At 43.9% G+C, this 144,179-nt stretch overlaps 1 protein-coding gene and 1 long non-coding RNA gene across 2 annotated transcripts; both read left to right on the top strand.

Annotated features, from left to right (window-relative positions):
* Positions 1–87,523: 87,523 nt before the first annotated feature.
* SPRED2 (sprouty related EVH1 domain containing 2) lies at positions 87,524–138,441 on the top strand. Its single transcript, XM_048935870.1, has 6 exons — positions 87,524–87,669; positions 115,316–115,493; positions 116,721–116,889; positions 119,154–119,218; positions 134,228–134,377; positions 134,962–138,441. The coding sequence occupies exons 1-6, from the start codon at positions 87,623–87,625 to the stop codon at positions 135,610–135,612; spliced, it is 1,260 nt and encodes a 419-aa protein (XP_048791827.1). The 5' UTR covers positions 87,524–87,622; the 3' UTR covers positions 135,613–138,441.
* A 1,133-nt stretch (positions 138,442–139,574) lies between these two features.
* On the top strand, positions 139,575–141,413 carry LOC125689073 (uncharacterized). Its single transcript, XR_007375012.1, has 2 exons — positions 139,575–139,659; positions 140,768–141,413. It is a non-coding gene; the product is annotated as an uncharacterized LOC125689073 (long non-coding RNA).
* Positions 141,414–144,179: the final 2,766 nt, after the last annotated feature.

The raw sequence follows: 144,179 nt of genomic DNA, 5'->3' as shown, positions 1-144,179 counted from the left end.
GAGTGCAAATAAGAAAGGGAAGAGAAAGCATTGAGCAGAAAGTAGCTAGTCTCCAGAGCTTCTGTGTTTAAACATGCTATATGTCCATAGAACAGATACAAAACAGGCCACAGAGCCTTGCAGACATAAAGCATATTTGTCCAAAACTTCGCACCCTAACAAAATATTTCTGAGCACTAGAGCACATTGACTCATTAGTAGAAAAAGCCTACACTGTACAAGGAGCTGCAGGTAAGAACGCAGGAAAGATCAAGAGTGGACCATCTCCTCACATGACAGCAATAGTGTGGATTTTGCTGCCCAAAAACATAACATATAAATACAGGAAGTTGAAGATAGCACCACATTGAGTAGAAAACAAGCATAAGTTTATTTATGTATGTAAATAAAATGTACCCATGAATGCAGAAAAATCCCAGTAAAATTGAACAGATGGAAAAACCTTTTCTTCATCCCAAACCCGCTGCATGGTACAGTCCTGAGTGCTGAGCTAGACATAGCACTCCACAAGGTGAGGATCCAAAGGCCAATCACACTACAAAAACCCTCTAATGATGCAAATGGGACAACAGGCTGGAGAAAGATACAGAAGAAAGGAACTGGCATAGCCTGATATGGGCCATCCTGGAATGGATTCATAAGACAAACGTATGAAAAACAGAAGTCCTCAGATGAGGCAGAGAAGGAAAAAAATCACCCAATGAAGGACATTAGTGGAGATCTACCTGATTATATCTATTTTGCATCTCTGGCTTTGGTTGGCATATAATCCAGCTCCAGTTGCCTTTCTTTACCTGGGAAGCTCCACATCTTGCACAACCTGAATTTCATAATCTCTCATGTGACATTGATGGCATAAGCAACAGAGCCGGGTGGTACCAACATTAAGTTATTTGTATTAATTTTTGTAGACAGAATCACAGAATCGCAAGGCTGGAAATGACCTGCAAGATCATCCAGTCCAACCACCCTCCCATTCCTATCAGTACCACAAGCTACTAAACCATATCTCGCAGCTCCTCATCCAGGCGCCTCTTGAACACCACCAGGGACGGCGACTCCACCACCTCCCTGGGCAGCCATTCCAGTGCCTGACCACCCTTTGAGAGAAAAAGTTTCTCCTAATATCCAACCTAAACCTCCTCTGGTATAACTTCTGGCCATTTCCTCGGGTCCTACTATTTGCCTGGGAGAAGAGGCCAGACCCTTTTGCACCACAACCTCCCTTCAGGAAGTTGTACAGTGCAATGAGGTCTCCCCTGAGCCTCCTCAAAGACAAATTCTTTCATTTAAAAAATCATACTTGTCTTGGAGTACCTTCATTCTAATAGTTGGTTGCGTTAAGTTTCCCTCAGAAAAACTTCTCCAGAAATTCAGATTCACACTCCTCCTGGAAGACTCAATGTGCAGCTGCTGAGCCACAGTATATAGAGCAAACACCAACAGACAAGGGCACTTCAGATTCAAAGGCCATTGATACAAGTAAAGAACTCTAGATTCTTGTCATAAAGTGTTTTTGTATCCAAATTTTATATCCTGGATTCAAGAGGCAAAGTGGAAGCTTTCAGCAAAGGAGCATGGCGTTTGGCAATACTTCTTTGAGATCTCCTTCAAACTCTCTTCTGTGGGAACATCAGCTTTGTTCCCCTCTAGCATCTGATACTCAGATGCTAATGAACTTTGTGCACTGAATTCAAGGCCTATATTTTTAGTAGTGAAAGATCCTTTAATCCATCTCACTATTGCCTCAGAGAAAGCTGGATCTTGCATGCGTTCAAACCATTGTAGATTTCCAGTCTGTCTACTAGAGACAATTCTGCAAAATGGGTACAATTTTAGAAAGAAAAAAGAATTTGCTTAGGTTATGAGTCTTCTTAATGTAACCTGTGATATATGTGCTGTGCAACCCATAAACATAACTAGAATGAAGCAAATTTTGAATTTCAACGCACAAGAAAAACACAGGAAAAATTTAGGCCTAGGCAGTCTGTAAAGACTACATTTTGGGACAACACCAGGACAATAAAAATATTCTAACAAAGACATACAAACAGCTACATATTAATTCTTACTTCCTTATGAATTAACTTGCCTTTTCCACTACGAAGAATAATGAAATGTTATCTAAAAGCATCATAGAATAGTGAAAGTGGAAAGATCCATCCTGACCTCTGTACAGTGCTCACATGAGAACAGAGAGTGCTTCAGTTTTGTAAAAGTTGAAAAGCACTACGTCCAACAGAGTAACTCCTGGCAGAACTCAGAAATACCTACCGATACAACTGGAGCCACTAGAAAGAACAGAAGTGGAGTATCCTCTGCCACAGCTTTTATATCTTCCAGTGGTGCCTGCCCTACATTTGGAAAAACTGCCAGAAGTCAATCATGATAGACATATGTATGTCATCAGAGATCATGTGTCTGCATATATTTAGTAAACACCGTTATTCAGGACCCAAGTGTGCTCTTTTGGTTTATTCCCATTCTCTGCTTATGAAAATAGCAAGATACAACGGTAGCCCCATTAGGTTTTGGCTAGCATTAGAGAAGTTGTCCTGGCCAACAAGAAGGAGAACGTATTTAATTCTCCCAAACATATGGCAGCTATCAAATGGAGCACACAATTAAAGTTGTTCAGTACTCTTCAAATCTAATCTTTTTTCAATGAACAATCTTTTGTTTTCTTAAAGAAATATCTATCCATGAAAAACACATGTTAGATAGAGATTTGGGACAGCATTTTCTTTATTAAAAAAGAAAAAAAAGCTATTATTTTCATTTTCTAGCCTGGACTCCTCTATTTTATTTTTCATCTCCCTCCATTTATTCTGCCTCCAACAACTAATATGGGAAATAAGGGAATCCAATCCTCCCTAATTTTTAGAAACTGAAAAGCTTTGGATGACTTTCATTAAATAAAAGAGAGAGAGAAAGAAAGGAGAAAGAAAGAGATATTTAAAATAAAAATAACTTGCAGAACAGATCCAATCTTTTCCCCAACTTTCCAAGCTAGCATTGCCAGAGAAAATAATATTTCCAAGATCAAATGAAACAGCATTGCCAATGGTAACCTCCTCTTGTAACAGTCTACTCACCAGCTTGCAACTGGAGCAGCATCAGGCATCCTGACAGCACTACCAAGAGATATCATAACCTGAAAGCCCACACAGCTTCAGCTTTTCTTTAGCAATTATCACTCCTCATAGGAGTAGCAACTTAGAGGAGGGATACAAGTGCTGCTCCCTTTGCTTTGGCTATTCTTTGAGTAAACCGTGCTCTCAAGCACAACATTTCATTTTCATATAGATCAATAATTTTAGTGGTTGGGGGTAATGATAAACTATGAGAAAGACCTCATCCATTTTCATTAAACTCATTCTTGTCTTCTCAATTTCTCTTCACACAGAAGGCAGGACAATAAATACGGAGGGAGGAAAGGAAGACAAAATGGGAAAGCAACAACCAAACTTCTTGTGCCAACCTCCTACCCCAGCATGCGCATCTTACAGAGGCAGCTTTCCTACCAGCACTGGCACAAAACTTTAATTCATTACAGGGCAATCTCATTAAATTGACATACTCTGAATGGACACCAGAACTTGAAATTACTCACGAACTCAGGTTTACAGAGCTCAGCACCAGATTCAGCTGGGCTGATTAAATGAAAGTATAATTCAAATATACCTCTCAGCTGCTCCTCATTCAGGAGATGTTATTATTTCAAGTCCTAACAAACCTGTCTCCCACAAGAATTTAGTACCTTCCCACTTTTACTGAGAAAAAGATTTACTTCTGAAATAAAGAATTGCAAAAAAAGACATTATAGGAAGAATTATTTCCAGTACAGAAACACGCCCTGGTGCATTCAGAATCTATTGGAAAAGCAAATGTTTATTTTGTGCCTTTCTCACTGTGGATCCTTGTCAGAGAAATAGTTACCCCTTGACAAGTTAAGGCGTAAGACTTCGGAGGGAACATAATCTAAAAATGACCTGCACTTTGGAGAGAAGAAGCCCAAGAACATACTAGTACTGAGACCACCAATGGAGGAAAAGTAGTAGATAGCACAGACTTTGAAAGGCAATATTATTGTGTGCACATCAGCCAAGCCAATATTTTGCAGCAGTCAATATCCCAGCAGAGAGAACAAAGCTGATAATCTTCTAACTACATAGCTCACATCCAGAATCATCGCACTGATGCTATGAGGAAAGATATTAATTAAAAGGAGGAACAGAGAAGTGGCCAAGGAACTAAGGAGGCTGTCTTGAAGAATGATGGAAAACACATTTGTTCAGCTTGGATAGGCAACAACTGAGAAATTCTCAACAGCCCACTTATCCATGAAGGCAAAAATCCCAGAACTCGTTACTGTTACTGAACAAGAGGAGGTATGATCTGCTAGGAGGAACAGTTAACAAGCATCAAGCGGACTGGGCTTTCCGCTGCTCTCCTCTGAGGTTCTCTCATATTGCTGTCAGTGTGCCTGCTCCCATCCAATGAAGGTTATCACCAGTGAGAAGTAAAACACTGACAGCCACCTCCTCCCTAACTGTGAACACATATTTCAACAACAAGCCACATTTTTAAGATAACTGAAATGATGAACTCCTCTTCAAGCTCAAAATGCAAAATGGAAATTTGTGAGTCTTTGTTTGTGTGTTTTTGTTTTGTTTCTTTTTTTTCTATTGGGCACTTTTAATATACGTCAAGTAAAGGAAGACTTGTGACCCACTCTTGATCATCTCAAAGATGAGATAACTCAATGTTCAAATCACTTCATATAAAGTGATTTAAAGTACTACCTCCCACCTCCCAAAATAAAGCCTTTAGTTTGAGTCTCATGGCGTGCCTCCACATTCCCTGTTAACTATGTTCCATTTTGCAGGCCCTGCTTTAATACTCAAAGATCCCAGAAGATTTGCCTTGAACACCACTATTCATAGAAGACTTCTGAAAGGCTGGATGCCTGGGTTCAGCTCTTGTTTTCCCTCAGAGTGGACTTTTCAATGAAAGAATTCCAACTCCTTGACACTATGGCCCAAGCTCGCATTGGATTTTACTTGAAAAATATGGGTAAGAAAATCTATGTTTTTCAGCAGTCTATGTGAGCTTAATGCAGGCAAGACAGTTCCCTGAAATCCATCTTGCCCAGACTCTTCTTGGACTGGTACCCACACCATCTTTAACCTTTCTTTGTTTATAATATTGTAATCCCCTTTTCAAACACTCAGATCAAAACACTGCCAGGCATGAGATTAGTCAGCAGCAGAGCTCCCCCTCACAGTGCACAGCAGCAGTGCCACTGCTTGGAGCTTCTACAAAGTCTGCACAAGGCACTGTAGGGACAAAGCTTGCCTCTAGGAAAGATGAAGATGTTGAACATCTTTCAGATGCACTGCTGAAAATGGTTGCTGTGAGACATTAACAGTCCTTAATTTCAAGAACGGATTTTATGTGGATCTTTTGGATTCCTCAACTGTGGATCTACTCTCCAAATTATCTGTTGACTACACTAGGACAAGAACTATTATTTCTTCTTTATCACTTCCCATACACACACAGCATTAACAAAAATGGCACATTTCAGCCCTTTTATTAATGTTCAGATTTTAACCAAAGCCAAAAGGCCTAGTTTTCCTCCAGAGCATTGAAGTATAATAAATAAATTAATAAATTAAAATGGTGGCCACACCAAAGCTGATGGAATTACACACATATAAAACTGGTTAATGTAAACTGAGCCCTGAATCAAATTTTCAGGCTTAGATGGGCTAGCAGAAGGCCTGTGTGAATGATACTGCATGAAATGTATGCAATAGCTGCTTCCTCAAACCAGGACACTATGTAGAGATAACATGATACTACAACCGTGCGCTCGGATACAACAATATAGGCAGCACTGTAATTACAATAATGACCTCCCAGAGCTATTGTGTCTTTAATTAAGTCTTTAACACTAGGCATTTGCCACTTAATCCTAACTCGCTGTAACTACTGCAGCGTATCATCTACATTTTCACAAAGAATTACTGTGTCATATTTCTGTCAGGAAGATGAAAGGGAATATTTTAGTTCAAGTGGCATTTATAGGATGAAACCGTATGAAGTAAGAGGCCCATAGATGTCCTTTTAACAGCACTTCATACCAAGTAAATGCTTCTGTTCCCTTTCTTTCTCTTACCACTCTGCTTCCTCCCAGCATAAACCAGGAGAAAGCAGGCAGGAGGGGCTACACAGAGCCAATATCACACCTGATTACACGGATGATAAAGCTGTGACAACAGATTTTATCCAGAATACGTTGCACAGCAGCAGTGCCACAAACCAACAGCTTTCGGGTTTCACTTAACTCTTTACCAGTCATCACAAACCAACCTGCAAGCGGCCCTTGTTCTTGCCCTCAGGCCCTCACCACACTTCTGTTCTTGCATAGGAGAGCTTTCCTGAGATCCCCCGTCCTTCTAAAGTGTTCTGAGCTGAATCAGTGTTCAGTGCAAATGGGTATGGTCATGTTATTTTCAATATCAATAGCAAACAGTTATCTCACAGCATTTTTCTAATAGAGGTCCTGCAAACACGTGTAATTCTTTCTAAAAATGTGCATGTATGTAAAGGAACTTCTGTCTGTTGTGTGAATGGCACCACTGTTAACTCAAACACAGGGACTCTGAGTAGCTCTGTCAGTTCTACTTTACTTTAACAGACTCCCAGGCACCGGAGACGAGAACAATTTTCTGCTTGTTTATTTGAGGAATTCTTATTCTAACTATGGAAATCTGTCTCAGACCAATTTCCACATCTTTTCAGCATCTTCTTTGATATGAACATTTTCACTCTGTTTTACTACTCCCTTCCATCAACCCAAATACCACATCCAAACAGTCTGATGAATGAGAAGAAACACAACAAAACTGAAAATCATCCAGTTAGAGTGGGAATTCAAGAACTATCATTCTCCTCTGTATTCTTTACCATCATAAAAAGCTTTCAACATAATGTCTTGCTACTTCATACCAGGGAAGAAAGAAATAGGACATGATTTTTACTTTTGCGTGGAAGACTAAAAAGTTCCTGGAAGGGGACTTCTCTTCTCATTGGAACACTAACATATTTTCCACAATGTCCTATTTTTCTTTCTAGCCTTTCTGACCTTTATCACACCTATTTTTACATTTTGCAACATTTTTCACGAGCCTGGAAAACACAAACCATTCACATCGCAAGGTAGATGTCAACAGTTGCCTGAAGCTTCTTCCTCTCCCCTTTCCCTTTCCTTCCTACCATTTGTTATACTGCTAAGCATTACCTTTCCACCCTGCTTTCAGTGGTAACTTCCAGCTTCTAAAGCATGAGAGAAATGGTTGCTCAGGTTTCTTTTATGCCACTTCAGGTGAAAGCAGTGTTACAGTCAGGTACACAGATGCCACCCATGAGCAAATTCTAACCTTCTGATCACCAACTGCAAACCAGGTGAGGTAATCAAGGCTGACTGGGAAATAAATTGACAAAAAATAGTTTGTACTGCAATATTCGTACTGCAAACTGAATTGAGCAGATACAAGTAGAAAGATTTATCATTGAATACCTCTTACAGCAAGGACAAATGATCTATAGGAAATAGTTAAACAAAGGTCCTTAAAGTGTCTGAGGAGATGTGCTCTTTGATGGATCTTAAATAAGATCTTTTCACTTTTACCTGAATTGAAGGTGGGGAGAAAAATGACAATATTATGTTTTAATGCTTTGGTTATTGGCTAACCAGAAGAAAGCAAATATCAAAATTCAGCTCTCATTATTTCTGCTTGGTACAAGACTTAATGGTCCACCAAAACTGTTCTTTTTTTTTAATTAACCTCTTCTGATGGGCAACTAATTATGAAAACAAAACACTTCTGTAGAAGATTCAAAAGCACAAAAGAAAAACAGAACTATTCCTAATTTAAATGTATCATTTCAACATTTCAGAATGTTCTGAATGTTTTTCTCATGTTTCCATTTGTAAGGAATAATCCATCGTTCCTGTGAGGACTCAGCAAAGTGATAGACACATCTTAAATTACTTCCCTAAGGTGAGAGAAAGAAGCACAGCTTTAATGAAGCAGCCCTCTTGCCAACCCTTTTGCATACCACCCTTAGCCAGACCTTTCTCTACTGGCTTGATGTGAAAAGGTCGCTGGCCTTTTATCTGAAGAAGATAGCCCCTGCAAACCAGCCATCCTTGCATTTCATTTGACACCACGACAGCCTCTGCTCCACTGTTAGAAGCCAGGCATCTCTGTACGCCTGATCACATATCTGTCTACCACTGCTTGACAGGGAGCAGCGTGAAAGACGTGTTTGAGTTCATTCCATTTGGAAAAGAACATCTTTAACTGCTGAAATCATATATATCTCTCTAGAAGATGTGCTAAGTAATTGCAAGTTCTTGACAATTAGAATTGCATCCCAAGACTTGCCATTGATTTCAGTGAGCTTCAAATCAAGCACACGATTTCCAAAAGAGACTGTTTGGGTCTGATTTCTTGGAGGAACTTAGGTTGAGTCTGTAAATGTTACAATAGTCTCAGGTAGCAGTACAATTTGACACACAGGCTCACATTTTCACACCATGAGAATGGATTTCCCCATGGATGTAATTGCCCCCTTTTTAAAACTTGATTACATCACACACAAATACTTTCTGAATACTTTGTGAATAAAACTCTTACATCTACACAAGAGATATGTATTTTTTTCCTTTAATTCCACTGGGTTGAATCATTCTCTGAGATATTACTGGCCAAGCTCTGAAGCAGCTTATTTTCAAGTTGTCCCAGGAGTGCAAAACAGGCATCTTAAAGGAGATTTCCAAAGTTCTACTCTCTGACAGTGTATGTATGCCAACAAATAACGTTATACTCTTTAGGAACAAAAAGTGTCAATGAACTCAATGAAACACTTTTTTTAAAGGTCTTTTTCTTCTATTCTGTGCAGAAATCCCTTCCACTCATTGGAAACTCAGCCTTAGGCACTGAGTTATCACATGCAAGATGTCAAGAGGGATACAATAGCTCAAGTCTTTCTAACTTCATCAGATTCCCCTTCTTACAAACAAAATTAAAAGCAAAGTAAAAAGCTAAAATTAAGTATACGACTAATAACAAGAAATGAACAGATACACACAGGTTCGGGCTCAGAGTCTGCAGAAAGGAAGCCACAGGAAAATGCAGAAAGAAGCATGGACTGAACATGTAGGTATAGTAGTCCACCGATGGCTATGGGAAGGGAAACATTTGCCATCTCACCTGTGGCAAATGGGGCAAGAAAATTTAAGGGAAGACAGTAAAGGATAGAGAGTCTGAAGCCTTCTAATGATTGTGAAGCTTGGGAACAGGCTGCTCTGGCTCCATCAGCAGTGGTATTCAAGGCACTGCTTTCTCCAGAGCAGCACCACAGGGCAGGTCCTGTCTGGGGACCAGTGTAGATTCTTCCCAACCACTTCAGGCAGCAGCAGGATCCTGCTTGACCCACGCACTGAGATTTTTGCTATTGCTTTTACGTGCATGAGGATTTCTTTCTAGTTTTAATCTTTCTGTGAATGAGCAAATATGGCCTAAGCAGTTGCACTTCTCTTGAAGAGAATACAAATCCTGTGTTTACAATGCTTTGGGAAAGTTATGCAGCTCAGCAGTGACAGAAAAAATGAGGAATCGTTCCCCACCCCAAGCACTGGCTGTTGTACACCGTTATATACAGAATGGCTCTTGTTGAGTTTGAAGTGAGCCATCTGGAAAGCAGACAGAAACAGGTATTGATATTACACCAGAACACATTGTCACTGCAAACGCCAACTTACCATCTCCGAAGCTGCCAATTATTCCCAAGTCACTGATATATTATACATTTTAATCCCAGAGAATCATCCTCTGCTGGAGGCTTTTTCACACCCATGACTCTGAAGTATCCCTGGTGGCACGTTGGCTAATTAAGAGCAAAATCCATGTCTTGATGAAATAACACTGCCACCAAAAAGGATTTCTACAGCTAGAAAAAATGCCTAATCAGGCTAGGAGGAGCAGCATCCCAACACTTGCACTGCTTACAGGAAAGAGGTCTACAGCTAGCAATTAACAAGGATGAAAAGGACGGTGATCTAAAGCATATTGCCATGACATTATTATCAAATGAAATGAGTTTGCTAGGCCCAGCAGCTGCATATGCTTATTGTCATTTAATGTTTGGATGGCAACACATCAGGCATTGAGTATCGGGAGGTGCCGAAATTAATAAGTCATTTTGACACTGGTGTGAAACGAGCAAATCAGCATTCTGAGGAATGTGTTCACACTCTGAGCAGACAGGCAGACATCCTAAGCATGTGAGGTGACACCAATCAACAAAAAAAGGGGAGACAGGAAAGAGAAGGAGAGAGAGATGAAAGCCAGGAGGAGAAACAGGCAGCCGATGAAAAACTAGTTCTGTCCTGTCTCTTGGATTGGCTGCTTGGTGTCAACAAGGCAGATTTCTTTTCGCTAAGGCTGAGATACAGTGCATGTCTTTGACAGTGTAAATCTCATGTATTATTTAAGCTCTACATGGATTATCTCAAATGAACTGAAATTAACGTCATGGAAACCTTTCTGGACTTTTTATTGCTTTAGCAGCAATGAAAAATTCCTGCCACGTGCACCGTTAATCAAAACGTGTTTCTTAGCACAACAAGGCTGGCTCTGCACACGTACCTGAGAGCTCCTCAGCTGCATTTCCTCCTGCAGCCCAGAGCAGCGGTGCCTGTATGAGCAAACTCAGGCTCTGGCTTTTCATGACTTTCAAAGAACAGGCAGTAGTTTTGATCCCAGCTCCTCTACCCTCTGCAGATTGGCTGCTTGCCCCGTCCCTCTCCTTCCAATCCTTATTCCAATAAGGATTCCAATATTCTTATTCCCTTTATCACAGGATATGTGTGTAATGCAAAGGGCCCAGCTGTCCAGCTGCCATAGGTGAGGCTGTGCAGGGGGTGCTCAGCACAGACTAGTTTACCTCTGTTGTAGCCTAAATCATTTGAAGCAGTTTAATTACATCTACTGACAGACTCGCGCTCTCCACTCATTCTTACAATCCTGTCCCTATTCTCACCCCTACCAGCTTACCCCTCACCACCTCCGAGGACTGCATATTTCATTGCCATTCTTTTCAGTGGGTTGAACCCCTCATCGATTGAGGTCCCTTTTCCTCCCAGACAAAATTCAATAATCCTTTTGCTTTTTGAAATTTACCTCACATTGTACGTAACTACACGGCTCAGAAGCTCATTTTCTCACAGACCAAGTACCTAAAATGCAAATAGCAAAGTCTTCAGAAGAAAAATGTCTTCTCCTTGTCCTGCAGAGCATCAGGATTATATAGGATATGACAACACAACTGTTATTATGGAGAAAAATGAGGCAATGAAGAACGTAACACGGAGCAGGAGCAGCATCAGGAACAGGTGGTGTACAGGGAGAATGAGAGAGAAGAAAGCATCCTCTTATGTGCTGTAGATAGCTCATTAACATTAGTGAGAATAGATCTACATTCCCCTCATATACTGTTTGGACTTTCTCCATACCCACTTGGGCTTATTCTCCTCTCCACAAAAGATTAAAATTTGTTCATCAGTTAAATACATCAACAGAGCAAATAATTGATACTAGAACCAATCATTCTATCAACATGAATAACCCACATTTCTGGGGCGTACCCACTAAAAAATAAGGAGAGCTTTCACAATTATTGTTTTGCTGCACTGATGAGAGGTCTTGGACAGCATCAGGTTTCTACTATCAGATAAAAACCAGAGGGAAATTATATACTTACTTGCCATGGAATCTCCCCATCCCCAGGCACTGCTGTCCCCTGTCCTGCCATAGATCACATCAAAAGGCTGGTAGCTACCTGTCTGTCCCTTTCAGGCCCTAAGATCTGTGACCAAAACAAACACTGCCTTGAGTGCAGCTTCAGCAATGAAGCAGAACACGAACATTTCAGCTGTGGGCAGATTCAGGAGAAGGTGGCAAAGCACCAGCTTAGAAGTAGTTATCAAAGGAGAAGAGAGGCAAGCCATCACTGCTTTCTTTACCACAGCTCTCATTGGTGAAGGAACTGATCTTAGACTGCCAGCTAAGCTTCCTAGCCTAGCCAACTAACCCCCCAGAAGGGGCTAATTCCTCAGGCTGTACATCAGTCGTCTCTTGCTGTTGCTCATAGGCAAGAACAAGTAAAAGAAAAGAGAGTTCAATGAGCTGGTTGTTCATTCCACACGGACTTCAGCTTACTGAAATCAGGTACATTACCATGCACTGTAAACTCTAGCAAGATTGCAATGGAGAAGTAAAGAAATAGTGCTGAACATAAACAAACTTCAAGGTTTGAAGATCATCAGTCAACTAAAGAGAGCCCTCTGAAATTCATTGTGTTCTCTGTGACCATAGGTTCCAAATACTCTTTCACATTCAAAGACAGGTTGAGGATCTAGAGCAAAATGAAGATAGAGAGAGAAAGAGAGCAAATCTATGACCTTCACATCTTCTATCCTTTATTAACTTGGAAGGGTGGAAAAAAGAGAGTGAGCTGCTTATGGACCCAAACTTTGTTCTTTTATCCTTCATGGAGAAGTACACGGTATATTCAAGAATCACACCAAAACTGCACTTCTGTCTTCAAGCTTCAACAGCTTCCACAGACCAATTTAAAGTGCCTTGCATCTCCTGGAATGTGTAAAAGGTGCAATAAAATTTTTACTAGCTGACATTATAATAGACTTTTCCCTCTTTGGTCTTTGTTCCCACACTCCCTCCAAAGGCCTCACAGCTCAGCATGTGGGCTGCACAGCCTTTTCCCTTCTGTGTTGCAACATTAATACTAGGCAGCAAAGGCACAGCAGCCCAATGAACAGAAGGTTTTTTGAGTCCTTCATCCTTAGTTAACATCTTTTCCTTCCATGTAGTTACGTTGGCCTTAACTCAATGCCCAAGAGGGCAGTGCAGCTCTGACAGTCTGGTGGTGTTAGTGCAGCTTCGTGGTTAGCTGCCAGATTCAGCAAGAGCAGCACTCATAGTCCTCCCATTCCTGAAGAAGAGTAAGAGATTTTCCTCCTTGCTTACTGCTCTGCTGGCATGAGCAATACTGCAGAGCATGGAACCATACAATCATTGAATGGTTTGGGTTGGAAGGGACCTCTAAGACTATTTAGTTCCAACACCCTGCTATAGGCAGGAACACCTCTCTCTAAACCAGGTTTCTAACAGCTCCATCCGACTTGGCCTCGAATGCTTCTAGGGAGAGGGCATCCACAGCCTTGCTGGGCAGTTTGTTCCAACACCTTCTATAAGCTTGCAATGCCAGAGGTTTCAATTAGGTCATGTTACGTATATCTCAAAAGAGACCTAAGACAAATTAAATCATTACCTTCCACTTGGAAAGGAGCAGGCGTGCACAAATACATCCCTCTGCTTCCAGCTTAAAAGTGAAATGGAAATGATAGCAGAAGTACCTTCCGAAAGAACTGCAGAGTCTGTAATGCCTCTACTTCCATGCAAAAACTCAATTTGTGCCTGTTTTCTAAATCACGCCTCTACTTCTACATTACTTGTTGATGTGATGCTATTGTAGCCTGCTTGCACCTGCTAAGGACACACTAAATCAGGGACATCACCCAGAGCGTGAAGTACTATTTAAGGTACATAAGAATATCAGAACCCAAAACTGAAGATTTGTTCTCTGCGTCTTCAAGCCTAAACAGCTCTAAGTTACAATTCATCCTGGGGAGGAGAAACCAGAATAGTCTGCCATCAAGAGATGCACAAGTGAGTCTGATGTTACTGCTTTCTTTTTCTATATTTACCATAAAGATCATTTTGCCTGTGGCTGCAAAAATATCCTGGAACAATCCAAATGTTGAAAGCAGAGCCAGGTGAGCCATATCCTGGCTGTTATTTTAAAGCATGTACCACAGATGGAACAGACAGTCATTTCCACTTTAAATACCAATGGCTCAACATAAGTAACTGTCAGTGACTTACACTGCTCTAATTTATAACCCTCTGTATGCATCAGGTTGAGAGCAAGTAAAAAAAATCTACAGATGGTCAAGTTTATGGCCTCCTTTTCTCTTTCCAGTCAAGTAATAAAGACAGCTTCCTGGTTTCACTCCTAGACTGGATGCTTTTGGAGTGACAAGTTATGGTATGGCCATAGGTGACAGAACAAGTTTTAAAGGTGGGTCAAGCTGGTAAAACTCTCACTATCCCATGCTTCTACTAAAAGTAGCCTGCAGACACTAGTGAAAATTTCCAGAAGGACACTGCAAAGGTGGGAAAGGTCAATTTAGGAGCATCAAAAGGTCATGAGTCTGAAAACAGACCATATCACCTCTTGAGTGCCTCCTGACTCCCCAGCTAAACGTTTCCTGGCTGAGGGGACAGCATTGTTACCAGTTACTATCAAAAAATCTCTGATGGTAATTCCTCTGCTCTGACATTAGCCAGCAGAGTGGTACTAACACTAGGACAGTAGAGACCTCCAAAAAACTGGAAATTGGATGATGGAACTGCTATCATAATGACAGAATTGAAAGAATCAGAAGGAAACAGCCTAAGTCATATTACAACAGCGTTTTGTATTCTCTTCGTCCTGGTATTTACTGACTAACAATATTTTGTTTTCTGGATGACTATGCCAAGGTCATGTGCTAATGTGCATTCCACAGCATCCATTTGAGGTAAGAATACAGCACTGATGTTGCCTATTGAAACAGACTGAACTGTCCTGTATTCTTGATTTCTTTCTGCTGGTTTCACTTTGCTCTTTGTTTTAAAATATCTTCATTTTCCATGGGCATCCAGAATAAACATTTCATCATGGCTAAGGAAGTTGTATGATGGGAAATCACATTTTAATGATAAGCACTCAACACAAAACAAAACAGCAAAAACAACAACAGCAGGAGAAAAAAAAAAACAACATAGGGCAGCGGAAAGGCTGGATTAGCTAGAACTCTAATGGAGAAAACTAATGTCCCACACAGCTGCTTTTCTGGATCCTGAAAAGAGATCCAAGTTCAAGTTGTAAGAAGTACAGCCAAGTGTAGAATGAGGGCCAGTTTTTTATTCTTTTCAATTTGTGAAAAGCCTGCTTTTCAGCCTAGATTAATTTGTCCAGGGGGCCTTAGGGGGCAGGGCTTTAATTTGCATCTGGCTTAACTTTTGGGGTTCCTAGCAGTGGCACTTTCTGAATTCTTATCCATCAAAATAATTAAGCATTCATGCATAACTCAATTGTGCGCTCATGTGTAAATTAATTGGGCGTGCAAGCATGAAAGAATTGGGTTCTCATGCATGAATCAATTGGGCACCCATGCATGAATTAACTGGGCATGCTAGCATGAGCTAATTGGGCACTGAAGCGTGAACTGATGATTGGGCTCTCATGCACGAACTACTTGGGCACTTGTGTATAAATTCACTAAACCCTACAATTCATGCCCAAGATGTTCTACCCTCCACCTCTGTATTTCAACATACATCTCTTATAAAGTCTACTTTCAACATTACCACAAGTTTAACATACAAAAATTGCAAGCTCCACACTGTTACTCCCTCCCCCCAAAAGACCAGGCATTGTATCACACACACTTCGATCAGCGCAGAACCATGAGTTGTTTGTTCCAACCAAATGCCTCCCTTTTTCTCTGAGCACTCATTAACACCTTTTAGCAGGCCCTTACTTTGATGGATACTCTCAGATCAAGCCCCTAGTCCAGCCAAGTGATGCTGGGCTCTCTAGGACCTGCTTGGAGGATAGCACTGACCCCTCTGCCTCCTGCAGTGGCACCACTGCAGCTTCTGGATACCAAACCCTGTCACATGTGCTGGCAGGGCACTTGGGGTATGAATTCATTGCAGGCTCATGCATGTACTAATTGAGCATTCATGCACAAGTAAATTGGGTGCTCATCCAGAACTAATTGGGCTCTCAAGTATGAATTGATTGGGCTCTCAAGCATGAACTAATTGGGCGCTCATGCGTGAACTATTTGAGCAATAAAGCATGAGCTAATTGGGCACCCATGCGTGAAGTAATTGGGTGATCATGCATCGACTAATTGGGGACCCATCCCAAACCAGGACAGGTTAGACACTCAAACATGGCTTAAACCAGCACTCATGCATGAGCTAGATAGGTAACCATGCACAAATGCAAGAAACCTGCCATTTTTGCCCCATACATTCTTCCCTTCTTGTGAAACACTTAAGACCTGTTCAAACACTTTATAAACTCTACTTTAAACATCGTCACAATCTTAACATACAGCAACTATAAACATTATGCTTCTTTCCTGCAGACCAGGGAGTAAGGTCCGAAAATAGTAGCAATGTGTAAATGCACTCTTTAAAAATCTATTCCTCTCCCACAAAACAGATTGTGGGAGTTAACATCACAGTCAGATGATCCCACTCACCACAAACTCCACCCTTTGTCCCTGCAGATCAGTCAATACAGGGGGTTAGTATTGTAACACGCACTCATTCACTTACTAAAATTCTACTCCAGCCCCCTGAGAGCCAGATTACAGGGGTTATCATCATCATCAGAGTCTGAACTAAATACAAGCTCCACCTCCTTCCCATATGATCTATATTATTGGAGTCAACCTTCTCACATTCTGAATATACATAGTCTTCACAAACTTCAATCATCATCTCCATGGATCAGACTGCAGGGGTTAATACCATAATGGCCTGAATGCATATGTATTATTATGCCCCTCAGGGCATAAATTGCAAGGCTTACTGCGTTCACGCATGAGTGCCCAAAAGACTCACAGGAGGATGCCCAACTAGGTCACACTCAAACATCCAGTAAATTCATGCATGAGCACTCAATAAACATGTGCATCAATGCCCAATTAGTTCATGCATGGGCATACAAATAATTCACACCTGAGAGCCCTATCAGTTCATGCACGAGGGTCCGATCAGCTCATCCTGGAGCACCCAGTGAATTCACACATGGGTACACATATAATTCCTATCCAAGTTCCAAATTAATTCATGACAGTCCACTCAAGTAGTTCATGCATGAGTTCCCAGTCTTTTTATGCATGAGTGTCCTGCTAATTTACACTTGATTATCTAATTAATTCCTGCAGTGGTGCACAATTAATTCCTGCTTGAATACCCAGTTAGCTCTCACATGCACAGCCACTCAGTTCAAGATGCCCCATTAACTCATGCACGATTGAACAAATTGGTCACACACGATCACATGATAAATTCATGCGTGAGCACCTATTTCATACATTATCACAGTTGACTCTGGACAAGCACCAAGTTTATTCACACATGAACACTAGTACACGCATGAGCAGCTCATGAGATCACATGAGTGCTGCATGGTGCACACATGGCAAGGTTTGGCACAAGGGGAAGAGACACATAGGGAGATACTGGAGAAAATATATGGAGGGAGAGAGGGCAGAACAGATGTGTGAGTAGAGGTTTGTTCATGGGAGGAGGAAAACCATGCCTGAAAGATGCCCCTGAGGGACTGCAGCATCTAGGTGAGCTACACAAGGGCAGCATCACTCTTGAGGGACTCTGGCCTGCTGGTAACCCACAGCCTGAAAACTCCTTGCAGCTCCTCACAGTTACTAATTACATTTTTTTTATGAGCTGGTGGAAAGCTCAGTGGATCTAGCAGTGGAGTATATGTATCCTTGTGGGAGGAGAGCCTGCTCATCTTCCAAAAAGGAGTGTGAGATCAGCGGTAATTATAATGCTGAGAGCCCAATAGTATGGTCAATCTGGAAAGCATCAAGACAGTCTGAAAACTCTCCATGCTTCCACTCTACATGTTGGGACTGTTTTTGATAAAACAAGGGCAGGATAGGTTGAAGTGGAACAGAAAATCCTTCAGAGGTGAGAGCAGCAAGTTAAAGAATTGCAAACAGTTAAACACGGGGTTCAGTTTATGTTGTTCCAGCACGCAGAGCAAATTCCAGGACAGTTGAGCCATTAGGTGGACCATTTTACTCCATAGGTGGGAAAACACCTATGTTTTATCAAGAGAGAACTACTTAACGCTCACTTTATGTGTAGACAATACTCTACAGCCAGTTTAATTCAAGAAAGGAAGCAGAGGTAGAATAGTAAGTGCATGTATAGATTGCTATATTAACCTGTGTAGTCTATTCTACAGAGAAAAAGGGTGGAATCTGTGATGGGTAAGGTCTTCTGGTTGTAACCTTAGCTCCTGTAATGTGGTTCACAAGGCAGGGAACAGAATTTTAGAGAGTGTAAATACCCACTGCTACTATATGAATCACTATTAAATGTTTTACATAGGCAAAAGAAAGAATGCATTTGACAAATTGCAGGATTTACTGGCTTTGTGCATGGATACTCAAACAATTCTTTCCTGAGTGGGCAGTCATTTACACTTGGGCACCCAATTAATACATAGGCAGGAACCTTGTTACCTCATGCATGATCACCCACTTGTTTCATGCAAACATTCACAACCAATTCACACTTGAGTACCCAATTAGCCTATACATGAGCACTTGATCAATTGATTTTTGAGCACCCAACTCATTTGTGCATGAATGCTCAACTGTACACACAAGTACCCAGTGTGCTCACACGTGGGCAAGTTTTCTTGGCTTCCACTTGTGCATATGGCCAAGACTCCAAGCCACTGGACACATTCTATCTCTCACTTGAGCCCTCATCTTTCAAAAACTCATACAAGTAGCTCTGAAGTCTGTTTCCCATCCTTTTACACATTGTTCATACCTACCCATCCCCACCAAGACTAACAGACAACATTTACACCCCAAATTCCCAATGCCAGAATCAAGGCTCCTTGTCAAGCCTCAGAATCATTCTAAATATTCCAGTCCTGGCCCATGCCCTGCCTGCGCCCTCCACCAACTACTGTTCTGGGCACAATTATTGCTGCTAGCAAGACAGCCCTCAATGGGAGGATATTGCTTTTAATTATCAACAATTAACACAAACTTTTCTAATCACTGCTCTGAATAGTGAGAAAGAAGAAAATAAGCAATCAAACACAAAGTAAGCACCCTTCCCCCCCATTTCTTTTCTGGTTTCAGTTTCTCTTACCCTCGCCACAGGTTATTTTCCTTCTGCCCCTGTGGTGATGCAACAGGCAGTGCAGCAGGTTGGGGAGATGCATGGAACAGATTGCAGTTGTTCTCTGCCTTACACTGAGTTTCTTCCACTGCTTCTGGACTGGGATCATTGGGATGATGAGCAACAAGTGATTCCCATTTGCAAGGCAACTAAGCTCTATTTGGTTGTACTTTTTTTTCAGCCAATGGAACATGTGCTTATATCCATCACTGTCTTCTTGGCAGTTATTCAGAAAGCCTTGCAAATTTTCACAGCATTCAAAGTATGAAATGTTGGTCCATAAGGCCTGAAGAACACGCACTTTGCCAAAAAGTCACATTTCACCACTAAGCAACAGTGTAAAAAATGTTAGTTCAGTGCAACATTCATCACATCACTTGGAAAAGCAGAAAACTTGGGTTTCTCAAGCACATTGCAGTACCTTTTGGTAGTTATATTACTCCAACTAATCAGTGCAATGAATGGAACTGCCTAACCAGAAAAACTCCTTTGCAATAGGCAGTCTAGCCTGCATGTGGAAGCCTAGTCCACCTGCTGCTTGTTTCTGCCAATAGATGCATCTTAACTTTCAGCTGACTTTGAAATGCAAACCACACAGCAACTCATAATGCAATGCTTTCTAATCTTGAGAATCCCACCTTATCTACTACAGGAGGGATGTTTAGGCCTTGAAACACCAAAGGGTTAGCAGAGTTGCATTGACAGATACACCACTTGTTGTGAAAACTATTCAAGCATATTGGTAGCAGATCAGGGCCCGTCAGAGTCTGTCAGCTGAAAGTCACTTCTCTGTTGACTGCTGCACTTGCTGTAATCTCAAGCTATGGAAGCTAGGAGGTAAAAAACTGCAGTTTGATCAGAGTGAAAAATAAACTTCTTTGGCTACTTCTTGTCAGTGCAAAACAGCTGGAATTTGTGGCAATTGTGGTTGTGAAAGTACTGTTTACCTGTAAGCTTAAAACTGTCATCTTTTCAGAGCCAACTCTATCAGGAAGGGGCTGAGTATTTCCCTGCAAACAGGAGGAGAATATCAACCCCCACATAACAGCACCAGCCAAAGGCTGGCCCCAAAGCATATTCTGACTCACAGATGATGATGCTTCACATTGCTGAGATTTAAACCCTGTGGGAGGTGTTTCTTCTCCAAATGTATTCTTATCAGCTTAACATGGCTGTCTACATAAGAAGGCAATCATCTCTGCTGGCATTTCCTTGTTTGAGGGAGACTATAGCAGCCATTTCGGCTGGTGAGCACTTCAAGGCACTCTGTATGAGGGACCCTGTGGAAAAAACTCTCCCTCCATCAGACAGACATCTGGTGGGAGATGTCTGCTCCCACCCTGTCTCCCACAGCTGCCAAACTGCTCCAAACTGCTTGCAGAGGCAACTTCATTCCTAGGCACCAGGTATGCACCCAGCAATGTCATGTAGGACATTCGTCCCCACTCCTACAGCATGACTAAGTATACAGAGGTTTTAAATGGCTGACTGATCCCCCATGTTCTGAACAGCCACACAAAATCCACCTGCTTTGATGCCCACCAGGGCGCCCTGGGCCGTTTAGCTTAGCCACACACGTCTACCTCATTACCCATCCCCAGAATTAGCATGGAAAATAAATGCCACATCACAAGACCACAGCTTTAAATGCACTCTCATTCCTTACCCAAATTCGAATTTCACATTCTGCTACAAGCTGACAAGATAATTGTTAGGTAATTACACTGTCTTCATTTCCAAGTACAGCAAAGATACAGCAGCAAGAGAATGCACAAGTGTGATAAAAATTACACATTGGTCTGCTTTTCAAAAATTATCCAGCTGGCCTATATATTACCAAATAAGCACTTGCATGAAAGGAAGTAATGGCTGGAGAACGTTTCAGAGTTCTGCTCTTGTTGACATCATTAGCATTCACAGCTAGAATAACAGGGTAAAAGAAACAGTAGGTCTTCCACCAGCTCTTCCTTGCATACCAATGTTGGGGCAGCCCAAAGTTGCCACCACTGGCACACGGGAGGTACAATGAGAACAAAAGAGAGGTAGGAGAAGTGAGATTGCCAGATCTCTGTCAGCAGTAAGATATCTTTAGATGTTTTGAGCATCTTTCTACACTATAATTGTGGGAGCGCAGGTAGACCTGCCTGAGTCAAAACTAAAAGCAGCTCAACTCAGGAGTCCACAGGATGCAGCACAGCATCCCTAAAAATAAGAACCTAATTTGCACGCAGGTGGAGTAATTTTCTTTGTCTCATTGATTACCATGGCCCAGGAGCATCTTTGGATATTGGTAACAGATGCAAAATGCTTGCGTCACAGATAAGCCTAGGAAGAAGAAAGATGATCTGAGGTCCAAAGCTGTGGCTCACATGAATCAGCCAGCTTCCTCAGAGTTAATAGGGTTCATCCAGCTAAAGACCTAGCCTTGTTTATATATTGCTTTACTCCTTAGAGGAGTAAGTGAAGTTGCCATCAAAGACATGCTTTTGGGATTATCTTGCTAATGCAACCTCGATGAAACCTCCTATTCATCTCTGCAGCACATTTGAGTACTGCAGCCCCCAGTAAATTAGAATATGCCAGGATGTCTGTAATTCTTAACTGATGCTTTGTAGTTTCCACTCTTCCCCACCACCACCATTAGAAAAAGAAAAAAAAAGCCCAGAGTGGATGCCAATTTCCCTGCTGGTGCAAATGAGTACCTTCCACTGAAACCAAGAAGCTTCGGCCAATTTCAACAAGCTCAAAGCTTGACTCTGGTTGCTGTTTCTGCTCCCGCATACAGCAGTTTTTAGATCCAGCAGAGTTCTTGCAGGATGAGTAACATCCTATCTCTAAAGTGGATTTAATGGAAAGGCTTCCAGTCTTTGACAGCAATTCCAATTACCAACAAGTTTTAGTTCAGGCAAAGGAAGAAATAACTTGGGCAAGCCTTAGCTAAACAGCAGCCAAACAAGGATATGCCCAACCCCTGGAGACCAGGCTTCTGAGTGCCTGTTTCACAATCATGTTTAACCAAATATCTTTTCAGTGAGGGACTTTAACAAGAGGAACCTTTTCATTTTTTTTATTGCTCAAAACCACAGCTACCACATTAAGACACATTTCTGAGCTTTAAAAAAAGGCTGCTTTCAGCATTCCTAATTTTCACTGTTTATAAGCCATGACTTCACTGAACGATTTTTTTTCCTGCATAGCTGAATATGCCCTGTATCTAGAGGGTAATTTTGGCTTTAATCTGCACTAAATGCTAGAATGTCGGACAAGTGAAGCATTTGATGGTGATGATAATGAGTAGCCCATTAAAGGTAATTTTTAAAAAGTTAATGAGCTCTCACTAAGGGACCGACACGTACTGTAATGAAAAATGTTTGCATAAAGAATATAACTTTCTAGCTATTTATTTTACTTTATAGAGAGCCTATAAAACTTTTTAATATGCCTTCAATTAATTCAGCACTTTAAATGGCTCTTGAGTTTTATTTTCATTCTTGTTTTGCCATACTGGGATATAGAAATCTAGTTTTCTAAGGAAAGCAACTGATATCCCAATCAATCACTCTTTTACCACCCTATTCTCCATTGAATGTCCAGGGATTCAATTTCCCTCCCTCCCTTAATTAAGGGAACTCAGCAACAAAGTGATTTAGTGATCATGACTCTTGCCATTTCTTTAGCTGTGTGGTCACTGTTAGCCACTATTTGAATTTACCAGCATAAATAAAGCCCTTCTGTGACTAAACAAAGTCAAAGTAGCAATAAATTAAGCCTGCCATGTACACTTGGTTAAACCTTTAGCCAACATAAATACAAGTGGCCTTTTGCTGTGATTTGCATGGTACAATGACATCATACATTTCCAAATAGAACATCAAGACCACGGCCAAAAAGCTAACACAATTCCCTTACGTGAATCAAATTGCAACAATCTCGAGTTTGTTGCAATGACTGTTCATTTTCTGGCTTCTCCACCCTCTGGTCTCATGTGACCACATTATAAAATATTCTACATGGTGTGCTCAAGTTTGCATTTTCTGCATGATTACATTTTGGCAAGGGGACTCCTCATGTTGACTCTCTCTGCAGGAATGTTTTGAAAGTTACTGAAGTTACTGAAAAGGCAGAATTTGTCAGCTCAGAGTCAAATGCAGTCTTTCCATGCTGAGCCAAATCCTAGGAGGAACAAAGGCTACAAAGCATTGCATCCAGAAAGGGGCAGAAAAGCAAAAACAGACACAAAGACTGCCAAATAGAGGCTGTGGTAACTGGAGCTAAATCTAGCTAGGGTAGATGAAAGGGAGCTATGACCATTTAGGTGACAAAGGTTTTAGACTGTGGGGACGAATAAGGAGCTGTAGGGGGACAAGAGAATGAATGTGTGATCTCAGCTTTTCTCAAGCCAGGCCTGGGCTGTGGTTCTGCTCATCATCTACTCAGTTAGAGGGGTTGGAGTCCGTGATCTCCTGAAGTCCTTTCCAATCCATGTAATTCTGTAATCAGAGTCTCCACCAGGGAACACAACTACACTGCAGGGCAATGCACAGCCCAGAAACACCTGAGGTACTCCAAATCCAAAACCAAAGTGATGCTGAGTCAGAGGCACAGACCTCCACAAGGCATCACCCCGGACTCTGCTTCAAAAGAAGGACTGCTGCTCCTGAAGACTTCTGTCCCTTGCAAAGGCAGCTGGGACTGACCAGGGGCAGCACAAACAGCACTGCACTGGGTTCCCTTCTCCATCCATAGAAGAGCTGCTACCAAGCAGTGCTACTGGTAACTGCTCACAGTAGGGGAAATATTGTTTCCCCTGGTGTTGCTATGAACAGCACTGCTAAAAGCATGCTTGGTAACCCTGTTAGGCTGCAGTACAGCTGATGTTATGCTGCTAGCATTGCTACTTACAAATTTGTTAGAGATGTTGCTGCCTACGTTTCTGAGCTGACAAAACCCATCCACAGGTACCTGTGAGCAAGGAACTGTGAGTATCACAGTGCTGAGGAGTTTGGAGCCCTTGTGAGATACTGGAATGGAGGGACAAATAGCCTGCATTTTCTTCTCTTTTCCACCAACCTGGTTTAATCCAGAACTGAAGAGGCATGCTCTTTTATTTGCTCTCTGGTAAAAATTTCTTCCCTAAGTAAAGCAAAACAAACATTTTAATGCGGAAAGGAATCAAATAGGAAACTGTACCATAGATGTATTATTGATCCAGAGATGGGCAAAGAACAAAAGATGAGCAAGACCTCACTGAGCTCATGCGTGTGACAATTTTAAAAGGAGAAAAAATAATAGTTCATTGGTGAAGCCATAAAAAAGGTCAGAAAGAAGCTTTGGCCTCAACCAGCTTAGGGCCAGGCTGTATAATTTTACGTCACCTTTTATTTACATTTTTATCATGAAAGTTGTGTTGAAAGAAAAGCACTAGAAAAATACTTTAGGCTGGTCTTTATAACAGATGATATTATTACAGTACTGTAAAAACAAAGACAAAGCAAAGTCCTTCACGTATTGACTTATTCTCTACTGTCTCTTTATTCTCTTTAGCTTGTGTTGAGTAATAATTCTTGACTTGCAGATCATGACATATTAAGAATGAAAAAGACTTTACATTCTTTTTTTCTCCTCCCTTTCTTTTTATTATTCCTTTTGAAAGATCCGCAAAGGGCTGAAATATCATCGAGGCTTCTCTGAGGCCAATCAGCACAATGCTTATTAAGCACTGCACAGAAGATGTGATCTATTTTTAATTAAGCCATCTTTGAACAATGCAAGGTAAAGAACCTGGCTTTTGAACTGCAAGGCAATCAGTGAATGGATGGTGAGTGAATTAAAAGTAAACATGAGGAAGAATTCCAAACATGGGGAGGGTTCAGGGGGGATTAAAAAAAAGAAGAAGAAGAAGAAGAAAATTAAGAAAGTGTTCTTAAAGAAAGAAAAAGTGAAGATTTTCTTCTCGTAATTTGGAAGGTGTGTTTCGTTCCCTGTTTTACTCACTTTTTAAAGCCACATCCGGTTGTTTGTAAAAACAATTTGTTAACAAATACATGGTTCTCCTCTGCCCAGAACATTAGAAACTGCAACATATATACAACACTTACTGATGTTTAAGTATCAATCAGATTGTGTATTATTTGAGCAGAGTACACATTCAAGTCCACTTTACACCGTTATGGAACAGACTAAACAAACCTGACCTCAGGGGTGACCCTCATAGGATCCCAAAAGATTGCAAATGTATAGTAGGCAGTCACCACGAGACTTTTACAGCCTGGTAATGGCATGCAAATGACACTCTGTCTCTGTAACGCAGCCAAATTCTGGGGTTGTATATGAGAGTAATTTCCTGAAGAATTTGGGGAAAATGTGATACTTTTCCTTTTATGTATGAAATTCACAACATCTCGTCCTTTTACTGGAGTGCTACAGGGAGAGCGCTGACAAACTTATCGCCGAGCCGTACTGCTCCCTGCAGCAGCCCCTCTCCAAAAGCCTCCCTCTGTAAATGCAGTGAGCATGCTGCCCCAGCATGCAGGGAGAGCCCAGCGTGCCAAAATCATTTTCCATGCCCCAGAACACAGGTCAGCTGTGTTCAGTCAGTGAGATACCCACTCCCTCTTCCCTTCTTAAAAGAACATACACAGTGATAAACATTGCTCATCACAAACGTGAGTCTAGTGCCAGTGCAATGGGCGAAGGTCTAGCTCCATTACTGAGGATTAAGCTAATTTTCACAGTGGCAGCCACACTACACATTACAAATGTAACTTCTTGTCCTTGCCTATCGTATCTTCCTTGGCACTTTCATCCCTGTAGCTGTGTTATTCCAATTTTGCTTCAAGGCTTTCACTGCAGCTGTGTATACATTAGCCATAAATCAGCTTATCTGTTCCTACTGGATCTCTTAGCAGAGGAAATGAGACAAGGAGGGAGAGGTAAATGCATCTTCCACAAGTCTTTGTTTCTCTATGTACACTGTCTAGCAAAGGGCCAGGATCATGCTGGTATAACACAGAGGAACCCAGTCGTGGTTCCACCCTGAGCTTTGAGAAACAGGCCCCTCCATTCATGATGAGCAGAATGTCCCCCAAGACCTTGTTTGGGTTTTTTGAGAGCTCACAGATGGACGTCTGCTTTGAGACATTCCTACGGTCACAAGGACTCAAGAAGGCTCTTTTTCTCATAGCCTGGTCTTAAGATTTCTGCAGTCCTTTGGGAATCTCCCACGCCATTATCAGATCACTACATACTGCTGCAGTGCAGTCCACACATAGACACATCATGATCACCAGGACCAAAACCCAAGGGAGAATAAAGCAGCTCCATTGCTTTGCACCATTTTCTTGCCGAGTGCATCTGGCACTCATTTCACTCTTTTTTTTCACCTGACTCCTCTGCCGTGAGTCACCAGCTACTTACCTGAAGAAAGAACTGCCAGAAGGGTTTATGCCAGACAATGATTTAGCTCAGTAAGTTGAGATTCTTCTTTTTGTAGTGACAATGTTAAAGTGGAATGCTGGGAAACATTAACAAAAGTGATAAAACTGTTCATTAACCCATCTGCTACGTGGGGGACCTAGAGAGATACAGAGCTTTGTTTGGGAAGTGCATCTACCTTCCTGAAGATACTTGTTCTTCAGGTAAACCACAGTTTGACACAGGAACTATGGGGAGAAAAAGTGTTGGGCTCTTCTGCTTTCTAAGATAATGAAAGTGCCAAAATCTCACAGGATATCAAGACATAGCCCAGCAGTTTCTTCTTTTTCCTGCTGCCCCACCACCTTCCCCTACCAAACCATACCCTTAGCAAACTGTTTTCTTCCACTATAGGTCTTTACAAACTGATGGATATTTTCTTTCCTCTACATTTCCAGCCTCTTCTGGGGAATTAAGCTATGCATAGTGCATGAAAGTAGGACCACAGGCTGGGCCTTTGCAAGATGCTTCATCAGAAGTGGGTGGATGTGGCAAGAAGTTTGGTAGACCCTTGTACTTTTCATGCTGTTCTTAGTTCTTAGTGCTTATAAATGCCAGCTCTGCAGTACCTCGCACAGGTTTACAAGTTGTCCCAGTGCTGTCTCTGCAATTACACAACAACACGTTCTTTGCAAGCCAGAAATAAAATTAATAAATTGCCTACCATATCCTGTGCTTTCCATTCAGGTAGTACTGCCACTGAAATGGGAGCGAAGGAGGCAAAAGAAAAGAACTCACATCAGATATATCAGACATGCAGGGCTGCTGGCTACAAAAAAAGCTGATGTGGCAATGCCTTTTTTAAAAAATTCCATGTGCTAGATTCCTAGGAGAAGTGATCTTAGGCTGTAGCAGTGAGAAAGTTAAAGGTGGCACAGGTAGGATAGGATGCCTGGACCTGATCTTGCGATTCTCAGCTGAATTCTGCTTCAAAACATCAACACACAGGGAGCCGAGGAATCTAGCCCCATTAAAAATTACTACAAATTACCTGGTACGAAATGCTTACATTATGAAAACAGGGATGATTTTGCATCTGTTAATGAGGATAATGACTAATATATTCAGGCAGCAGACGTGACAGCTGTCTGTATGTTTTTAGGGGCGTATATTTTTAGATGCCATTTACCTACGAACGTATTAACTACTACATTCACCCAAAGGACTCTGAGCCCCCAAAGCTTAAGAATGCAGGTTGAATTTCTCTCTGAATCTGCATCACTCCATTGCATCACTCTGCCTCGTTATTTGGAAGCGTTCACGGATCTGCCACTCAGATCCTCAGCTAAGTGATAAGGTAAAGGGAAATGGCTAATGCCAGTATGAAACAAAACACAATTGAAGTAACATACAGAAACTCTGCTTAAATACTACTTCACTGCCTGCTGCTCCATTTTAACTAGTTTAATCGCCTGCTGACCAAGCAGGGCTTATAACTGTTAAGGAATATATGTTTGTGCTTTTTGCCCATTTTTCAAAACCAAAGATTTGCAAGACAAACTCCAATTTTAAGACAAAAGTCACCCCATTAAATCTTAACAGATGTTTCTCAAGTTTAGAAGATTAAGAAAGATTTCAGCATCAAAAATCAAAGAAAATATTCTATGACCTTAAAAAAGGATAAATCGCAAAGCTCTAAACAAACCAAAAGTCCACTTTGACAGCTGCATCTGACTGAATTGATGAGGTGCTATTGATGTTTGGATTAAACTATGCCTCTGTGATCAAGTACTCAAACATGGGATAAAAGAGGAATATATTCTTTAATCCCACCAACTAATTTTGTGTAGGCAGCAGTTGCAGAAAGCAGTGGTTACAGAACAAACGTTGGAAGTGGCTTCACTTTTGCTTATTGACAAAGCTATTTTTATTTCATTAATTCACCAAGTATACTATCAGCGTTTAAACTAACACAGGGAAATCTATATCGGGCACAGTATTCTCCACAAACAAATCACTGAAAATTTCAAAGTCATTAAAGGTAGAATCAATAGGATATGATTCCGAAGGGCTAGGAAGATGCGGTGCTAAAATGTAATAGAAAAATTAGATATTGATTTCTTTATATAATCTTGATAAAAAAAGTAAACAACACAGGATATTTCAGTTCTGTTTTTATAGCCTCTCTTTTCCAAAAAGGGAAAGGGTTAAGAGACAGCTATGTCACTTGTTAATTACTGTCTTCACTCCGTAACTCTAGAAACTTGCCACCTCCATGACAAGACTGCATACTATGTGCTTTCCAAAACTCCTAGCAAGGGCTCCAGACACTCCATTACCAGGAATTCAGATGGGAGAAACTTGAAAACAAAACTGATCTCCTGGAAGTCTGCATCCTCATCTAACTATATTTGAGAACAAGCTTAGTGATGAATGAGAATCAGACTTGTAATGCCATATCAGTGGCTTTGCACCCACTACTGCATGCAGGCACACCTGGAGTTCAGACTCAATCATGAGAAGGTTGCTGTAGGGGAGACACTCTTAGCTGCCTGCAGGAAGTCCACATCATTTGGTGGAGAATAAAATCCAGTGTGGAAATAAACAAAGTCTCAGAATGGAGAACCCACAGAAGGCAGGTACAGCGAAAGGTAAAGATCACCTGCAGAACCACAGAATCCCCAAGGTTGGAAAAGACCTCATAGATCATCCAGTCCAACCATCCACCTACCAGCTATATTTCCCACTAAACCACATCCCTCAGTACAACTAAGTGTGGAACAACTAAGTGTGGAACAACTAAGTGTGGAACAACTAAGTGTGGAACAACTAAGTGTGGAAGTCCTGGAACACCTCTAGGGCTGGGACAGCGCTAGGACTGATGGCCTCACCACCTCCCAGGCAGTCCATTCCAGCAACTGACCAAGAAGATTTGGATTACAACTAAAGCTTCTCCACTTTGCATAAAAAACCACATCAGAGCATTGTTTCACATAAGGAACTCAAAACCCGTGGTGCTAAATTTACTTACTGGAGAAAATCATTTTAGGGGAATAACTCCCATCAGTAAATATTTACTGGAAGTATTTTTTCATTGAAATAAAGGGGAAAGAAAGTATTGTGAAGAGCTGAAAGGATGCTGTGAAGATAAGCAGACATTCCCAAACTGAGGAGGAGAGGAGAGGATGTGCCTCCACTGAAATTAGTGGCAAAATGGCTTCAAAAAGGCTGGGAGTCCAGCTGCAATTCTTTACTCTTCTACCTCTTTTTGTTACTCCCATTCCTCTCCGCAGCTTCTCTCCCTGTACAGACAGGAACAGATTTGCATTCACTGTTATTTTAATGCGCAAACCTGAGAAGAGGAAGAAGAATGCTTTATAATTCTGAGAACTATTTCTGAGAAGAGCCAAGCACTCCCAAATTGCTCTGAACTAAACCATACATTTTTCAGGATTAAGCCCAAAATAACCAAAAGCAGCTGCCTTGCATTCAAAAGGGGCAACAAAAGCGACACATGATATCACAAAAATAAAAGAATGAAAAGAATGGGTGCTCTCTTCACCTAACTTAAAAACCTAAAAAGTACATTTTCATCTTTGGGATAGTCTAAGCTCTGTATCACTTCTTCAGGTAGAGTTACATAAACATATTCAGGAGAAGAATGGATGTAAAAGGAGCTTCACACTAGTATTTGTTTGATCTGTTTCTACACTCACTTGTTCTTGAAGGATACAAAACCACACAGTAATATGACTGCAAAGCATCAGATCAGAAGTTGTATGTGGTAATAACATGCCTGTGCATTAATGGTGTATCGTGTTTCTCCTTTGTAGATAGTGCATGTAGTATTGACAGAAAGCTTCAGTCTACTGCTGTTCTATATTTTTATATTTATTTCTATTATTTTTAGCTGGATCAAATCTTTGATTTTTTTTTTTTTTCCAAATTGGTTCAAACTCCAAAATATATCTGCTTATGCTTTCAGAATCACGGATATGAAACCAAGCAACAGCACTGGTTATGATTTATATAGTTGGTCTGTGGCTGTTATGCAAAGATGGATTTTACCATTACAATGATACTTATGTAATTCTGATGGTTTTCCTTGTGTTGCTAGGGAATTCTGTAAACAAACCAAATAAAACCACAGCGTACTTCAATAGTGGTGACAAAATTTTTGTAGCCACAATGCTGAGAATATGGTCTAATTATTCTATAAACACACTTTGATTTGTTTACTTCAGTGTCAAATTAACTTCAAATATGTAACAACAGTCACTGATTTGATATGGTATACAATACTGCCAGTGACTGCTTTCATTGTAGTGTGTGTAAATCTATCTCTTTTTAAAATCAGTTCATTTCTGAAAGCGTCTCTGCCATACATTGTGAATACTAAACAGGGAAACACATGTGCAACTTATTTAAAAGAGAATTATTTCCAACGAATTTTGCTATGATCCAGCATATTTCTGCTCTGCTTTATTTTTCCTTTTTGCACAGTAGAAGGAATACTTTTTAGGAAGATTAATAACTCATGACTTAGAGAAACAAATTATAATCTCACTGGAAAAAAAACGAGCCAAACTAACCTCATCTCCATCCATGCAGTTGCCCTGAATCAGTAGATTGTGCTACTTAAAAGAAAGACAGAACTTCGACCGCTTTAACCAACATAGACAACTGGGACAAAATCAAACTTTTGAGCAGTTGGAAAGAGCACAGATCCTGGAGAGATGCACAGAAGAAACAAATGATTACGCTGTGTTTTTCATTTCCTACCATGTTGAACTGAACTGAGAGCTAGGGGAAACATCAGTGGCTTACAAAAAGATTCTAGTGTGGGGCTTTGTTCTTTTCAGGGATTTTCATGGGAGGCGTATGGCGCTTGCTGCTTGCCATGACCATCAGTGGTGGTAAGTAACAGACTTAGTAATGGCAGGCATTGCTCTGCACAAATGACTTTGAAATTTCTTGTGATATGCACACCACAGCTTGGAAAACCCCTGGCTTGTGCCATAAAGCACTTTTCACAAAGAAGGATCTCCAAATGATTTACAAGCTGCACACACTAGGTACAAGTCAGAAGCCCATCTGCTGAAACAAGGCCAGCCCAGGACAGAATGAGACCACCAAATGGCGTCTGTAAAACAGAATAAGAGAAAGCAGCAGAAAAAGAAATAATGTTAGTCCCACTCCCTGCCAACACCAGCTGTTTCTGCCCATTTGCTCTCATCGTGATGGGAAATGCGACATTATCCAGCAGATGAATTTCCTTAGCAAGGAGCTAACATCTCATGTCAGGAGAATCCACTGTTTCACAGAGTAGAGCAAATAAGGCAAGAATGAGCACCTGGGATCTGAGCAGAACTCGCAAGAACTCCCCTAGGAGCGCCAAACTGCAACCAAAGACGTCCCAGGAACAAGAAGGGGCTAAAAATCTCAGTAATGAGATGTCACTCCTGTCCAGGTGATCTCATGACTGGATTAGCAAATTTTCTCCCCATATTATTGAACTTTGTGCTTTCATAAGGCAATAAACCACACTTGATTTTTGTCAGAAGACCAACCACCCCTTTTGTCCTTCCCCCATGGAGAGAGTGATTGCATCCCAAGGTATTCATGTAAACTTCAGAAACATTTCTCTTGCCAGAGCTCAAATAGCAAAACACTGCAGAAAGTCAATGGAAGTCTTGGGGATCCTACAGGCGTATCACCCACCTCATCACTGGGGATCCTCAGAACAAACAAAGCAGACACTTTTTTGACAATATTTAGGTATGGAAGGAACAGCCTGCTGTGAGTAATTCAGGAAAACAGTCATTCACATGGTTCAGCTGGTGACAGCATTGGACCAGAATCCTTTATGGATCTGCCATGAAAATGATAATAAATAAATGAATTCTGGGGTAAAATGATCATAGGGGCAAAGATACATACAGTTGTGTTGTATTTCCTCTGTAACATGAAGAACAGCTCTGCAACAAATTCTATCTACCTTTATCCAATACTGCTGCAAAAATAATTTGAGGAACGGTAATAGAAAAAGGCCGAGGATTTGCCACTGCAGAGGGTCAGCCTCCCAATACATACAGATGTCAAGACTTCTCAGGTTGTCCTTTGGTCTCTACATAAACATTTGCTGTGCTGTCTCACTTCTGTTCTGCTACAGGATACCTAAAAATCCTCAACTTCACAGAGCTTCCTGTAACCAGGCACTGTGAAGGGGACTTGGTCCCAGGATGCTAGCATGCATGCAGTGGGATCCGTTTGGCTCTACAGCAAACTCCAGTGTTCCCAGCAATGCAGTTCAAATGGCACCAAACAAGTGAGCTGCCTTTTAAAAGACAGGATCCCACCCTTTAAAAGACTACAATCTCCAAGAAGAAAATCCTGGATTTACTGCCATCAAGCTGAAATAATCTAGGGACTCGATGAGAGCTCGGAGTTCCTATACTTGTAAGGTAGAAATTGCAGAAATTAACAATGAAGTTCTGGAAATTAGAGGTTACAAATTATTACAAAGCCTCTATTTAAGGGATAATGTTCTTGGCAGAGAAGTATACAAGGCAATAAATTGCCTTAATAGGTGATTACATTCCCAAAGCAAAAACTGCAGTGAAGACTGAATAAGTAACCACAAACACCATTATACAACAAGGAAAGGATGAAAGTCATGAGAACGGTGCTTTCTAAAAATATTTCATACTCACACATAACCTTCCTCCATTTTTAGTGCATCTAAGAATCACCTTTCTTAATATTTCCATATTTACCCGAGCAGTACAGGCTAGGATCTAAAGGAATTTGATTCAGAGCTGATCCTTGGATAGCTAATCCATATGAAACCCATCTGTAAGGACATGCAGATGGTCTGTAGAGCAAGTGCATGGGTAAGGAAAAGCATCAAGCTTCTCAGAAGGTTCCAATATAGTTCTGCACTTTCACAGGCAGAAGAGAACAGTAAGAGATCAAGAGGAAAGGGCCATCCCCACAGAAAGCTGTTGTCCAGCCTTCTGGAGGCACTTGTACAAGTAACATCTACGTCCAGGACAGGGCCCCAAGACATCCCACTGGATGACTGGAGTGTAGAGAGCAGAAAAACACTCCTCCCTCCCACTAATCCATGGTGAATTTCTTTTAAAAAAAAAAAATAACTCTTCCAGCACACAGCCTGAATGGTTAGTTGAAGGAAAGCATACTAAGAAATACAGCAAGGGCTGTATCTTCATTTTCCTCCACTTTATGCATTGCAGCTTGGGGCTCTGATGACTCCAAGTATTCCAAGCCTGTTAACATGGATTCCCTTTTCTTCCTTATTATGTATGGCTGAAAAATTGTAACTGTTTCACCAGCTATGAGCCTCATTGCCATTATTCCTGCCTCTGTCACGTCTGTATAAGCTTGCTGTATGTGTATGGAGCACGCATCAACCCCAGGCTACACTTAAACCCACTTGGAAATGGGAGCAGAATGCAACATGCTATTGTTACAGACAAGCTCTCAAGAAAATGATTCTCCTGCTACAATTTGCACTGGCTGCTAGTTAGTTTTCGGGAGAGGGGGGTATCATGATTTTGCCCTGTAAAACAAGGCTTCGCTTCCTAAGCTTGCTGATCTATCTAGCTATTATTCAGTTTTTAGGAAAGGAGGGCAGGCTGGAGCATCTGGAAAGACCAGTTTCAGCTCAGGAATTCTAAGTTGTCTGGGTAACTTCTACAAGCAATAGAGGAAGACCAATTCCTCTGATGAACTGGTGAGAATTCTCATTTTCTGGAGTAGAAGCCTGGAACAAAGATCCACCGCTGTTTCCAGAGTTCAGGTTCCCTACACTGATATTACCCTCTGTGAACACATTTACCACTCTCAAACAGCGGCAGGGCTGTGGACACAAAGGTTGCCTGGATCTATTAGCCTTCCCCTAGCTCATTTAAGCTGAGACCACTGAGGCTGTGAGCATGTTCTGAAGTCTCCCTCTTCTGGTGTAGTTGTATGGATACAGATAGTGAAGAGCAGAGGCGCTGGGATTCTGCTGCTTCTTACCTCAAGCTGGGCTGGCTAAGGGAGACATGTCAGACTAGTTACAAAGAGACTTGGGATAATGAGTCCATTCAAATACCTAATTTTTCATCTTTTAATCTAATTGGTGTGTTTCTCTTAGCAGACTGGAAGACTTCACTGGATACAAGAACAACATGGTAACTGCTGCACAAGAGCAAGCTCCGTGGCTAGCTTAGGCTTTGTAACTCCTAGCTGTACCTCCAAAACCTTACACATCTAACAGGCAAAGCCATGGCTTCAAAAGGTAAATTGAAACTTTACCATCTGTTCCTCTGGGAACCTTTCATTCTTTGACTGCTCTGGTTATCAAAGGACCAACATTAATCGATTAAATTCTCCCTGCCTTGCACAGGAAATCCCAATACAAGGCAGCTGTCCGGGATGGATGAGAGCTAGTTAGCAGTTGGAACTGAAGTTCTGGAGATCAGCATTTATTTCCTCATCTGCACAAATTTCCTGTGCAGTCTTGGGCTGGTTACTTGATCGCTCTGTGATCTGGGTCTACGCCTGTTACAGTCAGGTTAGCACTGTTACATTCTTCCAATATGCTTCACGTGAGATTGGGAACATGCTTCCTGGGTTGGGAAGGCAGGGCTCAGCAGGTTTTTCTTGACAGCACAAATCCTATCATGTCTGCAGTGAGCGCTCTCTTCCTGAGCTGACTGTACCACCTGGGGACATTCTCATCAGCCAGTGTCTCATTCATCTGTCTGAAGTGCAACCCATGCCTATATATCTACAGGCCAAAAGGCTCATCATGTAAACTCTCCTCAGGTCTGCATTCAGCAAAGCTGCCTAGCTTTAGGATAGTTAGTTCATTTGGCTTCCATCAACTACTACAGCCTGCTCGAGCCTTGCTTTCCCATTCCACTGTGAGCTTGAAACAACTGTATTCACCTCCTTTTCTCATATCTTCTGCCAGACTCACCTTGCATCCAAACCCCATCCTTAGCATGTGCACATGTGCATTCAGCCTCCCTGCTCAACAGCTATCTCAATTCAGCCATGCTTCAAACCCAAAACCACTTTGTCAAGGCAGGCTTTCAGCCTAACTGGTCTGTGCCATCCAAGGAGTTCCTGGTTAGAAAAAGCCATGAAAGTCTCCTGGACAGGGGAGAAAAACAGGAACTGGAAACTGCCTCATTCCTTAAGGTATTTTCTGCGTCCCCTCAGGTGGTGTCATCACCCTGCTGACAGTGACCCCCTCACGTGCTTTCAGAGAAGTTTGATTCCTTTTCAGCTATCATTTGCAAAGCTGGTAATCAATCACTGTTTGACACTGGTTAACAATCATTTGATCATAGGTTAACAATCTCAGTTTAAAGCACCCCATCTGGTTTTACCTTTAACGGATTAGGGACAACGCATGTGATCCCTTTTGCAGGTGGAGTTATAATGCTGGGAGAAAAACATCTGGATTGTTTTCAGCTCTCACAGCTGCTTGCAAAGCCTTGGACATGACAGCAACAGTATTATGCGAGCAGGGCTCCCACTGCAAGGGCTGGTGTTGGTCCCTTTGCAATAAGCAACCATTTTTACGTATGAATGTGTTTCCAGGCCTTAGCACCCAGATCAGATGGGCCTCCATTACCTTAGAACTGAAAAGCATCAAAGCCCAGTTTAGAGCAGACCTGTTTGAAGGAAGACCTGCACAACTACCTGAAAGTAATATAAGGCTCTCAGACTTTTTTTTTTCCTTTTTACTTCTTTTTGAGTGCTTTTACATTTTGCCTTCTTACCACAACAGCCTACAAAAAAAGAACATGCTCTGGTGAGTAAGCCTAATGGAAGATATTTTGCTTTTTCTTTTTAATATCTAACACAAGAACAACCCTAAGTTTTTTCCAAAGCCTTTTTTTTTTTTTTCCCCTCAGTGGAGTCTTCTTTCTGTACCTTCTCACACTTCTGTATGTGCAAGACAAATACCAGCTGCGTTGCCAGCTCTGCTGTCAGCATTAGCCACAAGAACAAAAGTCTGGGGATTTCTAGCACATGCATTTGGTGCGTCAGACACTTCATGGAGTGCTGCAAACCCCCAGGGATGGCTCTTGATTTGTGTATACTGGCTATAAGCAAACACATTTCTTCTGGATTCCTCCATGCTCATGGGAGCCTTGTGCCACTCACTCCTCCATGTGAGCTGAGCAAACTGGCTTTCTTGCATCAGCTGCGCTGGTTTCTATCTCTGATGAAAGCCAGCCCAAAGAAATATAGACAAGTAGATTGCAGTTTCTTTCTTTTTTCTTTCCCTCCTTTCTTTCTCTCTCTCCCTCTTTTTTTTTTTTTTTTTCCTAAGACCAGATACACTTGGGGCACAGCATAAGCAGAACTGGGAAGTGGAAGCCTCTGTTTAAAGTGTTGATACTTTGGCCTGGTAATGAAGTTTCCCCATCTCCATCCTCACTTTGTTCTTACCTCTTCCAGCCAGCATGCATCATTGCTACCAGTGCACCGGATTGTAACACATGGGCCAGATCAGCTGGCACCAGAAAAAAGAAAAAAAAAAAAAAAAGGTACACAGAGAAAAAAGCATAGAAAATACCCACTGTGTTTTGGGAAAATCACTGCAAATGATTGTCTTGAGACTCAGAGAGGAAAAGAGCTCACTGCCACAACTAGCAGGTAAGGATTTCTATTTCTGCACCTTCAGTAGAGCAATTTGTAGTTGACAGGATCCAACAAGCAACCCACTAGAAATAAAATTACCTCCACAGATGAGCTTCAAACCCAAGGGATCATCAAGGCACAGGATGGGAGAAAGTGTGTAGGGGAAGCGGATCAGTGCGAAGCTCTCTGCTCAATGAAGTGCAGTCAGATGTAATAAATATCATCAGCAACTGTGCACGGGCAAAGCATGCTGCCAAGGTAAAACAGGGATTAATGTGTGTTCTTAATGCAGCATGTTCTTATTTTCTGCAAGAGCATTGCAGACTGCTGTTCCAATGCTGACATATCCTGAGCACACAGCAGTGCTGCCAGATCTTTTCCATTGGTGCAAAATGAGGTCTGGTACAAAACTGAGGTACTGATCTCCCTCAAGCAGAGAAATTCACCTTAGCTTTCTTTTTTTCCCCTCTTCAGACTCTAGATTTTTCAGTAGATCCAATTTACTGAAGTGCGTGGCATATAGCACATTTCCTCTGAGCTGCCAAGTCTTCTAACAAACTTTCTTGCCAACACATACGTGAAAGACTGAAGTCTCAGCTTAAGAGATAGAACTCAGAATCTGAGCAAATTACTCACTGAACTTCTGTGCAAACTAAAAGAGCCAGAAGCCAGACTGCAATATAGAAAAAGTCAGTGGGTTCTGCCACTGTCTGGAAAGGAAGATGATATACTGGTCCATAAGGTGACAGAAAACTCCTCCTAGATTTATAATTTTGCAAGGTGGGAGAGGGAAGCAGAAGCCTGTTCTGCTATTGCATGGCAGGAAACACCTTTCTACATGCATGTTCAGTTCAACAGCTAATAACTAAAACACCACATAGAACGTTGGAAGTCAAATAACTTCAAGCTACCTCAGAGAGTTGAGAGAAGAGAATGCAAAGAAAAGAGGTGAGTATGAATTCCAGATTGCTAAGCTGTAGGGGAATCCGTCTTTCTCTCATGCTCTCCCTTTCTGGCAGGGCATCACAAATGGACTCTTTCTTTCAGAACAGAGAGTATTGAAGAGAAAATGACTCTCGGTATTTCCTCCTTCAGAAGCCTGAAGGGAATTATAATCTGGAGTTATCACAGATGAAAATGAAGGAGGTAAATGGGCATAAGCAAACAGGGGGTAAGGAGTGTGGAGAACCTTTTCATCCTTCAGTTACAAGGAAGAAGAAACACAACTTTAATGCCCTCCATGGTGTCAATGACATAGACACCATCAAGGCAGACACAGAAATGTTGACTAAAAGGCAGCCCAGAGGTGCCCTACCTCTTGTTAAATAGTTCCTTAGCAGACAGCAGATGCATACGAAAGGACTTGGCTCAGCTGCCTGCAGTAGAAACGATAATAGCTTCGCAACACAGTAAAATACACACAAAGCTAAAATAAGCTTGGAGACAGAAACCAAATTTCGGGTCAGTAAATAAGAGGGTCCCTACACCTGCCAGGAAGAAGGGAGCATTAAGCTCAGCCAGGAGGTTGGGAACACCACCAGTGAGCCCATGCTAGAAGCAGGCTGTTTTGCTGGGACATTCTCTCAGTTGCGAACGTACCTGCCGATCCCGCAAACGCATTGATAAAAGCAGACCGAGACAATTTAATAAGCTCGCTCCTGCTGCCAATTCCTTTTCCTTCTTTAAAAGAAATAACCCAGCCCTCTGGTTCCAGTCTGCTAACCATCTGGCATACAGCCCAAGTGGGGCTCAGCTCTCCAGCCCTGAAAGGCAAGAGGTGAAATCCAGTCCTCGCTTAATACCAACAGTGTAAAGCCAATTTAAAAGTCTTTAAAAATCTATCTTTGATCGAAGGGAAGATGTTGTTTAATTGAAAAGTCTCCTTTCCTGGGACAGCTGGATTTTCCTCAAGCTGCAGCCACTTCAAAAGGATTCCCAGTAATGTCAGAGCTTCTTAGGTTTAAACTGTCAGCATCGGAAGGGCTGCTACAGGCTTTCGTCTCCTGAAGATTCCTAAAGACTTCTGGTGTATAAAGATCCATCTTAAACAATATAATGCCTTAAAAATACAGCAACAAGAGAAAATGCTAAGAAAAAATTCCTTCCAAATATGAAGTAATAATAGAAAGTTTAACTGAAGACGGATTTCTCTACAGTATATGTTTAATAATTACACTTTTATTTCTTGTTCCTTAATCTGCACAACATGTAAGCAGTAATGAGGCATCCATCGTTGTATGCATAATAAAAACGTGTTCTGGAATTTCTGCTTTACTTCATATGCGTGGCATTTAAATGCAGATGGAAAATGCACTTAGGCAGGCATTATTATTCAATAAAGTGTGCCCTGTCATGTCTCATCACGCTTGACTAAAACTTTGTTACCCTGGTATAGCTGGCACAAAAAAACAGGGATTTGCCAATATCTGGATGGAGACATAACATCCTCCTCCTCCAGGAAGAGAAGACAGCAGCTTAACAAAACTGATGTCCTCTCCAAAACCCACAGAGCTTTGTTAAGATTTCAGAGCCGCCCTCTGCATCTTAACTCTCGTGACCCAAATGAGTGAAGATTTGTCATTTCTGTAAATGTGGCAACAGGCAAATGGCTTTTAAAATAATTCCTCCCATCTGACAACGCTGAGGTCTGTTCAGAGTTGAAGTAGCTGAACGGAGACTCACCTATGTTATGAAACCTGTGGGCTACACAGGTAGTAGGCTAAGAGGATTGAGAGCATTTCTCTGTTGGGCTGGGAAGGGCTGTGCTCTAGAGTGTGCAAAACAGCAGGCAGGATGGACCTCCCTGTTGTCTCAGCAACCTGTTGGAGTGATGCAGACCACATTCAGCTGATCTGAATTCTAAAGCACCTCCATGCCTTGCCTTTCCTGCGCATTGGATCATGAGCTGTGTGACGCATAAACATTGCAGCTTTCCTTCCCTGGACGTATATCTTTAGAGGGGAACCTCATCCTCAGGCTTCTTTGTGCTCAAATTCCTCACTTGCACAGTGAGAACCACAGGACTTCAAAGAGTACATGTGGGGGCAAACAGAGCTGCTCAGAGAACTGCGGGAATGGAAGTCGTAAAGTGTGATGCTGCAAAGCACGTGCCAGGAAAACCTCCAAAAGCATATGCACATACTTAACAGCTGAGCTTCAGGTTCCCCATGTGTGAGGACCTGTAAGGAATTTGCTATTAGATCACTTGGTGTTAGTCACAGTTAGACCAGCAGCTAGAGTGGCTTCTTTTCTAAATGCTCATGTTTTCTATCCATAAATTTGGGGGGAAGGGAAAAAGGGGCTTAATCTAGCTTAATTAAAAGCTTAATTCATTACCAATTACTTATATCACTCTTGTACCCCTAACAAGTCAAAGCTATCCCTGGTGTAGTTCTACTAAGTTTCCAGAGTTGCAACAGGGACAACTTTGGCTCAGTGTGTTTAAATATTCTTTTTGTATTCGATACTCAGAGCTGTATTTATATCTAAAGCAATGTGTCTCTTATTACAAACATAAGTCTCTGTAATGGCATACGCCCTGAATGCATAGGACATTTCACCCATAAAAAATAACCAAGGTCTGATCCAGCCTCTATTGAAATCATCGACAAAATTCCCATAATTTCTGTTGGCAACAGAATCAGGCCCCAACTTTTCTGCCCTTAGAGGGGAGAGTTGCATTACAAGTTAGTGGTAATATCCCCATATTGATGAGTCACTCACTTTGCAGTACATAACGTTTTATGAAGTAGAGAATCACTTTCCCTTAGCAATTACAATTTTGAGACAGGATCTCAGACACCAGCAAGCTTCTTTGTTTCACAGCCTCTCTTGTGTGGCACTACAGCCATTCTGAACGCGCCTGCCTGATTATTTGCTAGGGTAAAAAAGTTGTGAATTGTGTTCGCTGTGGTAAGAAGAGATGCCAGCTGGATATTAAAATATGGGTTAAGGCTCCATTGAGAGAGGGGTTTCCTTAAACTTCTCACTCCATTTCTTCAGCTCCTTGGCTAGGAGCCTGTCAGTAAGTACAAGAATATCCACCTCTGAAGCACATTACCCCCTGCTGGAAGGAGTCCCCTTCACCTCTTTGCAGCATTCAGTATGGTGACAGAAGCTTATAACATGTGTAAATAATACGAGCAAGAGCATCTACCACAGAAACCTGTGAAAACCTTTTTGTTACTTTAACGCTAATAGAAATGCAAACATTCTTTCTAGAATTTAGAAACTTGGCAAACCAATGCCAAAATCCTTACATCTCTCGATTGAAACAGCTAAGATCTAATGGGAGCTCCTCCACTCAGGGAAGTATTGCAACGAATGAAATCTGCTCCATCAAAGGTGAAAATATGTGCTGGTGTGCATTGTTCAGCTTAGGTGGGTGAAATAGGAAGATTTAATAACTTGGGGTGAAACCTCCACGCTAAAAACAAAAAGAAAAAGAGACGTACAAATGGACCGAGCATCAAACGGCATCTGATAGACTGAGGCAAGGGGTGGGGGACGGCCGTGCTCTTTTCAACTCAGGAAACGGTTTACAGGACTCAAGGAAAGCATTGCCTTGGCCACTTGCTCTCTCTAGTGGCCATGATGCAGAATGACTTCAGTTCTCAGCAGCATGCGCATTCCAAATGTTTCCAAAAGAGAGGCACTTTCAGCAAAGAAACAGACTACGAGATATAAACGGAGATTATCCAATACTTGATCTGTCACTCAATCAAAGCTTTGTCATGCCATCATCGCACTGGGGAGACAAGACGGGAGCATCTCCAACAAACTTCTTCTAGCATCTAATCAAACTCCTTTCTTCAATTCCTGGCATGGTGAAAGCATTTTGAGGCACACAGTGTGCAGAATTACTTTAGAGAGGACAGTATACGATTCGAGCAATGAAAATCCCAGACTGGTTAGCTTTAAAGCAGTGTGTTTAACATGGAGTGGGAGCTGATCTAAGTCCAAGAGAAGCAAAAATGATGCTCCTAGAAATGATGTTATTACAGACTCTGCAAAAATAATTTGTTTTTTCAAAATTACTCCAACCCAACAGAGTTTCGTAGTTAAGTTCTATGGACTAAGGTATCAGCTTCCTTTTCCACTGTAGCTTCTGCCATTACGATGCTCTGATCAGTCTAATCTTTAATGACATTTATAACTCTATAATGGTATTTTGCAAAAAATTACTTCAGGCTTAACCTTTTATTATTATTATTATTATTATTATTATGCAGTAGACAACACAGTGATGTCATAATGCAAAGTTAGTAAATCATAATCTGTCATTGGGCTTTAAATAAGTGTTTTTCCTCCAGACAACACGTATGATGAATATAAGCACAAATGAACCACGAATCTCTTCAATTATCCTTATTTAGATTCACTTTCATATGAATTTTCAATTTGATTCTAACCACAATCTCTTTACCACCAATCAAAGGCTGGCCTGTCTTGCAGCAACACGTCTGCTTAATATAACGAAGAAACACCCACAGTCATTGAAGATCTTACTTCAGTGTCCCAAGGTTCTTTCCTAGCAGCGCAGTCTGGTGTTGGAGGCTGTGTTCTGGAGTTTGCAATATTGTCTCTCATTCTCTAGCATCAGATTGCTACTATTAACTACTGCAATTACACAGTAACCACATTAAAAGCCATATAAACAATCTGTTACCTTTGACACTAAGTGCAGGTGGCCTGTGATGAGTAAGTACATGGTTTTCCTAGCACTAGAACCTCAGCTCTTCTGGCGTTCACCCTCATCCTCTTGCCTTGAAGGCACTGAAATGAGCTGGCATTATCAAAACATCCATGTTGCCTCACTTGGACCGAAGCCCAAGGCCTGAGAGATTCCAGACCTGGCATTTCAGTTCAAGCAGATCTTCAGAGGAACAATGTGGGCTATAATTGTACTAATAAAGATGCATAGCTTCAGCTGTCTATAGCATCATGTGGCAAGTAGGTCCAGGCTCCAACAAAAACCTTGCACTCTGGCTCATATTTGGCTATGAGTTGTGAACCACACACCTGGAGTAGGATTCCCATGCTGCTCATGACACCCTGAATCCCTCCTTCTGAACATCGTGGTCCAAGCTGAGGCCATGACCATATGTGAGAATAAGAAAACGTATCCTAATTCTCTAAGAGGCTCCAAGAGACTCCTGTCATGTCCTCTGCTGGGAACCACTGATTTAAAGCCCCACACCAAGCCCTAGAATCACAGGGTACAAAAACTGCACCACGAATCCTTTATGCTGCTTCTCCCTCACCTGCTTGCCTCGCACTACCATAGCAGGTTTTACCCTTCTGTTCTCCTGACCTTCGTGGCACACAGTCAGCTTCAGCCCACTTGCCAAGGTGATCCTTTTCAACCGTGGGCCCTCCTGCTCCTCTCTCCCAGCACTCTCCTATTGTAAGCCAGCAGAACGGGCAGAAGGCAAGGAGATAATCAGGCAGCCGATGTGGTCTGAATACAAGTCTCGTTATCTCTTTATGCATTCTCTCCTCAAATTGTATGACCTGCATTTCAGGCACCCTTGGGCTTGGGATTTACATTTTTAATATTGGGGGCTTGTGACGCTGTCCTCTTGTTGGTTAATTGGTATCTGAGAGCAAGTGTTTTCCCTTCCACTGAAATAAATCTCCCCTAAAGCTGCAATTGCTCATTCTTTTGTTCCATCCTCATTTGAAATGGGTTCTGCAAAGCCTCCATACCACACTAAATAATCTTCAACTCTCACTTTTTAAAATCTGTTGGTTTATGCCTTAATGGCTTTGATGGGCTTTGCTATTCAGTCTTGTTACTTAAACCACTTTCCTCATATTCCTAAACTCTGTGTTTTCATTCATCCCTACCACAGTCGACTCTTTGAAGCTGAAAGGATTTATTTATTATCCAGAATACTTTTCCCCCCTGATTTTGGAAACATACCTTTTTAAATGACAGTGTGACACAGTTCAGGGTATTTTCTTGGTCTAGAATACAGGGAATGAAACAAACACAATTTTTGTTCTGATTTGCTGAAAAAAATCTATCCGTGCCTTGCAGGGAATCATTTTTCTAGTGGATCTGTGTCAGCACCAAACAATAGAAATGTTGCACTCATCGGGAGTTTAATGTGATCTGAAATAACATTCTGTTTGAATTCAGTTGTTAGTGGCGTTAATAAAACCTAATCAGCAGCAACGGTGAATTTCTGGAAGATTACTGAGTATGAACTGTAATTCTCCATCTTCAATATGCATTGCAATTTTAAATTAAACTAATTTGGACACACATAGGAAATGTCAGTCTGGGTAAGGCTGTGCAAACAGACTGAAGTATCACGGAGGGGAATCAGGAACAAATAAAATCGTCTGTGTGACTTCGTTCTTAAATCAATGTTGACAATTTCTCTGCTCCTACAATGATAATGTAACTTTCAGTTCTTTCTTCATGTGCTGTCCTTACCGTGCAGCTAAGGAAATGTTGGAAAGCATAATCATCATTTTGTAAGTCACGTATTTTAATTTTGCTCTCCAGTATTTGAAAATATCTAAAAAGAAGGGCAGAATTTCCAAAGCCCATCTATCAGCCAGAGGCAGTTCCCCTTTTTCCAACCTGCAAACAGATTCTTTGAAAACTGGAAAGAAGTCCACATATTTGGAACACTGTCAGTCATTTCCATGCCAGACAGATGAAGTGCCCAGATTCCTCTGTTCTCTAGGGGGAAAAAGGCAACCAAGATCAGGAGCCAGAAGTGTTTTGTTTTATCTTCTATTTCTATGCTACTTCCAAAAAGAGAGACGGCATTCTTGTCTCTTTGCACGATTTATGTTCAGCAAGGATGAGAAGAAACACTGCTCTGCAAAATGCACCAGAGGCTAGATCTCATTCACTGCCACAGTGCCCCATGCTTTCAGAAGGACAGTAAGTGGTCCTCCAAAAAGGAATGCAGTTGGGCAGTGATGCCAAGCAATATGCATTAAGACTAAGGCCTGCTAAAGCACAGAAAAACACAGCTTGCATGCCACAGAGGTTTCCCAATTTTTGTGTGATGAACGTCTTGGCCTCAGACACTTCCAAGACACTGCTGAAGTAATTGCCTATGCATGAATACAGAATCTAAGAGAGTATTTTATCTCTCCTGAATTAGCTTAGCATTCAAAACCAGAATGTAGCTGTATTTAAAGTATGTTACTAGTTCAGGGACTAAGTACTTGTACATGCATATTTACCACAGGTCAGATACCAGGATTATATATATTATTCCCAAGACTGGTTGGCACTCATTGCCCTGATCTAATTATCCTAGACGTAGTGTTATTTTGCAAATGAACAAGAGTAATCCCTATGCATCCTTAGCACAGACGCTTCAATGAAAGAATGTCAGCATCAACAGAACTGCTTTCATATAAACTCTTCTGATCAGAGGACCAAACCTCAGCCACTGCCCACCCTTCCACCTCTGCTGGAAGAGTGGATAGGTCAAGTGGTAACTACTCTCAGTTACTCTCTGGTCCAAACAAGTCCAGATACATAAAACACCAGCAGGTTCTCGTTAAAATGGCCAAAGATGAAGGGGAGAGGCTTGTTAACAATTGCTTGACTGAACAGTAACTGAATAGGCTATTTAACTTACAGGGGCTTGTTTGGACTATGCCAGTTCAGGCAGCAGATAGGAAGGGGGTAAAAGAGGAACTAGACACCTGTCACTGGGCCTGAAGTCATTAACTTCACAGAAATCTAGAAGGAAAGAAATCTTCAGCCAGTGTCACTACCTTGGTAAGGAATATCTGGGACAACACTTTGCTTAATTGAGAGTAGCAGTGACTTTACGTGGATTCCCCGCAGGTAACACTTGCTGCCCCACAACCCCTGCAGCCATCACCCTGCAGTGCGTAGGGGCCAAGAATACATAACTGATTCCTGTTCTGTGCTACTTCAGTTGTTGGCTCCATTTCCCTTGCATGCCCATTCTGCTCTGGCTGTACCAGCCCAGAATTTGATTTAGCCTGAGCTAAAACAAAATGAGTCTGAACCACCTCAGAGAGACAAGTGTTCTCTTCCCCTTAACTCACTGATTAGTGCTTTTCAGCTGTTTCTGCTCCTCTTTAAAACTTACAATTCAAGAAGTGGAGGAAAATAACTCTTCTCATTAGCAGTAACGGTCATATGAAAAAAAATACTTACCTAACTAATTATGGGCATTGTATTCACAGCCCATTTGCTCTTGATCACCACTTCCTTTTAGTGGCTCCTTGTACTAGTTTCATCTTGCCTTATGAGTAGGGCAGCAGCAGTGTAAGGAGTCCACTACCTCCTACTGCTCAGCTACTTCTTTTTTTGCATAACATAAGTGAGTTTTCTCATCTCATTCCCAGAGGATGGTGGGGGATAATACTTAAAGACCAGTGATGACAAGTCCTGTGTAATATTACTTTTCACAGACGTTGAATATCCTAGCACTGGCAAGCCAGCAGTATTTTTCCATGGAGTTTCTTTGTCCCAAAGAAAAAAAAATAAAAGCTAATTCTTGCAGCCACTTAAACCAATACAGATTCCCTGGTCATCTGAAGGAGGTGGGACAAGATACCTTCCTGCTTAAAACATCAACTTAAAATAAGAGATGAACTCAGCATCCAAAACCAGGGGGGAAAATAAGGCTATTCCAAACTGCTTTCTCTTCATCTCATTTGCAGACCTGATTAGAGCTGAATTTCTGCAGAGCATCATAGTGACATTCAGTAGACCACTTGCAAAGTATGTATTTCCTTCAAGTGTCCAGAACAAACTACGTGGACCTGGAGCCAAGACAGATGTTTACTTGAAAGCCAAGCTTCCATACTTGCTTCTATTTGCCAGTTAAACGTACAAAGCAAACAATGGGGAAGGGGAAGAATGTGTGTGTAGGGGGGAGGGGTCGTGGAGGTGGCTCACAGTATTGTTATGCCAGAAAATGTCCGAAATGAGCCAGAGATAGCAGCCGGTAGAACTGCTTACACCACATTATAATATGGAGAGCGTTGCCTGCCTTCTGATCCTGAGAGTAATTTGTCATTATGTTGAAGTTGCATTGCGTTTGTTTCCTTTAAGGGAGCCAGAATTCTCATATGCCAACCACTATACTTGAGTAAATATGGTTAGGCTGTATATCAAGGCATTTCAAGAAAAGGCCAAGATCTGTGCCTTGAAAAGCTGACAGTTTCTCTGTCTGTGCAGAAACCTGAAGGACACAATGTCACATGGAACAGTCTGTCCCAGCAAGAGGCTGAGCTACTAATATTCTCCGGTATTGGATAAAAGTAACAAATGCTCCTGCTCTGGAAGAACTGTTAGGTGCAGATCTCAGTCAACTCAAGCTAATTAACCTTAAGGAGAAGCCAGCTCAGCATCACAGCCAGAGCTGGCCTGAAACGTGGTTGGTCTCCCCACTTCTTTTAGCCCATAATCTACATACCCTGATTCCAGACCCCAATGATGCACGGGTTGTTTCTCTACGCTAGGATATACACTTCTTGTTCTCCAGCAAGCAACGTGCACCTAAGACCAACTCTGAGCTCTGCACTCCAGTACAGCTCTGCAGTACAAACATTTACACTCATTGACCCAAGAGATAGTAAGCAAAACCATCAGCTGTGACTGATTCACCTGTAATTTCTCTTTCTAGCTCCAGGTACGTCCTGTGAAACTGTTTGGGAGCTTTTCTTTGTATGAAACATTAAATGCACATAATTAAAGAAGTATTTGAATGAAGCAAAGTATCAAGTTCTTACCTTGTCATCAGAAAGCCTCTGATTGACCTTATAATGTGGTTTGTGTTCACTCTTTACTGTAAGAACAGCAGTAATCCTCACAAAAGGCAGATTATTCCAACCTGCCGTTCTGTTTTAGACTACAGCAATGAAAAGAATGTCCTTGGTAATTTGGACTATTGTAGAATATGCCAACAGGTTTGTTTCGTACTCTAAAAGGAAAATCGTATAATTGCTTTGGCAAGACTGCACACCCTTTATTGTGTGTGGTTGTTGCAAAACCAGCAGTAAAGACATTCCAATACATTTATCTATGGCTTTGAAAAACTCCTAGGCCTATTCCTTTGCCCTCGGCACCCTCTTTTTTCTCATCCCAAAAGCCTCACAGCTTCAGTTCATCCCTGACTGCAGAACCAGCATCAGAAGTGAAACCTGAAAGGAACTGGTTGGGGAGAAGCAAGGGGGTAAGCAGTTTTTAACTAAAGGAGAAATAAAACTTAAATGGATTTTAGCCATTTTTAAATATTAAAGGCTGCAACCACAAAATCAAAGTTTTGTGTTTCAGACACTTTTATGTACTGGTCTAACTGAAAACAGCTTTGCATAAAAGTACAGTTTTGCAAGGCAGCCCTCTCCCATAAGGAGAACTAGCCCCTCAAGCTACTGCTAAGAGGTTGTTCGGCCTGCAGAGATTCGGCCCCTTCTCTCATATGCTCTTGTTAGCAAAATAGGAATGAGCCAGCATCCCATAAACCCCTACACCCTTGAAATACAAGAGGCACCCAAGTCAAAGAGTAAGCAAAGCCATTAATTCAGCATTCATTTCCCTTTGAGATGGTTAGTGCGAGCTGTTTCTGGACTTGGATCTCACGAGGGCTCCCACACAGGTTTAGTTTTACACACTTTGTGGGGTTCCATTTACTTCAACAATTGCTAATGTTGGGAGGCTCAGGGACTCCAAGACAAACTGGAAATCAGCCGCTGTTTTCTCTTTAACAAAAAAGATCCCATCTATCTGGAAAGCCCATTTGCATCAAGGGGGGGTTGGGGTTGTTAACCTATTACAGTTACATTACGCCATGATTAGTCCAACTGAAAGAAAACAGCAGGAAGAAAAAAAATAGCTCCCACTTCCTCTCCACTCCCAAGTTAGTTTATTATGTGTATTTGATGGCCCTTCATGACGAGGCAGTAAGACCCTGAACCTGCAATGACCCCTGTTTCCACACAGAACATATGGACCTCAGCACAGGGGTTTGCCTGGACAGGGTTTGTTGTCAGTTCAGACTCCAACATCCCTGAGCGAGCAGAAAAACAAAAACATCTTTAACATCAAGTCCAGCAGATTTTGAATACTGTATGACAGTTCCTACCTTGTTGTTTTATAACTCGACACAACTCTGTAGGTGCTGAGTGCTCTGCAGGCTCTGCACCCTCTGCATGTAAAGCACCACTCTGCACATGTTGAGCAGCATCACTCAGCACCTTCAACTCTTTTTGAACCCTGCTAGAACTGCAGGCATTCAGCCCCTCTCCGGATGGGACACAAAACGAAGTTTACTTTGATCTTAAGTGCTGGAATTGTTTGTGATTGAACTTAATTTCTTCAAATCCCCAAATTTATCCATTCCCCTAACAATTGCAACTCCCCTAAAAACAACGCATGCAGAAATCACCAGCATCACGCATTCTATTGAAGATGAAGTTAATTTACACAATCTAGCCTTTAAAACACAAGGGTTTCACAACAAATGTGTTGCTATAGCAACAGAGTAAGCTTATGTGAACTTCAGGCATTCATATTCATAGAAACTCCTGAAGCAAGACTGACTGTTGGCCATAACATCCTTACTCTTGCCAAGATTCAAATAGTGCATGAATTATGCCAAAAATAAATGGGTGTGACTAATACAAGCGCATAGAACACCAAGGGAAAAAGAAACACCCAAGCTTTTGCCTCTAAGGCAACATTTGTTGATAGAAAAGATGGGCATTTGGAAAGCATGCCTTTTCCTTCCTTCTATCTTTTTGCTTTACTTGCACTTCATAAAAGCCCCACATGCACATTTGCCTCCCATAAATTGTACGACTGCTAGTAATCGCACATCTTTGCAGTCTATAGAACAAATCTTTTTTTAAAGACTTGCTCCCTTTGTACTCCCCTGGTATTTAAGGAGCACGTGTGTGTTGGAGGAGGAAAGCCAATCTGTTTTAACTCATACATTTCTTTCTCACAGGGCTGCAAGCAATTCTATTTGCAGCCCCTGGAAAAAAGAGGAAAAAAAAAAGCATGCCTAGCCTTAGCCTGTAACAAGCTCTGCAACGCTGAATGCGTTGAATCCCTTTCTCACATCCTCTCTTTCCTATATAATCTCTGCACCACAGCCCAACCAGCCCACTCTCATTTACCAAGGTCAGACTTTTCTAAGGGCCAGCCATGCTTTTAACATGATGGATCCAGATCTGGAAACTTCCTGCTAATTACTGTGGTCACACTTCCTGATCCAACAAGCTTCAAACTGCACAGTAGTTTCTCAAGTGGAATAGGTCACCTAGCTGCTTGCTGCAGGTCATTCGGTTGGCAGGTTTCACTTGATGAAAGATAGCTCTTCAAGGTAGCTGTTCCAACATGAACAGCAATCTTGACTAATTATATGTGATACACCCACTCTGACTCATGAGATAGCACAGAAGGGAGAGAGGAAAGGAAAGAAGATGAAGAGAAAAGGGAAGATAAATAAGGTAACTTCATAGCTCATCTTGTGCCACAGCCACTCTAAGTTTCACTCTTGATTCCATTCCCCATGGAACAGAAATTTATTGCAAATTTCAGATTCCAGGAACTTATTCCAATCAAGATGTGTCCTCTCTGTCTCCTCCTTGCCCAGCTCCTCTTCCTGGGCCATACAACAGCTCTGTTTTGCATTATACTTCATCCAAAACCAACATTTGCTTCTCAGAACTCAGGAACTGCTCTCGGGTCTGAGGAACTCTATAGAGGCTGAACAACACATTGTTCAAAACAAACACAAAGGCAGCAAAAGCCTTCTTTCTGGCTGTCATTTCACTCCACATTCCCAGGGATGACTTTACAGAGTCTTACTCTGCCCAAAACTTGTTTTTTTTTCTTAGTAGTGGAATTTACTCAAACACATGTTGAGAGAAGAATATGATGACATGAGAGGTCTCAGGATACTGTAGTAGGCGGCTATGAGCAGAGGTCTTGCTATAGGAAAACATACAGCCCATAGTATTACTGTTACAATTGACTTTGAAGTTTGGTGTGGGGATATGGAAGATGAGGTTCTGTGCATGAAGTGCTTCAGCACTCAGTACACCAATGTCAACTTGCTGTCCTTTCTTTCAGAAAAAGTGACAGCAACAAAAATTCAGCTCAGCAGTTAAGTTCTGTGTGAGCAGCATTTTATCCAGGCTTTAAGATGATCATCTTTTGTACCCCAGAAATTTATTAGCATTATTATTTTTCATTTACCTCAACAGTAAATGGTTTTCAAGTCATTTGAATAGCCATTAAGGAGTCTGGAGAAATAGCCTGTTGCAACATGGTTGCTTGAGGACTGGGGTCACTTGATTGGATTTCCTTGCATAGATCCTGTTTCTGGTGTAGGTTGTAGTGGTCTAGATACTAGTCCAAGTTTGTAGTTTGCTAATGCAAAACAAAAGTCAAAGTCACCTACAAGCTTCTTGCTAGCTATAGTGACTTCTATTAAGACGGCTATGAAAGTTCAAGAGTGAAATATAGTAGGTCTTCATGAAAACTCAACTTGTTGATCCATTTTGACCATCCATTGACAAGCCCCCTTGCGCATAGTAGAGAAAATTATTTCTGGTTTCCAGGAGCTGGCCTGGAAGCCAGGAAATCTTGTGTGAAATATAAAATCCATGAAGAATAAGGGGGAGGGGAAAATGTTGATAAATCACAAAGGCTACAACTTGAACCACAGATTATTTAAGAGAACCTATGTCTGTGCTACCTGAACGCCTGACCTTGCTTTGCCCTGGATAACTCATAATGTTGACAGCAAGTCACAACTTGTCAGTAAAATCATATTGGGTTATTCATATCAAGATGGGCCTGCCTCCAAGCAGCACAGATTCAACCAATGTCGCAAATGGCACGTATTCATAATACTTTGCCAACCGACTGCCTATTTCCCAGCCACGAAGATTCTGGTAGATTGCCCTCCAGCCTCACTACTAACAGCACTGAGCTGAAAATAACAGCTCTTCTGAGCATGCTGGGGCATTAGCAGGCAACACGCAGCAAGGCCTGTTCCTAAAGGCTTGCTCGGAGCTCTTTGAAAGGCTCACCTTGACTAACATATACCTAGGTAAAATTACAATTCCCTTGCCATCAGGCCACAATAGTCAACAGAGAGGAAGAAACACAGATGGCACAGTGGAGCCATCCAATAGACTACTACTGAACATAGTTTACTTTTTATTTACAGTAGACAGATCATTCTAATCTGAGCCTAATCATTTAATTCTGAAGTGTTGGCTATGAGTTTTGCCTTTTTTTCACAATCACATTGATTGATAGGTTCATGAACTCTCCTGCAGTGCTTCCACTCCATTGTAGCCACAGTGTGTCACTATACCAAGTATATACATCTTCCTTCAAGAGTCCTCGTAAAGGATTTAAGCAGGATGTAAACATCACTCAAGCTCTAAATGATCTCTTCTTTCAGCACAATACCAGCACCTTGTATACAGTACAGACTAGCAAAAGATTCTGGAAATTTCATTGTCCACAAATGGATTTATCATGCTCTTTGAAGAAGCATGCACATAGGTCTTGGCAAACTTGGAGTTAAGATTTCAAATACATTGCCCTGTAACAGTAGTCCAGCTTGAAGAATTACAGGTTTTTCCAGATGTGGGCCACCATATTCAATCTGGTATTCATGAGATCAGAGAATCACAGAATGGTTTGTGTTGGAACAGATCCTAAAGAAGAGTTGGTTTCAGTCCTTCTTTCAGAGCAAGAACAACTTCCATTAGATCACTTTGCCCTTCTTTCAAGACAAGTATTTCATACAAGACAACATCAAATGTTTTGCACAAGACCTGGTCGATGATGTCAATCGCTCTTCCGTTAACCACTAATGCTGTAATCCCATCATAGAAGGCCACCAAATTTGTCAGGTCAACAAGAATTGACATTCTTAACACTAATTCCTCAAACAGCTCAGAGCTTGTAGTTATGCCTTTCTTCAAGAGTCATGATAAGTTGACTTTTCTGGAGGTGCGAGATTTTGACCCAGGTAAGCTCCCTTTTTCATTTCTTCCTTTTCTCCAGTATCCACCATCTCCACAGCTACGCCAGAGACAACTGATGTAAGCAAAACAAAAAAACCTCAACTAATTGCATTTGCAGGCCTAACTACTCCTAAGGGACATGAATTTGATCTCAAGCATCTGAAAGTTGCCCTTTGCTTCCTATACAGGCAACACCCAAAAGCTCTTCAATACTTTTTTCCCAGATAAGGGAACAAAAACTTCTGGGAATCGAGGAATCCTCTGCAAATATACAGCGTTACAAACATGACAATAAACATGTTCAGGGCTCTCAGGATTCCCTTGTTTCCTGCTCACAGGATCCCAAGGGCTATGCATTTCTTAGCAGAGATCATACTGACCTCATCATCAATTACTAGAGACCAAAGGAAAAGACTACCACGAATATGTATGGATGTGAAGCAGAGCCACTGATGAGTCCTATAACTTGTACTAATAGAGGAGCTTAACTACTTATAAAAGAAGGGAAAGAAACTACATTCCTAAGTCCTATTTAAAGCACTGGAGTTATTTTAAATAAGTACACTAAATATCCACTGAAGTGCCAGATTCAAAATGACTCTGCTCTTGGTAGATGAAGGCTTCAGTTTTCCTGATAGCAAGATGGAGATCTGGTGCTTAGAGATTAAAAACATTTCTCTCATTAAATTCAGTTGGTCTGCCTGGAGATCCAAACCTTAAGCACGTGCTCATGTATTAGATTTAACACAGAAAGGACTTAAGCACATGTTTAAGTGTTTTGTTGAGTGTTGCCATATGAATTTCAACATGAATTTACAGATCTATGACTTGACTGACAGACTCAACCCTTTCAAACACGTATTATCTAATTAGTGCCTAAAGGGAAAGGCCTAGATATAGAACATTTGTCTTTTAGCACACAGCATTTCATGACATCTTGACACTTATTAATTGCATTCGGTTTGAATATAAACAGTGTCACATGATTCTTAATTGAGAGTTGGCTCAAATACCATAAACAAAGGATTACAAGCAGAGAGCAGGGAAGATACGTCTCAGGGGATGCCACGGGGAATTTTGGTTGTGTCCAGTCTTGTTTATTTTTAATTCGGTTTTCCTTATTTGAGGACATTTGAAGATGGTTCAAAACAGGCATGAGATGAGCCTGAAACATCACGTGCTTAGAGATGCTTGAAACTTCCCATTTCAAAGAAAGAAAGAGTTATCATAGCAAGGTGAAAGGAAATTTCTATCTTCTTCCTCTCAGCTAGAGCAGATAGAATATTCTTTAACAAGGCCTATCTGAAGAGTAAAACTGAAGACAAGAAAACATGGATGAACCAAAATATACACAGAGTGATAACACAGACAGTACCACAGCTCTACAGAAAAACAAGAGTGAGATGCTGTCTCCAGGAAGCAAGGAACAAGAAAGAGGTTTCTGAAAAACTGCCTTGCCTTCTGAAAAAGAACAGTCAGCAGGAATGGTGCCAGCTTAAACCCTCACCCCCACCTCTGCTCCATCTGCCAGCCTTCCCTCTCAAACCTGTTGCAACTTTATCACCTCCAGGTGCATAGACTGCAGCCTGGACCGTGGACTTCAGCCATCTCAACTCAACGTGATACACCGAAACTTGTGACAGAGGCAAGATAAACTGCTTTTCCTAGCTTCATTGTTACATCTGGGAAACTCCTTCCTTGCTCAAGCAATTACAGACTCACAGGACTGACACCAACACGTAGTAGAACAAGTGGATAACAAACAATCCATTCTGGGTTTTAGGCTTTCCTACAGGTGGGTATGACATAGCATATGTTCAGAAAAACATGGAAACTCCTATGGGATTGCAGGACACAAGTCTAAATTCACATGGGAAACTAAGAGGAGGACAGCAAATTATAGTACCCTCTCCATGGATGGATTATGCTATAGCCTTATGCTAAGATGAAGAAAAATGCTGGAGCCTGCATTCTGGATTTGTAGAGCTGCATGAGGCAAGCCCAAAGACATCTTTTCACATTAGCATGGCATTTGTTAACAGGCACTGGAGTTGCATTTACAGCGTATTGTTCTTCAAATGACTGGACAACTTATTTTCATCTGCCTGTCAATTAATTCATTTATCATTTGGACCCTCCCTGTAAGTAAAAGTGTTCTCTCATAACTTTCATAGCATTGTACATTTCTACCATGTGAGGGAATCAAGTACAAATCATCAGAGCTTTCAATCAAAGTGAAGCATATATAGATATATAGAGACATGAAGAAACAGTGGTAACAGCATTAAATTTCAGAGCAAAATCATCTATTCTGCCTAACAATGAAGCTGCTCTCTAGGAACAAGACAGATTATTTGTAATGCTATCCACTGCTATTACCAGGACTCTTTACAACCCCCGATAAGCTTTTATCTAACATGTTTAACATGTCAAAGTCAATTTTCCTTTCCACATGTATATTTCATAATGTTACTTAAGTATGCAGCCAAACACCCAAGTATTATATAGAGCATACATTTATTTATATTTATTTAATATTGCCCTAGCTCTTGAGAACTTTAAAAGAACACAAGACTTGGAAATAACTGAGGTTTCTTTAGGAAAACTGTGCCATGAAAAATTGTTGCCCACCCCCCCAAGTAGCTTAATAGTGGAGAATTACTATTTTAAAGTAAGAAATATTGTGTAATTGTATTTCTTTAAAGTTACATGTTGCAATCTACAATACAATTTACACAGCCAGAGAACAAAGGATGAGGATATCTGGAATTCTCTGTACGTTAGGGGAGATAGCTTGAGAAATAAGAGACACACTCAGGCTCTTCCTAGAGCCATCAAGGTTCTTGACTTCAGCAACAGCACCAGTCCCACGCCAGCTCCTGGAATTGTTGACAGCGCACTGTCTAGCTGAGGAACAAATGTTCAAGTATAACTACAGGATGGCCATGACACAGATCAGGCTCAGTACAGTCATTGCTGAACTAGATTAAAAGCCCCCAGTGTCACAAGGGCAGGATGTCTCTGCCCTTGCTCCCAATCCTGCAGGCACGCATATATCAGCTAATCTAACAAAGCCACCACTTCTGGTGTCAAGCTGCTCCTGGCAGTACATCATTATTCTCAGCTAGCCCTGTGCCACAGGTAACACCCCACCATACCCAAAGCTGACTCTACATTGTGCAAGTTCAGGTGGCCCCATGTCCATTGCTCAGTTATAAGCTACAACCCTGTGGCACTCACAGATCTACGACAACATCCTGCATGTGCCTTCATCTGTCCAAGGAACACTACACCTTAACCCAGAGCACCTGCAGAGATAACACGTTGCTTCTTCCTACTGCTCCCACCAATATCATCACAAACCCATCTTCATCAGCTCACAACACAACAGTGCAATTAACAGGAGAGCCCTGTCAGCCTCAGGATCTTGCTGCAACCAACCCTGCTGCTCATGGAGCAAGGGCATTGGTGGACAAAGGAAGGGCAAATGTTGTCACCTACCTGGACTTCTGCAAGGCCTCTGATATGGTTCCACAACTCATAATCGTCTCTTAACTGGAAAGATATGGGTTTGAAGGGTGGACTTTTTAGTGGATAAGGAATTGGTCGGAAAAATCACAGCCAGGGTGGTGTTGTCAATAGTCCAATGTCCAAGTGAAAGTCAGTGGTAAGTGGTGCCCCCAACAGGTATCTTGGGATAGGTAGTCCTTAACATCATTATCAATGACGTAGTGCATAGGATCAAGAGCACCCTCAGCAGGTCTGCACATGACACCAAGCTGTGCAGTGGTGTTGTGGTTTAACCCAGCAGGTAGCTGATCACCACACAGTTGTTCACTCACACCATCCCCCTTCCAAAGGGATGGGGGAGAGAATCAGGTAAAAGTAGAAGTTGAGATGAAATTAGTTCTTAAGATAGAGAAAAGGATAATAGTTATGCATATATGAATGTGTGTAACAGGTGATGCACAAGCAATTGCTGGGCCTGCTCCAACAGCCCCATAGCCTTCTTGTGTTGGGGGCCCCAGAACTGGATGCAGTACTCCAGGCGGGGTCTCATAAGAGTAGAGAGGCAGAATCACCACAGTCAACCTGCTGGTCACAATTCTCTTGATGCAACCCAGGGTACTCTTGGCCTTCTGGGCTGCAGATGCACTCTGCCACCTCATGTTGAATCTTTCATCAACCAACACTCCCAAATCCTTCTCCTCATGGCTGCTTTCAAGCTATTCTCCATCCTACCTGTATCTAGGCTTGCAACTGCTCTGACCCAGGTGCAGCATCTTGCATTTAAGTTACTTTAGAAAAGCTCCTGAAGTCACTCTTTCCACCTACTGAGTGATTCCTCTAATAAGCAACATTGAGTTTGCGTCACAGAGACACATCTTCACAGCTAAAAAGAGAAGCATTAGCAAATGGAGACTCTGCATTACTATCTTCCTTTTGGAGGAGGCCTGACCTGCACACATGATGAATTCTGAAATCTCGTCATGAAATAAATAGGCACTTTCTTTTATTTGGAGCACCAGACAGACATTACTGTTTGAGATTTAAACAAACAAACAAAAACAAGTCACACTTTCCCATTCATAATTCATACCTTGGACAGCACTGACAACAGTTAAAATGAAATAAAAAGGCTTCCCAACTATTTTGGCATTGCCTGGATGGTCATTGCATTTTAATAACAATTTCAATTAAGACAAGAAAACACCAGAATCATAACAACAGTGCTATTTTTGGAAGGTAACTGGGGAAAAAAAAAAAAAAAAAAGAAAATGATTCATCAAAATAATTGCAAATTGCCTGAGGTTTAGATTCTGCCCTTACTTACACCACCCAGGTAATTCCATTTATTGCAGATGGATTACTCCAGGCAGGTACTGCAGTCATGTAGCTGTTGAACACCCTGTGCAGAATAGAGGCCCTCCAAGGCAAATACAGCTCCATGCATTTATACTTTTCATCAGGCACATATCCCAAAAGGACTATACTGAAAATAAAGTAAAATAAAAATTGAGACATCTGGCCCAGGTTTTAATTCTGCCTTCCTACGCAGGGTTCTAACTGATTAACCAAGTTAGCACTGTGCCTCAGAGGCATGGGAAAGTATGGTGGTAAAGAGCTCATTTGTCCATTACTAATTCTTATTATTGTTAGCTGCCAGAGTTAAGGATATAATGATTTAGAATTAAGATGTCAGAAATAAAAGAAAAGATTAAAAACTTGAACACACAACAACAGCATGCAGACTGGCTGTAGTGGCTAGATAACAGGCGGTAGTCGTTCTTCCAGAAAAATGACTGGCACAGGAAACAATTTTCAGGGTAAAACACAGGATGTTGCTCAGGAGAGTGAGAAGACGCAGTCTTTGAATTAATTCTCCATTACAGATTCCAAAAGTGAGATATCTTCATATATGGAGGAAGATAGGCTTTGTATGTATAGGCTTGTGATGGCTTATGATGCCCCTTATGACTGCTCATGTTTCTCAGTCACTGCATTCAAAATAAGTAGATGAATGAGGATGAGTGCATCAGTGGAAGGTAAGAGAGCGACATGGCTGAGGGTCTCTTCCCTGCAAATGGTCTTTCTGTCAAGGTACAGACAATGACATCTTTGGTCAAATTCTACCAAAAAAGTTATAAGTAGTCCAAAATGGTGACAACCAAGAGTCTTGAACTCCTGACCTCTTCTTAGTTGTGGCCCAGTGGTAGAGCATATAAAACAGATGTACCTGCCTCCATTAGATCCCTGGAACAAATGATCTGCAATATAAAAGGACTCCCAACCAAACCGATTGGATTTTACAGGTCTTTAAGGACTAAATGCTTAAGGATATGGTTTCAAGAGAATGTGCACAGACACTTTTAATTAGATGCAGAAAGAAGTGCTTCATGGAATGAGAAGCTAAAGTGCAGCTGTGAAAAATGAAAAGTTGCTTGTTAGGTGCAAGATTTCTCTCATACCTGAACTAATACACCTGCTTAGATTTGAAAGCAATAACTGCTCTGTACCTATACTTCCCACTGAAGGCCAGGCAAGCATGATTTTTGTCTTTGCTAAAGTTGCAGAAAAGACATGGGCAAACAGCACAGAAGAAAACAGCACTCCATTGCACAGCATGGATGACATTTTTCTTTGCAAAACACTATGGGTTGATGGCAGGGTATTGGCACAGAGAAATCACATGCACTCAGTGACTAATTCAGTGTTGGAAGATACTGCTCCTATAGCTGATAGTTGAGACTCAGGCATCCTACCCCGAAATCATTTCCCATCAATCTTAATCACTCTGAAAGGATCAGCCACCAAAGGATCTCAAGTCAGCTGGCACAAAAATGCCCAGACGCTGCCAATGTTTTGCGATCTACTTACTGTAAACACACAGCTAATGAATGTTCATTCCCTTGATGTTTCCTTTGGAAAGGGGAGGCATGTCTAAGATTGTTTAGGAGATATGTCGTACTCCAGAAAATGGATTAACATTCTGACACATCTTAAAACAGAAGCAGCAATGTCTTCAGCCAAATAAATAGAGCTATTGTTGTATAAAGACATGATTTATCTCAGGAGACTCATTGTATTCATCTCATGACTGAATATTATCATTGTTATGTATTTTGACCCCATAAATCGGAGAAGGGTAAGAACAAGTTTGATGCAGATGAAAATACAACGTTGTTATGGAAATCTTTGCATAATATAGTAGCTTTGTGTCAACCTGTACACTGCACATTTCCACCATCAGCAATGGCCATTACTAACCCATGATACCCTCTTAGCAGGGTCTGAGAGCATTGCTATTACAGCAAGCAGCATCTCCAAGTCTTTGCAAAATGCTGTCCTGCAACTGAAAATGAAGTTGTCACCTTCCCACAGAGCTAAGCTAGAGTCTGATAAAGACTATCAATAACCCACAGGAAGACTTGAATCCTTGCCCTCAATACCCAGAAGGACTACTCTTCTGAGTATTGATAGAAATTGTTACATAACAGCACTTATACACAGATTTGTATTCACAGAGAGAAGACTGAGAACTATGTTTTACAGAATCACAAAATTGTAGGGGTTGGAAGGTACCTCCAGAGATCGTGCCCAACCCCCCTGCCAAAGCAGGTTCCCTACAGCAGGTAGCACAGGTAGGCATCCAGGCAGGTCTTGAACATCTCCAGAGAAGGAGATGTTTTAACAGTATTTTGCTGAGAACAGCTATTACAAACAAACAAACAGTTATTTGACTTGAGTTTCCTTCCACCCTGCAGAAATCCCTCCAGACAGATGATGGGACTTTTTGAACACAGGAAGAATCCAGCAGTAAGTAACTTGCAGATGCAGACGCAACACACCTATAAGGCTGCTCTCATTGTCTGCAATCTAAAGCTTCAACACATCAAGAAAGTTGGAGACAATCATCCCATCCTCTCAGTTCTTCCACAGTCTTCCAAAGGGAATGGGAATCCTGCTGCGTGTGTGATCATGTTGCCATCTAGTGACCACAACCTGGAGAATACCCAAGCCCTAACACTCCTGCACAGGCACTGACAATGCCATGCATGGGACAACTGAATCTTGTATAACACAGACCTCAGGGAGAAGTCTAAGCTACCAAGACATACAAACTTATTTCCCCTAACGTTACAAGTCTCCCTTTAAGCAGGAACAGCAAATGCCTTGAGCAGAGTAATGAACTGAAAGCTCATAGAGATTGTAGCTCTTCCAGTAATTTGTGCCACCTTTCAGCTCCAAGGCCAACATGCGGTTCCCTTGCCTGAAATCACATGGAAGGTTAGCAAAACCAACTACAACAGTTGGTCATGGCAGCAGGGGTCTGCCACTCCTGTGGGATTTCCTCAACTTCTCCTTTTAAATACAAAAGAGAACAAAATCCCAGATATGTACTAAACTAAGTCTTCTACTGCTCCTTGGGCTTGGATTCAACAGATTTTCCAGATGGGGGGGAATGCTACGATTTTACAAAGTCAAGAGGATGCCTCAGCACTACTTTTTTTTAATTTTTTTTTTTTTTTTCCCCCCAATGGCCAAGACACGCAGCCAAATAAACTGAGGATTCCATACACAGGCACTTCTAAAATCCACAACTCACTGCTCTTAGGCATTTTGTACCAATCTGAGCCCAAAAAACTTTCACTGACAGAGTTGCTCAAAGTGTTTTTCACTTTGAATCACGGGGGGTACATTTCTAGCAATTTTAGAAGGCCAACATCCTTGCCTAAATCCATATATGCTAAGACCATTTACATGTAGAGGTCTCTGAGTGTATACACAAGTGTGTATATAAGTGTGTGTGTAAATATATACACACAAATGGAGAATCCTTTCCAGGAACAAATTTATTTCATCCCTCCATCCCTCCCTTTTATACACACATTGCCACGAAGTCACTTGTACAAACTGGCCAAAGATATACAGTACAGATGGATTTGTATGCAGCTCTCTACAGCTACTATTAAGAGATTTCTACCCTGCCTAAGTTCAAGACATTATTCCGAAGTCTCTGTGTCCTGAAAATGACTTTGACACTCCAGATCATGTTCTGTGGAATTCCTGTTTTTCCTTGTGCTGAGAGAAGGCCTTCTGTCTTTCAGATTCTTTACAGATCTGTCTAGATCAGTATCACCATGTTGGTTCTGTCTACATATGCACACGTATGCAGAGTAACAAAGACAGCTCACATGTTTTCCTCCTATTAATCTCTGTACTCTTTCTCTTGCTTTGGGATCTGAAAAAGCACTGATTTGTCCTTACTAAAATATAAATAAATTTTAAGCCATGTATTTCCTGATGAAATGCAGAAAATAGGCTGATTTTAGCATACTTTTCTCCTTAAACTGTAATAGAAGTTTCAATGTGACTTTCTGAAAGGTACAACACACCCAAGAATTCCTAGCAGATATAATTTACTGGCTCTAATTTATTAGAGATCAAAGAACAGGGTAAATTGGCCTCGTCTTTCTTGTTCTCCTTGGTAGTGGAACTTTTAGATCGCTCAGAAAAATCAAAAGGCAAGAGGAAGAGAAATGACGTAACAATATACAATTGCACTGGGGAGAAAAATCATAATCACATTGGAATACTTAAGGGACCCAAGAATGGTTTCTAAAAGCTTTCATGATAGTTAGATGCATAAGCAAAGTCAGATGAAGACTATGAAGCTCCACAGGCCTTATCCTCAACAGACACAAACCAACCTCAGTGCAGGTATGCCAGCACGCAATAGCTGAAGGCCTTCCTCCATTGCAATGACGTTCTGGGGATTGGTGGGTTGGTTAACTCTAGAGAAACATGGAGGAAAGCACACAGCTACACACATTCCTGTCTGTGAAATATGGGAATTACATTTCTTATAACCTTTCCCAGCAAAATTCACCAGCCGATGAAGACCTCTGCCATTCCTGTGGGATTTGCATAAGTATTCCCAAAAGAAGGAAAAATAAACAAATGGAAGAATGGCCATATAGCTATATATAAACACACACACAGAATTGCTATTTTTTCCCCCCTACTATGCTATATTTGATTATTTCTACAGTCAGTTAGCCTCTCACAAAAATATTTCACTAGCTGAAAAAACAGGCTGAAATTTTGTTCTCTTTTCTCCTGTGAGAACTTATATTCCTTTGACAATTCCTTGAACTAAGATTTTCTTTTAGCCATCAGCAAGCACTTCCCTTCCAGAGAGGCCACCCAGAAGAAGAGAGGAAGCTCTATAATTTCATGATCTTTGAGAAGTGGAGTTCTGAATTCAACCCCATACTTACCCAGCTATCAAGGAGTTAATGTGTTGAGCAGCTACTTCATGATCTGCAGTTATGTATGTACTGATTAGTGGTGGTTGGAATAAGAGACTACAGCCCAAGGAAGGCGGAGCATTCTCAGAAACAGCAGTCTGGCAAGAAGCTGTCAAGGGAATAGATCCAGAACCCCCAAGAAGAATGAGACGGACTGACTGGGAACAATTAAGGAAAATAATCCCATTCTGCAGTTGTGGGGTCCCTGGAAATTCATGCTAATTCAGGATACAGAACAGACCAAAGGAAGATCAGACTGGACAACTCTTAATTTTGAGAGATAACAGTAACACTCCCCACTAGGAGATTGGCAAGCCTACTCCACTATTACCTCCCTATCAAATGTGATAACACAGCAGTGTTTCTATAGTGCTCCTATAGCAGGTTTCACCCCACTACAGATCAGGGAGCTGATCTGCTTGTTTGGGGTGATTATTGAGCCAACAGCAGGGTAGCCGTTGTCTATCATCACCAAGGTATGCAAACTCTCAATCAACAAAGCAAAACTCTCCAACAGCTAGTGCCTGTCTCTACGTTCAACCATTTATTATCTGGCCTACATTATGCTGCTGGAAAAGTTATCCCAAAAGACAATAGGTAAACACTCACACCTAAGCCCAGTAGTTCTTTGATCAGTCAGTTGACAGTGCTAGCAATTAGCAGTTGCTATGGGAAAAGCTCTGGTTGAATTTGCCAACATTACTGACTCATTTAATGCAGACCTACCCATAAGAAAACCCCATCACACCAAGGGACTTTCCTACTGAAAGAACTCCAGCAGCAGTCATGTCCAAGAAAGATAGAGAACACTGTATCTATTTCCCATTCTTGTATATGGGCTTCAGCGCCATAGCACAATGGAAAACACAGCAAAGACAGCACAGTAGCAAAGTCCTAGACTAGAGCAAATAAGCACATACTCAAAGGGAGCAGCTATAGACACAGAAACAAAGGAAAGGAAACAAAATGAAACAACAACAACAAACTACTTACCTTAGAAGACTTCAGGTAAGCAGAGATCTCCAAAAGATGCCCTCAATTCCATTTCCAACTCTTACATGAGGTCTGGGAAGGGGTAGATCCTGGCTCCAACCCTTCTGGTCACTCAAATGTCCTGCATACAGCTGTACTCCCCTAGGTTGGCCCTGCCTTCCTATAGGTGTTCAATCAATGCACCTGTGCTTGCCTGGTTTGGCCCTGCCTTCCTAGCAGGTGTTCAATCAATGCTCCTGAGCTCCCTTTGTTTGGCCCTGCCTTCCTATAGGTGCTCAATCAATGCACCTGTGCTCGCCTGGGTTGGCCCTGCCTTCCCACCAGGTGCGCAATCACTGCTTCAGGCCATGACCCAGCATTTCTGTTACAACCATGAATCCATCAGTTGTTTTATCTTTTTCAAAACACAATTTTGGCATAAATTAATATGAATCTGATTACCTCAATTCTCAATGCTTTCTTCTCTCTGTCTCTCAGTGAGTTTCAGTCCTCATGTAATCTAATGGCAGTGAGATCCACAGACTATCTCCATGTGATGTGAAGAAGTGTTTCCATCAAGTGGCTGTTATCCCTTCTAGGAACTGGCTGCTTTGAAGGTTTTCTGTTCCAGCCACCATGGCTCTGTGGCCACCTCTGCTTCTTTCTTTCTTCCACGTGACCTCACGTGAGAAGGGCATATTCCTGGCTGTGCCCATGTCACAGGGCAGCAATCACAATACAAAAGCAGCACCTTCCCGCCACCAACCCCACAAGTCAATTTATTACAACTATAAATGAGTTCTAACGAGTAGGTTGTCTTTAAAGGCCAGAGACCCAAGTGGATCCACATGTCAAACCAGTGTGAGGAAGGACTGCAGATGAGGCCAGGCATGAGGGGGACTCTCAGTCATGAAAGTGCATCATGGGAGGGTGCAATGTCAAACACTGTTACTGCATTGGATGTACCAGCAAATCGCCTTCCACAGAGCATGGAGCAAGCAGAAAACTCCTGCCAGCATTCCAAGTGCTGTTCTTTATTTGGGGGATGCTATCACATTCCATCTCCCTGATCCTTGCACAGCATCGAGTCACTTTTACAGCAGCAACTTCCTTCTGGCACGAGGGCACTCAAAAAGCTGAACGGGCTGCATATCCCCAGCGCTATTTTCGTACCTATGCTCTTCCTCTGTGGGAGGAGGACAATACCAAAGTTCATGGTTTGCATCCAGGCCTTGGGTATCCTCGAATCCCCCTGAGAACAGCGCGGCTGTGTGGAACAAAGAGGGACGGCCGCCTCGCCACGAGATGTCGCCCTCCCCTCAGGCAGGGCCGGGCCGAGCGGGGACCCCGCGGGTTGCCCCGCAGCCTTCTCCTTTCATAGCGTGCTACGAGCAACCAACGTCCTCAAGGTGAAATCCCCCAAACCCAGCAATCCAAAATGATGCCGACTCTCTCGTTGTTAGGAGCTCGCGGCATCATCTCGTGGTGACTCAGGGCTAAGCGAGTATCCCTCCTGTATCCCCATACCTGGACAGAGCATCCCTCAAAAAATGACTAAGTGCAATAACTTGATCCTAAAACGATTCTCTTGCAAAACTCCACAGCCTCTTGTTGACTTCTGGAAGGTGGCTGCAAGTTGGGACTAAAAGAGTTGGCTGGGATGCAAACAGCTGCTGTGCTGGAAGGTGCATCCACCTCCTACCTGCATGTCAGCTCCTGCCTGGTGCAGGGTTACCACCTTCCCAGCTCCACAGGTGGGATCATCTTATCTGCACCCACTTCAGGCAGGCACACAGGCTAACGCAAGCAGCCTGACCCGATGGGCAGAGCTCAGCCTGCAGATAACTCCATTAAGGTAACAGTGCTAACAACCCTTCCGTAGGTCCAAAGAGATGGAGAACTGTTATTCCCCAGTGGTATCAGTGCACGGCCCAAATGGATGACCCGTTTCTGAAGGATCACAAATTCCTCACTTCCACATCCTTTTGCCTGGGGACTGTCTGTATGGCTTTGCCCCTTTCGCTGTCCTGCTTCTGTCCCTTTATCTCTAAAAACAGTGAGATTTAGCAGGGTAGCACCTGGAACCCAAACTGGGTGCCTACAGAAGCAGTTGTTAGGAGCAGAAAGCAGACTCTGAAGAAGTGATGGAATAAATAGAACTGCTGGATTTCTGAACTGCTGAGCAGCTTTCTTCCTTGGCTTTGAAATTCTACTCTCAGAAACAGTGTGAAGCGATGGAGCCAAGAGTAAGGTTAACTTCCTCTAAACGTACCAGTAATACGTCACTGAAGGTGTCTTTGTGGTCCTGGAGGAAGCCTCCTGTCCCCTGCCGTGCATAACAGCTTCCTATAGCCCAACCAAATGTGTCAGTATTCATTCTGCTGTCTGAGACGCTCACACTTGTGACAGTAAGCGTGGGAGAGATGGGAGGAAAGAGGTCACCCACAGCAGGCTCTGAGCAATCTTGTGTGTATGGAAATGACGTAGGAAGGCTCAGAACAGGAATCTGCTCTCAGAAAACTTTTGCCCTCTCTGACATGAGGAGTCCCGCTGATGTCAGTGAAACAGGAGTGGCAAGTCCTGGTGCTCACTGAGGAGTCAGATTTCCCCTTTATACATAGATAGATATTCACAGGGTTATTATGAACATCTGGAAAACAAATTCTTAATGATTGACAAGATCTTGACCATTTCCTTTCGGACAGCTGGCATAGAAGAGTAAGACTGACTGTAGGGTTTAAACTCACTCTTTTTTTCATACATAGCTTCATACAGAACCAAACAAGTTCTCTGCTTACACATAATTGTACTCATGAGCAAATTGTAACTGCTGTGAGTAAAGTTTTACCCATTTAAGTCCAAACACCTTCCTTTCTTTGGAAAACCATGCTCATTACAAGACAGACACAATGGTATTAGCTTTGTACAGTTCAGTGTTTGGTGCTTCTGGAAATGAAAGCTTAAACGATCCTAAACAATGTGCAGAAAGCTAGAGAGCAGAGTTACATTGTGATTCAATGCACAATGAGGAGATAAACATGGAGCACAGGAGAATCCTATCTAATTGACTCCCTGGATCAGATTTTGTTGGCAACCATTGGTAGTGAAAATTAAAAGGCTAACAGATTCCATTTTCAAGAAGTGACTTTTAAGAGGAATGTATCACGCCTCATTAAGAATTTCTTTGGAGCTAACATGAATTATGCTCAGAACAAGAAATACTTCATTGCTATCTTTGCTTACACTAGTTTGGTAGATTCAAGTGCCTCATAAGGTGGTTATTTTTGTTGCCATGGCGAAGATGATATTAACTATATATGATCAGCAATAGCTTCTCTATTTGCTCATAATCTACTCCTCCACTTTCCTCTTCCAAATACATGAGCATCAAGATTTTTTCTTCTTTCTTTTACTCACACAGGTAAGAATAGTCTCTCAAACACATGCAGTGATGGCACCTGTTTATTAACCAGTCTGAATGAAAAAAAAAGAAGAAAAAAAAAAAGCAGCTCTGTTTGAGTAGCTATTTCAGACATCCAAAAATTTTTTATCACTGGAAGTTTAAACCTCCATTTTTTAGCCTAGCTTTCCAATGAAATGAAGCTTATGTGATTCTGCTGCCTGTTTACCTCGCCTTTACCACCCTCCTCCCCCAATTCACATGTGTTTAAACCTGTTGGCCAATTCCAGCTAAATTTGGTGGAGAGGCAGGAAAAGAACATCCTTGCAGCCTCACCAAGCTTAATGAAGATCAGCACTGGGCTGAGGAGAGATACTGGAAAAACATCCTTGTTTTAGGAAAGACCTCACAGGTCCTCCATTACATGTTCAGCTCATGGGCTAACCAAGCAGCACACACACTCCCACCAGCTTGCCTGTGTCCTGGTGACCTGAGGTTTCCCACAGCCTGTGTCTGCTGCTTGCTGGCTGTAGGTGTGCTCATGGATAGCTGGTGGGATATGTATGATAGGTAGGGGTGGCATGCTGTTGTGCAAGGCACTGAGGAAAGCTGTAGTCAACAATCACTTGGCAATAGGCATCTTCAAAGCACAGTAGTCCAAACTAGCATGATTCTTTCCCTATGATACTTTTCTCCATTCTACATAAGTAATTTGGGTAGGAAACGTATGGGAAAAATTCCTATACAAAATACTGCTCAGGAATATTCCATACCTTCCATAGCCACTGCCTCCAGATAGCCTATATTCTGCCCTTCGCATTCTGGCTGGGAGTCAGGACTGCTAGAGTGATGAATCAAAAACATCCATAAGGAAAATGAAATGGAGGACACTCCTATTCAGTACATTCCTCCTTTGTTAATTGTTACTATATTTCATTCCAGCCCCCCGTCCTTCCAAACTGCTGGGACTGTGACTCAGCTTCAGCAGTTTGCACGCTCATAAGAGAGAGTAGTCCCCTCCTGGGGCTGATTTCACTGTCACTTCAGAAGCTCTGTTGCTCAGCAGGCTTGTCCATCATGCAGATCCTTCTGTGGGTCTTTCCTGCCCTGGATCCTGGATCCCTGTCTCATCCCAGGCATTTAACCACAATGGACAAGGACAAGGACACTCACAGCATGAGGGCCCAGAAGGACAGCTGCATGAAGAAACTTCAGCCTTGCTCATCTTGCATCCTAGCATGGTCCAACCCTCACTGGATGTGTAACCTAAATGCCAGACTGTGAAAACCAGAAAGAAACAAAGCCCACTCTGCAACTCTGCTGCAGAAATGACAGCACATGCTGGCCAGGCAATGCTGCTTTAAAAGGACAACTATTTCTTTGGCTGTGGCACTTAATTTCAATAGCTTTTGTTTGTCAGTCATGAGTCAGCTCTGAAGCAAGCTTGTACCTTCAAGGTATGGTATAGATACTTCAAAGTTGACACCTCATAAGTCACTCTGTATATATGGGTAGCTTAACACTGCTGTTCCTAGGTAGCAATTACACTAGATGGCAGGTTGGAAGAAGGATTTTGCATAGCTGGTAACCAGAAAGAAGGAGCCAAAAGCAGAAGCTACTGAAATCTATTCATATGATAACTGCTGTGTCCTTCTCCTCACTGAGAGATCACATAGATCAACACTGATCAGATGGAAACCGAGGAAAAAGCCTAGGGAAAGCAAAGCAAAACAAAACAAAAAACAATGAATAGCAACAGGAAAGTAAACTGGAAATATATGCAAAAAGAAAAGACAGAGGGAAAATGGATGAGCCTGCCCAAGCTTCACCCCGTAAGTCCCAGTCCCTGGAGCAAGGGGATTACATGCAGTCCCCAGTGACACTAAAGCTATTTTCTCCACTTCCTATCCTCTGCAGAGAAGACTTAGAAAATGTAAAATAAAATAGAAAGCCTGGAAAGGCACTCGGATTTGGGTAGCAAACGTTGGATCTTTAAAATCAGAGCAACCTGATGATTCTGTGATGAATACCTGATGAGTACCTGATGAGTGCTGTGTTCAGTGTCAGGCCTCCCACTACAAGAAAGACATCGAGGCTCTGGAGAGTGTTGGGAGAAGGGAACAGAGCTGGTGAGGATATTAGGAAACGTTTCTTCTCCAAAAGAGCAGTCAGGCACTGGAATGGGCTGCCCAGGGAGGTGGATTTTGAGTCACCATCCCTGGAGGTGTTCCAGAAACATGTAGATGTTGTACTGAGGGACATGATTTAGTGGGGAAGTGTTGGCAGTAGGTGGACAGTTGGACTGGATGATCTTGGAGATCTTTTCTGACCCTGGTGGATCTGTGATTCTTTGAAATTTGCCCCACAACTTTTGAACACTGAAGAAATGTTTGTAATGCTGGTAATATTGCACTGGTTGGATGAGTTAATAGTTTGGGCCCTAGAAATACTATACACCTATGTTGCTTTTTGGACAAAGAAGACCATTTTCATTATAAAGGTGTTGAAGTACAAATATGTAGTTTTCAAGTCAAAGAGAAATCTGATATCAGAAAGCAAATGACAAGGACAGAGATGTCTATGGACAGGCTAAAGCCTGTAAGGCATTGTATTATAAGGCTAATATTTCCAAGAACATCTTTAGATGGTACGTTTATATTGGTAAAAGAACCAGCTCACACCACAATGACAATGGGACACTGTAATGATATTGGCAGCTGACAGCAAGTCTTCTACTGCTGTTTTAGAATAGGTCAGACACCACAAACCAGATTTAGAGCATGCTTTCCAGAGACACTGGCCACCCACAATTCCTACAGGGTTGGGCACAGACATCAAGCCAACAGCTGTAGAGCTCTTATTTCCAATGTTGTGTTTCCAGTCAACACAAAAGCTTAGGTAGGGAACATATTGTCAGGAATGTCTTCTGGGTTTCTCTTTTTTATGGTTGGGGTTTAGTTTTTGTTGTTTTGTTTTGTTTTGTTTTTTAAGCTTCTTTCCCAGCTAGTTTTACTAAGGAACAAGAAAATCAAATGACTTGCATGGAGGTCACAGAGTGAGTCACCAGCTCAGCCCAGTGACGGTCAAATAAAGCTTATTTGTAAAACTATAATTTTATAGTGCTCTACTGCATTGCTTTAAAAATGAATGTATGGGAAAAATACACCCACATATGACAAATGTACTTATGCTCTCTCTGCTTTGGGTGGACGTTCTGTTAGTCACAGAGGAGCATCTGTGCAAAGCTTTTTTTGTTGCTGCTTTTTTGCTTCTCTAGACATTTCATCAAATGGTCCCTGAGTCAGAAGAAGTGGGTTTTGCTATTAAAGTCTGTGTGGAGGCTGCATTCCAAAGCTGTTGGAAGATTCAAAGATAATATTCTTTCTTTAAAAAAAATTTTAAAAAAATTAAAAAATTAAGCATCTTTAGGTTTAAAACAAAACAAAACAGAACAACAATCCAAACTGAATGTAATGTTTATGAAGACAGCAACCAATGATCCTGCCTGTCACTTGCTTTGGAACTGAAACCCAAGAGGCACTTCATTAAAGCTTGAGTCCCTTTCAACTTGCTTTCAGTTGTATAACGTATGCGCCCACTGTGCTAAAAAAATGGTATTGATTCATATTGAAACTAATTCCAACAGCAACAAAATATTAGCCAGCAACCTCATCCAGCTACTGTGTGATGAACAAAGCTCCTTGGAACAGAAGCCATCTCTGTTCTGTGATTTGTGTTTTATGTGGTGAGGGTGGAATTCAAGCCTGTAATAATCTGTCTCAAGAAAATACATGGGGGTGAGCGTATGGGGTACTGTTCTCTTGACTCAGTGTTTAGAAACCACATGCATCCTCTCAGATAGGTGGCTTACAGCCACAAAGGGAGAGAGAATGCAGTGGGGGATGGAAGAACCACACCGTCCCATGCAACTATGTACCATACACATACAATAATGGCAGCACACATCAGAGGTGTACTATCAGGAGGCCAGGCTTGTATTTGACATAAATCTTGATATGTTGCTCTGAGCAGCATCCCTGCCTTAGTGCATAGCTGAGCAGCATCTCCAAGCCCAGAGCTACAGGGTTCTCCATGCTGTGGTCCACCATTGAAAACAGAAATAACAACGGAAGTCTTTGCTCACTGTTCCACTATCTGTTATCTTCCCTTCATGGCAGTACCTAAGCCAAGATGAGCTTGGAATTATTTTGCCCTCCTACATGAGGTAGAATAAGTGTTTCCTCTCTTGGACCCTGGGTGTGCTGAAGAGCAGGTGATTGCTCAAGGACAGGGACATCCAAAAGCTGAGTGACAAGTTGAGTTCTTACCACATCCCACTTTGCCCATCTCCAGCAAAATCTCAAAGCCAAAATGACCTACTTTGTGCTAAAAAGAGAACCCAGGATGTGGGGAGGGTCAACGTGTCAGCTCTGCTTCACCAGACATTCAAGGGAGGACTGTATGCAAAGGGAAGGATGAGCCTCTGAAAGCAGAGATCCGCAGAAGGAAAGCTGTTGGGCAAGACTGCACAGGGAAAGAGGACAGCTTTGTTTGAGCTGGCCTGGTCCCAGCATCGCATTGCCATTCTGACTGTGGTTGAGGCAAAAACAGTCCTCAAGCAACATTACTTAGGCTGGTGCATCTCATTTCTGATAGTCAGATCACCAAGGCAATTATAGCTCATGTCCAAGAAAAGCCAAGAAGATGAATGAATAAAAATGTTGAAATATTAGATCATCAGTAGAACAATGAAAACCCCAGATACAAACAATGTTACTGCCTTTTTTTTTTTTTTTTTTTTTTTTTTCTGTTATCTTCAAGCTGAAAACCTGTTTGGGCCAGAATGAATTCTTTGGAATAGTGCTACTGAATGTGCCTATAGTTAGGAGATAATTTTTTTTTAAAAAGAGGTGTAAAAGCTGCTAGGAGATGTGATCATCACAATGAGGGACTGGTTGCAGCCTGCAGGAACCTGAAAAGAAACTGGTGAGTACAGGAGTTAGAAGGCATTGCTATGACAACAAAGCAAACCACCCCTGAAGAGAATAGAAAATATGTACAACCATGCCAAGATCATAAGCAAAGAAATGTATATTCTAAGAGGAGGCAAATGAAACATTGACTTGGAAAACAAAATTACGCCTTTAGCATGATTTCTCCTTTACACATGGCACCTCTTCAGGAAAAGCATGCATTTAGCAGGGGGAAAGAAACTTTCCTCAGAGCACTTCTTTGCCCGTTGCTTATGCTTCAAGGAGGCGGCAGAAATATCTGTGCTGTGCGTTTGCACTCCCAGATTTTGGTTAGTTGTGGTTGTTTAAGCCATCCATAAGGTGGTCTCTATGCTTTTCTTCCAACCAACGCCTACAGTACTTGTGAACAAATGTACTGCTGGCTTTCTTACATTTTCCCTCCTAATAAAATTAATCTCATTTACCAGAAGCCTTTTTATTCACACTCAAAGCCTGAGATGCTCCATGGAGGGTTAAACCTAGAAATTCCTCTAGCATTCTGGCAGAGAACGTTTCCATGTTCTTCTACAGCTGCACATAAGTCATTAGCCAGATTGGTCCAGGCATTTGTCTGGACCATACCTAGCAGCAAGCTCCCTGGTGACACTGATGCTTGATGACATTCAGCTCTTGAAATCAGAGCCAGCATGGATGTTGACACAAAGATCCATACTCCGTGTGCCCAGTCAGGAGGGGGAAAATCCTCGGCTCCTCAAAGTGAAGGAGCAAATGAGCAGGCTGGAGAAACACACCACAGAAGCGTGTGCTGAAGAGGTGGTGAGCAGCATCTAGGGCTTGTTGCAGGAGTGGAGATGGGAAGCTTTGTGCCTCAGGATTGTTCTGTGCAGGGGATGTCCTACACAGGGAGAATTACACAGTTACTGCTGGAGACAGAGCCGTGGTGGTCCCTACCTGCACAGTCTTGTTGTGTCTTCTGAGACATGCTGTACTGTGTGGAGTACATCAGGAACATCAGCAACCTAATGTGTGAACCACATTGTCCTGGATAGCAGCTATGTTGCAACAACAACAGCAGTGTTGGTGCTCTTGGCCTTCTGGGAGAGCTGCTGCCACAGAGCAGCTCGGGTCAAAGACCCCAGGAGGAACACGGCCAGTGCCACCAAAGGGAATTTCAGCCTACAGCAACGCCACCTACATACCCAGACATGCTAAACTGTCAGAAACACTCATCTGTCAGCAGAGCTCTGTCTACACCAGCCCTTTGCCAGCAGTGGGGGAGTTGATTTCTTTCCACACCCTAGAATTACACTGGCAACGCTCTGTAGGTTACACTAAGCCACAGAGTGCAGGCCACGTGTGCATACGCTTTGTTGGCCTTTATTTGATCCTGTGCATTAAAGGCAGCTGGGCTTCCCCTCTTTCCAACGAAATAATAATTACGCCTATTGTTCCCAGTGGGCATGGAGACCCTGTTCACACCTACCCAGAAAGACAAGGCATACAATCAACACCTTGCTGGGATAGAGAGCTTTTGTTCAGGTTAGTTATTACATGCCTTTGCAGACTGAAAACAGTGTTTCTTACATCCATTTCAGCTCATTTCCTCCCTGCTTCAGAGCTTAACTCCCTGCTTCTTCTCAGCTCTTTGTGCATGGATGTGTCTTTGTGCAGCAAAGAATCACTTCATCTCTGGGCCAAAATCCTTCAGGAAAAAAAACACCTAAGTATATTGCTTGAGTAAGGTCTATCTGCAACCCCAACGTGGTGTTTTGCCCACTGACAACTTTAGCTATAAATATCTGAATCATCATATACAACCTGAGTGAGAGGAACACTGACATCAGCTGGAGACATCGCAGCACCGAGCTGCTTGGAGATGTAGCCACTCTCTGCTGCCTGTCATCAGCATCAAGCCCATATCAGCCCATATCAGAGCACTCCCAAATCAGCTGGATTAACTTAAACCTCCTTTGTCAGCTCCATAAACTAACACGGCGCATAGCTGGGTGGATAGGCATAGCATTTTCTCTGCCTTAATACAGATAAAGCAGTATCAGTGCTGCAAAGGGAGAGGGTCTCAAAAAGGCCATTTTCCACACATATTATGTTAGTAAAAACACTAATAGCTATCTTTTGTAAAAAGAAAGTGCAGACACACTCATGCCATCATGGCAAACTAAGAAGTCCCATAGAACAAGGTCCTGTCTCTTTTTGCAGCTGGCTCTAAATGCAATAGCATTTGGTGCCCTGGGGCCTCAGCCCTCCAAATTAACTAACAAGCTTTGTCTCCCACTGGTGCAACTGAAAGGTGATTCTCTGATCTCAGGAAACACTAATTGCTCCTTTTTCTTTGCCCTGATTTAATTTAAATAACATCCAGACCCGCCCTACCAAATAGCCACTGTAAGGAGATTTAAAAAGGTCTGTACTTAGAATAGAGATTGCAGCAGTCAGGTGAGCAATTAGGCAAAAGTAAGCAGCAAGTTCTAATCCAACAGGCGTTCACTGTTTGCTTCCTGTGACAACTGCTGCACCTCACTGATGCAGGATACTCAGCTGGATTTGACACAGCGCTTTGCTAATGAACTCTGTTTTCAGACTTCAGTGTTGTGAAGATGGGCAGAGGTTTGGGATTGAAAGCAGGTAAAATGAAAACCTTCACCATTCAGCCCAGCACAGTGAGACTCCTATGTGCTTACACATCATGTGTGGTAGGAGCTAGATGAGCACTTCAAACCACTTTGGTAGCAATGTCCATGAAATACATGGAGGTCACTGTCATTGGAAGAGGGGCACTATGAGTTGAGGTGTTTCTCTTACAATTACCGGCTTAAAGCCTGATGATGGAAAAACAAAAGCAGACAAATAACAAGAACAAAACCAGCCCCTGCCTCAGTTCTCTTTATTTTCCCATTTTACCATCATCAGTATCTCAGCAGCAGCCTGTGGAGAGGCTGAGGTAGCCGTGCAGGACACAGGCTGTCAGAGATTGGCAATGCTATCCCATGGGGTAGCCATGGAGCCCCGAGGGCAGGACCACAGCACTGTTACTTTGATCCTTTCGGAGCAAAAAGGTACAGCACTGCTCATGATGCTCCTTTCCTACTTCCATGGGATGTGCCTTTGCTTCTTGTGGCTGGAGATAATGCTACTTGCACTGCCTTGGACATTCTTCTCCAGGGTGATTCTCCCGAATGGGGACAGAGATGCACTTCCCCAGGCTCCCAGCCCGCCGCCTGGATGACAGGGTTAAGTATCCAGCTAATGGCTCTGGGAAGTGCGGTTCAGCCCTTAGAAGAGCTGTTGTAAGGAAAAAGGGGAAGCAAGATTAAAGAGAAAAGAAGCAACAAAGCTGGAAGGGCGACATCTGATTGAAATCTCAGGTTTCAGTCACAGTTTACTGAAACTCCCCCTACACACACACTTCGAAATAGTCTCGTGACAGAATGAATTGTTCTACCAACAAGTGTAAAAGGAAATGATTAATTAACCCCTCCCATGCAAACTGATTACCAAGACTTCCATATCTCCAGGACCTGAGCAATGAATGAGCTTCCTGCGACTTCAGCCAAGCACAGGGAGGGTGCTGCTGTTAGCACTCACACTCCTGCCTCAGAGCTGTAGGGACTGCATAGCACATCTCTGCTCAACAGCATTGTCATGAGCAGTAATTCCTGCAGTCTTTGACCTTGTGCATCAAAGCAGTCTTGGTGAAAAATAGAAAAATATAAGAAGAAGCTGTGCTTCATGCCCCACAGCATGCAAATGGAGCACTGGGTTAATGGGGATGTTGCAGTCCATCCCGCCACACGGACCGGAGCCTCGGAGGCTCCAAGGGTAGCATGCCAGCTTGGGCTTTCTTTGTGAAACATGATGCTCAGTTTGCTGGGAACACCACAAGAGGAACTGGCCTCCTATCTCACAGAAAGATAGAGTGCTGCCAGCAGTTAATGGCAGGTATCTCACTCTTGTAGACAACAGCTTTTGCTCCTGGTGATATGGGAATCAGGCACGAGTGGGACGCTCCTGCTTCTTGCAGCTCCTTCTCTCATGGTGGCATGGTTCCCAGCTGCTGATCTTACCATGCATCAGTCAAAATCCACCCCGCTGCTATCTTTGGCCTCCATGCTATCAGAGGCTGACCCTGGTTCAGAGCTGCTCTGCTTCCACCAGCGTGGCACAGCCACAAGGCAGCAGGAAAACCAGGCTGTGTGCCCACCCTCATCCATCCCATGCTTCAGGTTGAGTGTCGAGCCTCTGCTCCTTCAAGGCAGAAATCACAAAACGTCACTGCCATAGGGAGTAAGAATGTAACCTCAGTCCCAGCGCACAGGCCAGCATCCCCCCTTCCCCCCTGAGGAAAATGGTTTCTGTGTTAAACTTTCACAACTAAACCTGAAACCCAGTGGTGTTTGCTTTAGGTTTTGTTACAAACCTAGAACACAGGCCAAGTTTGCTAAGAAAAAAAAAATGCTGGGCAAAGTTTCAAGCAAATCAAGACCGATTTATGGTTTCGAGTGGAAACCATATTCACTTCACTACTTTCACAAGGGTTTGATCTGAAACCAGGCACAATCTGGCAGCCAGGAGATGCCTTTTGTTTGGAGGCCCGAGTTAAATGGGAGCCCAAAGCAGCACATCCCCTAGCACCAACACTCCGGGGTCCCTGCAGAAAGCAGGAAGCTCACAGGTGCTCTGGGGATGCCCCATTGCACAGCCCCATAAGTCATCGCAGCAGCTGGGCACAGTGCAGCAGCACTGATCCAACTCACCAGCTTTACTGAGCGATAAGGAGAATGCCTCACGGTGTGCACGTACTGCTTTATCTTTGGGCTCTCTCTCCCTCTGCCTAACACTGATACTTGTGTGTGTTTTAGGCCTGCTTTTGAAATATAAAACAAAAACAACTGTCTGATAAACGTGACGGCAACTGTGCCTTTGCTGAGGCACAGTGCAGCACAGGCAGAAAGCTGGGGGAAATAATGGACAACCATTGCTTAACAACCCTGTGCCTGGCTCCAACAATCATGTCACGTCATTAAATATAATGTCTTGCTTTTCCCTGCCAGTTCTCCATCTCCCAAGTCCTACTTAATGCCTTATAGGTCCAGACAGTGGATGTTTATGGATCCTTGAGTCTGTTGAGATGCTGTGGACACGCAAGGACAACCCAACACCCCCAAGCCATGCGGCACCATTAGGGCCATGCCATCCATGACATACCAAGACATACATTTCTGCTTGGTTATACACTGGGAGCAGATTTCATGGGATTAGCTACTGGGAACATTAAGTGCATTTTTCAGTTTTTGTGGGACTGGCAGGCCTATCTATTGACAAAAGAAACAGATGCATAAATACTGGTTTGCATATACCCATACCCATACTTGCATTTGAGATTAGACTTTGCAGAAGCATATTATTTCATCACAAAAAAAACCACTTTGTATAGGAGATCAAAGAATCAGCTTGAGATGCGGTGGCAGCCAAGTTGGCAGGGGAGAGGTGCAGCATCTACAGCCATAGGCACCCCCTGAGACAGTACTGGAAGCCCCCCAGTACTTACAGAACATTGTCAAATAGATGGACACTGACTTTATACACAATGTCAGTGATGCCACCATTCTGCTCAGGCAAGTAGCAGGCCAGATTCCCAGAGAAAGGAAGGCTATTCCAGCAGGGGCAATTCTTGCTCACTCATGCCAGCCACTTCTCAAATCCAGTTTTCCACTTATATTTTAAGTATCCTCCTCAAAGGAGAAGCATATGAGGCTGCTCTTTAAAGGCTGACTGGAAAAAAACGAAAAGAGAAAACTACTCCAGATGAAGCACAGCTGGACCCCTTCTCTTGCTTGTATTATTGACTGCCCTTCGGGGTATAAGGAAAGTTCGTGCTCCATTGTTCCAGTGACAGAGCAAGGCCTGCTGAGACCCCACCACTTCATCACAAAACACTGCATGTTGGAGAGACCACAAAAGACCACATCTGGCCAGCTGTGGGAAAGTCAGAAAAAGAATTAGCTAACTTTAAATGGCACAGATTCAGAATTTCTGCCTCTTGCTACTTGGAGCCCACAGCATCACTCTCTTTGTCTGGAAGGACACATGGCATTACAGGACATGGCTTAGTTACAGTATTCAATAGGTCAGGTTGGTGATGATGATTTGATGATTTGATGATGTTAAGTGTCTTTTCCAACCAGGGCACCCCTGTGATTCTATGTTGTGACCATCACCTATGCTGATGGTTACCTAACATCTGGTTTTAAAGTGCTACTGTGCTCACATCAGATATTAAACTGCAAAGGGAAGCCCGAGGACATGGCTGTCAGACCAAAGAAGTGCTTGGTCCAGCAGGGGCTCTGTGACCAGTTATTTACACTGGTCCTACCAGACCAGATTCCACCCACCCCTATCCACAGGTGCTAACAAGCCAGGCAAACATTTGAGCTGCAAATCACACTGCTTCTTCAGTTGTTTGCTGGGGATGTTCCCCTCTTGCCTATCAGCATCACCTCTCTTATATGAGGTGAGCACAAGGCACTTTCTTCCTCTGCACATCCCTTGCCTGCCTGCTGCTGGGCAAGCAAGCCTCCAGCTCACAAAATCACAGAATGGCTCTTCTAGCATGACCTTGCACATCCACCCATGCATGACCCACCAGCAAACCAGGAGAACCTCCAGGATGTTGAGATGATGAGCACTACTGTGAGCCCCATCCAGAGCACTCAGGATATGAGTTGAAAGAGGACAAAAAAGCAAAAGATGTCCATTAAAAATTGCAAAATCAAACCATGCAATTTTGGAGCTTCCAAGATGAATGAAACATGCCAAATGTTTTCAAGCATATCTCAAATATAGGGGGAAAAGACATTCATATCTACAATCTTTGGGAAAAAAATGGTTTGAAAATGCCACAGCATCTTGTTGCAATGCCTCTTAAACACAACCCTTTGGTTTGCTATTTTGAAGTGGCATTTTCCATTCAAAAGAGACCTGAAATAAAAGAAAGTGTGAGAAGCAAGAGGGGTGACTAACCTCAAAACAAAACATTGCACTCAGAATATGATTTGGGTTGACCCCAAATAACGTGTTGGGGTTTTTCTCATTTCCCCTGAACAAAACAGAAAAATGGGCGTTTATTTCACTTTGACCCAATCCGGTTCTTTTTCTTCTGTTTCCCGGCCCCTGGAGCCTGCTATTATTTTCCTCAGATTTTCCAGGCTCTTTAAGCCTCCCTGCCATGCACTGCATGGACAAACATGTGACAAGAAGCCTTGTTCAGAGGCTTCAGAGCAAACCTAGTCCTCAGGTACCCACTTTTACTCCATGTTAACTTTCCCCATAAGGAGCTAATCAATACTATTGATTCTGCCTGACTCACTAATTTCAGGAGTGCATACAAACCACAGTGCTGATATAGCATTTGTGTACGTGCAAGAAGCAGGCAGGGCAGGGAGAATCTGTTCCTATTTAATCTTCCCTCTAACTGCGGCATGAAGATCTGCTCCCAGGGCTCAGTTTCCACGACCCCAGAGCCAAGACAAGCTTTATCAGCACTGGAAGCTGCTGTGTCTGCCGATGGGTGCATATCCCCAAAAACAACAGCTGTGCTGTTGTGCAGCAAAGCTTTCGTCTGCTACAACATCCCAGATCACAGAAAGGCTTGTCGGGTCTCCACCTAACCCGTGTCTTTTTAGCAGCATTACTCCCTTGCAAGGGCAGCCAAGCATCAAGAGAAACACCTTCTTCCTTCCTCCCTCTTTCCCTTTTTCACACTTTTGGTGTTTTTGCATCTTCCTCAGTGGGTTTCCGGCAGTTCCTTCCCACCCCACAAAACAGACAGCCGTTCTCACTGTACCTGCGTGCACTCTGCCTTTTCCTCCCTGCTTTGTTTCATCTAGAAGATAAGCACAAGCGTGCAGAAAACCTTTCACACCATCCTCAACAGCTGAGATCTCGATGGCATTTTGCCCTCCTGGAGGTCCAACCGGTGGGTGCAGCTGTGCCTTTTTCAGCCCACCCAAACCTGAAGCTAAGTGTCTTTCAGTACTGGAAGCTCAGTGTTTTTGCTGTAGCCAGACTCACACTCATTTTCATGTTGCACATTGGCTGGGGAGCCCTCAGCCCAAAAGTCACTGCTTGCTATTGACTTGAGTATCCCCAAGAGTATTCCCAAGAGCTACCATCCCAAGAAGCAGGAGTAGAGCCTGGGGCTGGGGTTACAAGAGCATAAAAGGAGACTCCTGAGGGCCTGATCCAGCCGTCTTCTCCTTCACAACACAATAACACTTCCCAACACTGGCTCTACTGTATTCATCACCTGCAAATACACATGAAAAACAAAGCCAACTGCTCCTTTCCCCTCAGCTGGCACTGAGGGTCTACAAGTCAGACTGTGCACGTTCTACCCCAACCGAAAGAACGCATGTATGCATTTTTTTCCTAGTTTAGAAAAGCAAAAAATATTTCTCAGGCTTTTGTTTCAAAAATCACCAGCTCAGGCATTTTTCAGCAAAATATTTCAATTAGAGCTTTATTGTTCTTTTTTTTTTTTTTTTTTTTTTTAATTTAATAAGACAGATTTAGCCAGGGACAGATTCAGCAAGGGACTCAATCAGAATTTATAGGATGCCGTCACGTCCAAGATGGACACACCTGGGTAGCAAGCAAAGATTTAAGACTTATCTGAGGGCATGGAAGTAAAAAGAACAACATTTCCTTTTGGCTCCATATTCATGGCTTCCAGATTGAGCAGAAGTGCCCTCCTGCAGCAGGCCTGCATGACACGAGACCTGGGAGATGGAGTGCAGATGGGGAGGGCAGGGAGGGAAATGCTGGGGACTGGAGGACCAGATGCTGTCGTACAGGAAACAAAAATCAGAAGAGGAAAAGGGAAAACATCAACAGCACCTTCCAGTTCAAAACTGCCTGTAATTGTTGCTCTGCAGATGAAATGTCAAAAGAGGCAGTGTCTTTTTGCAGTATTCCCAGACTGCTTTGGTAGTGAGCATTCCCATGCTTCCTTCTCCTTGTGAGCTTGGCCAGTATAATTGTGTCAAGCCTGGTAACCCCATGGGTGACTGGCTAACATCCACCATCATGGCACACCACAGAGCACCACACCTCCAAAATGAGCCCGGGGTGCTCTCCAGCCATAGTGCTCAAGAGAGGGACACCCAAGGTCTGATACTTGAAATGGAGATTGCAAAACCCTTCCTCCCAACAGCAAGTTGTGGATGAGGGCTGTTTTAAACAGAGGTAGAAGAGGAAGGTGACTCCAGCTCCAGGCAGGGGTTTCACAGCCATGCACATCTCCCAGCCAGAGGGAATTCCACACCGAATGACCACATGGTGTTTGGGCATCTTTCATGTCACAGTGCAGTTTCCACTATGAAAGCATATGCTGCACTCCATTATAGTAAGCGTGCTTTAGTTTACACTTCTGTGATGCAAGATCCTGAGAAGTGCATTTCAAATTGAAAAGGCGGATGGTTCTAGGCACAAAAGCACAAATATGATACCACAAAACACTTTCTGAAGGGTGTGCCTTCTTCAAAAACACCTTCTTTAAAAAGACTAACATTCAGAGACATGGCATGTGCCTGACAGTCATTATTAAAATAATAATAAATACAAAAAAGTAGGGGGGAAGCTTTATAATTAGGAATTTAAGTCTAATTCTTTATCCAAGTTCCATGTTGGCACAGGTGCAAAGGAAAGGGCTCTTGTTTAGGCAGCAAAAAATATCTGTAGGTGAAAACACATCTTTGGATTGTGAAGAAAAAAAAATGTGTTTCATCTTTATGGAGATATTTTAAAACTTGGAAATCAAGATGTAAGGAATTTTTCCTAGGGTGGCAATGCAGACTGGAGCACATTCACTCAGGCTGCACCAGGCAAAAGATTAGAGCCATGTACAGTCTGATTGAGCGGCTCCACAGCACAGTGCTGTTTTAATCCATGCTGATATAAACCACAGGAAGAAAAGAAGTAGTGTAGTATTTAGCTTGAAATATTCGATATGATTCCAAAATCCTCCTAAGTTTGGAGTCATTCTGGTATTTCTTGAAAATTTGTTGGTGTAGATTTCTGTTCTTTCCGGTATGAAATTGCAGAGAGGGTTTTAGGTGATTAAATACCAGTTGCAGTCCAGTGATTAGATGTGTAAAGGAGGTTTCCTTGTCCTACATGACTCCTGGTGCTCCCGAGGCTGACTGGTACCGCAGACACCTGGGCATTTCTCTGTCCCTCATTTCTCCTGCTCTTCTTGTCCTTACCAAACGGTGTGGGAGATATGAGTGACAATCAGTATATGACACCTTGTGTTAAGCCATGTACCATTTATGACCACAATGAGAAAATGCTGTATGATGAAATTTAAAGGCCAAAATCTGGATTGCAATCTCCCAGGCCTTTGATCAGTTTGTTTGAGTCCTAGAAGAGAGATTCCACGTTCATTACTTCCTTGGAACCAGAAGACTCAAGAGAAGACCTAAATCTCCTCAGAGCAGAAGCTGGATTATAAGCAGCTTTCCAAAGTCAGAGCTATCCAGAGCCCTTTGTGTGGCAATAAAGTAAATAGCGCAGCAATGATTTTGGTACAGAAAGCAGCCATTGTATACTAGGCAATGCATATATGGAAGGAACATACCTGGAAGGAGAGAAGCAGCAAGGAGAGAAAAATAAAGGAGGGGCCCAGATTCTGCAATAGGTCTATTGAAGGCAAAACCAATGACAGCGGTGGGGCTGAACCAGGCAGCAATGGAGCCACGTGCCTTCCTCCTCCTGCACAAACCACCCCTCTGGCCATCCTTTGCAAAGCTGCAGCCAAACAATAATCACGTGGCAGAAGTACGTGCAGGAGGGGATGAAGTTCTCTCTTCCTAAACACAGCTTTCAGCACATCCATTTAAGTGTAAATGCTAGGGTTTATAGACTTCAAGAGAAAAACAGAATCAAAGGCAAATGGTTACCTGCCATGGACCTAGGAGGTCACCTTCACAATCCCTGAAACATAAACCAAATTCTTCCCAGGATGGAAATAAAGCCTGTTTTCCACAATAGCTTCCATCTGCAGTTTTTCAGCAAAATTCTAGATAATTCTTCTGCCACAACCCTTCAATTGAACAAACTTCAATTTGCACTTTTAGCACAGGGATATAACAGCAGAAAGAATGAAGGCAGCCCTTTGGTGGCTACTTTGGCACACCATTGCCTTGGGTTATTTCACTTTGCTGGCCCATACCTTGAGTTGTTTTGCTTTGCTGGCCTGAAGCTCTGAACTTGCCATTGCAGGCTTCATTCATCACACCAGCAAGTGCTGAAGGAGATGTCACTGGCTGTAAGTGCAAGAGGTTGCAACCAGCTCCTGCAAAAGGCAGCAACTAACAGACAACCAGGGAGAAGGGCTGTGCGTCCCTATTCCATGTAGGCAGAGCTGGAATACATACCAAAGCACATGTGCCACCCCAAAAGACTTATGTGGGGTGACTAATTACTTTTTCTCTTTAGAAGTGGGCAGGGAAGCATAATGTGTTCACGATTACAAGGACATAAAAGCAGCCTGTGATTATTTTTCATGGGAATTCTCGGGAGCGGCGATGCAGGTGTCTCAGAGGATAGCAGGGCCAGGTATTGCTCTCTGTGGGATGCTGACCTGCTCTCCCAGCCTCCTCACTGTGTGCTGTGGCCTTATCCCAGCCAGAGCTATCCCATAGCAAGTGGAGCTCCCCAGGAACTTATCTCCTGGCCAATACCCTATGGCGGGTACCACCCCAGATGGGCCAGGATGGGATGAAACCCCCCACCAGAGCTGCTCAGGCACTCAGCCAGGACCCTCTAAGTTTGGCTATAGGAAAGCAACTTTCTCAAAGTCAGCACTTGAAGGATCCAGGCATAACTCAAATAATCCCTCAGGATGGGAAGAATAGATGAACAAAGCTCCGGTGTCTTCCCCACATCCACCCATTTCTGCTCTCTCTGAAGGCAGATCATTTGGCATCTGTTTGTTTGGCTCCCATGAGACTCTGGAAACAGCTGTAGTATAAACACAGGAAGCTCCCAAGGGTGGAAAGGCATCCCAAGGGAAGGCAGCTCTTCCCTGGTGCCACCACAGCCCAACTTTAGGACTAACCCCAGGACTTCCAGTGCATCAGTGCAGCAGTTGTGCACATTTCTCTCTGGATGCAATGGGGCAGTGAACAACTGAAAGTAAAGCTCTGCCCACCCTGGTAGAGCCGCTTTCTGAATTCACCGGGTCTATTTTGGGGTGTGGGAAGGAGGCTGAAGCACTGAACACCAGATCAGAGCAGTTTCCTGCTATCTGCACCACAAAGACAATGTGTCATGTGCTCGAAAGATTAGAATTTGGGTTTTGTTATCATCCCCTTCTATCAAAAGGAAGTTATGCACACAAAGGAAACACCAAACCAGCATGAAAGGAGGGCTATAAATCATTTACTGATGAATGCTAAGAGGACGACAGAGAACCCAATAGGAAAGCAAGGGTTTTGAAAAGCCCCTTTTAATTCACAGTCACTACATTTCAACAACCCTTGCTTTTATTTTGGGAGAGGCTGAAAGAGAGTGCATGGTTTCAGAACTCAGAAAGCAGTGGGTTTGTTTTGGAGGTAAAGCAACCAGTTTGGTAGTGAGATCCATTTTCTCTCGCTCATCTTGGTGTCCCTCAAAATAACCTCCTGGGAAGAGTACAATCATTGCAGATCATTTCTGCAGCTTTTACATTCTGAGCTGTTGCAACAGGGAGAAAAAAATGGGTGTAGATGTGGTACTGAGGGACATGGATAGTGGGCATGGTGGGGATGGGTTGGTGGTTGGACTAGATGATCTCAGATGCCTTTTCTATGGTTATTGTTGCCTTTAAGATACAATTACTACTCAGAAAAATGATCGGGTGAGGGGTAGTCATCAGGAGAATGGCGTGATTCAGGGCTGCCAACTTCTACTCTTCCCTCATTCCAAGTCACAGAGTGAGTCAGTGGAAAAGGCACTGAAATCAGTGCAGTCACCAAGGTGCCAGCGCTCATATGGGGGCTCCTACACCAGCAGTGTGGGAGTCTCCAGCCCAGCAGGGACATGTTGTCAAAGCAAGAACGTAGGAAGGCAATGGCAAAACTGCATTCCAAGCTCTGCTATGTCAAATCCTAGTGCTTCTCACCCTAAATCTGTGTCAGCTGAAGGTATAGCAGCCCGTGGGGAAGTCCATTTCCTGCTCAAATGTCCTCACATCTAGTTCTCTGCAACAGCTAAAATACTGCCTTGCACAAGGCACTTCCCATTCAAACATAAAGTGCAGAATATGCACAGCATGCAAATCATTAGTCTAGAAGCTCTGCCACCAACGGCTAATTAACTGGAGGTGCTGTAATGATCACATCTCGGGGAAAGGCTATATATGAGCAGTGCATGAGCAGAAGTCTCCCTTCAGCGAGCTGCTCCATTCAGAAAAAAAGCAGTCATTCTGCAAATGCTGCTCAGAGGAACCAGCGTGGTAACCTGTACAATTGGAACTTACCATGCAATTCTTGCCTGTATGAACAGCATGTATGCAATCATAAGAGGGTTGCGAAGTGAGATGAATGGATCATTTAGCAGTACACAAATTAGCATGTGAGTGAAAGCAGAGATCAAATGTGAGATCTCACAAATCCACAGGAAGTGACTCAAGAAATGAGGTATCGGGTAAACCTTCAGCTACCGTGTCTGGGAAAGGGTGGCTGCTCACCGCTGGGATGTGAAATACACTCTAAGTGCTGGGACCAGAACGCCAAGCTCCCAGCACCAACAGCAATGCACACACCCTAGTCGTCCACAGCAGGATATGCATTACCGTGATCTTTTAGAGATGGGATTTTAGTGATGGGCTTCTCGCCCTGCTGTGGCTCTGTGGGAGGCAGCAGCTACATGCTGTGCTCACAGCTTCACACGTATCCATGTGATGCTGCAGCTGAACACTGAGGAGCATGGAGTTAATGAGGAAGTTAGGAGCCTGTGTAATCCCAGCATCATTTGAAGAGAAAAAAAAAAAGGCAGGGAAACCCCCAGCCATGAAAACCTAACATGGTGAGACCACCACAGCCATGGTCCTGGTCCCACCTCTGAAGGATGCACTGCTTCTCCTCAGGGTAACCACCCCACAGGCCATGGAGCTTGCAGGGGCTCTCGCCTCCACCATGCTGCTGGCACGCAGTCCATCCAGTTTTTCCAAGTTTTCACTTCTGTTCCTGAAAAGAGAACTGATGCCGTCGGAAAGTCGCGAGTGCAGCAGCAGACATCTTCCCAACGAGGTGCAGAGGCCGAGAGCGGGACAGACAGGTCTGCCGGGACTGCTGGGCGGCAGCAGAATCATACATCACCCACAGACACCTTGGGCCTCATCATGAGGCTACGGGCCTCATCCCGCACCCACGGCGGGCTTTCCACTCGCCCCGACGCCTTTCAGCACACGCCAACCGGGCTTACGCGCCTCCTGAAGAAGCGCCTCGCGGGTAAGGCCCCGGAACGAGGGGTCGGCGCCCCGACCGCGATCGGGGCCGGGCCGCGGGAGCCGGGCGGGGCGGGGCGTGGGGGGCGAGGCGAGGGGAGCGGCCGCACCCCGCCGCCTGCGTTGCGCTGCGGGGCTCGGGGGGCCGGGCCGGGGCGGGCCGCGCCGCCGCGGGGGAGGCGCCAGCAGCGGCCGCGTCCCCTCCTTCCTCGCCGCCGCCGCGGCTCCCTCCCTCCTTCCCTCCCTAAGTCCGGCGCTGCCCTGCCCGCCGCCGCTCGGCAGCGCCGCCGCTTCCTGCCGGGCCCCCCCCCTCCCTTCTCCGCCGCCGCCCGCGGCGCCCCGCCATGGCGTGAGCGCGGCCATGGGGCTGGCCCGGCGCCGCCGCCTGCCCCCGGGCGCTGCGCCGCTCCCCCGGGCCCGAACCCCGCGCCGCCGCCGCCGCCGCCGCGCCCCCGCGGCGCCCTCCCCGCCGCCTCCGCCGCCTCCCCCGGCCGCCGCCCGCCGCCCAGCGCGGCCGTAGCACCGCCGGACCGCTCCCCCCGCCCCGCCTCAGCCTCCCGCGCCGCCGCCGTCCGTCGGGCCCGGCCCGGCCCGGCGCGGCCGCCAGCCCCGGCCCCGCCGCGGCGCGGCCTCCCCCGCCATGTGAAGCGCAGGAAGATGCGGAGGCGCAGCCCGGCCGCTCGCGGCGAGGGATGAGCCGAGACGGGGAGAAGATGACCGAGGACGCCTACCCAGACGAGTGAGCGGGGGAGGACGGGCGGGCTGGCGGGGGCTCTCCGTGTGTGTATGTGTGTGTTTGGGGAGGGGGGGGGCCGCTCCGTGGCCCCGCTTGGGGCTCCCCCCGGTACCCCCCCCCACCCGCGGACGGACGGTCGGACGCACGGACACGCGCGTGCGTGAGCGCGCGGCCGCCCGCCCGCACATCCGCCGCCATTTCGCGCTCCCCCCGGGCCGCGCTCATTTGCATACCGCATCTTCATTCATAAAAAAAAAAAAAAAAAAAAAAAAAAAAAAAAAAAAAAGAGAGGAAAAAAAAATAATAATAAAAAAAAATTCCCTCACACCGCGACGTGTGTGGGTGAGGGGGGGCTCCAAACCTCTTCCTCCTCCCTTCCCCCATCCAAAAAGAAAATTATATATTTTCTGTTGGGGGTGGTGGGGAAGGGGGATCAGCCTGCAGCGTGGGGGCGGCTGTGCCCCCGGGGCTCGGAATTTTTTGGTGGCTTTCTTTTTTTTTTTTTTTTTTTTTCCGGGGGGGGGGGGGGGGGGGTCGGAGCCCCGCCCCGGCCGCCGTTTTGTGAATAGGAGGCGGCCGTCACATGACGCCGCATTCATAAATCCGGTCACCGGCGGCCGCCGCGCTCGGAGGCCCCCCTCCGCCCCCCCATCCCGGAGCTCGCGTGTGCGTGGAGCGGCTCTCAGACGCCCGACCCCTCTGTAAAACCCCCACGCAAATAAATGGCGGTGCGATGTGTGAAGGTTGTGGTGCAGAGCTGTGAGCTCGGACCCTGCGCGTTCTCATCCCCAGTTTTGCCTCGAGGGTTTTATGACAGCCGGGAAAAGGAGGCACTGAGCACAGTGCTGGGTGGGTGCCAGGTGCCGTGGGGAGTTTGGGGGCTGTGGGTGTGTGGGGCTGGCACCCATAGCATTGGAAACAGTAACTGGCCGAGGAAATGGCCTCTGCCTGCAACGCTTGTATAAGGAGGAGTGGTGGTTGGGGCACCTTGTAGCAAAGAGGCTGTAAAGCCGCGTTTCTGCGTTGCTTCTGACATTGTGGTTATTTTGAAGTCAGCGTAGTTCTAACAGGAGAAGCTGGGTTTCTCCTGCTGCTGCTGTGATGCAGGATGGGAGGGGTGGTGGGCTCGCTTCCAGCAGACCCCTCGGAGGGCTCACAGTTCTCTCTCCAATGGGACGGCACAGAGGTGGCTATGTGCAAAGCTGGTGGCTGCTGAGGGATGTGGGCAGCGGGCACGGTGGGGATGGCTTGCTGGTTGGGCTAGTTGATCTTAGCGGTCTTTTCCAATCTTAACGATTCTATGATTGCACCCCGCGCCTCAGGCCTGCACTTGCCACCCCGTTGGTGGGCATTGGGGTGAAGGATGCTCTGCATTGCAAGTGGAGGCCGTGTCGGAGCTGCTGCCCTGATCCTGGTGCTGCTGTGGGTACCGCTCCCTCCCGGCCCTTCCCTGTGCTGATGGATAGCACTGCTGCAGGTGACTCATGCGCCGTCCTTCCTGGCGGCGGTGGGTGATGTTTTTCAATCTATGTGGTGTTAGAAGAAATAAGGATGGGCCCTTTCCATAAGTTTGCTTGGGCTGTCGGAACAACGGCAGCATCGCGTGCTATTTGCCCCAGATATCTGGCTTTGATTTGCATAGCTCTTCTCGTTTCACTGAGTGCACTGTGAACAAATGTTAACAGGCAGATTACAGATGAAGCACCGCAGCCAGCGTGTGTTTAAAATCAGTACGTTGTCTTTTTCCCCATCGTTAGCTTTTTTCATTTTGCTTGGGGAGCTTTTCTTCCATATTTAGAGTGTTTGAACCATTTGATGAAACCAAAGAGGAGAGAGATGAGGCTCCGGCTGCACAGGCTCCTTCATGACTGCACCATTTCCGATCGATACCCAGAGGTCGATTTGTCATTGCTGGAGGATGTCTTGTTCTGCCCCCTGGGCTGCGTGCTGCCAGGGACCGGGCGATCGGCCGGCGTGTCGCGGCTGTATTTCTGGCTGCGAGTGGGAGGATTCAGCTGAATCGGAAGGCATAAAATGATTCAGTTACGCCCGAAGGCGGCCGCGGCACATCATTACGATGCAGGCTTCCAAGAAAGTCACAGGAAGTAATTAAATGGAAAAGGTCAGAGAATGAGGAAGTGTCGCTCCGCGGCGTTTCGGGATGGAGCTGGGAGCCCTGTGCCGGAGCTGGGGTGGGAGCTGCAGGCATGGCTGTGGCAGTGAGCTTATTCCTTCCAGCAAAGGGCATGGAGCTGAGCTGCTCCCTGGATCCCACCTCCTTCCATGGCTGCTTCAAGCACTCACCCCGCCGACGTAGCACTTTGCCCTTTACACTGAATTTTTTATTTTTTATTTTTTCCCCCCCATTTTGCCCATTACTACTGATTTTTCGCTGTTATAAGCCATCCATTCAGCTAGCTGTGTTTTTTTTCCTTTTCTTTCAAGCTTGAGCCAGAGAGAAAGGCATGGGACATACTTTGTGTCATGACATTATTGCTTGCAAATAAGACAGGAAATGAAGGGTTGCCAAAATATAACTGTTTATTTCTTGGCCTGAAAACACGGCTGTTTAAAATACTACATGTAAGTAGCTGCTTTGTTCGGTTACTTGGAGAACTTGCTGTTTCTAAGGGAATAATAGGTCTGTCGGATGGAAAAAGGGAAAGAAGAAAAAAAAGAGAGCACCCTTTCTGCTTCTGTCTTGGAAACAAGTTGAGAAGCAGCTGTAGATAGAGATATTTTGGTGAGGGTTTGGTTGGTTCACATGGAGAAGGACCTGGGGAAGAGGATTGTGCTTTAGCCCAAACCGTCAGAAAACCCCAATCCTGTTCTTGGCTCAGAGAAATCTGAAAAACTTGCCTTTGGGCCAGAAAGTGGGTTTTTCAGCCAGAAGCAGCGGGTGATGGATGGTGCTTGCCCGTGGCATGGATGCAGCCAGGAGCTGCTTCGACCTGTTTCTGCATCGCGTTGTAATCTCAACCTGGCACACTCTCTAGCGTGGGTTAAAAGGTGGCTTTATCTACCCGCTTAATTAAATCCCGAGGCTGCAAACAAAAGCACGTTGCACAGCAGAGGCTCTTCCTTAACGTGGACTTGCTTGGCTGGTAGCTGGCTTGAAACCACAAAATTGTTTCCTTGGGGCCACCAAACCACAGGGAGATGGCGGTGGTTGTCATTCTTCAGGACCAGGGTGGAAGGCAGGAGCTCAGGAAAGAGAGGCAACATCACCGCTGGCTCAGTCCCTCCATCACATACATGCTGGTATGCTTGAAGAATTGATAAATTCAATTCCCTTTCCTGCAGCAGAATTGGAACAAACGGTCCTCTAAGATACTGAACCTGGGAGAGATACGCTTATCAAGCTCTGGATATTGTTGTGGTTCTGTGTAGGGTGCTGGATCCCAAAAGAAGTGTCCCTGTTGGTGAATTCTACCCGTTGGATGGCTTCACTGGGGTTCTGCAGAAGTCCAGATGCTGTGGCCCACTGGCTGATGTGCACCTTGCACATTCCCAGTTGCTGAGACCAGCTTTGGCTGCAGGAATTGTTCCTTTCACTGTGTCCATTGAAAAATGTACTTTGTTTCCTTTCTTCTTCCTCTTTGCTCCAGCTTTCTTAACACTAGAAGATGATCCTTCTCGTGAGAGATGCTCAGGGGAAGAGAGAACAGAGATGAGTAAAATCATAAGTACAGCTTTAGATACTGCACTGATGATACATGCCTTCTTCAGTGTGCAGAGTGTTTGGTATTTTGGAGGACTTTATGCTCCTGAAGAGGCATGGAAATGAAAACAAAAGTAGCTGGATGGCTTGTAGTATGAGGGTACAACTACCTTGCTTCTGCCTGTGTGCAGTTGCAGGAGACTCTCTGATGTGTCGGTTGTCAATGGAGGGAGCCCAGAACTCATTATGGATGGGATCAGCATGTTGGTACCTGTGTGCATCGCTTCTGTGCTCCGTGCCTCTTCTCCTCAAGTCAGACAAGCAGCTGAAGCGCGATGCTGGCTGCCTTGCACAACAGAAGTAGGTGCTTCCCCTTAAAAGCAAGCTGTGTTTTATCAAAAACAGTATTACAAAGTGTGCTTTCAGGGCTTCAGTGATATGTGTGCCAACAGCCAGCAGGTTTTACCTGTTGCAGAAGGTTTCGGGGAGATTTATCCCAAATTATTATTTTTGTTTCCAGCCTCCTTGTTCTTAGGCTCTTTGAATAACTTTCTTTGACTTTCTTCACTTGCAACTCGCACTTCAAGGACTGTTTTGGTTTTATTCCCCCCCCCCTTTGTTCTCAAATCCTGTGCTGTAATCAGAGGAGAGATCTTGAGGCTGTCAGCTGAGCCCGATAGCTGATGGCTATTCCATCAAGGAAGGAAATTTCTTCCTACTGGCAAATGTGGGGAGGAGGAGTTGCAGGGCTCCATAGTAAAGCTCTTTTTTCGTGTGTATGTATTAAACATCCTTCCAAAAGTACATTTCCCCCCCCTTTTTTTTTTTTTTAACAAGAAGGTCCCTCTCATCTCTTCTGCTAATCTGTGCGAATTGCGCATCGATATCTCTGAGAGACGTGCTGTAAAACCTGGTGGTGTTTTTTATGTAGTCCATGGGGGTGAAAGGGCCATGGTGCAAATGTGTGCTTGAAGGGGCCCATGCTGCTCTGGGGACACATGCACATTGTGCACATGTGCTCAGATCCCAAGGAAATCCAAAATGCTTGGGCTTTAATTGTGTTGTGCATCTGTCCTGTGTGGCTACTTTTGCAGTCCCTAGGCCATTCATGCTTTTATTTATTGGTTAACTCACTTGCTGGTGGAGAAAGGCTGTTTGGGAGGACAAAGAAATCTATCATGTCTGCTCATACATATCATTTTAGGAGAGATTTCCCTTCTCTCAGTGTGCCGTGAGATGTGGGGGCAGCGCTGGCAGCTGGGGTGCCTGCTGTGGGTCCCTGCAGTGAGAGATGCTGCCCTGAAACCACCCATCCCTGTCCTGCACTGGATACAAGCCAGGGGCTCAGCTCAACCTCCGTTTGCTGTATTTCTTCTGCTGACATGCCTCGACACTCCCACCTGGCTTCTAAGTTCTCATAAAGCCAGCTGGCTGCTTACGTGGCTCGGGAGTAGAAAGGTATGCCCCCAAGCTGATAGATATAAATGTGCGTGTGTGCTTGGGCCCCTTGTTTGCAGATCTGTGCAGGAGTGTGCTGTGGGGCCAAGGAAGGAACAACTTATCCAGCTGTGGACATGGAAGGTGCTTTTGTATTTTCCTCAAGTCAAGGGGATGCAGTAAGGAATTACTGGAAGATGCAAGTGAGGTTGAGGAGTAAACTCAGCTGCTGCCGCAGGGCTTCTGCATCTGGCATTGCAAGTTGTTTACAAACAGTCTGGTTCTTCAAAATTACATGGAGATCTGAGAGAATCAACGGGGCTTCTCCAAAGCATGCTTGGAGTTTATTTCAGCTGTTTACTTCAATTTTGTTCACAGAACCAGGGAAAGGTTGAAGTGGGAAGGCACCTCTGGGTCAATCAGGCCCAGCCCTGCTCCAGCAGAGCCACCAGAGCAGGGTGTCCAGGGCTGTGCCCAGGGCCATGTCCAGGCAGCTGCTGAAGTTCTCCAAGGATGAGACCTCACAGCCTGCTGTATGCCTGTCTCTGTTCTTTTTGCACACAGGTCAGTGGATCCCCTTGAGGCCTTCTGCAGGCTGCTCATCTCTCTCTGCCTCTGCTCACAGATGTGCTCCCGGCCCTTGGTCATCTTAGTGGCCGTCTGTTGGGCTCACCAGTTTGTCCATGTCTCCTGTACTGGGGGGCCCACAAGTGGCCACCAGACTTTGGCTCAGTCCTGTAACACAATTCCTTTGACATATAGGCCTTTGCATCTCCCCACTGTTTGTCCATACCGCCTGGATAGGGCCCACAGATGAAAGTCCAGCAGCTGGATGGGAGGTGAGAGTCTGAACCCTCAGCATTTCAGTGCCATGGGTCCTCGCCATACCAGAGAGCCAGGGAGCAGTGAGTGTGTTCCTTATGCACATCAGCACCATTGAGCTCAGGTTAAATCCATTGTGCTCCAAACTGTGCCTGCAGCGGGAGAAACCTCGGACAACTGGATACGGGAAGATGCTGTGACCATGTAAAATATGCCAGATTTCTTCTGGTGGGGGAAAGAGCCAGGTCCAGCATTGTCAGACAGCAGTGCATATCCCTGCGTTTCAGAGCTGGTAGGCTTGGCCTTTTTAAAGCACAGGTATAAATTACATTACATGAAAACCACTGATACTTCAGTGATGTGTGTTGGGTTTTGTTGTGCTGTGTTTTTTGCTGTTTTTTAACATTCATGAAATTACAAAAACTGTCACTGAAGTTTTATGGTGCTGCCAACATAATTCATTCTTAGCTGCTAGTTGGCATGGGAGGTGTTACGTTGGTTGCAGCCAGTCCTTGCTGTATGTCTTGCTGCTGGATGTGTGCAGTTAGGTGGCTGTGCAGACAGAAAGGTTACCGAGCTGGAGGGAGTGCTGAAATAGAGCAATCCCAGTGTTTGCACTGCCTCAAAGACCTGCTGCTTTTAGAAAGGTATTTGGTGTTCAGTTGACGTAGGAAGAAAACCTAGTGCCAAACTTGCTTTCTGTGGTTAAAATCACTAATAAAAGGCTGCAGGGTCATTAACCACTAGAGCTGCTTAAGAGAAAAAAAATCTTGCTTTTTAAGGAATGGTGAAGATGAGCTTTTTTCGCTTGTTGTCTGAAGAATGCAGTGTAGAAAGCTCAAATAGCTTGATGTGAAACTCTAATAAAGGAGGGAGAGAAAGGAATCTAAATTTGTTTTAAAGGTGTGCTTAAAAAGAAAACAAAAAGTACCATAAGTTCTGCAGACAAGGATGACATGCAGACTTTTCCAGGAGTACCATGCCAACAGGAGCTGCCCCTGTTCCCTTGCTCCCGTGGCTGGGGGAGCTCAGGGTGCTGGTGAGACCCTCACATCCCTTGTGTTCCGGGGGCCTCTGGGTGAGGGCTGGGGGGGAGGCAGGCCGGGGAGGAGCCGGAGGCGTGTGTAGAGCAGGAAGTTCTAGAAATACCCTCTGTAAACACTGCATCCTGCAGGAAGGGCGCCTGAGCCCAAATAAACCGTTTCCCCCTCTCTTTCTACATACACACAAACTCTGCAGCTTCAGAGGAGCCTGTCGGATTGGTGATGTGTCTCATTATAGAGAGCCTCGGCCAAGTTAGGGGATAAAACTTCCTGGGTCAGCAGGCTTGTTCATCGCGATGAGTTCCCATTTTTGGTTAAAATGCTTAGAAACACAGCGGTGCGTGACTTGGAGCAGAAGCAGGCAGGGGGAGGTGGGCACTTTGTCCACTCGATTCGATGCAGGCGTACAGAGGGTTCTTCCCCACCTTAATGCTGTGTGTGTGCGCAGAAATGGCTGACAAGCAGGAGGGAAAGGGGGGGGGCAGAGCAGAAAGAGCCTCTTTTGCTGCTTGGGATTGAACTGCAGAAGGGTTTGTAGCTTGCTGGGACTGTCCTGGCGCAGTGCTGTGCTAGGCAGTGCTAAAATACCTGCAGCTACAGCACAGTGGGTTCTACTGAACTTCTGTGTTTGCACACTAAAAATACTCTTGCTTTTCTCCTGATTTTTTGATGCTAGGTCCTAGAAACGCTTCTGTGCCCAGAGGCTGAGATGTGGCTGAGGTCTTCCATCCAGCTTCGGGGTTGGTTGCTCTAGCACACAACTTCAAAATCACAGCCCATGAATGCAAAAAAAAACCCAAAAAAAACAAAAAACAAACAAACAAAAAAAACCAGACTGCTTAAAACATCTGCTACCACCCATTCATTCAGCTTCATTCTGCAGGCAGATCTTTAAAGGTCACCAAAGTAAATCTCCAGAGAGGGCAGAAAAGACCCTTTTCTACCTCAAGCTCCTGTAAGTAGCAAAAAAGGCTGTTCCCCAAAATCAACAGCCATGTGAATTATTCCAGAAATGCTGTACAGGCAGCTTAAAGATATTTAAATTGAAGCATAAAAAGCTCTGAGTGACACGTCCTATTTAGCAGGAAATATTTCTACTGACTATTGCTGGTAAGGCTTTTTTTTTTCCTTCTCCTTCTGTGCTCTATCTCTAAGGAAGTGTGGGCTACTTTTATCAGAGTATTGGTGGAATAGCTTCCCCAACCTTTCATAAGGTCGGATAAAAAAAACAAACACTCCTCCTCATGGGAAGGAAGGGATGGGGAAAGAAGGGTGTTTTGTGTACACTTTCCCATTCATATTTTAAAAGGTAAATATATAAACTTCTGGAGCCAGAGCTGCCTAGCTTATGCAATTGTAGGAGTTGAGAACAAGAAGCTTAATTGCTTTCTCAGTGCTTACTTAAAGTGGAAAATGAGTGAGTGCTTGCTGCTCTGCTGCTGCTTTGGTAGACAAAATGTGCATCAAGGTCTCTGGTGACTTCAGTGATATGGTGACTGAGTGCTGACTGCAAACATACGTAGGGTTTGCATGTTGATTGGGCGGAGATGACGCAGTGAACTTTGTGTTCCTGTGCTTAAATTTTGAGATTTCAATGAAACACGACTTCTGTGGAGGCTTTGTCTTAAGAAAAAACCAGTTAAATGTTGTTAGACCATTTCCCTCTTTTGCTTCCTCTCTGCTGCAGGAATAGAAGGAATAATTTTTCGTGAGACTGTTTGCAAGGTTGTGATTCTCCCTTTCCAAAAACCCTTGACCACAAGCCAGATAGCTAGATCCAGCACTTCCACATGGATGTATCTGGTAGGAAGAGAGTTGGGCTGATTTATTGCTTAGGGTACGAGTAGTTGAGGTGGGACTAGAAATTAGTCTCTCCACTCAGACCTTCTCCAGGTGGTTCTCCTCCACTCACGGTAAGCCCTGGTTACCTTTTTGTGCTGCAGATATTTAAAGCAGTCAGGTCTTTTTGTCCAGGTCTCCTAACCTTGGGCGTGCAGCAGGCTGTCTTCCACAGTTCCCTTCTTTGTATGAGAAGGGAAATGCCTAAAACCCAGTAATGCCCGAGCATCCGTGGAACTGGTGACAAACAAATCCAAATTAATGGCCGTAGCACAGGATAGCCGCCTCGTCTCTGGAGAGCACTTCTGCAGCTGCAGCAACTGCTTTTACCCTGTACACAAAAGAGAGAAAAGCATCGGCATCATCCTTGGGCTTGGCGTGTTTTGTCTCTGGTGGGATTCTGAAGTCATTTCCTTGCATGCGTACCACTGGGCAGGTCTGTGTGTCCAGCCAGAAGGGCTGCTGTGACAGCATTTCAGGTGAGCAGGGCTTCCTCAGGGGGTGCTTCTGTCTCCTCTTGACTTAAGAAACCCAATTCCCATCAACTCGATGCATGCTCAAACGACGTATTTTGCCAGCATGCTCCTATGTCAATAAATAGCACATATGGCGTGCTTCTTCCCAGTATGGCATATTAGAACACAGTGGGGCATAGGATTGTCTTTGAACACCATGAAGTGTTATCTGGAGTTGTTCCTTGTCCAAATGCACTGCCCTTTCTCTTGCCATGTAGCTGTGCTGTGTGCATCTGCAGAAGAATGACCCTTCCCCTCCAAGCTGCCATGGAAGATCTTGGCTGCTCCAGCGTGGGGAGCCTGGATCTGCTCTCTGATCTGCCATCTATGGAACAGTTGGAAATAATGTGCAGCATACGCTGAGTGTCTCAGTGAAAGCCAGAAAGGCTCTTTCAGTGGACTTACATGGATCCAGCTGAAAACGCTGCTGGTGTTTGTGAGGAACATGTCTGTGCCTGGAAGAGGTTGTCTCTTTGGATGATTAACTTTGTCTGGCCTTCAGCTGTGTGCTCTGAACCGAGCGTCAAAGAGAGATCCTTCACGTCTTTTCTCATCTTCTTGTGGAAGTGACAGCACAAATATTAGGATGCCCTAAAAAAATAATAATTGATAAATAGCTCCCAGCGTTGCTTTTTAGTAGTCAGTACTGGATCATTTTGGAGTATGTATGGAAACAGGCATCTGTGTGTAACGAGGCTGGTGGGGAGAGAGAGAATTGTTGACATAATTGCTGATGGGTCAGCAGAAAAAATACTACTGTACTGATTTATTCCAGCTTGTGGTTTTACAAACTGCCATGACGTGAACTTGGGCCAGTCAGGTCAACCTTTGCTTGAAGGGCCATGGGCAGGTGGTGACTGTTTTCTTGGAGCAATGGAAGTGAAGTGATTAAGCCTAGTGGTGTGCTGTTTTCTGGCTTCTGGTGGCACATGGATTCCAGACAGGACAGCAGGGATGTGCTGTTGATTCTAATCCCAGCCGCACGCCTTTGTTATGAGAAGGAGTCCTGTGCTGTACACAGCCTTAACCAGATAGCTGAGAATGGGTGACTGAGACATGAAGGCTGGCTGGGCTGGCGAGGAAATGCACAGGGCGTGGAGTCCACGGTGCAAAGAAAACAGTACAGTGAACAATGCCTCACAAAATTCTGGACAGAAAATATATCTAAAAGTTTAACAGCCTTTTGTGGAGGAAGTGTCACACAAGCTCCAGGAAAGTCCTTCTGATGGGTGAGGAGGCAGGAAACCAGGTAGGGTTTTCCTTGGGTGGCTCAAGTGGGCATGTAGGGAACCTGAAAGCTGAAGCTGAAGGGACTGTACACATTCACAGCAATATTTTATGTTTAACTTTGACTGAAAACTGTAGTCCTTAAAATTTGGGAACCTTTCAGAAATACTGAAAGGTTAAAATCCTGCCTTTGTATATTCATTTTATTTTGGAACATCTTGAATGCAGGAGCTTTTCGGCAGGAATGTGGCTTTGTCATTCATGATCTAATTGAAATGCTAAGTACTGACCTCTTTTGTACTGAAGGAAAATATTTGCTGCTATATGCGGTAACTTCCCATTGCAGGTTAGCCTTGATTTTGTCAGCCTGGCTTGTTGCAAAGGTCAGAAGGTGGTTAATGTCTTCCCTCTGATCGAACACACACAGACAAGCATGGAAAAAGTCTCTTCTAGGTTGGGCTTTGTGGCTGTTTGTACAAAAGCACGTGCCAGCCTGGCATGGGGTTGCAACAGCTCAAGTATGGGTTTTGCAGTGAGTTTCTTCAGTATGTCAGTGCCTGATCTTCCATGTGTCACTTCAGTAACATAGGTGCCTGGACTCTAAACAGGTCCTTGTTGGACCTTGGCTATGTGGCTTTGATTTTCTCATTTTCATCTCTTACACAGGACCAACACAGAAATGAAATCGTTTGCTTTGCTGTAGGCACAGCAGACACACATCATCATAACCGAGATGGATTTGGTAGCTTCAAGCGTCATTGCATGGTGCAGCAGTTTTGCATTACATTGTCTATGGCTGTGGCTCTGATTTTGTGAATGCTTTTTGCCATTTGGTGCTTCTCTGTGTCACAGATGCATAAGTTAATCCACCCATGTCGTGTGTCGGGACCGGATTGTGGCAGGGTGGATTTTCATTTTATTTTTATTTTTTAGGCAATGTGCTGAACACATTCCTCCTCTCAGCTAAAATTAAACCTTCTCCCCACCCCAAGCAACTCTCCCACCCATGGACTTCTACCATGCAAGGCATGAGAGACATGCAGAGCACACCGTAGGTTGGCACAGTGTTTCAATTAACTGTTGAATGCTTCAGCCTGGTGCATGTCTTAATTAAGCTTGAAGAGATAGCTTGCTCCAAGGTGAATAGAAAGCTTGCCCTAACAAGCACCGGGATGGCAACCCCAACGTTACTCCGTATCAAAGGAGAAGCTTAACTTTAGTCTTATAAATTAGCATAGATGTTTAGTGCTGGGACTCTGGGCAAGGGAGCAAAGACCCCAAAATCCAAAGGTTTGATAAAATAGCGGATGTGAATTCTTTTCTCAAATGGTTAAAGGGCCAGCCTGTAAAGGAGAACATTCCCTTATCTCCTCGCCAGCTGGAGCTCCTGCCTGATCCTGCCTGCTGCTTGCTTGCCAGAAGATCACGAGGAACTTCTAGGAGTGAGATTTTTGGGATAGTCCGTGTACCATCCTCCATACTTGCAGCAGCTGCTCGTTGCAGGCATGATGGACCTCGGGGATCCCTGGCAGCAGAGCTCAGCCTCTGTGATTGCTGCCTTGGCTAGGTGGAGAGTCTGCAAGCTGAGGATGTTGTGGACGTTTTCAAAGCCATTTGATTTTTGTGTGCAGTCTTGGACACCACGATATAAGGACGTGAAACTAATAGAGAGCATCCTGAGGAGAGCTGTGAAGATGGCAAAGGGTCTGGAGAGCAGGGGGAGTGACTGAGGCCCCTGGGTTTGCTCATCCCAGAGCAGAGGAAGCAGAGGAACCACTAAAGCTTGGAAGGCTGCACTAGAGACAGCATGTTGCTCTGCTGTCAGAGTGTACCCAAGGTTTTATTGTGTGTGGTGGTGTTTCTCCATGCTATTTTTATGTGATCTGAATAAATGGTTTTAAAGAGCCAAATTGTGACTTCTAAAAGTGTTTGTTACTTCTTGGCAGAAGATGGAGGAAAAATAGACTCTCTGGCGTACACTTGATGAACTGCCATAATGGCAGGAGTCTATGTTAGGAGTTTTTGTGGAAGTGTTGTCTAGTTTGTATGGGAAGCTTGTTCCCTTGTAGCTAGAGCAAAGGGGTGAAGCTGGAATATCCAGGTGTCACTTCAGGGTTAAAACATCTTGCAGAGTAACAGGGTTGAAGGGTGCACTCATAGGATGTGACTTCATTCTTACTTCCAAGCCCGGTTTTCAATTAATCAGATGTAGCACGAACCTGGCTGGTTCTCAGGGTGACTGGAAGCAACATTAGGCCTGGGTGCAGACTGCAGCAGCCTTGGTCAGCACAGTGCATGAGGTGCTCACAACCATCTCACATCCTTCATTAGCCAGAGAGTGGCAGTTTCTTGATAGCTGCTTCCTAGAAGCCAATGCTCAAGGGCTCTGTCTGTGTCTATTATTATTATTCCTGTTTCTGCCTCTAATTGATTTGTGTAATTACCAACGCTGTCAGTCAGTGCAGAGAGTTACAGGGCGATGTAAAACATTGCTGCTTGTGTGCGTGAAACTCTGCTAACGTGCATGGGCGACAAGAAAAAGGAAGAATAAATTAACAGCTGGTCTACTTGGACGTGCAGCAATGAGGCAGAATTTTAATTAAAATAATCACTTGAAAATGGAAAGTGAATTAGTGTAAGGCAGGTAGCCATAGCTAGCCCAGCTAGCTTGTGTGTGCTTCTGTGAGCAGACCATTGCTTTTCCCTTGCCGTCAAGGAGTGTGTTGATATCGTCTGCATCATTGTAGTGGCACCAGTGTTTTTCTGGTCAAGAATAATGTGGATTAACTGGATTTGGAAATAATTTTGAAAGTGTACCCATTGGATCTTTGTTTTTCTATGTGATTTTTACTGCAATTTAGTCAACAGTGCTGTCATTGCTATCAGTTGGTGCCACGTTTGATGCAGATAAATAGAAAACATGCAGCTCTGTGTGTTCTGTATGTTGGACAAGTAAAAAGCACTTAATATTTGATAAAATGTGTAGTGATATCTATATAAATGTTCCATGAATCAAGATACAAGTAGCATCTAATTCTTCATTGCCATTGTGGAAGAGGAAAAACTCTAAGTGGAAAGTTGAGTTGATAGTGCTGCACTTATTTTCTTTTTAAAATGTAGATCATTTTAGCCCACAGTGGCATCCTTTAACACCCCTTAACCAGCGTGGAAATCTAATTATATTTCTTAAGCAATGAATGTCCTTAGTTCAAAGTGATTACTTGGAGCAGACATAAATAATTAGTCTATATGCAGCATTAAATATAGCGCTTACAGGAATGTTTCAGAGGAATAAATATTTAAGCAAACTGTTTTGGAGTTCGAGTTGTATTTCATCAGTGGCTTGGGGATTCTGCAGGTAGATCTCAGCTTAATTCAGCTTTTAGAGTAGCAATTCAGTACGTGTGTGTGGGACTGGTTGTAATGAGAGCTGTCCAGACAAGGAAGTAGAGAAGTTGTTTCAAAGAATACTTGGATGAGGACAAATTTATGTGGTGCCCCCTTCCCCTTCTCTGCTCACTGCCTTAAGGGAAAGCAGCAGACCCTGAGCAGCTCCGTATCTCAGCCCAACACAAGAACAGTCCTTAAAGGGACTGTAATTCAAAGTAGTGGTAGCTTCGTTTTCTTTTAGAGTCCAATGCAACTTTTCTTTACAGTGTTTTGTTTTGTTTGGTTTTTGTGAGTGTGACAAAATTTCCCACAAGTATTGCCTTATTGCCTTAATTGGATACTGTAGTGAATATACTGAGGTGTATCTAGAGCACCTTTGTCCAGTGGTTTATTGGTAACACCTACAGAACACCGTGCATGCAGTGACAGCCATTTCATTGCCTTGAAATGACTTCAAATGAGGTAAAAACCAAAAAACAATGTTGGCTAGCATAACGTGCAGGATGGCCTCCCTGGGCTGACAGCTCTGGGGACCTGGGTGAGGAAACTCTTTGCAGCTGCTTTTGTACAAAGAATGGTTGACCTGCAGATGGAGGCTTCTTGAGCTTCAGAAAAACAAATATTCACTCAAAATAACATAAAAAAAATAAACTTCCACTTCTTCCTGTTTTTATAGTTTGCTTGTTTCCTCAGTGTCATGGTTTTGTCTCCAGTACTGTAGATTATTAATCTTCAGAGGATCAGGACCTTCATAGAAGTATTTCCTGTACATGTTTATCTGTCTTTTTAACAAATTAGTATCTACTAGTTCTATTCTGAATTTTCCTGCAAATAATAGGAAGCTCTCCCTCAATAATAAGGCTTTTTGCTAGAAAAATGTCTAGATGAATCATTGCCAGGGGTTAAAGTACCTTTTGTATGACTGAGTCAATGGCATCCTTTAGGACATCTGCAAGTAGCCCCACATTCCAGAGGTCACTGTCTTTGTGTTGGTTTTGGCAAAGCATTGTTTCAGCTACGCTTCATTCCTTTGGTTGTGAGTGCATCTGGAAGTCTCCTCTCCAAGTGTCACCTGGAATGCTGGAAAAGGGATGCTGCAATGCCTAGAGCCACACATTTCCACCCGACCTGCTAGCAGGAAGAAGTGTGCAAGGCAAGAGTTGGCTGTTAGTCAGCAGAGGAGTCCCCATTTTGTACATCCAGCCCTTGTGTTCACTTGCTACAATGGGATGCAGGAAATCTTTGAAGCTGCTACACAGCTAACTTTGTTACTTGTAGCTGAACTCATCCTAGTTCTCAAATACATGTATTAAGTATGTTTACTTGAATACATTCTTCCGGGAATTAAAGCATGTGGTAGACGAGGACTCAGCTCCCATGTTCTCAACAGAGTCACTGCGGTTCAAGTACAGGCTGAACAGGCTGAAGCAAGGATGTGGTTTTCTTCCTTCCACCCTGGAATCAATGGTGTGACCGTCCTGGGTGACTGCCTGCCTGCTGGAATTGACGTGCAGAGGGATGAGTCGCAGTTCTGAATTAACTAAGATGTGCAATGACTTAGAGCTGAAGCGGAAATGACCTTGAGGAGCGTGGCTGCTTCAAAGCACGGTTGCCCATCCTCAAACCAAGGCTCTTCCTTCCTAAATTTTCTCATGTTCCAAGGGCTTAGTGAGAATAATTTAAAATAAATCCTAAACAAGCAAGTCAGGTGCTCGTAATATAGTTCAGTGAAACTGCCTTCAGCAGAAAGAAAACCGAGTTCTTAAATGGTGCATTGAAGGATGAGATTGCATCTTCTGGGGTGGCTCATCAATTTTGTGTCCTTGGTAAACTAGAATTAAAACCCTAGCTAAATCTGAGTTGAAGAGGGGGAAAAAATAAGTTGTGGTGGAGTCAGATAAACGCTTGTGGTTCCATTATCATCTGCTGCACACACGTCGAGTGGCTGTAACACAGCTTGAGAAACTGAAAAACAAGTGGGAACTTGGAAAGAAAAAAATCAGATTGTCTTCATCCTCCCTTCCTTACTTGCTTAGTTTACTGGGGGTCAGCGGAGTATTTGCCCAAAGATTAGAGGTAACCACCTTTTTATCACAGGTTTTCAACAGGAAGCTTATGTTGCTTTTCTCCACTATTCTCTTGTTTTGTTTTGATGTTCTTAAACTTCTGAGGGTTCAGCATGCTTAGAGGTGCAGCTTGTTAAGTGCGTAGACTTGCATAAGCTGTTAGTTGTTGTTTCCAAAGCGTACTGTATTTTAGTGCTCTGTAGGGCACTGGTCATCTGGTATTCACCACTAAGCCCGGGAGATGGAGGCTGCAGCCACCAGCTGATACTCACTGCGTCCCAAATCCTGAAGCTTCTCCATCATCTGCTCTGCTGGAAGACCACTGGAGACTTCAGTTAGCTTCAGCTATGTCAGGGAGCTCCTGAAGACTTAGCCAGATCTTCCCTGTGAAAGGAATTAGTATGAAAATAGGAAGGTGCAGCATGTTGGACAACTCAACCTTATCCCTCAGAATGGCAGAGGATTACACTGAGTCAGTCATGTCTGACGTCCTACCCTGCTGTATGTGAGCAAAGTGTTTCTCACGTTTGATGTTTTCTGCTGGCACTCCCCACCACTGCATCTCACAGCATTGAAAGCAGCTGTCCATTAAAACACACTGTTGGAAGTACTAAGCTGTGACATGGGGCTGTGCTGAGGACAGCAGTGGAAACCAGGCACACCACTTTAGGAAACGTTTGTTTTGCAAGGGAAGCGAAGGCAGAAATGTGAACAGGAAAGCCAACTGCAGTGAGAGAAAAATAGAAGTTAGGAGATGCGTGGAGTTGGCTGGAGGAAATAAAAAGAATTGGTGAAAAACTGCTGGCTTCTTTAGGACATAAAGCCATCAGAAAGCTTACAGATAGTTAATGGTGAACATAGCAGTCCTAAATTAGCGATAGAATAGTTCCCGTGCTGCTAAAAGTCAAGGCAGAATTGTTTCAGACATCCCTTAAGTCTGTAAAGCATCAGCTTGCTCTTGGGAGCACTGAGAAGAGCTGGCTGTTGAGCTCTGCTGCCTGTTCAGCCTGTGAGATGTCAGACCTGGTACAAGAAAAACATGAATTCAGACACAAACCATAGACATGAAAAGAATGTCATTCTTGAACTAAGTTTTTTGGGTTTGGTTTGGTTTTTTGGGTGTTTTTTTTTTTGTTTGTTTGTTTGTTTTGCACTTAAATAGAGGAGGAAGATTTGGGGTGTTACTAGCAGTTCTCAAGAAAGTTAGGATTAGCAGAAAAGAAGAGTTGGCATTACAAGTTGTAAATCATGTTGGCCTTCTTCAACCAATCTGTGTAGAGAACTCCCTTGGTTTGCACAGAGTGAAGCAAAAATGCAGCTTCTGTACTGCCATGCCTGGGTAGCATCTCCTTGTTTTACAAATGTGGGTGCAGTGATCTGATGCTGAAGGGATGCCTGTAGTCCTCCTGCTTAAATGCTGCAGTCTTTTTGTAGGTTTGTTGCAGTAGTTGGGATGTGTTTGCATTAGGAAAGTATTGTGTCTGGCAGTACTTAATATTCGTGTGAACTCTGTATTGATAAATGTATAAGCAGAGTCGAGCTGTGTTGTGGAGCAACTTGATCCAGTGGGTGGCAACCCTACCCACAGTAGGGCATTGGAACTGAGTGGTCTTCAAGGTGCCTTCCAAGCCATTCTGTGCTCAGAAATGGACATTTGTGGGCTGTCCATCCCCAGCACATTCCTTGACTGCAATCTGGACGAGTCCGTGAGACTTCAGTGTTTCTTATACAAATGGGATTTGCCACGCTGCAGCTGGAAGTAGCCCTTTTTGGCTGCTCTTCCAGTGATGTCTCTTTCTGCTGCATTTTTGTTTCCTCTTCTCTAGCACAACTTGGATGAAGGCTGGATTTTTTAAAACAATGTTGTAGACAACAAGGGTGGTGTGAATGAACTGGGTCTGTTTGAAGTGCTAGACGAAGAAAAGAAAAAAAGCTACGCTGAACGTGTTTATCAAGTCTTGGTTTTGCTGGTTTGTTTGTTTGTTTTAAGCTTCAGAAATGGAGAAAAACAACCTCCTTTGTGCCTCACACGGAGCGACTTCTTGCTGGGTTCGTGAATTGCTGGGGTTTGGTCCTATGTGCTGTGCTGACCCCGTGCTGCTGAAGGTCGGTCTGTTAGGACTGGCTCCAGCAGGCTGAGGAGATTTCATCCTCCGAATTGCAGTTTCTCTAGCAGCTCCTCTTGCTCCAGGCATGGTCTCAGCTCTTTGAACTGTGCTCACAGTTGGCCAGGAGGCAGCAGGAAACAGATCCGCAGCCTTGCTGGCTCTCTGGTTGCAATGTTTGCTAACAGCAGAAGCCTGCAGCAGCGTGCATCCTGCTTGAAACTGGGGAAAATGTTCCCGTATCACAGCAGTTGCTCACCGGTCCAAGCCAGGAAATGCACAGAAGCACTGGAGAATGTTTCACTGTAGCACTGAGATAGCAGCAATAGGCGTGCTGAGGTGGTTTTGGAGAGCATGGAGCTCAAGGGAAAAGGAAGAAGGAAAAAAAAAGTGCACCAGCACTGACAAATTTGGATCTGAGGTTTGTTAGCTCAGCCTTAAATATAAAGAATCCTTGCAAAAGTAAGAAGCCAGCCAGTGATTCAGATTATGCTTACAAACACCTTGTGACTTGATACTGGCTTCCATTTGGAGAAGGCTCTTGGGAACTGAGCTCGAGGTGAACTGAATTAGGTGCTGCTGCTTCTTGCCTGTTGCACTCACTTTGTGCAGAGGGAATGCCAGGTCACAGTGTTGGTTGCAGCCACGAGCTGAGCATGCTGTCTTGATGATAAAAGGTGTTGTTTCCATGCGTTGTATTTCCACAGCATTCCTCCCGTCTTACCCCTGATCCATGCACAACATACAAGTGACTTTGCAGAGAAAACCCAAGTTGGCTTGACTCCATGCTGCATTGTGAGTTTTTAAGAGGACCTCTTAAAAAAAACAAAAAGAAGGAAGGCAAGAAAATGAGCAAATACCAAGGAGATGTCAGTACTTGAGCTGCTGTTTCAAAAACTTGATTACAACATGGTTTATTCAAAGATAATTTTGTCTTACACTGGGAGGCTAATTTCATCTTCCCTTGTCCCTTGAGAGAAAAACTTTAGAAACTGGGCTTGCAGCAAAAAGGGTAAGGCATCTTTGTTTAATTCTTTTTCTGGCTGACTCGCTTTGAGCTCATATGCTGAATTCTGGCTGGAGGCAGCTGAGGACAGAGCTGGTGTTTGCTGCATGGAGCATCTGAGGGTAACACCAGCACTGCTACAGAGCTGGGAGAGGAGCACAGTGAGTGAGTTCACAGAGTCATAGAATGGTTTGGGTAAGATGATCACCTAGTTCCAACCCGCCTACTATGAGCAAGGTTTCCAAACACTGGGTCAGGCTGCCCAGGGCACCATCTGACAGCTCTGCATCCTTCTTGTGCCATAGATCAAGCGAGTGTTTTTCAAAGCTGGTTTCAGAGCCTCAGTGTCCCAGTTTTTGCCCATGCAGCTCATGCTGAGAGGATTTTGAGCAGCGTTTCTTGCAGTAAAGCACAGAGAATAATCAAGGATGGCTGCAAAACTTGGGAAGCCCTGGGTGAGCTCCCCAAAAGCTTCCACAGGGCTTCCACAGTCTAGCTAGGGTAACACCTGCACTTGATTTTGGACCTCCATTGTGGAGGCATCAGTGACATGGCCCAGGGTCTGGCGTGACTTGTGACAGCCCCGGCTGCTCTTACTGCTTTATGACAGCCATATCGCCATTGTTTGATTTATTCACTTTTTATTATTATTATATCTTATAGCCTATCATCAGGGTGGGGAAGTGGGGATCTTTGGCCGTTCAGCGCGCTGCAAGCAGAAGGATGTTGCCAGTGAGTAATGGTGCAGCAGGAGCGTAGGGCGAGGGATGGCTGGGGGATGAATCAGCCGGCACAGCCCTGCACATCTGTCCAGGAGGCAGAGAGCGAGGAGGCTGAATCATGCAGAGGAAGCCACCCGACAGCCTCCAGCTGGGCTCTGCAGCAATGGTGAAATGCAGCGACCCGGGGGCAAGATGTAGAGGAAATGGCATCCCCCAGCAGGTCTGTGTGTTCCCTTGTGGCACCTTGTTGCTTTTTCGAATCTTTTTTCTTCTTTCTCCTCCTCCTCCTCCTCCACCCATCTGCCTCCTGAATCATTTCTGGATCAGCATGTGGTTTGTCAGTGGATATGTACAGTTTCTATGGAGTGCAGGCTTTCTCCTATGGATCTGTATCGTTTTGGCAGGGCTAATGGTTAATGCACATCAGTAATTGAGAAGGAAATGGATACTGTTAGGGAAGCCACTTCCCTTGCTTGCTGCCTCTCTCCATGGATGTTTATCGGGGGTAGGATGGACTAAAAAGAGGTGCAAGGCAAGCAGGGTGTGCATGCTTGTAGTTAACTTATAGCAGGAAGCTTACAAGCAGGAATGGGACTGACTTCTTACGTGGTCTGATAGTGACAGGACAAGGGGGAATAGCATTAAACTAAAAGAGGATAGATTTATGTTAGATGTCAGGAAAAAGATCTTTACTCAGAGAGCGGTGAGGCCCTGGCACTGCTACCCAGAGCAGTGGGTGCCACGTTCCTGGAGGTGCCCAAGGCCAGGTTGGATGGGCCCTGGGCAGCCTGAGCTGGTGGAGGGCAGCCTGCCCATGCCAGGGATTGAGGCTGGGTGGGTTTTAAGGTCCCCTGTAACTTAAGTCATTCTGTGATTGATTCTATGATTGATTGATTCCATGATTAATAATGGCTTTTTGTTACTGTATTTACATATCAAGAGGTTAAAAAAAAAGCTTCATATTTAAAAGACACCTCCTTGTTACTCCTCACACAAGGTTTTTGTGCCACTCACACGGTTATGTGGCAGCGCTGGTATCACTTAATGTGTGAAACATGCTGGTATGAGGAGGAGCAGGATATTTGGCATCACCATTGCTGTCACAGCTATCTGCAGTGTGACAGGGGAATGGGGTCACGTGGAGGTGGTGAGGTCTTGTGCATCAGTCTAATAGATTGGTCAGTGATACTGCTCTGGGGCTTTAGGGGAGCAGTGTCAAAACCCTAGTCTCATTTTATAGAATAAAGAGTGTGATAAAACTTAGGTGAAACACAGTTGCTGCACTTGTTAGTTCTATTTGTTGTATTTACTAAGTATCATTCGTTACCTCATGTAAGACAGTTGTAATGTATTAGGAAAAAATCAAGATAGAAATTGATTGTGGCTTTAAAAAAATCATTTCAGGATACAGATCTCCTGCAACTACCTGTTTGGCTGGCCAGACTCCTGTGTGCTTTTTGCTTATCTTGCATGTGATACAAAACAAATACCATCTGTCATGCAATAACTTCCTTTCTCATTACAGTAAATGATAATACTAATTAGCTTTGCTTGGAATCTGTTAATATTTTGTACCCTTGCATGAAAGTAGTAGGACTTGGGCGTGCAGATCTGCATGTGCTGCTTGCCTGTTCGGTGTGCCACAGGGTGAATTATTCCAACAGCTTGCTTTAACAAAGTGATTTTTCTTGTCTTTCTCTTACTTACAACTTCCCAAGAGCTTCTGCCATGGGCAGCTGTAATGACTGACTGATCCTTTGAATGATTTTGAAGGCAATTTTGCAATCGCTGGCAAACGCGCTGCCCTACAAAGCTGAGGGTTGTTCAGTAATCCATTGGGAAAGAGAGCTGTGGGGATTTGGAGGTTTCCTCCAGCTCAGGAGTGCTATTCTCTCATTGGAAAGTTTCACCACCAAGACAAAAGCCCGCATGTGAGGTTTTGGAGCCCTTCGGAGCCAAGGGCCAGGTCTCAGTTTGCAGGGGTCCTGGTCTGCACAAGCAGGATGGAGCTGTTTCTCGTAAGCTAAATGAAATCCCACATCAGTGCTGAACAAGGGTCGCAGTGAAAGGGCTGCTTTGTTGGCTGCTGCCTTGTTGCTGGAGGGAAGCACGGAGGTGGGTGGCTGGGGTGCTGCAGGTGTCTTGGTTTTTCAGAAGTCCTTTTCCCTCTGAAGACAAACAAACAAAACTGCTATTAGTCTTTACTAGGAAGGTTTTTATGAGCTTTTGAGCCGTGCTGCAGGGCTGAAAGCAAACTGGGGCCTCAGCCCAAATGCAGCCAGTCTTTGTTCTGCCTTTATGGAGACCCAGAAAAGCAGTAAAGAACAAAAAATCAAATCAAAAGGTACCCTCAGCACTGAACAAAGTCACGTAATACCAAGAGTGCTTAATGGGACGTGCACATAGCACTGTGTGTGTCATGTAACTTCCCTGAGCTGGCTGGCGGTGATTTCCAAATTCTGTTTCCTTTAGGGCAGGATTTTCCCCCTCCTCCTGCCTTGCTGCCTGCAGCACAGGGCACTGCTGTGGCTAGCGATATGCTTGGAGTTAATATGATCCTTTTTCCTCTTTTTTTCTTTCCTTTTTTCTTTTCCTGAAATGGTGGATCAGCATACGAGCCAAGTGTGCTGCTGAGCTGGGTTCAGCAGCTTTGCTGTAGGTGTGAGTTGTCATAGCGCATGGTGTTGGAGAAGAACAGCCCTTTCTGGTTTCAGAGGGAAGCTGAATGGCAGTATTAAATCCCCATGAAATATTCTTGTCCTGTTTAGAGAGAGAAATGTCCTGAAGGAGAGACTGTGAGCTTAACGTAAGGTAAAGTGCCGCAGGACACATGTGCTGCAGGACTGGGCAAGCAGTGCTGGAGAGAGGGGTGCTGAGATCAGTTTGATTCATCTCCTATTCTTACGTTAAGATGGAAGCAAAAATTTATCAGTGCAACTTTTTATTTTGTCAGCACTGGATTTGAACGACAGGACACTGGAGATCAGTCGTGATGTGATGCAGTGAGGAGCACAAGAACAACTTCCTGAGCACACAGTCAAATCCTGTCATAGAGTAGAATCACAGAATCACTCATGTTGGAAAAGACCTTAAAGATCATCAAGTCCTGAGATGGATAACTTTGTATTGAAATGGGGAAGATTTTTCATGGCTTTTACACGGATTCCACTTTAACATTGGATTTGGTCAAAGTGGCACAGATGTCATTTTTTCTTGCTGATATTTTAATGAAAAAGTGTCAGACCTGCAGGTAAATGGTACTGAAATATCAAACTTTATTTTGCTGTAGCTCTGTGTGCTGAAAATGCTTTTTTTTTTTCTTTTTTTTTCTGATGAAGAGTTGCCTTGTGGTTCTGAGAGGAAGATAGCAGTTGTAATCTGTGGCTATTTCATCCTTGCTAGAAGGTCCAAGAACCAAGCAAGCTTTAGATCAAGAAGACTGGGCGCCAGAAATGATAGTTTGTCATGATGAGATAGGTGGTGCCCTATTTGCATGAGAATTGGTGAGAATGTGGAAGCCTTGAAGACAGAAGTTTGAATTTTGAAACCCTTTCAGTGCTTGTTTGATGGAAGAGAGCTGCTTGCCGCCTGCTGGTATCTATCCAGCAGTAGAGCCACACCTGAGCTCTCCAGTGGGACGTCTGCAGGTGGTGATGAAAGGATGGAGGAGGACAGGGACCATGATGGACACAGTCTGCTGGGAACTAAGAATGAAGGCAGTGAGGAAAATAAATGTCAGGTTGGACCTTTGATGTGTGGTGGTTACCATTCTGCCTGAGAAGTGAACATCTCCTGGCTTTGCGAGCTGGAAGGTCAAGAGAGGAGAAAGTACTGAGGTAACTTGAGGAGGCATTGACATGGAATTTGAGAGATGATATTCCTCAAATACATCCTTGTAGTTGGCCTCAGAAAATCTTGTGGTGATAAGGTCCAGTGAGTAATTACGTTTTTTTCCTCATCAGTGTAGATGTTCCTTCAACTTGGTTGACTTTTCCTTTGTTCAAATGCAGTGGCCAAGGGCACCAACTCATGCTGCCATCCCAGTGGTAGGACGGTCATGTCTCAAGTTTATTGGACGAAGTGGTGATGGGTTGGGGTTGGACTTGATGGTATTGGAGGCCTTCTCCAGCCTTTATAATTCTGTGAAAGTGAGTGAGTTTGTGCTCTGCTTGAACAGCCTTGCTAGAGAAGAATTGTCACCTTCTGAAAAAATATGCTATTAAATTACAGCAGGTGTTTGGAAGTGCTCGTAGGAGAAGGCTAGGCCCAGACATCTTATTCCTCCATCCTCATACCTGACAGGTACAGTTTCCCACCCACCAGACAAAGGAGCTACTCGCCACTGAGTCAAAGCCAGATGTTTAATGAGGCTCAGGGCTTTTTCCCTGTTGGCCCTGCTGCATTGCAGTTGTTTAAGTACCATAGACTTCAATAGACAGTGCTGGCTGCACTGCACCATGCAGTTCTGGCATGCTGCAGGAAAGCACTGCTTTTCCCTGACACTATGGTCAGTCTCTTAGATGCATGAATGCCTTGTGAAAGTTGGTCTATAGACAAAGCAGCTGTGCTTCACAAAAATAATCATTGAGACACTTCATGTTTAGGAGAATTCTCCATATCCTTTAGAACAGCAATTACACCATTTTTAAAAGATATGTTTTTCTACATACATATGCACGCCCACAAGCTATAATTTTTAAAGGGTTCCCCTTCCCTTCCAATAAAAGCTACCTTTCCTCCCTGGGTTGATTATGGTTTTTGTTCTGGGTGGGGCCATCTAACAACCTGGGACAGCCCCAGCAGCAGCTGGCCAGCTGCCATGCAGCTGCGTGATCTGCAGACGCTTTCCTCTGCAACTCTTAATGCTGCTGAAGACAAATCTGTAGGGTTAAGATAGCAAAGGACTCCATTTAAGAGCATAATTAAGAATAGTTTGCCTGAAAGGTGTAGCATGCAAGCCAATAAAGTGAGGGGAACTAAGGCTAATGCTGGATTCTCAGCTGCTTTGCTTCTAACTATGTGAAAGATGTGCATCATCTAACCTTAGTGACAGTATCTCAAAAACAGAAAAAAGCCAAATATTTTCACCCACCTCACTGCTGCACATTCTGGAATAGCTGAATTGCCCGGCTGTCATCAGAAAGTGCATGGGGCAGGCTTCAGTGTGATTGCTTCACTTCATGGTGCTCCAAGCCAGCCAAGTGCCCTGGAGTCTGCAGGCTGGTCCTGAGCTTGGGAGAGGTGGATGGCTTACAAGTAATCAGAGCTTTGGTGTGCTCTCATAAAGTTAAATCTCAAGGAAAACAAACAGCTTCTGTGTGCAGGAAGCAAGGTCCATATATGGACCTGAAATATTTTAATACCTCCCCAGCATTTATCAACACTGGTGTGAGGAAAGGAGTATTGCCTATTCTAGGCTTATGGATGGAAACTGAAGACAAGATTTTGGATTGAGGGAAGTCTTGAAAATTCAGTGTGCACCTTCTGAGTGCTGATCTAGTGACTGCACCACGCTGTCATGCCCTAACCTTCATTTTTCCTTTCTTTCTTATATTTTTCTTCGTCCCTTGGCATCGATCACATGTTGGGAAATGTCTGTGGCTGGAGCCCAGTAAGATGGGTCCAAGCTCCCAGGGTAGTGCAGCGTCACCAATAACTTGATCACGTAGCAAAGTGTGCCAAGCGATTATATGAATGGAGCCAGAGCTGCACCCTGCTTACCTTGCCAAAGGCAAACCCTTCTGCAGGACAAGGTCCTTTTCTAATAAGGGGCAGAGGTCTTCTTGCTGAGATAGGGGATGGAAACTAGCTTTCCTTGCTTGATAGGAAGTGGCTCTTCAAATTGGGAGAATTGGTGTCATATCTGGACATGCTGATGTTGAGCACATGGATAAAATTGGTGGTCCTGATGGCAAAGATTGTAAAAGAGCTCTAGGTTGTGGTATCAGCCTGGATGGGAAAATGAAAAGCTGATGGCTTAGTGCCCCACCACAATGTGGTTATAATGGGCAGCGTTTAGATCAGAGCAACTAAGTTATACACATAGGTATCCACCAGTATGCAAAAATCACTGAGCATAGAGAAATCACTGAGAAGTGCAAATTATTGATGGAAATTACAAAGTACTAAGTAACTCCTGATTTCTTGATTTTTTTTTTCTTTTCCCTTTAAGTGGATGATTTCTGCAGCAAAGTAACTGAAGACAGGATTACTTTCGGCACAGCTAGAGGCTCCCATTGGGGTAGTAAATGACAGAGAAAGCTGCATTGCAGGTGGCAGTTTTCAAGCCTGGTTGGAGGAGCAGCAGTTTGTCTGGATGGCTTTTGCAGATGGATGGGAAAGAGGGTGGTATCTAAAGCCTTTTACCTCAGAAGAAAGCTTGAAATTTAATGGGACTTCTCTAGAAGTCCGAGGAATCCATGTAAAAACAAGACCAAAACTGAGCCTTGGAAGACAGGAGATGGTTGAGGCAGAAAGGCATGGTTGGGTTTATTTGTTCTTTATCTATATAGACCATATGGGAAGGAAAAGTACACAGAAGAAGAGAACACAAGTTATCCTGGATGGAAGCAGCTCAGTTTTTACACTCTAGGAAATCAGCTGGAGTGTTTTACTCAATTCTGAGCATCGGGAAGCCGTTGAAGTTGCCATGGATGAAGTCTAGGAAATACAAAGGTAACTGGATACCTCTGTAGGCATGCTTGCCTCATTTCTTGTACCAGAACACTGTGTTGAGGACTCAGATCAAAAATATTGTTAAAAACTTAGTTTCTTGGTTCTGGGAGAGCGTTGGAACGTGCCAAGTGCAGTGCAGGTAGTATAACTGAATGTTCTGAAAGCTTTCTATCAGACTGCTCAAAGTCCTCAGAGCAATAGAGATAAAATCTAAGCGTGTGTGTGCTGCACTGAGAGGTTAGTAGCTTTCATTGTGTAGCAAGAAGGAAGGAGCATCTATAAAATAAAATGGGCAAAGGGAGAACTTCAGGGTGTTTTTTGCCAGATTGGCCCTGCTGCAGGAGGTTGGCCCTGGGCAAGTCCCCTTGTGCCTCTTGATCTGTCCTCCAAATGGGTGCAGGTTGAGCTTTTCCCTCCTGATGAGCTCCTCTGGGGGCCTGGAGGTGGACGTAGATGCCCCCATGGTAGAGACTCTTTGTGACCTTTCATGATGAGCAGTTTCTTCCAGAAATTTATTGTTGTGAGCTTATGGTGTACTGCCTTTGAAAGCCCTTCAAAGAGCTGGTGGAGCTTCTTTTAAGAGTATGGCATGGTTCTCATAGGCCTGGTGATCTGAGCTGAGGTGATTCCTGTTTCCTTCCGTCTGAGGTACCAGCTGGAGTCACAGTTGTGTTTTTACTGCAATGCTGTCGTGGTTACGGGGCAATTTCTGAGGGCCATCTTCCAGGCTCCATTTGGCTCCCTTGAGTTCCTAGGTTATGTGAGCTCCATGGTTTTTCCACCGCTGTGGAGACCAATTCCCTTACACATACCATGTGGGTGTTAGCCTTGGGGCTCCACTTGGCTCGTCCTGCTCTCCTCGTCCCCATCTCTAATGGCATAGCACGGCTTGTTTGATGTCTGTGTTGACATTGGGAAACTCAGTGGAGCCGTTCCTTGTCGTTCGGTGGGTCTCTTCACTATGGGGGTCTTGAGCACTCAAGACCACGCATTGCGGAGGCGGATTTCCATCTTGGCCACAAACTCTGCAAATGCACTGCGATCGGATCGGTGCTGCCGAAATACCGCCCTCAAGAAAAACACCCTGATGAGAATGTGTGATGCTCACAAAAGGTTCTGTTTTGTTTTGTTGCCATTGCAGTGACAGCTATATTGTGCGAGTCAAAGCTGTGGTTATGACCCGAGATGACTCCAGTGGGGGATGGCTGCCGCAAGAAGGAGGCGGCCTCAGTAGAGTTGGCGTCTGCAAGGTCACGTACCCAGAGGGCAATGGAAGAAGTGGATTTCTAATCCATGGTGAAAGGCAGAAAGACAAACTGGTAATAGAACCTAATTCAACTTTTGTCTGTTCTTATAATGAGAATTATCCCGTATCTGATGCTATTGTGTTCTTGTGCAAGATTTGAAAAATAAAAATAAAAAAGGCATGTACAGATAGAGCCAGATTGTACAAAGCAATCCCATCCTCATCTAGAAGACTGTTGCCATCTCTCACTGTCCGGCCGTCATGCTGCACGAGCAGGTAAATTTTCAGCATCGTGTGGAAAGAACCCCCCTCTGATTCCTTGAGAAAGAGCCTGCGTTTTTCTCACATCTAGCAGGGCAATGTGAGAAGTGAATTGAAGTGTAAAGAATCCATGAAGCCAGTCACATTGCACTGAGTAATGCAGCGCAAGACTTTAAAAACGGCAATGAATTATTTATGCTGCGTGCTGCTCAAGGTTCGAACAAGCAGGGTGAGAATATGAAGACAAGTTGTCTCTTATGAATTGACGCACTCGGTTTCTTCTGGTAGCTGTTTAGATGGAGGAAAAAAAAAAAAGATGCTTTCCTTTCCCGTACAAAGCAAATTAATAAAGCCTCTTCCTTTTTTTTGCAGAGTCTGGTTTAACTGTTGTATTTTGTTACCGCATTTTTATATATTCGATTCTTCTGAAATCCACTCTTATGAAGAGATGGGCTGGCTTAAAAATAGGCTCCCCACACAGGCTCAGGAAGCTGAGTGCTTGGGAAAAAGTGTATATATATCACTTGAGATGGAAATGGCCCTGCTTTCAAAAGTTCTGGTGCTTTAAAGCTGTTTATAGTGCAGCTCATCTTTTGCGTTAGTGTTTTGCTTAGGATGCTTTTTTTTTACATTATTTTCAAGCAATGCTTAGGTTTGGGGGAAACAGGGTAAGACTTAAAAGCTGTTTCTGTTCTCCTTGAGCATCACCCTAGAAATGATTTTTGGCACAGCAGCGTGGCTGGGCATGAGGGAGGAAAGAGAAGTGGGGGAGTGTAATAGCACCTCCTAAATCTGCCCCAGCAAAAAGTACCTACTCAAAGCCTAATGAAAAGATGAATGTGTGATGCTTATGAGAACAATTAAAGGATCTGGTGTTTATTAGTCATAATTTAGTAGGGAAGGATGTGCTCTCTACCAGCATAGCGCAAATCATGACTTGGCTTGCTTTTGGGGAGAGGAAGGCACTGGTTGAGGTTGAAGTGGTGACATCTGTGTCTTTGGTATGGGAAAAGTGACTTTGCTCCTCTCCTTTTCCCAGGTGGTGCTGGAGTGCTTCGTGAAGAAGGACCTGGTGTACACCAAGGCGAACCCGACCTTCCACCACTGGAAAGTGGACAACAGGAAGTTTGGGCTCACTTTTCAAAGCCCCGCCGACGCTCGAGCCTTTGACAGAGGCGTGAGGAAAGCCATTGAGGACCTCATTGAAGGTACCAGGGCGTGTGGAAACTTGAAGTGTGTTCAAAGCAAGGAGATGGGGAGATGTCAGGGTTGAATATCGGCCCTTGGGCTTGGAAGTCTCTTTGGTTCTTCCAAGCGTGCCAGGGAAGCTCACTTCAGAGAGCTGTGTCTCTCCATTCCTTCAGGAGAGAAGGGATTTAAGCCTAAGAACTCTTTTATCCCCTCTGATCTGGTCTGCCGGGATCTCACCCGTTAGTTGTTGTGTGGGTATGACTGCTTTTCTGATAGGCTGTGCTTTCGTGTTAGGGACAGCAACAGCCCAGGCTCGCCTTTATGTGTAGCCGAATCTACTTACACTGAGTCTTTGTTAAATCAGCCGAGGATGAATTCCTGCACGAAGCTGAATTAAAACTTTGTTTTGTTTTTGCAGTAATTACTTTTGTCTGTGTCCGCTTGGCTGAATGGCTGTGCTTGAAGACTTTGTTGTTTGTTGGGGTTTTTTTTGGTAATTCTTTAAAAATGCATTTGAATTGCCCATGCTTTGAAGAGGTCATAAATTCTTCCTCTTCACATCTCGCTGCAATCAGTCATAATACAACTATAATCCAGTACTACTTGATTTTATTTACATGAAAATTGATTCTCTGATTTTTAGCCATCCCACTTCATGCAGGGGCTCAGTGCCCTGTCCTTGCTTTACCATGTAAGGGATAGGTACAGAGTGGGGATTAATCCTCCATGGCTCTTTCCTGCTTTGAGGAAGCATCTTTTCAACTACTGGCCATTCGCTTTTTCCTGTTTGTTTGTTGACCTGAACAAATCATGGCTGACCCTCTGCTTTCTTCCTGCTTGCTAACACAGGAAGCATTTTGATTCACAAAAGTGACATTTTATAGAAATGACACATGGCCAAGCAACATTTAAAGATTTTAGCTCAGTTGTATCAAGTATTTTGGAGATGCACCCAGTACATGGCAACTCCTATTCTTCTCTTTTTGATCCATTTTGCAGTGGAAGTATTTAAAACCGAGTTCCTCTGCATCTCAGATACTTCAAAATCAGCAACTCTATATTTATCGCATTAACAGCACAGACTGATCCTCATGAATGTGCTCCTGCTTAACTTCCAAATAAGGCTTTCTGAATGGAAAACAATCACTGGCACGTGCACACACAGTGTCAGGCCTTGGCTTTCATTTGCTGCTCGTTTTTTGTTTGCTTCATCAAATTCAGCAGGTAATATTAAGCAGGGCAAACCGTGCATCTGAAGCTTCATGAAATCACAGCTCTATCCAGTAGGTTATTTTGTGTTGCTTTGAAAATCTGTATGTTTTGTGTACAAGTACAGTAATCCTGGGCAGCTTTGTAGAGAAAATCTAGATTTTTATTTTTTATTTTTTATTTTAAAGCTATTGTGGCAACCTGCTTGAATGTTTTCACATTAGCTTAGTGCTTTAAGTGGGCTTTCACACTTGGTTCTGCACATCTTACGCTTACGCAACGGAATGCAGCCAAGGCTGGTAGAGTTTAGCATTATATAAGGTACATTATTTAGGAAAAATTTCCAGAGTGAAGGTGCTACAAAGCATTTAGCTATTCTAGTTAGAGATGAATGTGGCTGCAACCCAGTATAATGAAGCACCTCAATGAGGGGACACCCATGGGGTGAGAGGAGAGACCAGAGATGTAGGATACAATTTCCCACTTTTTGAGGCAGTTGTGTATATTTTCTGTCTTTTTTTATGGCTTTGTGAATTTCAGTTCCTTACAGATACATTGCTTACATGGGGAAAGATGATTGTGTGACGAATAGCTGATAGCAGAGATGTTTAACTGTATTTAATAACTTGCTAATTTACAAGAAGAAAAAAAAAACATCAAAAACTTCCTTTTCAAAGTAAGGTTTGTTTTTCAATAAGAAGTAATTTTTCTGCCCCAGTTTCAGAGCATTCTTGAGGAGTAACTCATGAGTGGCCCTAAGCACCGATCAGGGCATAGCTTTACTGTTCTTCAGAAATGAAAGCCTTCTGCAACTGGAAATGCTGACTGCTATTTTTAGCAGAGTTAATTAGCATTGGCAGCGGTGTAGTTACATGTCAAGAAACACTCTCAGATGTTACCTTTCCAACCCAGCTAACAGCAGGTGGTTTTTCTTCCAAAAAAAGCCACTTTTTACATCTATCCAGCAAACAAAGTTGTTAGCCTGCAAGCATTCACCAGCCTGGTAGTAATAACAATTGGAAAAGTGGCATGGAAGTGTCGTATTTAAAAAAAAAAACCTGTTTATTTCTAGGGTCTACTACTTCCTCTTCAACGCTTCACAACGAGGCTGAGGTTGGCGACGATGATGTCTTCACAGTAAGTGCATCTCCCTTCAGGTCATTCTCCTTTGTGCTCTGGTTTGACACTGTCAGGTTTGAAAGGCTTAAGGGTTTTTTTTTGTTGTTGTTTTATTACCTGGGTTTGGCTTCCGGCTTTAATTACGTTTGTACAGTGGGTGTGTTTTATTTGATGGAAGCATAAACCCTGCAGAAGGTAAACCTCTGCAGGAGCATTGGGTTTCTCTTGATCTCCCATTGCCACGTGAAATGCATGACAAAGCAGAGCAGATGTTGTCAGGGCTGGAAGTGAGCAAGTAATGTCCCTCCAGTTTAATATGCCTTGGTCTGAGTCGTTCTTCTCTGTAAGTAAGTACAGTAGGTAGCTGCTTCTCAGGTGTGCAGTCAAGGAAATGAAGTTCTGAAAAATTGCCTTTGTTATTGGGAACAAAAGTCAACCTTGAAGGCGTTCGGTGCGTACGTGAAGGTAGAAAGTTCAGACAGCAGGAGGAAGGCAGACTGGTACGTGAGCTACCCAACCAGTGGTGGCTGAAGGAGGAGTGAGTTGCTCATAGTGAATTTGTGGTAATGTCTGAAATGTGTTTTGGAGCTTTTTTGAAACAGGAGCACCTCCTGTTCCTGCTGCACTTGAACACTTTGAAAAGGAGGAGGAAAAAAAAAACACAGCAAAAACAGTGAATATGTCAGATGAAATTGTAATCTGATCACTGATATTCCATGGACTGAAAACAACGCTCACAATGAGTACTTTGTTTTACTACACTTATTTACCTGGCTCCACTCACAACCCCCTTCCTTACACAACAAATGCCCTCGTTGCATGGTGCAGGTGGGGGTGGGCTGCCAGGTGGGATGTCCTCGTTCAGATCCTTCTTTGGGACACCCCTTTGCACCTACAGGGAGCAGGGCAGGGCTGAGGATGGGGAGGAGTGCTATCCATCCAGCCAAAAGGTGGCTTTGAAGGCCAAGTGAGATGGCACAGGACAGGGTTTTGTGCTGTGGTCCCACCCAGCTGCTGGCACATCATCTGGCCTGTCCTTTTGTCATGGCTCCAGAGGCTCCAGAGGCAAACAACAGCAGGCAGGGTTAAAAGGTGACTTCCTGTGCTCTGCAGAAAACCCATCATTAGCAGCTGCTTCCCAGCTACCTGCCAGGGGTGATTTATAGGCGCAGAGCTGGGGGAGGCCCTGCTGGAGCCAGGCCAGCTTACCAATTTGTGCTGTTTTGTCCCCAAAGCAGGGCTCTTCTGTTGTTATCGGAGTGAGGACGGAGTGAGGATGGTCCCTGAATGCGTGGGCATCCACCAACCAGCTCTCATTGGGTGAAGCATGGAAATGCTCCTTGTTAAAGCAGTGGAAAGCAGCCTGCAGAAAGAGCAAAGGAGACTTTTTATTTTTTTTAAACTACAGTCCTGCCAGTTGACATTTGGGGGTGCTCCTGTATTCGTCCACAGACCCAACATTATGTTGATTTTTAAACTGGCAGTACTTGTTACAGGAGGAGGAAATTGATGCCATTTGGGATGTGTTGCATTCTTTCAGGGAATCTGAGCGAACCGTGCACCCAATCCACTCAAACTCCCGCATTCCCCCAAAACGCTGAGGCTCTTCCCTCAGCCTCACCTGGGTGCTCATCACCCAGCATCTTGGGTTTCTTGGGCTGAATCTCTCCTTTCACTGCAGTAAAGTTCTTTGAAGTTCTTGGCTTGCCATTTATCTGGGAATCCTGCTAGATGATGGTGGAGCCTGAGATCTGCATAAGCCAGAAATAACACACTGAAGTGTATAGGGCTTTTAGACTGGAAGAAATTAATGTGCAGTGTTTTTTGGAGGCTGGTTTGTGTTCTGGTATTTTTACCCTTCTGTTTCATTCTTTCTTTACACCCCTTTTAAACTTATATATATGATAGTCCATTTGGTCCTCCTTGCCCAGAAAGCATTTATTACAACTCTCCTGTAAACGCTTTTCCCCAACCACAGCAATAGATTGTTAGGGTTTGGTTTTTCACTCTGTTTTAAAGAGAAAGCACATTTGCTCTTTTTATTTCCTAAGGTAGCTATTAAAATCTTTGCAGTCCTCCCCCTCTCCCACACATGGATGAATAAACTTGACTGCGTGCGGCAGAATTTTCAGAAGCATCTGCATGATTGAGTCATTTAAGCAGTCATTTACGCATCTCTGAAAATCCCAGCCGCTGCCTCCAGTCCTTGCTGCAAGGTCCTGCCTCTCCTTGAAGATGTTGCAATCTGTTCGACCGCTGCGGTCCAGAATTGGAAATGGAGCTTTGCAGATCAGTGCTGCAGCTCAGGCAGCAGTGCCCATCTGCCCCTTTCTTATGGCAGCCCAGCCATCGTTCTGAAGCATGGATTGCGTCTTTAAAAACAGGGCTCTGCCATCTGATAACTCTGCCGTGCTTTAGACCCGTAGTGATGAGAGAAATAAATACAGCCCTCTGTTCTGAGAGCCCTACCTAAGGGAGCAGAAAGCTGAGGTCTGTGGAATAAATGTCACTGACTTTGGGGGGAAAACGCTAATTTCTGAACTGAAATCTCCATTTAGAAGTTTAACAATATGTAGTTGTGTTTCTTTAATTCCAGATCCTCAGTAGAGCCCATAAATGTTTTCCATATGTTAGCAAATAAATTTCTCCTGTCTTGTACGTTATAAATCGTCTTCTCAAGAGATGCAATCTGAGTAAGACTAGCCATCCGCTCCGTCCCTGCTGGGGGAAGCATTGTCTTTGCAGCGGGCTGAGATTTGTCTTCATCCATCCAGCCTGCATCTTCAGACTTCTTTAATTAACATTCACTTTGCAAATACCATTTAATAAGGATCGAATGATTCTCTAGTTCCTCGGCCACAGAATTTGCTGTATAATTGAGTTCTTCTGCAGATTTTTTCCTTAATCTACACTTTTACTTTCAATTACAGATAATAATCCCACATGACCATGAAATGAAAAATGTGAAGTGAGTCCAAGGAAAGAAAGGTCAATGTCTTCCAGAGTCTGCAGAGTGCCTGAAACAGTCTCTTTTTAGTAAGCCATCCAAAAAAACAGAGGTGTTCATTCTGAAACCCTATGGCCAGTGCAACTGAATTGCTGCTCATGTGTTTTTCAGATAAAAGGGCAGCAGTGTGCCTGCTTTAGTACTAAAGACAAGACTCCCACTGGCAGAGGAACGATGGCTCCTGTGTCCTCTCTGCTTTAGGAACCTAAAAATGGCTGCAGTCCTCTTTTGGCTTAACAGGAATGAGAGGAAAAAAAACCCCAAAAACACAAAGAAAACCAACCTTGCTAAGTTTCACAATCATGTTACAGTGGTAGCTGTTTCCTGCAATTAACAGTAATTTTAGAAATCCTTTGTTGAAAGTGGGACATTCAGAGTTTTTTGCAGATGGTGGAGATGTGATCTAGAAAAGTGTAGCTGAGCTACAGGCTTTGGTTCATTGACATCTGGACTCAATCCACTGCTTCTCTTGCAGATTTCCAGGATCATGGCTAAAAGCTTGCTTGCCTTCTTTCTCCAGAAGCAGAACAGGGCAGATGCTCTCTTTTTTCACTCAGGGGACCTGGACACACCTTGCTGCTACCAAGTTTACCCATTGTTTTCCCTCCCGTAGATAGCTGGCATCCTGCTGCTAGGATCCATACCCACAATCTCCAGACTCAGACTTCCCCCACAAAGCCATGTATTCAGGGCCATCCCACACCCCTCACAGCCCTTTCTCGACACAGAGATGTTCCCCTGTTGCTCAGGGATGCTGGAGCCAGGAAGCTGTCCCACAGCTTGGATGCTGCTGGCGTTCATTGCTGGGACAGACGCGATGCTGGCGGTACGGGTTGTGGCAGATGTTAACGTTACAGCCCTCCTCGCATCTCTTCTGGTTTCATAATTAAAAAAACAGATTTCTCCCTGCTGCCTTTCCATGAAACCTTTTCCCTACTTTCATCTCCCATGTGGGCCTCAAGTGTGTTACAGCCTCACTATTAAAATTTATAAGATTTATGTTAGTTAGATAAACACTAAATCTAACTTTTCTTGCTGGCTTGGTCGTTTCATATTCAGATGGTTCTTTTAAAGAACGACTGCAGCTCATTTTCTTTAAAGTACATACGTAGAGACCCAGCCCAGTTACTTTGGATGGCTATACTTGTGCATTTTATTTCCTTCATGGGTTTGCACTTGGGATTAAGAAGCAGCAAGAGCCTGCAATTTCCTTTTTTCTTAGGCTGAGATATGGTAAAATCAAGGAAAAGCTACTCTTGGAGGAGCAGAGCTCTGGATGGTACTGGTGGGGTGCAGTGCTTAGGTTGTCACTGCAAGCAAAGCAGCATTGATTGCTCCGTAAGACCAAGCAAAGCGACTGGGGACCCGTCACAACAATAGAGTCAGGAGGCATTACCTGTGGTATTCTTGCTTAGCAATGCCCAGATAACAGAAGGGTTCAGTGCTCCTAACCACATCCTCTGGACCTGGAGCTGGTGTTGTAAAGCACAGCTATTCCAACTGAGATGAAAAAATACATAGAACCATAGAATACGTAGTTTGGAGAAGACCGCTAAGGTCATCAAGTCCAACCATCAATACATCCCCACCATGCCCACTAACCCATGTCCTTCAGCGCCATGCCTGCCTTTTTCTTGAAAAATTCCAGGGATGGTGACTCCACCATTTCCCAGGGCAGCTGTTCCAATGAATTACCACTCATTCTGAGAAAAAATGTTTCCTAATATCCAACCTCAGCCTCCCCTGGCACAACTTAAAGCCATTCTCTGTCATCCTATTGCTGTTAACCTGAAAGAAGGGGCTGACCTCCACCTCACCACAACATTTTTCCCGCCTCTTTTCCTCAAGTTGACTTTGTCTGGATGAGTTTATGTTGGTCAATGGGAACAGTAACATTCAAAGAGGTTTTCAGTAGGGAGAATCAAGTGGGAAGTTTTTCTCTGGTTGGCAGGACTTTATAGCGGTGTGCTTCCCCCCTTCAGATTCTCCAGTTTCTTTTAAGTGATACTGGAAATTAACCCATTTATTTCTAATTATTATACAAATAAAGCAAGTTCTGCTTACTACAGTGATTGGATACAATTGTCCCTGAGACAGAGATGTCACCTGGAAGGGCAGCTGCTGTTTTCCTAAGTCATTCAAAGCCACAGGAGTGATGATTGCCTGCCTCACAGAAGTTGTCAAGATACACTGTACATAAAATCTGTTTATTCTTACATATCTTGCAGGTTCACAGTATGTGAATGAGGAGCTTAGGTGAGCTGATGGGAGAGATAAGCAGTGGATAGGTTTGAAGCTTTGCTTCCTTTGAAAGAAGGGAGACAGAGGACTTCTCAATTTCTGCATTGCCTTATTGTATTTATTGTATTACTTCTTGCTCTCAGGTCAATCTCTAAGGGGTAAAGCATTCTGAGACCAGAAAAAATGCAGTTCAGTGCAATTCTCAAACGCACTGAGTCTTTAAAACAATTTTCTCCTTTTTTCTCTCCTTTTTTTTTCTTTTTCTCCTCTTTTTCTCAACCCCTATCATGCTGGTTGCTTTCCCCCACAGTCTACAGTCTCCCAGGTCCCTTGCAAGGTGACCTGTTGCTCCAGCAGTTCTGGCTGGAGGAAGCAGTCCCTTCAGTGAATTATGGCCTGCTCACAGCCCCTGCTATCTGGGGTGTGTGCGTGAAGACTGGCAAACAGCATCTGTTGTTCAGCAGCAGATTATTAAGCAGATAATATCTGTGTCGCGCTCCCTTGAGCCTTGCTGTCCTGTAGTTCTCTGTGTAGCTAATTAGAGTGGTGATGTGGAAGTGTCAAACTGCTTTGCTGAGGGTAAGCAACTCCTCTTGTTGCAATCTTTGTTCTAAGTTCTGTTTTTATGGTGTGTTTTCTGGCTCCATCCCATTCCCATATACAAACACAGTTGGTTCTGCAGTGGGATTGGGATATATCCTGCGATCCTGCAGGAAACTGAAATCTGATCTTCTGCTACAATGGAAGTTTCCTTATAGCTGCATCCTGCCAGAACTTGTGTTACAGTTTGTGCACCGGCTGGGGATCCTTGTGTTCAATTTGCTCCTTTTCCCTTGCTCCAGTGATGCAGAGGAAATTTTTTGTTTCTTTCTGTTTTTAGCACTTTTTCTTCTTTTCCCCATGCTTAGTGATGATGGGGTGGCATAGTTAAGCGTGCCAGTTCTTTCAGTATTATCCTCACTTTAATTCTTGTGTTGTACATTACCAGCCTTGCCTTCATTTAAGTGATCTCCCAGCTTCCAAAAGCCTGTTTCCTTGTAACATACAGTCCTTGGAGGCTTCTGGACAGGAAGGGTATCAGCAACCTGCCTGTAGGATTTGTTGTCTGAAGGTGAATGGAGCGGTGCTCTGCCAGCTGTAGTTTGTAGCTAATGAGTTCTTGCTCTGAGCGTATTGCAGCACCGCTTTGCACTTGCATTCAGCTAGCTGAGTGTTTGTCTTCCAAAAAAATAATTTGGCTTGGCGTGGTAATATACTGCAGCTATGTGATGAGTTGAAGTGTGAAGCTGTTTATGAGCACGTTCCCTTCTAATTCTCCCAAGAAGTGAAGGAGAAGTGTGCAGGCTGCTGTGCCATCCAGAAGGGCAGCGAGTGTGGTGAGGTTTGACCTTTGGGCACAGGAGCACACAAACAGCCCAACCTGCACCACATCTGGGTCACTTCTGTTTCCCTTCAGTGCTCTGCCATTTTCAGGGTGAAGCAGACACTTAAAGGGAAGATTTTGCATCACTTTACGAAATGAGTCTGTGGCCTTTGATTTTGGCCTTGCTTTTTGTTCAGCTTTGGTTCCCCAGGCGTTTCTTCAGCACTGTGTAGGGGAGCATAGGTGAGGGACTCAATTTGAAGCAAGAAGCCCAAAGGAATCACATTTGGTTCCCCAAAACTTGAGCATCATACCCAAAACCACTGCCAGGAATGCAGCTCCAGCTGGCTGCTGCAAAGCTGGCAGAGCAATGTGAGGCCCCTCCTGTTTGCCAGCACAGGGAAGTGACCCCAGAACTGTTTTCCCACAAAAAAAAATTGATCGTTTTCCAGTGGTTTCACTCCTGCAGGGCCAGAGAAGCTCTTGGCTTCTTATGCAGCTACAAGACCTCCGGTACCATGCTCATGTCAATCCTGCACTGCCACTGGATGTGTGATGCTCTGCAAAGCAGCTGGTGTAAAACAGCCACACAACTCCCCCTGAGCACCTGGTGGCAGTCCCCACACTTTGCTTCTCCAGGCACTTTTGTACTGGTGGCTGAGTGGGGCTGATGGGGATCTCAGCACCACTCTTTGGGAGAGGGGCTGTGATTTCCACACACTGTGTTTTGAACACAGGCAGATTGGGTTGGAATCCCACCGTTTCATGTAATGGGTATGGGCAAAAAATAAAGAGAAAAAAACAAATCGGTGTGGAGAGTTCAGGCCACTTGGAGCATGCACCCAAGTTTTGCTAAGTCTAACCATAATTTGGTTTTGTCCTCTGATTTTATTTATTTCTTTATTTCATGTTCTTGGATAGCTTGCAGAGAGGAAGGAGGAGTTTGGGAAAGCTAAACGATGCAATGTGCTCTTACATGAGGCTCCAAGAATGATTGTTCCTTTAAAGCGACAGTCTGCCCCTTTTAAATAAATATCAAAGAAAATCCTCCAGTTGACCAAAATCCTGCAGCATGATGCTGCCCACACTCCCAGGCTTGTGCTGGTTTTAACTGAGAATGCAAAAGCCTTGGGAGCTCATTGTGGAGCTCTGCCCAGCGCAGAGATGCATTATAAACAACTGCATCTAAATAGCTGTGTTCCCTCCCCTCACCTGCCTAATGTGTTCTGCCAAGGGTCTGCTTTCCCTGTGTCTTGTAAATATTTTATGAAAATTAAATCAGAAGTGATTACGGCGGGCAGTTCATCTGTCTCTGGTTCTGACTGCAAGAGGAGAGGGAAGGCAGAAGTCAGTAAGTGCCACTGCATTTTTAAGCAGAGCCTGACATTTTTACAGTGCATGTGAAGAGGGTGTTTTTAAAGTTTGCATCAGCTGTTGGGTTCTATTTTAGTGATGGATTCCAGCTAAAATAACGTGGATGCTCAGAACTGTGTGAATAAATGACCCCTAACTGACTTCTTAAAATATCATATGAGTCTGCTATGGGAAGTCTGCACTCAACTGTTTTTCCTCTCTATTTGCATCCGAGTGTATTATACAGGAGCAGTGTGCCTATGAACTTGGAGGTTGCAGCGTTTCATCTGTACATAGCAAAGATGTGAATGATGGACTGGAGGCTCCAGTTCTTGCAGCTAATCTCGTTTTCGTCAGCATCTCCCCATTCCCCAGCCTTATTTTCCCCCTGCCTGGGAGTTTCTGCACGGAGGAGCTGGAACTCAGTGCTGAGTTATGTGGAGCCATCTGTTCCTGGCTGCCCCTAGAGCTGCACAGGCTCTTGCCATCCTCTGTGTGCATTGCTCAACACCTGCCAGCCGAGCTTCATTCCTTTATTTCCTAGCATCCACATCAGTCTTCTGAATGAAAACCTTTTTGGCAGTGCTGAGTGTGAAAAGTTCCCTCTTAGCACCTGGAAATGGGGAGCCAGCGCTTCCCTAATTAATGGCAGCCATGCTGAGAGCAAGTATGTCAAAAACAGAAAACTTCAGGGAGGAACTGGGACCTGCACAGTAATGTACCAAGGCAGTGATCTGCTCTGTCCAGGTCCGCGCCCTGCTGTGAGACAGGGCTGCCTTGAGCTGAGCTTTTCTCTTGTCACGTTCTGCATTTCCCTTCAGAGTACCCGATGCAAAGACATGACAAGGTACATCAGCCCAGTGGTGGAGTAAGGGCAAGGTGAGAGATTTCATACAGGAAGGAGATGTCCTGTGGATGCTGCGTGGCTGCAGTCTTCCCCGAGCTTCCGCAGGCTTTCAAATGCCCGCCTTTGCAGAGCTGTGTCGGGTGCCTCGTATCACTGGCGAGCAGCTAAATGCAAAAATCTCTCCAAGGTTTCCCCCACAGCACATCTGATTGCTTGATGTATCGTTTTAGCCGTGTCTGATTCTCATGGGTTCACTTCAAGCCTTGCAGCGAGCTGCTAAGCCACATCTGTGGAGCATGCCGAGCTGACCGGCGATGCCAAGAGCGGCTTTAGCACAAGCTTAACAGAGATGATCTCGTGCACAGAGTCCTTGTAAATGCTCCTCCAAGTTTTGCTGACTTAAGGCAGCACAGCCACCGGGATGTTTCTGGCACCGAGCGCCATAAGCATGAAAGTTTAAAAAAAAATAAAAAAAAATAAAGATAGTAGTAGAGCATCTGCCCTAAATACACAGGGCACATCCAGTGAATGGAAAGCATGAAATCTTTTTCTAACTCTCTTGAATAGAGAGCAGTAGGCGTTGAGATGGGAGCTGAGAGTTTTGATCTTCTCCTCTCTGTGACGCTCAGAAGTGCTGTGTCTCTTCAGGCTTACGACTGAAAGCTAGAAGGGAGAGGAAAGAATTGGTCTTGCAAGATTAGGCTGAGGGAGTTCTGAGAGACCATATTTTATCTTAATCTCTTTGGAAAGGTGGAAGTTTCTTTACTGTGTGTCCAAAATAGCTCTCAGACTTCCTCTTCACAAAGTTCATAAACAGCAGAGGCTCTGCAGATAAACCTCAGCTTCAAGCACAGGTCTGTAGCATTGGCTCTCTTTACCACCCCACGGACTTTTATCATTTTTCCTTTCCGTAGTGATAGTGCAGCTGTGTTTTCCCTTTTTCCAGTGAATGAGGAGGGCTGTGCACACTGGTGCTGGGGCTCCCGAGCAGTTGTACATGGGCAGAGCAGGCAAACAGCAGGATGCTTCCCTGTTTTCCAGGCTCATCTTCAAGCTGTGATTTGGTGACCAAGTGGGGCTTCTTTTCCTGGGGATGATGTGAGACAGCAAGTGGCTCCCCTTTAGCACACACAGGCTTCTCACAATGAAAGCAGGAGCAGCCGTGGGGAGGTTATGCTGCAGAAGTGTCTGCCTTGGTGAAGATGAGACCCACCACGTTCTGTGTTTCCACGTGGGCTGCATTGAGAACCCTTCAGGTGGGGATGATTCAGCCAGCAGACCTGCTGCAGAGCAGCGTGTGCAATAGAGAACAGGTTAGCTCACAGACAGCTCATGCTTCAGAAAGGCCAGGCTGGCACAGATCAGAGCCATTACTTGCAAAATGACATGTTCAACATTGTGATGCTTCTATTCCCCATCACCTTCTCCATCTCATGTAGCTGTAAAAATCCTACGGAAAGAACAAACCATCTTGTTTGACCAGCAATTATTCTTAACAGCAAACTTGCTGTAGCTGGCTGACAGCATTTGTGGAAGCTGCAAGCAGCAGCTCCCATAAATTCCCTCAGGCAACTGATTTCTGATGAGCTGCTTCATAATTTGGAGATGAACCACTCTTTTTCCTGGTCACCCTGGATATTGCACTGTATGAACAAAACTGTTCGGTGAAGCCCTTGGAGGAAAGGTGATCCTTTCATCCAGATCAGTAGCTGGGAAAGAGGGAAGCTTCTTCTTATTTCTCATCATTTTTTATGATCGATACTTATCTCAGAATATTACTTAGGCACCTGATTAGCCGGCTGTTCTTGTGTAACAAATCCATTTAAATGAGAAGTAAACTGCAGTAAATTATTAACATAATCTTCTGCACTAATGACTAGGTTTTTTAAATTGAATGAGTCACTTCTTAAATTGTGAGAGGGAAACAGGGGCCAGGGACACTTTTTTTCTTTTGTTTTAATGATTACAGTGCAACCATTTGCATGTAGAAATGCAGTGTTTTTTTCTCAAAGCAGCCGTATCACACATGCGGTACGTGTGCTCGCTCAGATACATTCAGCTCACTTGCAGAAGGAAATGTGTAGTGTGGGTTTTATAAAATTACTATTATGGCCATGATTAATGATTTTGTTATCCGAGCAGCAAAACCACAAGACTTTGCAGCCGCCATAGCAATCACAAAACTGCAGTATGTGCTGCACAGAATTCGCTAATTGAGCATCGAGGGCATGTTGAAACGGCGTTTCTTTGTGGACTCGCTGTTCCAAGTGCTTTAGGTTTGGGTTCATTCCTCTTCTGTGACTACTGGGCATGTTTTCAATAGTTTTTTCTCTCTCTCTCAAAAAACAGTGGAGCCAGATTGGTTTCAGCAGGCTTTAGAGGAAGACAGTGTTTGTCTTAGAAACCAATGGTTTGGACATGCTTTTCCATCAGTGAAATAGCCTGACTCTAGAGACTGTGTGCTTTTTAGATTTATTCCTGTAAGCAAGTGTGTTATATTTGGGTGACCTGCAGTAAACCTCTGATGTCTTCCCTTTTGTCATCTTCCCCAAAATTTTCACTGCTGTGGTGGTAGCAGAAAATGCTAGCCAACACAGTTGTGTTGTATGGCACAGGAATTGTTTTCTGCTTCCACTTTTCCTTGAGGTTGAGTCTGACTTTTAGCAGTCACCAAGTTCAGATTCAGTTGCAGTTGAGTAGTAACCATAGTAGTAATGTGGTTGAGCACCACAGCTTTTGGGGCTTGAGTGTCATACCTTTGATTCTTAGTTGCTTTCTTCTGAGAGCTTCTGTATGGCTTCTTGAACCGCATTATGGGATTTATCTCAAGTCCTTGCTTCTGTTTGAACCTTGTCTGAGCACGTTCCAAGTGCCTTGTGTTCTCTTCCAAAGGATACAAGAATAATAATCACTTCCTACTCCCCTTCCACATGGGAGCCATGATTCTATAGAGTTCTTCCTTCCTATCTTCACATTTCCTTCCATTATCTCTTTTCCAAGGTGGAGAGAGCCAACCTCACTAGTTAGCCCGTATTCAGAAACCTCTGATTGTCCTGTTGATTGCCATGGGAGCTTTGCCATGGTGGAAATACCCTTATGAAGATTTCAGTGCTGGCACTTGTATTTTTTCTTTAAATCTGCTGATGAGCTCTCTGTCATAGAGCTGCTTGTTTTAACCCTGAGACCTCTTTTCTCAGCAGCAATAGTTATTTTAGAGTACATCATTGTACATGGCAGATCAAGATGTTCCCATCAGATTGCGTATTAGTGGTAATTAGAGTGTGTTGTTGTTGTTTAACATCTGATCCTCTAGCATCATAAGGTTCTTAAGCAAGTTTTCAGGGTCAGCTTTCATTTTTACTCCTCTGAATAACTTCACTGTCATGAGAAGGTTTTAGCATCATGCTGCAACCCTGCAACCAGTTGCCTTCAGCCTTGTCAACCTGAAGGCAGCACAGACTTTTTTATGGAAGAGCGAGCAGAGAATTAGACTTGGATATCTTACTTTCTACCTTTATTGGTGCTCAGAGCAAGTGTTTGCATTGGCACACTGCCCCTCAAATCTGAGGACACTGAATGTGGAAATGAAGCAATTTTTAATATGGTTAAAGCAGAGGCCTGAGCCGCAGCCTCTTTGGTATGCTGCAAACAGGTTTTGTAGCCATGTTGACACATGTGAAGGAGAGGCTCAGTTGCCCTGCTGGCTCTGAAGGAGATGAAGGCGTGGAGCAAAGGGTAGATAAGGATCCAGCACGATAAAAATTGCTCCAGCCTTTCTTCCAATTGCCTCTTGCAGAAATATGGCTTTCCTTGTGGAGTCATGTGTGCATTCAGCAAACAGCACACTTTGTGTTGGCTGGTTATAGCCCCCAGCTGTCCCTCTAAGATTGTAACAGCAGTTACATCCAGTTTGGGACTTCTTTCCATCTAGCAGAGCAAGAGGGTTGCAGGCCAATGTATGCCACCTACTCCAGATGAGTGAGTTTCCCAGGCTTCTTTGTGTTCACCATGAGCACCCACAATGTAGTTGGAGCATACCCACGAAGGCTTGTCCCAGCAGGGCTCGCCTGCATTTCCACTGAAGGTGAAGGGTCCTGCTGGCATGGCACCATGCTAAATACTTCTTCCTTTTTGGCTCATGACAGTCAAAGTTTAACTTTGAGATTGTGCTACAAGGCAAAACTGCCCGCAATACAGGTATTTGGCTTTCTGTTCTAAGCTGAAATTGAAGCTCTGCATCCAGGTCTGCACCACATGCAGTGCTGCAGAAAAGTACTTGTAGGAGAGGGCTCTTGTTACTAAATCCTAACTCTTCAAAGGTTTTCAAAATAGCCTGGAAGCTTGATATTATTTTGAAGAACTTGCCTGTAGAAGCTGCTAATTTTGTCTTCAAGTGTCCCCAGAAAGTGCTAGATATATTAGGGCTTGAAGTTACAGGCACAAAACTTAGCTTAAACCCCAGGTGTGAAGTGCCTGCATCTAGTAAGAGATGAGGACTGGGATGATGAAACCATTAAAAGAAAAAAACTGAACACCAGTGCAGTTGCACTTTATAGGTGTTGTTAGTATAACTTAAGGCTTGTTCTGATTCTAAATACTTGATTGTAAAATAATTGGGGGGAAAAAAAAACCGCAACAATCTCACATGGATTAAAAGTAGGTTCACAAAAGGTGGGTCAGCCGTTCAAAACTCATCCTGCTTGTTTTACTTCTCAGATAACACAGTCTGACTTCACACCACACTGCAAACAGATCTGTGTATTTGCTTTCAACAAAACAAGGTGGCAGTTCAGTGCTATACGAGTCAAAGTGGGTCGACTAATATTTTGTGTTGTAATGCTTTAAGGTGTGTTCACGTTTGGGCAGCATCTTGCAAAGCGTTGTTTTGAGAATAAACAAATAGCCACAGTGGCTGTTCTTGTCTTCTTGGATTAAGAGACGTGTTTAGTACGATTCATTGAAAAATAATATTTAGAGAGTGCATTCTTGATCAAGAGAGAAGGTTTTTCAGGAAAAACCAGTCTTCTGCCATTGTTGATACAACCACCTTCCCCTGTTGAGTTTGTGTCTCCACCTAATGTTGTGGCAAATGGAAACCTCTCTGTTGGGCTTGCCTTAGCTGCAGCATGGGTTGTTAGTTGAAGGGGGTTGGAGATTTTTCTTTGTTTGTGGCACCAGTATTTTTGGAACATGTCATGTCACAGCTTTTCTGTCAGTTGTACCCATGGGCAAAAGGAGCCATCAAGGGGATGTTCATTTAACAGCTGTCCTTCGATATTTGTGGTAATGTGAAAAAGTCTAACCATCAATGAAAGGAATTAATGGGCCTGAACGTCTGGATATCGTAAGGAGAATACAAAGGTTGCATCCAAAAATAATGCCTCCTGTTTTATACACCATCTATCTTGATGCATGTCAGAGGCAGATGTTGATGGGAAGAAAGGGCTGTGAAGAGGGGATGGCTAAGACTGGGTTATCCTGCTGTGCATTTCTGCAGGAAGAGAAATAAACGTGTTAAGAAGCTGCACGAATTGGCAACACCACATTACTACACGGTGTTTCACCTTTTCATAATCATTGCTGTGGAGCAATGCAATTAACTAACCTAAAGAAAGTGAGGTAGCAATGTATAAAAATACAGGTAACGTTCATTGTACATTAAAGATTAGCAACAAAAGGAGAAGAAAAGCCCTAAAACTTTTACAGGAAAGCTGAGTATTTAAGTTGCCTACAATGAACTGGAATTCACCATTTGGAGAAGAATGCTGAAAGAAGTTTTTTGACTCTGGAAGGCTTAAAAAAGAACCAGGATTTCTGCAGTCCTGAGTGCACATCAGGAAGTAAATGACAGCATCATTTGAAGGAGTTTAAATATGTGCTTCAGAGGTAGCTTCCAGTGTGAACATTCACCACCACGCAGTGCCTAGTACAACAAATAATGTGCCAACTGCATATGAGTGGTGTTGGTGAATATGTCACTGGTGGGCTATGGTACACTTAATTTTTCCATGTGTGTGGCAATGTGTTTTATGGCCTGGCAACAAACCTGCTTCTTTCAAGAGTTTTATGTGAAACCTGTGAAAGCTGCCTACTGTCAGGTGTTGCCAATATCACAGGTGTGTGCAAAGTCAGTGAGTAGCAAAACATCTCTTTTAAGACTGCGTGCTGTAACAGTTGGACATATTACAAGCTTTTTCCCCTTTCCATTTCTTACAGAATGCAACAGATAGCTCCTCCAACTCCTCTCAGAAAAGGGAACAGCCTGTGCGAACTCTGGCATCTCCAGCATCCTGCGAAAATCGAAGAATTTGCACTCGTGGGCACCTTCATGACCATTACAGCTCTGACCACTACCATCTAGAACAAGTAAGGCACTACTCACTGTTGGCACACAAGGGGCTGTCTCAATCATAGTTAGACAAGTCCACATAGCGTATGGCTCCCCACCACCAAAAACACTCAGAAAATCCCCACTCCTTTCTCCTCCTCTGCCAGCTTTAGTTTTAAGTGGCATTTAATTATTAAAATAAATACATGTTTACACTGACTTTAAAATGTTAGGTCTTTTCAGAACTTACAAGGAGCTTATAGTTAGGAGGAAGAATTACTTTTTACATGGTCTGATAGTGATAGGACAAGGGGGAATCGTTTTAAACGAAAGGGAGATTTAAATTAGGGGAAGATCTCTTTGTCAGAGGGTGGTGAGGTGCTGACACATTGCCCAGAGAGGCTGTGGATGCCCCCAGATCCCTGGAGGTGTTCAAGGCCAGGTCGGATGGGGCCTTGAGCAGCCTGAGCTGGTGAGGGGCAGCCCTGCCCTCAGCAGGCGGGTTGGAACTAGGTGATCTTTAAGGTCCCTTCCAACCAAGCCATTCCATAATTCTGTGATTCTACGTGCAAACAGCTTATTAATCTTTTCTCCCTCTTTATCTCCGTCCCTGCTTCTACAGTCAGTACCACGATCCTACCGGCACGTCAACTTTCCAGATGACGATGAGGAAATAGTGCGCATCAATCCTCGGGAGAAGATTTGGATGACTGGATATGAGGACTATCGCCATGCTCCAGCACGAGGAAAGAACTTCGATCCTGATGACGTGGACTCCTACGTACGTTTTGCCAAAAGCGAGTCCTCAAAACACGAGTACACTTATCCTTACGTAGACAACTCAGACTTTGACCTGGGTGAAGATATCAAGGGTGCTGTGATAAAGACTCAACCTGTCAAATTCAAGCCCAGACGGAAGGAGGATGGTGAGAGGTCACGGTGCGTGTACTGCAGGGACATGTTCAATCATGAGGAGAACAAACGGGGTCAATGCCAGGATGCTCCTGACCGCATCAAGACTTGCATCCATCGAGTGAGCTGTATGTGGTGTGCAGACACTATGCTCTATCACTGTATGTCCGATCCGGAAGGAGACTTTACAGATCCTTGTTCGTGTGACACCAGTGATGAAATGTTTTGCCTCCGGTGGATGGCCCTTATCGCCTTGTCTTTCATTGCTCCATGTATGTGCTGTTACTTGCCGCTTCGGGCTTGTTACCACTGTGGGGTCATGTGCAGGTGCTGTGGTGGAAAACACAAAGCTGCTGGATGACTACAAATGAGTTCGGTGTGTTATGTTTTTCCTGTAGTTCGGGGAACACATTGGTTTTGGAGCATTGAGATCACTTATTTTGATGCAGCCACTGTGCCCAGCAGCATCCAGAAACCACCAGTTTGGATCATTTTACGTTCGATCGTCTGGGGCTCACACTGCATTGATTTGCTCATCAAGTGTTCTAACTAACTAACGTACAGCATAGACTTTTGTATTATTAATCTGTAATCAAACAGACTGTCTTGTACATGTTTATATTATTTTTTCAGTTAAAACGAGTTTAAGAACTGCTTTAAATGGTGGTGGATTGTAGAACATCTCCAGGTTGTGTCCGTCTTGCCTCTGCTCGCGCGGTACCATCGGTGTGCCAGCAAGTTTTGGCATTTCTCTAAGCGGGGTGGCGTAGTGAACGAGATCTCACTTGGAAGATATTTTAACTTGCTGTCAAGTTATTGTGTGTATGGAAGGTGTGCTAGTAACAAACTTGTACCACAACACAGTATTTCTGTCACTGGTTTTCTTTTGTTTTGTTTTTTTGTTCTGTTTTCCAAAGCCAAAATAGCCATGTAAGCTGCAGTTTCTCTTCTAGAGTCCATCGTCATTTCCTTCAGCAAACATCTTAAATTATTTCTCTGTTCTTAAAGCTCTACGAACAGAAAGCGAAGCTCAGTTACCATAGTCACATAACCATTGAGAATCTGGTAGTTCTCCTTACCTGTAATCATTTCAGACCACTACTTGAAAGGGAAACTTTACATTTTAGTGTTTTCTTTTTTCCCTAAATAACTTTGGAAAAATAAAACTCTGTTTTCAGAGTTCTGCCCAAAAGAAGGGAACTTTTTCTTTAGACAGCCATGTAATGATTTGAGTATAAAACACTACAGTTCCAGATGAGGAAAATTGTTGTTATGCAAAGAATTATTAACAATGCAATGTCAAAAGCACTATTGTAATCCATGGCAATTCTGGGGAAATGCTGCATTAAGTGGTGGATTATATGGAAAATAGTGTTTATTTTTTCCTGTATAATATGTGAGCACCACAACACGTGTGTTCACGGTAGAAACTACGTTTAGCAGTCTAAACAGGTATTGAAAATCAAAAGCCAGGATGTTAACCACCACTTTCATTTCCTGACCTACGGTTCTGATTCTCCGGATGCTTACAGATGTCCAATGTAATGCATATGCAACCAGCATTTATGTAATTCTTTGTATAGGATTAATCACAGGAGTCTTTGCAGGAGCCAGACCGAAGCGTCTCCCTCACTTTCCCCTCCCTAGTTCACCACCCAGATTTATCAAGTGGATGCATAAGGTGCATACAGTGGGATAAAATTACTTTAATTTTTTTTAAATGTCATGTTGTCTTGTGTACAAGGCTTGTAATTAGCTGGAAAAAAAAGAGTATTTTTCTAATATATTACAGGAATAGCCAAATAATTTTTATTAAAAATAAAATGATTTAGCGCAGTGAGCTCTAACTAGCATAGTACAATCTGAATACTTTGAGGCAGCTAGGGATTGGCTTGTCAAAGCTGGCACTGCTGTTCCTGCCATAATTTCTTTCTGCAGTAAATTGCCAGTGAGCGCATGTCCTTTCCCTCCCTCTATTGCACATTGACATCAGTCTTAAAAGAGAGGATTTTGTTTCTTTTTTCTTTTTTTTTTTGCCAAATAAATGTAAAAGGAACGCTTGCCATTTTGTCTTGGTGGAATGTCCCAACGGTTCCTCTGAGAGTTAATCACAGCTTTTTAGTAAACCATGAACAAAGTATGCAACGTGCTTATACACTATAGAGTTCGGTAGGCTTAATTTGTAGCAGTCGCTGGGGATCTTTTGGTTGGAAAAGAAAAAGAATGATAATGCAAAAGGGATGGAGTGTTACACACTCGGTGATGTGTCTGGGTTTGCTGAATGAAATATAAATATTTTGTGCCTAATAGCAGTTGACAAATCTCTCAATGGTGTCTAGTAAACATCAAGCCAGCCTCGAAAACAATTTTATGGAACAACCTTTTCCTTTTATTTCTGTTCTCCGAGTTGTTTCATGTAAACAAACATCTGTAAGATCTTCTCTCTATAAAGCACAACACTACAAAAAAGATCTTACAGTTTTTTGTCCGGTCTTGAAGTGCCCCTATTTATTTAAGTAAAGTAGACATACTCCAAGCCTTTCCGTATGTCTGAAAATAAAAATAAAAAATAATCATTAAAAAAAAAAACCCTCCCTTATTATTTTTTTTTTTTTTTCCAGTTTTTCCTCCCTCCTTCTTCCTCCCTCTTTTCCTGTTGGGTTTTTGTAATACTTGTAGATTTTCGCCGCGTGCGTTCTTGGGTTTGTGAAGGCAGTGGTGTAAGGGCACAATGATAGAAATGGGTGTTTTTTGTAAATATTCCTCCTTACTTTCCACACTGCTGCTGAACAGTGTGTAGCGTTCTCCCAGTCAGCTTTGCAATACTGACATCAATCATTCGAGAGAAATTATTCAGATTTTATTTTTGTATCTGTGGTAACGAAACATTAACCAAATTTGTTTTCTGTCATGAAAAATGTTTGTTTTTTTTTTTTTTCAAGCTATCGCTCACATTAACAAATTAAAGTGCCTGAAGCCTCATCATTATTGTATCTATATACTAAAAGTTAAAACCCTGTTGTATTGATTTTTATAAGCCTTTTTACCTCTGTGTAAAAAATATATATACAAGTGTATGATGTACATTTTAGTTCTTAACTTCTTTTTTTATTGTTTCTAATATGTATGATCCGTGTAGCTATTGCTTTAAAATGTACCATGTAAATACAAATACATCATATCAAAACGATGCCTTCGGTGTGGGGGTGTTTTTCAGGTGTTCTCTGTGATGTTGGGAGGGCGGCCTGTGGGTCGGCCTACCCAGCAGCCATGAAGAGCTGGGCTGTGACAGCACAGGATTTTCAGTCCTTTCTCCTCACACCTCGCCCCTGGGTGAGGGAGGGGGCTGCATGGCCATGTTGGCTCCCAAATGTGTTTGCAAAACGGTCTGAACATTTCTGGGGAGCCCTGCAGGGATCGAGAAGCACATCTCGTATCCCAGCCCGCCACACAGAGGCTGAATGCACCAAGAGCTGCTTGGTGTGGGCTGGCAGGAGGCTCTATAGGCATCCCAGGCAGCTCCACCTGCCTTAGGGGGCATCGACACTGAAGGATGGAAGAGGAGTCACTCAGTTACACGGACCAGAGGACACCAAGCTGCAGCTGATCGACTCAGAAACTGGGGAAAAACAGTGAGTATACCTGATTTTATTGCAGCTGTTTCCAATGGGATCTCCAGCCCTGCCTGTGGCTTTCCAGTCACATAAGTCGCCTTATGGTTGAATCTGTCACAGCTCTGCTGAGATTCCGAGTCCGCTTCTGCTTTATATTTATGTATTTCTGTAGATATATGGTCCCAGAATCATAGAATGGCTTGGGTTGAAAAAGGCCATAATGATCATCTAGTTTCAACCCCCTGCTGTGTGCAGGGTCACCAACCAGCCTGCCCTTGAATGTCTCCAGGGATGGGGCATCCACAACCTACTTGGGCAACCTGTTCATGATACAAGTTAGGATATTTATATTTGCTTTTTTCTTACAAAGCAAAGTTTAGCCATGCACCTAAACCTTGCAGCCCTGTGGAGAAACATGCAGCGCGGGCCTCTTGTTTGGCTTAGGGAGGCCTCCACGGCACACAGAATCATGCAGCCTGACTTGGCATTAGCTCTGCCTGCAAATAAATGGCTGGCAAAGTGACCCTGACAGCCTGCTCTTACAGTTCATTATGCTATCTTGACAAATTAGGGCAGGAAGCCTTCAGCTCCTGTAGCAAAAATGCTGAATCATGGCCTGACTGATTGATCACCTGGAGGGAAGGCAGGGCCTCCCAGGGGAGCTCAGGTGTTTGCAATGTATCTGAGTGACCAGGAGTGGAGCCAAGATCCACCCCTTCCCAGACCTCATTAAGGGTTGGCAATGGAGGTGAGGGTCTCTCTGGAGATCCTGCTTATTTGGAGACCTTCTAAAGGTAAGCTGGTTTTGTTCCTCTGTTTCTGTGTCTGCAGCTACTGTGTTTGGGCTGGTTCTTGTTTGCTGCAGCCTAGGGTTGGGCCACCCTGCTTCTATTGCTGTACTTTCCATCACATTATAGCATTACAACTCTGTCCTCTGTCATTTCACATTCAGCTAGTCCTGCAGAAGGCCTGGATAGTCCCTGTATCTGCTTGCAGCCTGCAATGTCTTTTCTCAGACTTGTCTGTGTGTTAAAGAGGTCTAGGGATTTCTAAGCTGAACCAGTAAACAGTATGTTTGGACCCTGAGATTGCTGGAAAATACAAGTTTTGGCAAGATACAAGGCGCTAGGGAAGGCCAACAACCTATTGGAGGCAGCCAATGAGGTGGCATGTGGGGAGGCTGCAGTCCTGCAAGTTTGTAATCATGTGAAACAAATGTGAATATTTCATGGGTCTGAGAGAAATCCATTTAGCTACAAATTACATTTTTAGAATAATCTCTCTCCTAGGCTGAGTTTTAGGCATTGCCAAAGGTGGTTTGGCATTTCAGAGTAAAGCAACTTCACACTGACTTGATACCAAATGTGTTGCTTCCTTTACCCTAATCAGACCACACCTCCCTCTCCTTTTTCTCTTGCTAGTGTCAGGAGCTGTACAGACCCAGTTCCTCTCTGTGCCTTTCTTCTGCAGAGGCATCCTTGGTATCAGACTGGCATTATTACAGTAGTGTGAATTTCTGTCCTTGCAGTCTTTGAAATTAGAGAGAGGCACGGGTTTTCTTGGCTGTGCTGTCAGTGACTGTAAGTAACTGTGACAAGCCTTGCCTCATAAAAGCAGTCTCAGATCAGGAAGGAGGACCAGCTTGGCATTAGCCACGAGTAGCAAGTTGATGAGGATGGGTGGAGGAATTACATGGGGAACAGAGGGTAGCTATGAGCATAACTAGCTCTGGTCTCTCCAGCTGTGACAGCTGTTTTCCTGTAAGACACAACGATAGCATTGGTGAGTGTTTCTTAAGAGTGACTATAGCTGCCTTGCCTTGATCTCAGAAGCACAGTTTTTGCATGAGATGGGCTCACTGGTCAATCAGTAAAAAAGATTTGCTTAATCTTTTCTGCTCAGACAGCAGTGATGTAAGTCAGACAAATGGATTCAACCCCTGTGAAGATGGGTAAAGACCAAGAGTTTGAATGACTTGTATAATGGCACGTGGGGAGCTGGTGGCCTGAAGCCAGACTGCCCTTAGCACAAGTCCACGGTCTTCAGCTACGGGTCAGCTCTCCTGTTACTCTCGCCCTCTGACTGAAGGTTAACTGGAGGTTTGGGCTTCTACAGGAGCCTCTCTGCAAGGAGCTCAAGCCAAACGGTCCCCACCAGCGTGGAATGTGTAAATCTCCTTCCTCTGCTAATTCCGCTTAGAAATGCAAATTGCAAGTAGCTGTCAGGAAGGCTGGAAACAAGAGGTATCGCTGCATGTGTTCCTAATGCTTATCACAGGCGGAACTTGGCTTCTTACAAGGACCAAATGCAGCCTTTTCACATCTCCATTGAGAGAGAGAGAGCTAGCAGCAACCGGAAATGCTTTCGTTCCTTCAGCACTGGATGCTCGATGAGTTAGCATCCTCCTAACACCTTGTCCTTTTCCAGGATGCTCAGCCTTCTGCTGTTTTCTTAACATACTAAATGAAGGGATTAAATTCTTTTGTATCTCGGTGGTATAAGTGGAAATAAATAGAAAAATGCTTGGCTTCCACCCAGAGACAAGATATTTAAATAGTGGAAAGTATGTGTGTATTTTTGGGCTGGTGTGCTTAGATCTCCACAAATATTTTCAGTTGCTTCCCTGCACTCGTGCACAACCATCCCATGCCATTCATCTCATTCTCCCATTCCCCACTTGTAAATTCATTTAGGAAGGGCTGACAGACTTTGGTTTGTCTACTGTGAGATTTCAAGCCTGCTGCTTAACGTCGTGTGAGACAGGATCTCGCAGCAGTGAGCTGTGAGAAGAGGAAGGCTTCTGAGAGCTGTAATGCACCCTATTGTTCAAGGCCAGTTGGATGGGACCCTGGCAGCCTCATCTAGTGGTTGGCAGAGCTGCCCGTGGCAAGGGGTTGGAGCTCAGTGACCTTTGAGGTCCCCTCCAACCTACACTGTTGTATGATTTTCTGTCCATGCAGTTACCTCTCCATACACTGATGTGTACTTTGAGATGGTGCAGAACAGAGAAAATCATACAGACAATATTTAATTCATCTATCAGGGGCATAATGCATCTCATAGTGACACAGGGAGTCACTGATGTTAAGAGCTCATATCGCTGTACAGAGAAGCTAGAATCAATGCAAATGCAGGGATAGCTAACAAATTATCAAGTCATACACAGCATTAAGCTTAATGCTTGCACAGAATTCTTAATTAGAGAGTGTAATATGAACTGACATTTCTTTTTCCGCATATCTAAGGCTATGTTGTGATAAGCTGCAGAATTGGCCAGCACCTGCTTTAAGGGAAATGACAAGGCTAGCATCAGGCTTTCCACCTGAAATAAGCATTTTTCTGGTTCTTCACACTCTCAATTCCTTTGTGTAAGTGTGGTGCTGATACTGATGTGAAATTTCAATTTCATGAAAAGACAACAGGGCCAGAGAACACGATATAGCAAACTGTGAGAGCTTTGATCTTCAACTGTCTAGTTTGATAGTTTCCCAAATGTACTTTATCTCTGCATCTGAGGTTTCCTGTGCTCAGTTTGTGTAGGCTCTGACTTGATTCAGAAACCAAAAGCTCAGACACTTTTAAAATTTGAAGCATTAATGTCCTCGTGCCCTTGAGGGCCATTTCCAACCTTAAAAGCCAGGTTCCAGAACTACTGAACTCAAGTGATTTCACTTTAAAAGTGCTTACTCTTTACAGCTTCCTGAGAGTGATGATAAAAGCCAGGTTAGAAAGTATAACTTCCAACCACATTTTGCAGGCGTTCTGGCCAAAACTTAAAACAGAGAGCATTTTTACGTGCGCAGCCAGAAGAAGAAACACTCTGCTGCTTTTGTTCGTGAGTCTCAGCACTGCGAAATTCAAATGCCAATAAATTTGCTTCAGAAAACTCGGAGTAGCTAAAAAAGATCGGGTACAGGCTAGGACTGAATGCAGACGCAGGACATGTGGTGCATCCCAGATATGAAATACAAATGGAAATATGACCAGCTTTTTTTTCTTTCTTTTTAAGGGTTCCTAAATGATACCCCAGGCTCACAGTGGTGCATCGATAGGGCTGTGATGTTTGAGCTGAGGGTACCCCCAGCAGTGTTTGTGTCTGTGTGGTGCTCTGTGCTTCTGAGAGAGGCATTCAGACCTGCACTGTGGCTCAGCCTGCCAAGCAGGAAATGTATACACGCGTGTGAGTGTGTGCGTATCCTTTTGGAGCAGAAATCTGACATTACCGAGCTAAAAAGTGACAGTTACTCATTAAATAAACAAATAAGCAGGTAAAACTGCAGCTGTGTGGCTGCCCCTGGTGGCTTGGCAACAATGAATGGGGTTTTCAGTGCAGTGGCCCCAAGTATTGGGTATCACTGCAGGATTTCTCTGTTCGCTTAGTGAATAGCCTTCAGTGAGCGTCCTCATCTTGGGAAAAACCCCAGGACCCCATTAAGTGGTTGAGCCAGCCACAGACATGGGAAGACTTCCAAAGCAGAAACAGGAATAGCTGCAGGATGGAGCTCAGAGGAGTGTCTGCTGTGCTGTGATTTCAGAGCTGTGAGCTGAACGGTCAGCAGATCTGCTGCTCTGGGGCCGATGACTGGGCTGCGAGTCATCTGTGTGCCTTTTGGTGAGTGAGAGAGCGACATGGAGGGGTTGGGGCAGCCCGTTTGGCGAGACAAGTGCCCCTTTGCAAGGGTGCCAGCCGTACCGTTTAGATACAGTGTCTGCAATAGAGCTGAAACAGCTGTGCTGCCACCTGGGGCCAAAAGCACCACGCGCCTGGGAACGAAGTCCTCAGCGTGAGCAAAGTCCTCACACTTACTCCTGACTTTGCACTGAGCTCTGCAGGGCTGTGATGTGCAGGGGAGGTTGCAAGAAAAGTCAAGTCTATTTAATTTAAAAGCTCCAGCACACAACACATCTGCAGTACTGCAGTTGTTCTTCCCCAGGCATGGAGTCCATTTGGAATCAAGTAGGAGAAGACTGGAGAGGAGCAGCCGTTTGGGTGCCAGCAGTTTCCATTCTCCAGGTGCCTGGTGTAAAATCCTGGCTGTGCTTAAGTCAGTGGCAAAAAAAAAAAAAAAAAAAAAAAAACCAAAAAAAACCCCACCTACTGTACATGTAAGGGGAGCCAGGATTTGTCTCCTGGGATTTGCAGGGTTTAACTGGCAGCACCTCAGGGTCTGGCACCCAAAGTGCCCTGTTGCCTGGTGACTCCCTAAGGCAAACTTTCAGCAGTCTTTCTTCCTCCTTCATTCCCATCAGGAAGACACTAGACGCAATAATGTCAGCTTCAGCCCATAAAAAGAGATTTATTATCCTGCACTGT

The sequence above is a fragment of the Lagopus muta genome, chromosome 2, assembly GCF_023343835.1.
Source record: "Lagopus muta isolate bLagMut1 chromosome 2, bLagMut1 primary, whole genome shotgun sequence".
NCBI classification, from domain to species: domain Eukaryota; kingdom Metazoa; phylum Chordata; class Aves; order Galliformes; family Phasianidae; genus Lagopus; species Lagopus muta.
The sequence above is the reverse complement of the archived record's forward strand: the minus strand, read 5'-3'. Positions and strand labels throughout refer to the sequence as shown.

What these genes read in the sequence shown, in the direction of transcription:
- SPRED2 (XM_048935870.1), top strand. Translation starts at nt 87,623, where the DNA reads ATGAGCCGAGACGGGGAGAAGATGACCGAGGACGCCTACCCAGACGA. An exon ending in AAAGGCAGAAAGACAAACTG is followed by an intron (nt 115,494 to 116,720) that starts GTAATAGAACCT and finishes TCCTTTTCCCAG; the next exon opens with GTGGTGCTGGAGTGCTTCGT. An exon ending in GCGACGATGATGTCTTCACA is followed by an intron (nt 119,219 to 134,227) that starts GTAAGTGCATCT and finishes CATTTCTTACAG; the next exon opens with AATGCAACAGATAGCTCCTC.